The 144,179-nt window shown below is 43.5% G+C and overlaps 1 long non-coding RNA gene across 3 annotated transcripts; it reads right to left on the minus strand.

Annotated features, from left to right (window-relative positions):
• Positions 1-12,235: 12,235 nt before the first annotated feature.
• On the minus strand, positions 12,236-73,648 carry LOC115078188. 3 transcript variants are annotated; one of them, XR_003853085.1, is made up of 4 exons: positions 73,515-73,648; positions 51,547-51,623; positions 50,619-50,716; positions 12,236-12,575 (listed from the first exon to the last, which is right to left on the minus strand). It is a non-coding gene; the product is annotated as an uncharacterized LOC115078188 (long non-coding RNA). The 3 variants fall into 3 exon arrangements; XR_003853097.1 differs by having other exon boundaries at positions 73,497-73,626; XR_003853103.1 differs by lacking the exon at positions 73,515-73,648 and adding an exon at positions 65,511-65,795.
• Positions 73,649-144,179: the final 70,531 nt, after the last annotated feature.

Here is a 144,179-nt window from a genome sequence, read left to right on the forward strand (position 1 = left end):
AGAGGCAGATGGAGGTGATAAAGCAACTGCAGGCTGAACCAGGCAATTAGCTTGAGGTCATGGAAATGACAGATGAATACATCAATGGTAAATAGTCAATCAAAGATAGAGTCTGGACAGACACGAGAAACTGCAAAAACTGTTGGTCTTTCAAAGCAGGTGCTGAACTAAGTATTTAGTAAATTAATAGGGTCAAGAAATAGGGTCCAGCTGATCAATAGCAAGTAAACATTGCAGAATTGGAAAGTTCCAGTATTTCGCATGGACAGTGCCATCTGTGATGTCATGGCAAGACTGTCTTAGATTGTGCTAGAAGCACTATGAACAGCTAAGAGACAGTAGCTGCAATAATAGCTTCCCAGCACCTGTGGCAGTAACAACAGCAGCAGACATGCAGGTTCTGCAGCATCAGGCTGTATCAAAAGCATAACTGGACACAGACAGAGAGAGAAAGAGAGACCCAGGACATTTACTGGGAAGAGATGGCTGGCTGCTGGTGATTTCCAGTACTGCTAATGGGCGAGATATTTCCATGAGGGATAGCATTTGTATATGCTGTTTCCCTATTCCAAAAACAGAGCTGACCATTTACTAAAAGAGCAATAATATAATAGAGGATAGGCAGGATTACCAAAGATGAACCTTACAGTTGGTCAGACCTGGAGAAGTTATTTCAAAAAGCCTGGCCAACTTATTTACAATTTTTCTGGGTGGACCAGTGTCAAAAGCTTTACTGAAGATAGAAACATAGAATGTGACTGCAAATAAGGACCATCCAGTCCATCCAGTCTGTCAAGCCACATCTCCCCTTCAGCTTTATGGTCCTTCCTCTTCCTCAGAGATTCTCTATCCTTGTCTCATGGTTTCTTGAGTTCTGATACAGTACTATCCTTTCCTCTAGCATCTCCATCATGGAGCTATTCCATACATCCATCACCCTTTCAAAGAGAAAATATGTTCTTATATTACTCCTGTTTCTCCCCCTCCCCCCTTTCACCCTAATCCTATGATCCCCCTTACTACTGCCTCCTCTCCATTGAAAGAGGCCTGTCGCATGTGCATTTATTTCTTATAGTTACTTAAGAACATATGAACATGCCATACTGAGGTCCATCAAGCCCAGCATCCTGTTTCCAACAGTGGCCAATCCAGGCTATAAGAACCTGGCAAATACCCAAAAACTAAGTCTATCCCATGCTACTGATGCTAGTAATAGCAGTGGCTATTTTCTAAGTCAACTTGGTTAATAGCAGGTAATAGACTTCTCCTCCAAGAACTTATCCAAACCTTTTTTAAAACCAGCTACACTAACTGCACTAACCACATCCTCTGGCAACAAATTCCAGAGTTTAATTGTACATTGAGTGAAAAAGAACTTTCTCTGATTAGTTTTAAATTTGCTACATGCTAACTTCATGGAGTGCCCCCTAGTCCTTCTATTATCCAAAAGAGCAAATAACCGATTCACATTCACCCATTCTAAACCTCTCAAGATTTTAAACTCCTCTATCACATCCCCCCTCAGTCATCTCTTCTCCAAGCTGAACAGTCCTAATCTCTTTAGTTTTTCCTCATAGGGGAGCTGTTACATCCCCTTTATCATTTTGACCACCCTTCTCTGTATCTTCTCCTCCTTCCCTTCTTTCCTTCAGGATATATGTTTTGATCTTTAAGTCTTTCCCCATGTGCTTTATAAGGAAAACCATTGACCATTTTGGTAAGTGCCCTTTGGACTGACTCTATTCGGTTTCTATCCTTTTGATGGTGCAGACTCTAGAATTATTACACAGTACTCCAAATGAGGTCTCACCAGAGACATACAGAGGCATGCTTCATTTTTTGTGCTGGCTAGTGTTTCCCTACACATTCAAGCATCCTTCTTCATTTTGCCATCATCTTGTCTACTTGTTTGCCACCTTAAAATCAAATACAATGACCCCCAGATCCTGGTCTTGTTTCATGCACAAAAGAACTTCACCCCCTTTATTGTATAGCTCCTTCAAGATGTTACAAATCAAATGAATGACTTCTTTTAGTATCCCATGGTAACTCCCACAAGATTTCATGGCCTTATCCACTATTATTTGTGTAAATATTTCAAGTACCTTCTCCTCTGTAGAAGGTTTTCAAATCATTTCACATTTATTAATGCAATTTCCTACCATAGGTCATAAGAACATAAGAAAATGCCATACTGGGTCAGACCAAGGGTCCATCAAGCCCAGCATCCTGTTACTGCTTTCTTGGTATGTAATTTCTGAGCAAAAGAACATAAGAAATTGCCGTTCTGGGTCATCCCAGCATCCTATTTCCAACAGTGGCCAATCCAGAAAAAAAATACCTGGCAAGTACCCAAACTTTAAATAGATCCCATGCTACTAATGCCAGTAATAACTATTGTCTATTCCCTAAGTTAACTTGACTAATAGTAGTTTATGCACTTCTCCTCCAGGAACTTGTCCAAATATAAGCTAACTGACTTAACCACATCCTCTGGCCCTGAATTCCAGAGCTTAATTGTGAATGAGTGAAAAAGAATTTTCTCTGATTTGTTTTAAATGCCCTAATTACTAACTTCATGGAGTGTCCCTTAGTCCTTCTGTTATCTGAAAGAGTAAACAACTGATTCACATCACCCATTCTAATCCTCTCATGATTTTGTAGGCCTCCATCATATCCCCCCTCAGCCATCTTGTCTCCAAGCTGAACAACACTAACCTCTTTTGCCATTCCTTTCAGGGGATCAATTCCATCCCCTTTACCATTTTGTTCTCCCTTCTTTGTATCTTCTTTAGTACATGCATATCTTTTTTCAGATGCGGTGACCAGAATAGAACGCAGTATTCAAGATGCAATCTCACCATGGAGTGATACAGAGACATTATGACATTCCCCGTTTTATTCACCATTCCCTTCCTAATAATCCTTAACATTCTATTTCCTTTTTTGAATGCCACAGCACACTGAGCTGAAGATTCGAATGTATTGTCTAGATCTTTTTCCTGGGTGGTAACTCCTGGCATGAAACCTAACAATGTATAAATAAATACAGCATGGACTAAATTTCCCTATATGCATCACCTTGCACTTATCCATATTAAATTTCATCAGCATTTGGATGCCCAATCTTGTAGTCTCGCAAGGTCCTTCTGCAATTTATCACTATCCACTTATTTAATATTTAATATTTCTGCTATCTGCTGTTTCTCCTCTTTAGAAATACTTCTTCCTTTTTGATTTTTAATTTCTTCTATATGTATACATATATATCTAAAGAAAATGTTATTTGCTTTTATAGGCCTAGATTCTTCATTCTGCTATATTTATAACAGAATGATAAACCGCACAAAAAAAAGGGGTGGGGCGAAATTGTGCATCCACCGCATCATGGTGGGGTGTTTTTGCCTGTCGTAGTTGCATCCAGGTCTCACAGTTTCACGCCCATAGTGCCACGGGAAAAGGTGTAGTTATTTCCCAAGGTGCTGCCAGCGATAAAGTAAAAAACATTGTCACCCGCCACAATGCCGGGACATATCTCCACCCAAACCCTGCCCATACTCCTCCCCTTCCCCTAATTTGCATAGTACCATTGTGATACCAGCACATTGTGGTTTGATGAATGACCCGGATAGACTCTGTTTCAGTCTTATTTGTCTAACCGCTTTCTCTGAATACTGTGGTTTTCATGATATTTCTGTCTATCCTCCTGTGCCTATGTTCTTTGAGACTTTTTGAATGGAAATCTCTCAGGTCTTTATCCTCTATAGTCTCTAATGTTCAAAATTCTGAGATGTGTATGAAAAAAATTGTGTTCATGACTAAATCTTTCTGGGCACAAAAACAAATATTATCCAGGTAATCCAAATATATTATCTACCTCATATGAACTAAGGTTGCAGATGGAATAACTCCAGATATTTAGACGGTTTAGGAATTTTATTGTGTAGAGGCTGATATAACAATATAACTGAGGTTCTAGCTAATAAAGAACAGTTGATAATAGTTGCAATGGTTATGTAGAAGGTATTTTTAAAACCTTTCAATATCTCCATTTATAGGAATGAAAGAGAAACAAAAATAGACACAATATACTGGTTGGCCTTTTTTTAAGTTTTAAAGTTCTAATTTAATTGTGATTAAAAATGGTAGATTGGCACCATTTCTCCAATCACGAGAATAAAAATTAAGCTTAGGTTAAATTATTGATTATATTCTGTATTTGGGATGCAACAATTCTCAGCCTATAATGGGAATTCAAAATCAGCCAAATGCAACAAAAAGTTTTCTTGCCACTTGTGGTTGAGACAGTGGTCATGGTGCTGGAGGTCATTTCAAGAGAAGACCAGTGACATAGGAATCTATTTAGGCTAGTCATCAGCTGCTCTCACCATCTTCCACTTTCGTGGCTCTAGAGTTTTTCACCCATCACATCCAATACCTTTAGCTTTCCTTCCTCGGTTGCAGGATCACCTTGTTAGTTTGAGAAATTGCTCATCTTTTCCATCACAACATAGTGGTGAATGTTTGGGGATGCATGACAAAAGCTAGTTCTAAGTATTGAAAGGAATACGAACTCAAATGGGTTTTGATGGCCTTTTTCTAGCTCCTTTTCAACTACAGTTCTTGCAGGATTTTGACAGGTAGGTTTGAGGGTGAGTGTGGATCTGTCCATGCTTCCGCTTCTATAGCTGGGATAATATTTCCTATGGAGGCTTCTGTTCTGACTATGCACTTGGACTAAAATATTTTAGGTAGAATGTCTATTATTTAGAGTTTAGAATGCTCTGAAGAGGACAAGTACTAGATGTTCATAACTACTGTAGTCTGTGGCAAGACTTATAGGTAAATGAATGCTTTTAGATGCAGTTAACATGTCTTATATCTTGGTGTGCTCTCCTTAATTGTACCCATATTATAGTAATTTAGTGAGTGCTATAGATGATAACTGGTTTAGAAGTTTGTATTATGCCATAAATTCCCTTTTGTCCCCAAAGTTTTGATACTTTTGTTATCCTGTGGGAGAAAAAAGCAGATACAGAACTTATTTTTGCTTTATAGCCTTATGAACTACTCTTACACTTTGCTTGACAAATCCGTTTGTCATTCAAACTTTTTACTCTAAAATTTGTAAACTTAGCCACACTGGATTTGTTATTGTTGGGTTTTTTGTTGTTGTTTTTGTTTTTGGGATGAACTGAACTCTTTGGATAGTTAAGAGAGAAAGAGGGGTCACTGAAGAATTGATTTCTCTGTTTATCTATCTAAGGACTATGAATATGGCAGCAACATTCCCCCCGACCCCCCCCCCCCCCCTACACACACACACACACACACACACTGCTTTGCTAATGAACCTCAACTCAGAGAGGTCTGGAGGGACTTCTCTTTAATGGGAAGTTATAAGTGCTTCTATCTCCATATATATTCAGTATTATGGGCCATAGAAACAACAATTATTCAATCAAGTAGTTTCTGTATATCAGGTTTTCTTTGTCAGTTGGAGCTTCAGTTCTACATGAGCCTAACTCAGATTAAATGCAGACTGTCTCCATAAATGTCCCAGTCCTTTCAGAATGCCTACCTCTTTTACTCTCCCCCTATGGCCTGCAGTAATATGAAAGACAGAGTTTTACCTTAAACCCTGACTCACACCACTTACATGTTCTTACCCAAGTTCCTGATGTTGTGTGAAAAGAAAAACTATTCATTAGAGCCTACTTACAAAGTGTCAGCACTTGAAGCATTCATGTTGATCACATGCATTCTGATCCTATTTTGATGAAAGCATTATATATGCTTGCATGATTATGTTTATTTATTTCACATATTAATGCTCTTTGACATTTGTAGGTATTAATTCATAATGGTATTCTGCAGCTATATAATTTAATTAATATGTTACAGGTATTAAAATATATGATACACAAATAATTTGAGATATAAGTTCATGTTAGAGAAGATGTATTCCCAGATCCCACTGTGTTTAAAGCTCCAAGTCCAAGGTTATTTTAATTTTCTTTGGTCTTGGAAATATCAATGTATCATGCTGTTCAATTCTAAATTCCCCACTTGAATAGAAGTTATACCATATAAAATGTTTGCTGCATTCTAACTTTAATCAAGGATGAAAAACAGTGAAACAAGCAGTCCCTGTAGCCATTCAATGTAACTGTGTATTGTATGTTCAAGAATTGCAGTAGAGTGACATCCAATAAGCCTCCCGGGGATGTAGCAATATGAAACTAGGATATGTTTGTGGCTAACAGGATGCAAAAAGCAGATTTTCACTTCCTAATGTAAACAGGTTTAGCCAAGGCATAGTACAGAATTCCCTATGGAAACTCCCTAAATATTTTAACAAGAGAACTAGAGAACAAGAACAGAAAATCCACCACTGACTGCCAGTGTCTAACCACAGATAAAAAATTGATTACAATTCTGTTGGTTTCAGAGGTTTCTAGATAATGATTTCTATTCCTAAGCTTCTGCATGACATTGAAATTGTAAACTGGTGTAATACCACCTGCATCTTAGAGGTGGTACATAACAAGATCAATAGGCCATCTCCCTTCATTTTTAGACCATCATGGACTTACATGCATAGCTGCTGAAATGTATTTATTCAATTATATTCCCATCACTAAATATGAAAACCTAGAAATGATACTGTTTCCAAACAGGCTGTCACTACATGTCATTTTCAATATATAATTATTACTCTGATACTATAAAAAAAAAGACAGTAGAGTGGTGAATTAAGTATTGTTCAAAACAGTTGTTTAAGTATGAAACAAATATTTAGCATAGAGTAACAAATGGATAGGGTTTACCAGCTATACAGAGAAATCTCATTTATGGAAGATAAATCAATGATGATGTTATTAAATATAATGGTCAGAAATGTCACCCCATGTTCATTGCATCCCTAAAGAGAGAGAAGAGTTCAGAAGACAGGGCATGAGTGGGATTGGAGGTTAAGAACATAAGAAAATGCCATACTGAGTCAGACCAAGGGTCCATCAAGTCCAGCATCCTGTTTCCAACAGTGGCCAATAGAGATGTGAATCGTGTCCTCGATCGTCTTAACGATCGATTTCGGCTGGGAGGGGGAGGGAATCGTATTGTTGCCGTTTGGGTGTGTAAACTATCGTGAAAAATTGTTAAAATCGTGAGCCGGCACACTAAACCCCCCTAAAACCCACCCCGACCCTTTAAATTAAATCCCCCACCCTCCCGAACCCCCCCCCAAATGCTTTAAATTACCTGGGGATCCGGCGGTGGTCCAGAACGGCGGCGGTCCGGAACGGCCCCCTCAATAGAATTGTGTTGTCTTCAGTGCAGGAGGTCGTTCAGCGGCGGTCCGGAACCCCCGCTGAACGACCTCCTGCAGTCGATCTACTGCCGGCGCCATTTTCCGTACGAAAACGATTTGCGGCGAGAAATCGCTCCCAGAACCCCGCTGGACTCCCAGGAAACTTTTGGCCAGCTTGGGGGGGCCTCCTGACCCCCACAAGACTTGCCAAAAGTCCAGCGGGGGTCCGGAACGACCTCCTCCGTCGAATCGTTTTTGTCTATGGCCGCCGCCATTTTGCGGTGGCCATTTTGAAAAATGGCGCCGGCTGAAGACAACACGATTCTATTGAGGGGGCCGTTCCGGACCGCCGCCGTTCTGGACCACCGCCGGATCCCCAGGTAATTTAAAGCATTGGGGGGGGGGTTTGGGAGGGTGGGGGATTTAATTTAAAGGGTCGGGGGTGGGTTTTAGGGGGTTTTAGTGTGCCGGTTTTCCTGCCCTCCCCCTTCCCCCGATTTACGATTTTTTAACGATAAATCGGGGGAATTGGTATTGTATCGTGGCCCTAACGATTTTTTGACGATTTAAAATATATCGGACGATATTTTAAATCGTCAAAAAACGATTCACATCCCTAGTGGCCAATCCAGGCCATAAGAACCTGGCAAGTACCAAAAAACTAAGTCAACTCCATGTTACCATTGCTAATGGCAGTGGCTATTCTCTAAGGGGCGGATTTTAAAAGGCCTGCGCGTGTAAATCCTTCCGGATTTACGCGCGCAGGGCCCTCGTGCGCCGGCGCGCCTATTTTACATAGGCCGCCGGCGCGCGTAAAGCTCCGGGATGTACGTAAGTCCCGGGACTTTCGAAAAGGGGCGGGAGGGGGCGTGTCCGGGGGCATTCCCGAAACGACGCGGTGTTTCGGGGGCATGCCGCGGCATTTTGGGAGCGGGCCCGGGGGCGTGGCGCCGGCCCGGGGGCATGGTTGAGGCCTCCGGACCAGCCCCCTGGACCGGAGGACGGAGCGGGGCTGCCGGCGGACGCGCACAAAGTTACGCCTGCTTTCAGCAGGCGTAACTTTGCCGACAAATGTAGGGGGGGGTTTAGATAGGGCCGGGGGGTGGGTTAGGTAGGGGAAGGGAGGGCGAAGGAAAGTTCCCTCCGAGGCCGCTCCGAAATCGGAGCGGCCTCGGAGGGAACAGGCAGCGCGCGCTGGGCTCGGCGCGCGCAGGTTGCACAAATGTGCACCCCCTTGCGCGCGCCGACCCCGGATTTTATAAGATACGCGCGGCTACTCGCGTATCTTATAAAATCCAGCATACGTTTGTTCGCGCAGCGTGAACAAAAGTACGCGATCGCGCAAGTATTTAAAATCTACCCCTAAGTGAACTTATTAGCAGGTAATAGACTTCTCCTCCAAGAACCTATCCAATCCTTTTTTAAACACAGCTATACTAACTGCACTAACCACATCCTCTGGCAACAAATTCCAGAGTTTAATTGTGCGTTGAGTAAAAAATAACTTTCTCCGATTAGTTTTAAATGTGCCCCCATGCTAACTTCATGGAATGCCCCCTAGTCTTTCTACTATCCGAAAGAGTAAATAACCGATTCACATCCACCCGTTCTAGACCTCTCATGATTTTAAACATCTCTATCATATTCCCCCTCAGCCGTATAAGAACATAAGAAAATGCCATACTGGTTCACAGAGGGGTAGAAAAGAAGAAGGCATCCAGGTACTTTACTGCCTCCAAAATTTAGACCCAATAGGTATAGGCTTGCTAGGTCTCTGTGTAAATCCATGTCTTCCCAGAAATCAACTGGGCCAATGCCAGCAAGGTGATAAAGGAAAAATAAAGGGCAGATAAAGGAAGCATAGCCTAGTGAAAACACTATCACTGGGTAGTTGAATTGGAACCAACAGGCTCTAACTCTCTAGAGAGGTTACTGTGTAAACCATGACTGCTTGAAAGTAGATGGGTATGATAGCAGATGAACTATTCAGCACATGCCCTCTTTCTTATATAATTCCTCTAGGTACCTGTTGTGAGTTACTGTCAGAGACAGGATACTTTACTAGATTAAATTTTGTTCTAACCAAGTTTGGAATTACTTATAGAATAGCCTTTCATCATTTTTTTGAGAAATTTATCCTTTGCGCAATGTTTTAAAACCACAAAAAAAAAAAATTATATACATGTGTTATATATGTATCTGCATAGAAAAAACTTTTTTTGATTCAGTTTTTGTTTCATTTTCCATTTCCCTTTTCATTGTAAGGACAAATATTATCCTTGACCAAAAAACATCATCCTGCTGAGTTTTTCACCCTTTAGTTTCTACAGTGTCCAGCCTTTTGTTACAGTATAGCTGCCCAACTATAGAAATAAGAAATAATAGTTGAGTTGAAAACTGAGCATATTGCCCATTGAGAGGCTTGCCTAGCTCTCCATGTAGATTCTAAAGTAAATACCTTTGCTTTTGCTAAAGAAAACATCCTGGACTGGCTCATCCATCACCAGGCCTTCTAATCCCAGCCAATTCAGAACCTATTTGCATAGATCACTGACTTCACCAAGGGAGACGGCTAGCCTCTACAGCCTGCCAGAACTAGCTACCATTGCTTTGTGCCTGCTGAGATTCTGATATCATCAGTAAGTCACCATTCCTGGGAAACTCAGCCTGAGTCTCCTGCAACTGGACACATCAACATTCTCCTATACTCAGAGCTCAAGATTTACAACTCTCCTTCCCTTGCTTCAAATCCCAAAGGCTTTTCACTCAAGACTTGAAGTGCCACTGTTCCCTGGTGCACAAACTGGTCTATTGGGCCAGAAAACAGAGCTAAATCAGGGTCAATAGAAAATATTCTGGTCTTACCCTTCCTCGTCACCATTAACCAGGTTAATAAAACTGCAAGAACTGAATCAAATCCAGTAGTTTTCTAGGAGCTCACTTTAGCAGCACATCTGCCATCTTGGTATGCCCCTGAATGGATGATTTTAACAGATGTTTATACTGGTGATAATACAGTTTTCACAAACTAATTATATGTAAAACCAAGGGGCAGATTGGCCTATTGGGGGATTGGGCATGCCCTGAGGGCCGGTCAGATTGGGCACATGTCATTTCCTCTCAGACTCCTCTGTTCTCCTTGTCACTCAACTGAACTAGCAGTTAGCTCCTTTTCTTTGTGTGCACAAATGCTGGGCTTCAATTTCGGAGGGAACAAAGGCAGGCTGGTAGTTGTTGTAGGTAAGCCAGCACCTTGATGACCCCTGCCTGCTGCATATATTTGAAAAAAAAAAACCCGAAAACTGCTCTGTTGCTGGTTCCATGGCAATGCTTTGTTTTCCAGTCAGAGCACTGCATGCCTTTGGCCTGCCTCTCTCTGATGCTCCAATCAGAGCTGCAGTGTCTTGACCCCATCCCGTCTTCCTGTCTTTCCCACCTTTTTTTTTTTTTTTTTAACTAACTGGATGAGCTATCAGCCCCAGGGCTCTTCCTAGGGAGAAAAAGAAAAGCAGTCTATTGCCGGTCCCACAATAACAGAGCTGTTTCCATCCAGTTGAAACTGCCTGCCTGTAGCCTCAGAGATGGAATAAGGGAAAATGAGGTTGTGCAAGCACTGTTAGGCATCACTGTGACTGAAAACAGCACGGCCCTGGGACAAGAAACTGAGTTTTTTTTTGGCCTCAGCGAGGCCAGTAAAGCTTAAAAAGAAAAAAAAGCTGTGAAGGAGAGAGGGACTGGCTGGGACCATCACATTGCAGCTCTCCCACTATCACCAGGACAACAAAGTGCTGCAGAACCCAGCAGCTGAATGCACCAGTTGTAGCCTGTGGGTAAATTAAGGTTACTGCCAAAAAAAAAAAAAATGGGTGGGGATTGGGGGATTAAAGCAGGAATTTGAGGATTGGGTGAAGGTAAGTGTGAAATTGGGGAAGGGGAGAGCAGCCCTGGTGTTGGAGATTTTTTGACTGAAGTCTGACAGTGGAGGCATAAGTGATCTAGGTCACATAATGTCCCTCTCTAGGGTCAGCTTTGTGTGCTTTTGGAAGTCATTGAATAATATGGGCTTGTTTAAAAAAAAAATCCCCCAGGCTGATATTTTCGTACACTCTGCCCCTGGCAAAACCTGCTGGAATATGCTAATTAATGCACATATTAATGTAAAAATGTAACTACACCTCTTGAGGTGCAGTTCAGTTTTTGGCATTAATGCATCAGTGTTAACATTTGCACTATTTGATACATGTTACGATTCGGCCTGTGGCAGGAGCCACAGACTGCCTCTTCACCTTTCTCCTGGTTCTTTCCTCTGTGAGGCCGCCAACATGTTTCCCTCATGGCAGGAGCCGCGCTTCTATTTCTCCTGCAACCCGGCGTGGTCCTGAGGTCGCCGTCAGCTCACCCGCCTGGCCGAAGCCAGGCTGCCACCTACCAAGTGGCCGGAGGCCGCCGACACCTTCCTTTCGTGGCAGGAGCCACTACAGCATTGCTATGCAGCCAGGAGGCCGCGTTTCCATTTCCCCTGCAGCCAAGAGGCCACCGACAGTGCTCTCATGCGACCCGAAGGTTGCCAACCTTACCTGCAGTCCCTCTGCGGGAGAGGGCCTGCATCCCCGGTCTCGCATGGCCCGCTCCGCAGTGGCAGGGAAGCCACCTGGCTCCGCCTCTCACATCGGGGTCTGCACAGCCCAACCTGCTCAAGCGTGGATAGGTTCTTGGAGGAGAAGTCCATTACCTGCTATTAATTGAGTCGACTTAGAAAATAGCCACTGCTATTACTAGCAACGGTAACATGGAATAGACTTAGTTTTGGGGCACTTGCCAGGTTCTTATGGCCTGGATTGGTCACTGTTGGAAACAGGATGCTGGGCTTGATGGATCCTTGGTCTGACCCAGTATGGCATGTTCTTATGTTTTTACCTTGCCAAGCCTTGAGTCTTCGTCTGCCCTGCAATGTCCTGATGTCTTTGTCTGCCTTGTCATGCCTGATGTCTTCGTCTATGTATGTCTGAGTCTTGTCCTGTGCCAGTTGTCCTCTGTCCGACCTGCTGCTTCTCGCCGCTCCCTAGCGGCAGCCCGAAAGGGCTTGGAATGGTCGGAGGACCATTCAGAGACCACCATTGCATAGGGGGTCTCAAGGAACCATGCAGGTTCGGTCGAGGGTCAAGGACATCTCACCGCAAGGGCACACATCTCTTGTCCCGCAATGGGGCACGTCCCCGGTGTTCCCTTCCATCTGCAGTGCAACAATACACATCTGATTTACCTGTGGTAATACATAATGAGTGCAAATGTTAACACTGATGCATTAATGCCAAAAATTCAACTGCACTTCAAGAGGTGTAGTTACATTTTTACATTAATATGTGCATTAATTAACATAGTATAGCAGGTTTTGCTTATAATTACCGTATTTTCCGGCATATAAGACGACTGGGCGTATAAGACGACCCCCCCCCCCCCCCTTTTTTATACATATTTTTAAGAAAAAAAATAATTTTACATTCAAACAGGAGCAACCCTATCTATGAAAAGGCAACACTACAAATACCGTATATCAGGCCCTAAAAACCAATACACCTCTTATTAGGAAAACAGAACTAGCAAGCAGCTATAGATCCCCACACAGAAATAATTGTAAAACTCTACTAATAAGCAGAATAAATGTTTCAAAACAGCTATGAACAGAATAACATCCAACAATTAAAAACTCATAAAAACTATTAAACATTCTCCAAACACCAATAAAATATTTCAAAAAAGCAGACACATCACATAATATTAAATAATTAAAATGGCAGTCAATCAAGAAAAATAAACTTAAAAAGCCACCTTTACTTATGCCCTCCAGCAGCTCCGTAGCACACATCAGAAGCAGCAGTAGTGGCTAAGCTCTATACTCATGGTCCTCTTCCTTAGGGCCCATGTCTCTCTCACACACACACACCATACCAGTCATGCCCCCATGACCAGTTTCTGTCTCTCACACACCAATCATCTCCCAAACAGTCTTTGACACACACACCAGACACCTTCCTGAACAGTTTGTCTCATGTCATACACACACACAGGCTTCCCACTCCCGTGTTCTGCTTACCATACATATACGGGCTTCTCACTCTCATAATCACTTTCTCTGTCTCACACACACCAGTCTCTCTCTCATTTCCATGCTCGCTCTCCACGTGCATAGGCTTCTCATTCCCTGAATCACATTCTTTCTCTCACATTCACACACACCAGTCTCTTTCTCTCACACACACCGTCACCTTATCAACCAGTCTCTCTCTCATGCATGCGCGCGCACACACAGGCCTCCCACCCCATGCTCTCTCTCACATAATCAGGCTTCTTACTCCCATGCTTTCTCACATACCCAGATTTCTCACTTCCATGCTTTTTCTCTCTCTCACACTCACATACACATCAGTCATCTCTCTGAGCAGTCACTTTCATTGTCTCTCACATATACACACACATGAGCTCTCTGACCAGTTTCTCTCACTCACACACATGCTCTCAATCAAATGCATTCTCTCACTTACACACAGGCTGGCTGGCTGCTTCTCTCTCTCTCACTCACTTCCTCTCCCCTCCCCCGCCCCCCAAGAACAAATAGTAGCTGCGGCAGCCGTCTCCTCCAGCCCCCGCAGGCCAAGAAAGAATAATCCCATTGGCGCGGGAGGCTCACGCTGCTGTCTCATTTCCCTATTATCAGCTGCTTCGATTGCTCGGGGGCCGATGCTGCTGTCGCCGCTGCGATTTTTTCATGCGGCACGGCTTTCTCCTTCCCGCGCACCGCACTGTGTATCCTTTCCTGTTCCGGGTCGGGGGGCGGGAAGAAGAAAAGGCCAGCCGCGGACGCCACAGCTTTTTTTATTTTTTTTTTATTTTTGCACCGCTGCCGTTCCCACTGGGCTTGAACGTGCTGATAGCCCGGCGGCAACGGCAGCAGGAAAGGAAGAGCAGCGGGAGAAACCGGGAGCACGCGACAGGGGGCGGGAGGAAGAAAAGGGCAGCCGCGGACGCCACAGCTTTTTTTTTTTGTTTTTTTGCACCGCTGCCGTTCCCGCTGGGCTTGAACTTGCCGATAGCCCGGCGGCAACGGCAGCAGGAAAGGAAGAGCAGCGGGAGAAACCGGGAGCACGCGACAGGGGGCAGGAAGAAGAAAAGGCCATCCGCGGATGCCACAGCTGCCCTATAAGACGATACCCGGCGTATAAGACGACCCCCGACTTTTAAGAAGATTTTCAGGGGTTAAAAAGTCGTCTTATACGCCGGAAAATACGGTAGTTTGTAAAAACTGTATTATCACCAGTATTAACATGTGATAAAATCATGCATTCAGGGGCATATCAAGATGCTTGTCTCCCTAGGGTTTAGAGTAGATTCACAGGTCTTTGATCCCTTGTAGAGAGCCCCTTCTCCCCAAAGGGGTATCAAGCTTAAAATGTATCTCTCTCTGCAAAATAGGAGAAGGACCTTCAGGCAGGGATTGCACTGGGAGGTGTCACTTCTAAAAGAAACTCCTTTGGGTGAAGCTGGGAGGGCTCATCAGAGTGTGGAAAAAATACCCCTTACTTCTCTCTAACTGAATAAAATGGCTGGGCTAAATAATACTGATTCATCCAATACGGGGGGCGGGGAGGGGCGGTCCGGGGGCAGAGCGGGGCTGGAGGCACCCGGTACAGAACCATTTTCTGCTTTGCCAGGGGATCACGCTCTAACAGAGTGCTGGCACGTGAAACTTCCTCCTGCTCCTTTGGAGGAGCAAAAGGTAATTTAAATAAATAGGGGTACCTAGGGTAGGGATAGGGGCGGGTAAAAAAGGACAGGGGATGGGGAAGGGAGGTTAGGATAGGGGGAGGAAACTGGGAAAGCACGATGATGCATCGCCGCATGATTTTTACATATGTCTGCCTCCCCTTGTGCGCCGCCTGCGATATTATAACAGTGGTGCACAGGCGTGCGCATGTTATAAAATCGCACGTCCATGTGCGCGTGCCGGGTAGCGCAAGCACATGGACGCGTGCGTGTTGTTTTTTTTTTTTAAATCTATCTCTTACAGTCTCATTTCCATGCACTCTTCGGCAATTTCCATCAATATTATCTTTCAACATGTTCATGTCCACATTACAGCAGTGCATGGCTACTACTACAGCCAATCTCTTGAACAGATTCATTAAACCAGTTGTTCTTCAAATGAGGACTCACACATCTCACAGTTTCTTCTTCACACACATACATCCTGAACAACACAGAAACAAAAAACTTTTGTCACTCATATACATATTAGAGATGTGAATCGTGTCCTCGATCGTCTTAACGATCGATTTCGGCTGGGAGGGGGAGGGAATCGTATTGCCGTTTGGGTGTGTAAACTATCGTGAAAAATCGTTAAAATTGTGAGCCGGCACACTAAACCCCCCTAAAACCCACCCCGACCCTTTAAATTAAATCCCCCACCCTCCCGAACCCCCCCCCCCCAAATGCTTTAAATTACCTGGGGATCCGGCGGTGGTCCAGAACGGCGGCGGTCCGGAACGGCCCCCTCAATAGAATCGTGTTGTCTTCAGCCGGCGCCATTTTTCAAAATGGCCGCCGCAAAATGGCGGCGGCCATAGACAAAAACGATTCGACGGAGGAGGTCGTTCCGGACCCCCGCTGGACTTTTGGCAAGTCTTGTGGGGGTCAGGAGGCCCCCCAAGCTGGCCAAAAGTTTCCTGGGAATCCAGCGGGGTTCCGGGAGCGATTTCTTGCCGCGAATCGTTTTCGAACGGAAAATGGCGCCGGCAGGAGATCGAGTGCAGGAGGTCGTTCAGCGGCGGTCCGGAACCCCCGCTGAACGACCTCCTGCAGTCGATCTCCTGCCGGCGCCATTTTCCGTATGAAAACGATTCGCAGCAAGAAATCGCTCCCGGAACCCCGCTGGACTCCCAGGGATTCCCAGGGATTCTATTGAGGGGGCCGTTCCAGACCGCCGCCGTTCTGGACCACCGCCGGATCCCCAGGTAATTTAAAGCATTGGGGGGGGGGTTCGGGAGGGTGGGGGATTTAATTTAAAGGGTCGGGGGTGGGTTTTAGGGGGTTTTAGTGTGCCGGTTTTCCTGCCCTCCCCCTTCCCCCGATTTACGATTTTTTAACGATAAATCGGGGGAATTGGTATTGTATCGTGGCCCTAACGATTTTTTGACGATTTAAAATATATCGGACGATATTTTAAATCGTCAAAAAACGATTCACATCCCTAATACATATATATGCTACATAAAACTCTGTGATTCCCACACATGTACATGTGCGGGAATCACAGAGTTTTCATTCACACATAGACTCACATGCACACACCTTCATTCACACATAGACTCACATGCACACACTTCCTTTACACAAAAACACAGACATACATGCTTTTCACTTTTTCAGTTCTCCTCCACTATCACCAGCTCCTCTACTATTGTTCTTTATTTTATCTTCCTGTCTCCAATTATGCCAAACTCATAAACCCTTTTCTTCCCATCCCCCATTTCTAACTGTTCCCACTTTTTTCTCTTTAGATCTGCATCTTCCGTCCTGTCCTTTCACCCCTCTTTCATTATCACTGCTTTCTTCCTTACCCTATCCCTCCATTCCATTTCCCCACCTTTTCTCATCTTTCTCAGATCCTCACTTATATCATCTTCCTGTAGGGTGGCAACATTTTCTCACAGTTGTCTGGTGTGTCATTCCAGACTTACAGCAGCATTGAAGTCTGTGGTAGTGGTGCTGGTAGCAATAGTAGTTTTCGGAGTTGAAGCACTTAATGGATCGCTGCTAGAGCTCTGATACTTTCCTAGCAGCAGTATTACTTACATCGTGAGATATTTTATTCTGGAAGTTATATATTCAGTGATAAAAATATTTGTTAAGTTATATTTCTGATGCTTCTCAGAAAAACTGCATATTTGGGGACAAGATGTCACATTTAATTCTGTTTTTTTTTTTTGGTCAATAAGGCTATTAAGTCAAAATAGAACTTAGAACAAAAGAACATAAGAAATTGCCATGCTGGGTCAGACCAAGGGTTCATCAAGCCCAGCATCCTGTTTACAACAGAGGCCAAACCAGGCCTCAAGAACCTGGCAATTACCCAAACACTAAGAAGATTCCATGCTACTGATGCAATTAATAGCAGTGGCTATTAGGGATGTGAATCGGGCTTCGGACGATTGAAAATATCATCGATATTTTCAAAATTGTCAGAAATTGGGGGCTCCCCCGAAATGATAGAAAACCCCCACGATATTGATCATGGGGTTTCTCATATCGTTTTGGGGGAGGGCGGGAAAAACGGCACACAAAAATAACCCCTAAACCCAACCCAACCCTTTAAAACTAATCCCTTTGCTTCCCTCACCCTCCCGACCCCCCAAAAAATATTTTACAGGTACCTGGTGGTCCAGTGGGGGTCCCGGGAGCGATCTCCCGCTCCCAGGCCGTCGGCTGCCACTAATCAAAATGGCGCCGATGGCCCTTTGCCCTTACCATGTGACAGGGTATCCGTGCCATTGGCCGGCCCCTGTCACATGGTAGGAGCACTGGATGGCATTTTTAAAGATGGTGCCAGCCATCCAGTGCTCCCTCCATGTGACAGGGGCAGGCCAATGGCCCGGATACCCTGTCACATGGTAAGGGCAAAGGCCATCGGCGCCATTTTTATTAGTGGCAGCCGATGGCCCGAGAGCAGGAGATCGCTCCCGGGACCCCCACTGGATCACCAGGTACCTGTAAAATGTTTTTGGGGGGGTCGGGAGGGTGGGGGAAGCAAAGGGATTAGTTTTAAAGGGTTCGGGTAGGTTTTTTGTTTATTGGCTCGGGCACAGCCGATGAACAAAACCTTGATCGGGCCCGATGAAAAAAAACCCACATCTCTAGTGGCTATTCCCTAAGTAAACTTGATTAATAGCCGTTAATGGACTTCTCCTCCAAGAACTAATCCAAACCTTTTTTGAACCCAGCTCACTACCTGCACTAACCACATCCTCTGGCAACAAATTCTAGAGCTTTATTGTGTGTTGGGTAAAAAAGAATTTTCTCCGATTAGTCTTAAATGTGCTACTTGCTAACTTCATGGAATGCCCCCTAGTCCTTCTATTATTCGAAAGTTTAAATAACCGATTCACATCTAGTCGTTCAAGACCTCTCATGATCTTGAAGACTTCTATCATATCCCCCCTCAGCCATCTCTTCTCCAAATTGAACAGCCCTAACCTCTTCATCATTTCCTCATAGAGGAGCTGTTCCATCCCCTTTATCATTTTGGTTGCCCTTCTCTGTACCTTCTCCATCGCAACTATATCTTTTCTGAGATGCGGCGACCATAATTGTACACAGTATTCAAGGTGCACTCTCACCATGGAGCGATATAGAGTCATTATGACATTTTCCATTTTATTAACCATTCCCTTCCTAATAATTCCTAACATTCTGTTTGCTGTTTTGACTGCTGCAGCACACTGAGCTGATGAATTTAAAGTATTATCCACTATGATGCCTACATCTTTTTCCTGGGTGGTAGCTCCTAATAGGGATGTGCAGAGCAAAATTTTATGTTCATATTTCTTATGTCCGAAAGTGGGTCCCACTTGCGGCCAATATGGACATAAAAAAAATCTAATGAGTTGGGTATATGTACATATGTCGCCCATTAAAGTCAGTGGGGGAAGGATTTCCAGCCTATTTTTGGCTGCAGAATTGTGGTTTTCTTATCAATTGGCCCAGGAGAGAGTTCCCTTTCCTTTGTGCAGGGAAGTACTCCCTGGAAAGGGTCCACCCCTAGAGTTGTGTGTACCCGGTGTTTACATTGGCGTTCAGTGAATATCGTTGGCGTCTAGTGAATTCCGTTGGCGTCTAGTGACCTCTGTCCTCGAATGATGTACCTGTTCATCCAGGCCTTGTGTTCCCACACGTATTCTTATTTGTGAGAGATCCTAGGCTCCAATTCGTTTGTCATCAGCTGAAGTGCGTAAGTACAGTCTGAATTCACTAGACGCCAACGGAATTCACTAGACGCCAACGATATTCACTGGACGCCAATGTAAACACCGGGTACACACAACTCTAGGGGTGGACCCGTTCCAGGGAGTCCTTCCCTGAACAAGCATGAGGGTGGAGGTGGGCTTTACTGCACACCCACCTGACGGACCATGCCCATACCGCTGCCAATATTCTAGCATGCATCAGAAAGATGCTGGCGAGCTACCAGTGTTTTAACCTAGTTCCTGTGCCTGTTCATGCAGGCCTTGTGTCCCTAGCTGGGATTGACCTCTGTCCTCGAATGAAGTGCCTGTTCATCCAGGCCTTGTGTTCCTACTGCTGTTTTAACTCCATTGCTGTGCCTGCCTGTTCATCCAGACCTTGTATTCCCACACGTATTCTTATTTCTGAGAGATCCTCCAATTCCTTTGTCATCTGCTGAAGTGCATAAGTACTTACGCACTTCAGCAGATGACAAAGGAATTGGAGGATCTCTCAGAAATAAGAATACGTGTGGGAATACAAGGTCTGGATGAACAGGCAGGCACAGCAATGGAGTTAAAACAGCAGTAGGAACACAAGGCCTGGATGAACAGGCACTTCATTCGAGGACAGAGGTCAATCCCAGCTAGGGACACAAGGCCTGCATGAACAGGCACAGGAACTAGGTTAAAACACTGGTAGCTCGCCAGCATCTTTCTGATGCATGCTAGAATATTGGCAGCGGTATGGGCATGGTCCGTCAGGTGGGTGTGCAGTAAAGCCCACCTCCACCCTCATGCTTGTTCAGGGAAGGACTCCCTGGAACGGGTCCACCCCTAGAGTTGTGTGTACCCGGTGTTTACATTGGCGTCCAGTGAATATCGTTGGCGTCTAGTGAATTCCGTTGGCGTCTAGTGAATTCAGACTGTACTTACGCACTTCAGCTGATGACAAACGAATTGGAGCCTAGGATCTCTCACAAATAAGAATACGTGTGGGAACACAAGGCCTGGATGAACAGGTACATCATTCGAAGACAGAGGTCAATTCCAGCTAGGGACACAAGGCCTGCATGAACAGGCACAGCAACCAGGTTAAAACACTTGTGGGAACACAAGGCCTGGATGAACAGGCACAGCCACTGAGTTAAAACACCTGTGGGAACACAAGGCCTGGATGAACAGGCACCGCCACTGAGTTAAAACACCTGTGGGAACACAAGGCCCGGAAGAATGGGTACAGCAACTGAGTTAAAACACCTGTGGGAACACAAGGCCGGGATGAAGAGGCACAGCAGTCGAGCACAGAGGTCGATCCCAGCTAGGGACACAAGGCCTGGATGAAGAGGCACATCATTCGAGGACAGAGTTCAATCACAGCTAGGGACACAAGCCGCGGAGGAAAAGACACTAACCAGGATCCTCCAAGCCCTCATTTTCTCCAAATTAGACTACTGCAACTCTACATTTCTTGGACTCCCTTCCTCATACACAAAACCACTCCAAATGGTTCAAAACGCAGCAGCCCGTCTACTAACAAACACTAGGAAAAGAGACCACATTTCCCCAGTCCTAAAAGACCTCCACTGGTTACCAATTCAGTTCAGAGTCATTTACAAATCCATCACCTTGATATACAAAATCTTTCACCAACACACCATAATCGACCTACAAATTCCTCTCCGTTTATACAAATGCACAAGACCGACCAGGGAAGCCTACAGAGGATGCCTCCTTGTTCCACCCTCCAAAACCACTTATCACAGCACCTTTAGAGATTGAGCCCTTTCCACAGCAGGTCCACCGTTATGGAACTCCATCCCCCCAGATCTCAGAAATGAACCTTGCCTCCTAACCTTTCGGAAAAGACTCAAGACATGGCTTTTCAGGCAAGCCTTCCCGAACTGCACCTAACACACACCATCAATAAATTCTCAGCTCAGAAGCTGTATATATTGGACGCCATATTTGTAATGTACTCTTGTATATTTTTATATTCTACACATGTATATAATTAACCTCCTCTATCCCTCTTTATTTCTTACACTCCCAGTTCATAGCCCCAGTTAATTGTAACTGCATCTCTTCACCACGTGTATTTATGTTATAGGTTGTTTTCTTTGCACCCCTGTTTTCTGTAAAGCGACATCATGTGAACGATTTCATGAATGCCGGTATAAAAAAACCTTAAATAAATAAAATAAATAAGTAAGTACCGCAAGGGAAAGTTGAAAACAACTTTGAAGAGGGAGTTCAAGAGGGCGTGAAATTGTGAAGAGGTAAATGGGTGGGGTCCGTGCAGTCCGCCCGCAGGATTCAACCCGGCGGGTTCGGTCGGACCGGGGTTTCGGCGGATCCCCCACCCCCACCCCTTTCGCGGGGGGTGGGGGAGGGGCGGGGAACGCCTCCCGGACGGCCCTGGCCCCCGCAGGGCGCATTTCCTCTGCGGCGGTGCGCCGCGACCGGCTACGGTTCGGCTGGGAAGGCCCGGGGGGGCAGGTGGCCCGCTGCTCCAGCGGCGCGTGTTATAGCCCCCCCTCCCGGCGTTTCCTCCTTCCCCTTTGGCAACTGTTAACTTGTCTTAACCTCATTCACTACATCTATGCAGACGATGTTCAGATTCTTATTCCCATAACAGAATCTATTAACAAACTTGGCTATTCTTACAAGCCTTCCCTGATCCTTCAAACTTTCACTAGATAAGTAAAGCTACTCAGCTTTCAATATGGAACTTCGCCCCTCCAATATTCTCCTCATTTAGCTACCCTACTTATGCACTTCAGAAAATGACAAAGGAATTGGAAGATCTCTCAGAAATAATAATACGTGTGGGAACACAAGGTCTGGATGAACAGGCAGGCACAGCAATGGACTTAAAACACCAGTAGGAACACTAGGCCTGGATGAAGAGGCACATCATTCTAGGACAGAGGTCAATCCCACCTATGGACACAAGCCGCGGAGGAAAAGAAACTAACCAGGATTCCCTCCGTAACGGCGAGTGAAGAGGGAAGAGCCCAGCGCCGAATCCCCGCTCGTCCGGCGGGCGCGGGAAATGTGGCGTACGGAAGATCGCCTCTCTGGCGCCGCTCGGGGCCCCAAGTCCTTCTCATCAAGCCTCAGCCCGCGGACGGTGTTAGGCCGGTAGCGGCCCCCGGCGCTCCGGGACCGGGTTTTCTCGTAGTCTGTTTGTTTGGGAATGCAGGCCAAAGTGGGTGGTAAACTCCATCTAAGGTTAAATACCATTTCCGGCGCGTGTTATTGCCCCCCCCCCCCCCCCCCCCCCGGCAGCAGCTTCGCCGTTTCCCCCGCCGTTTCCTCCTTCCCCTTTGCCAACTGTTAAGTAGTCAACCTCATTCACTACATCTATGCAGACGATGTTCAGATTCTTATTCCCATAACAGAATCTATTAACAAACTTGGCTATTCTTACAAGCCTTCCCTGATCCTTCAAACTTTCACTAGATAAGTAAAGCTACTCAGCTTTCAATATGGAACTTCGCCCCTCCAATATTCTCCTCATTTAGCTACCCTACTTATGCACTTCAGAAAATGACAAAGGAATTGGAAGATCTCTCAGAAATAATAATACGTGTGGGAACACAAGGTCTGGATGAACAGGCAGGCACAGCAATGGACTTAAAACACCAGTAGGAACACTAGGCCTGGATGAAGAGGCACATCATTCTAGGACAGAGGTCAATCCCACCTATGGACACAAGCCGCGGAGGAAAAGAAACTAACCAGGATTCCCTCCGTAACGGCGAGTGAAGAGGGAAGAGCCCAGCGCTGAATCCCCGCTCGTCCGGCGGGCGCGGGAAATGTGGCGTACGGAAGATTGCCTCTCTGGCGCCGCTCGGGGCCCCAAGTCCTTCTCATCAAGCCTCAGCCCGCGGACGGTGTTAGGCCGGTAGCGGCCCCCGGCGCTCCGGGACCGGGTTTTCTCGTAGTCTGTTTGTTTGGGAATGCAGGCCAAAGTGGGTGGTAAACTCCATCTAAGGTTAAATACCATTTCCGGCGCGTGTTATTGCCCCCCCCCCCCCCCCCCCCCCCCGGCAGCAGCTTCGCCGTTTCCCCCGCCGTTTCCTCCTTCCCCTTTGCCAACTGTTAAGTAGTCAACCTCATTCACTACATCTATGCAGACGATGTTCAGATTCTTATTCCCATAACAGAATCTATTAACAAAGCCATCGCACTTTGGAACAACAGCTTACAAGCCATCACTAATCTCCTCAACAGTCAAAGCATGAGATCTTATTAAGAAACTGACATTATCCTCAACAAATTCTTACTCCTAGCAAAACCTATACCAAGTAAGTACACAGGGGTCTGTATTTTCATACCCCATTGCTTGCTGTTTGAATACCGCTCTTGCCGTACCGACCCGCAGGGTCCACCTAGGGACACAAGCTGTGGAGGAAAAGAAACTAACCAGGATTCCCTCAGTAACGGCGAGTGAAGAGGGAAGAGCCCAGCGCCGAATCCCCGCCTGTCCGGCGGGCGCGGGAAATGTGGCATACGGAAGACCGGCTCCCCAGCGCCGCTCGGGGGCCCAAGTCCTTCTGATGGAGGATCAGCCGGCGGACGGTGTTAGGCCGGTAGTGGCCCCCCAATAAAACCACCAAAGACTGCTTCTATAAACTGCAAGTTTAAAAAAGGATAAGACCACTCTTCCACGCCAAACACTTCAGAACCATCCTCCAAGCCCTCATTTTCTACTCCTGCAACTCTACATTACTTGGACTCCCTTCCTCATACACGAAACCACTCCAAATGGTTGAAAACGCAGCAGCCCATCTACTAACAAACACTAGGAAAGGAGGCCACATTTCCCCAGTCCTAAAAGACCTCCACTGGTTACCAATTCAGTTCAGAGTCATTTACAAATCCATCACCTTGATATAAAAAATCATTCACCAACACACCATTATCGACCTACAAATTCCTCTCCGTTTATTCAAATGCACAAGACCGACCAGGGAAGCCTACAGCGGATGCAATGCCGGTATAAATAAATAAAATAAATAAATAAAATCAATAAGTACGTAAGGGAAAGTTGAAAATAACTTTCAAGAGCGAGTTCAAAAGGGCGGGAAACCGTTAAGAGTTAAACGGGTGGGGTTCGTGCAGTCCGCCTGGAGGATTCAACCCGGCGGCGGGTTCGGTGGGACCGGGGGGGGTTTCGGCGCATCCCCCACCCCTTTCGCGGGGGGGCGGGGAACGCCTCCCGGACGGCCCCGGCCCCGTCCAGGAATAAAAAAATAAAGTAAATCAATAAAATCAATAAGTACGTAAGGGAAAGTTGAAAACAACTTTCAAGAGCGAGTTCAAAAGGGCGGGAAACCGTTAAGAGTTAAACGGGTGAGGTGCGTGCAGTCCGCCTGGAGGATTGAACCCGGCGGGGTCGGTGGGACCGGGGGTGGTTTAGGCGCATCCCCCACCCCTTTCGCGGGGGGGCGGGGAACGCCTCCCGGACGGCCCCGGCCCCGTCCAGGAATAAAAAAATAAAGTAAATATATAAAATCAATAAGTACGTAAGGGAAAGTTGAAAACAACTTTCAAGAGCGAGTTCAAAAGGGCGGGAAACCGTTAAGAGTTAAACGGGTGAGGTGCGTGCAGTCCGCCTGGAGGATTGAACCCGGCGGGTTCGGTGGGACCGGGGGTGGTTTAGGCGCATCCCCCACCCCTTTCGCGGGGGGGCGGGGAACGCCTCCCGGACGGCCCCGGCCCCGTCCAGGAATAAAAAAATAAAGTAAATATATAAAATCAATAAGTACGTAAGGGAAAGTTGAAAACAACTTTCAAGAGCGAGTTCAAAAGGGCGGGAAACCGTTAAGAGTTAAACGGGTGAGGTGCGTGCAGTCCGCCTGGAGGATTGAACCCGGCGGGTTCGGTGGGACTGGGGGTGGTTTAGGCGCATCCCCCACCCCTTTCGCGGGGGGGCGGGGAACGCCTCCCGGACGGCCCCGGCCCCGTCCAGGAATAAAAAAAATAAAGTAAATATATAAAATCAATAAGTACGTAAGGGAAAGTTGAAAACAACTTTCAAGAGCGAGTTCAAAAGGGCGGGAAACCGTTAAGAGTTAAACGGGTGAGGTGCGTGCAGTCCGCCTGGAGGATTGAATCCGGCGGGTTCGGTGGGACTGGGGGTGGTTTAGGCGCATCCCCCACCCCTTTCGCGGGGGGGCGGGGAACGCCTCCCGGACGGCCCCGGCCCCGTCCAGGAATAAAAAAAATAAAGTAAAGCAATAAAATCAATAAGTACGTAAGGGAAAGTTGAAAACAACTTTCAAGACCGAGTTCAAAAGGGCGGGAAACCGTTAAGAGTTAAACGGGTGGGGTGCGTGCAGTCCGCCTGGAGGATTGAACCCGGCGGCGGGTTCGGTGGGACCGGGGGTGGTTTCGGCGCATCCCCCACCCCTTTCGCGGGGGGGCGGGGAACGCCTCCCGGACGGCCCCGGCCCCGTCCAGGAATAAAAAAAATAAAGTAAATATATAAAATCAATAAGTACGTAAGGGAAAGTTGAAAACAACTTTCAAGAGCGAGTTCAAAAGGGCGGGAAACCGTTAAGAGTTAAACGGGTGAGGTGCGTGCAGTCCGCCTGGAGGATTCAACCCGGCGGCGGGTTCGGTGGGACCGGGGGGGGGTTTCGGCGCATCCCCCACCCCTTTCGCGGGGGGGCGGGGAACGCCTCCCGGACGGCCGCAGGGCGCATTTCCTCCGCGGCGGAGCGCCGCAACCGGCTCCGTGTCGGCTGGGAAGGCCCAGGGGGGGCAGGTGGCCCGCCGCTCCGGCGGCGCGTGTTATAGCCCCCCCTGGCAGCAGCTTTGCCGTTTCCCCCGCCGTTTCCTCCTTCCCCTTTGCCAACTGTTAAGTAGTCTTAACCTCATTCACTACATCTATGCAGACGATGTTCAGATTCTTATTCCCATAACAGAATCTATTAAGAAAGCCATCGCACTTTGGAACAACAGCTTACAAGCCGAAGCCACCACTAATCTCCTCAACAGTCTAAACCTGGTCCTCAATGCCTCTAAAACTAAACTCCTCTTCATTTCCTACAAGCAAGAAAACCTCCCATCTCAGATCCATCACAAACACCTTCTCACCCACAATCATGTGAGAGACCTGGGAGTAATTATAGACAACCGTCTTCACCTAAAGAATATGATCCAAACCACAACTGTAAGATATAATATTATATCTTAATGGGCCTCGACAAAGGAAACTCTTTCCTATTGATCTTGTTAGACCTTTTCGCAGCGTTCGACACGGTCAACCACGCCATCCTCCTAAACCAGCTTTCGTCCATAGGAATCAGCGGCACCGTCCGATCCTGGTTCAAAACGTTTCTCAATAACAGAGGTTACAAAGTTAAACTCCAAAACAAGGAATCCTCAAGATTTGACTCTGTCATAGGAGTCCCTCAAGGTTCTTGATTATCTCCGACCCTATTTAATATCTATCTTCTTCCTCTCTGCCAACTTCTTACCGACCTCAATCTAAAGTACTTCCTTTACGCAGATGATATTGAAATCATCATCCATATCAAAGACACATACTCTAAAACTCTTGACTACTGGGAAACATGCCACCAGAAAATCAAACAAGTAGTAAACAACCTACACCTCATCTTAAACTCATCCAAGACAGAAATCCTACTCATCTCTCCTGAAAACAATATCTCCAACACTACTCTTCCCACCAACCTACCTACCACACAAGTTACAGACTTAGGAGTGATAATAGACAACCGGCTAAACTTCAAGGCACATATCAACAAAACAACCAAAGACTGCTTCTATAAACTCCAGGTTCGGAAGAGGATAAGACCTCTTTTCCATGCTCAAGACTTCAGAACGATCATCCAAGCAGTCATTTTTGCGAAATTAGACTACTGCAGTTCCCTATTGCTAGGTCTGCCCTCATCCTATTCCAAACCACTACAGATGGTTCAAAATTCAGCAGCCCGATTACTAACAGGCGCAAGAAAGAGAGACCACATATCTCCCATTCTGAAAGAGTTACATTGGCTACCCGTCCACTTCCGTATCATCTATAAAGCCATATGTGTCATCTTCAAAACTATTCATCAACGCATCTTATGCACTTTAGCTGATGACAAAGGAATCGGAAAATCTCTCAGAAATAAGAATACGCGTGGGAACACAAGGTCTGGATGAACAGGCACATCATTTGAGGACAGATGTCAATCCCAGCTAGGGACACAAGCAGCGTAGGAAAAGAAACTAACCAGGATTCCCTCAGTAACGGCGAGTGAAGAGGGAAGAGCCCAGCGCCGAATCTCCGCCACTCCGGGTTCGGGGATCTGAACCCGACTCCCTTTCGATCGGCCGAGGATGACGGAGGCCATCGCCCGTCCCTTCCGAACGGCGCTCGCCTATCTGTTAGGACCGGCTGACCCATGTTGAACTGCTGTTCACATGGAACCCTTCTCCACTTCGGCCTTGAAGAAGAATGCTCAGTCTGTTTAAAAGAACAAAATTAACGGACCCACTCAAGGACTATGCTCAGTCTGTTTAAAAGAACACAATTAACGGACCCACTCTGAAGGTCAATGCTCAGTCTGTTTAAAATAGCAATATCAACAGACCCACTCTGAAGGACAATGCTCAGTCTGTTTAAAATAACCAAATGGAACTGCCCAGCTAGGAACACAATGCCTGGAGGTACAGGCAGGAACAGCAACGGAGTTAAAACACTTGTGGGAACACTAGGGCTGCACAGTAGATGCCGGTCAGACACAGCGATTCATGTCAAGAACATGTGCTGCAGTGCTTACTGCTTACATTATCTTGAGCATAGGAGGCAATTGGAACTGCTGCAAGGCTCCTTTCAATAGCTTTTATTCATCTTGCCATTCACAAGGAAAATCGGGAAAGCCAAGCAATGGCAGGTTTACTTTCAAAAACACTAGCATTTCCATCAAGACCGGTGAAAGCCTTGAGCGGTGAGGGCTCATGATATCCCCTGTCATTGAAAAAACACGTTCACTGGGCACACTTGTTGGTGGACATGACAGATATCCTTCAGCCACTTTGGCTAGGTGTGGCCAGACAGTGGACTTGTGTGCCCAATATGCCAGCGGATCTGTCTGCGTATTCTCTATCGGCTCTGAGAGATACCGTTTCACTGACAGCTCTGCTGCTGTCTCCTCCTGTGCTTGGGAGGGCTGAGAGTCACTCAATCCAGTTACTTTCTCTCTCGCCTGTTGCACTACTGATGTATCTTTATGGCCAACATGCCTTGGGCGTTCTGACGTTGAGGTGGAGGCACTAGTAATAGTATCTGTCACTGACACAGTCCTTCTCCTGCCAGGGCTAGCAGCAGCACAACTCTGTGACGTGCCTGCTGTTTCCACCTGTGCTTCAAGCCTAATCTGTCTCCGCCTATGGTGCTCCTGTTCACGGACCTGTGCTAACAACAGCTCCTTCACAAATGACAGACAATTGGTCTGTAGGGCGATTTTACCTTTCACACGGGGATCACAGACAGAGGCGAGCATGTATGTGCTGTCCTCTGTTAAAGGCCTTAATCTGTCTTTCACCTGCTGCTGCAAAACGTCCACACACTGCAGCACCTCAGCAGTCATTCCCTCTTGCCGTTTAATGCCTTCCAAATGGTCATCCAGGAATTTCACTATAGGGATGATGTCAGCCAAGGTGGAACTTCTGGAACTCAGCTCCTCCGTGACGTCCTTGAAGGGCTGCAGGATTTTTAACAGCTGACTCATGACTAACCAATCGTGATGCCCTAGGGGATTCTGTACACCTATGTCTATTGTACCAGAAAGTTCATGAAGGGGTGTCTGCAGCTCCAATAACCTCTCCAGCATCATAAAGGTGGAATTCCACCGGGTGGGAACGTCTTGAATGAGACGCTTCTCGGGCATATCCAAAGCAGTCTGATTTTCTCGGAGAACCTGCCCCGCCCTGACACTTCTGTGGAAGTGTGCTGCTATGTTCCTGCACTTGTGTATTAACCGACGCAGGTATTCAGTCTCCTTGTCCTTGGACTCCAAGCCCAAACCTGACTTCACTACCAGATGCAGAGTGTGTGCAAAACATCGGATGTTCTTAAACCGCCCATCGCTTATTGCCTTAACCATGTTTGCACCGTTGTCTGTGACAAAAAAGCCTGCCCGCGTTTTACTGTCTCGCTGGTGTACTTTCCAGCTCGCCAGCATCTTTCTGATGCATGCTAGAATATTGGCAGCGGTATGGGAATGGTCCGTCAGGTGGGTGTTCAGTAAAGCCCACCTCCACCCTGATGCTTGTTCAGTAATAGAGCTGCTGGCTGCCCCTGCCTCTGCCATGTCCCACCAGTGTGCTGTCAGAGAGAGGTAAGAGTGTGCAGCATTCATGGCGGTCCAGATATCGCAGGTGAAATGCACTCTTCCGTCTGCCTTACCTAGCAGTGCTTGCACGCGACTGACACAGTGCTTGTACAGGCTGGGGATGACCTTTCTACTAAATGTGGTTCTGGAGGGGACTTTGTAATTTGGAAGTACGACCTTCAAGAAACGTTTGAAACCCACATTCTCAACTAACTGCAGGGGCTGGTCATCAAGGGCAATCATTTCCCCAATGCTCCTGGTTACTACTTTTGCGGCTGCCTGCCTCCTACCCCGGGATAGCGTTACCGCACTCCACCCCATTTCCTCCATGGTGCATTGTCGCTTCTCCCACATGTCAGTGGGTTTCTGGCCTGCCGCCTGACTGCTAGAAGGGTATGAGGGCGTGGGCTGACTCTGCTGCTTTCCTACCACTGCACCCTGGTTGGAAGGGGAAGGGGTCCCCTGACGGAAAATGCTACCATCCCCAGATGGCAGTAATCTTGTTGGGTGTTGCCTCTTAACATGATACTCCATGCCAAAATTTGACAGATGTCCCAGTTGCTTGCCTCTGCTAATATCCCTGGCACAGTAATTACACCGAGCATAACGCGGGTCTTCTGTCACTTTAAAATGTGCCCAGATCGCAGATTTCTTTTGTGATCCTCCTCTCTTTCTCGCCCTGGGGGTGGATGGTGGCACTGGAGTTGAGGTACTACTGGGTGTGGGTGGTGCACCCACTGCACCCGGCGAAGCAATGCCAGCGGGGGCAACAGTCACCCTCTGTCTCCCTTCTGACAGCTCTTCCTCCTCCTCGATATCAGTGGAATGTCTCCCCTGCCGCAGATTTCTGGAGGTGGAGGCTAAAACAGGACTAACTGACAAGTCTACCGAAGATTGCTCAGGTATTACATCTTCCGTTTCTGATGAGAATCCCATCCAAGAAGATTCTTCTTCTGAATCAGAAGCTAACAGTGCCAGCGCTACCTTGTCACCGCAAAGTTTTGCAGGACACTTCTGTCCCCTGGCTGCTCTTGGGTGTGTAACTTTTGTCTGGCTAGACTCTGCCTCCTCTTCACTCTCCTCCAAAACTACAGTGCCAGAAACAGGTGCTGGCGATTGCAAAGTTTCATGGTCTGATTTCTTTTTTTTTGCCATGGAACTGCCATCCCCTACAAAGACGTTTGATTGCGACAGTTGCCTTTTTACCTGTACTGGTGGTGTTGCGCTGGTGTCTTTTGCGGTGCCTCCGCTGCCATTCCCACTAAGTCGCTTGCATCTCCCTTTCCCTGACATTATGGATTTAATGTCAATGAGTACTAGTGGTAACACTGCCCACTGTCCCACAATAATAATGTTCGGTCAGTTTAAAATAACTAAATTAACAGACCCACTCAAGAAGAATGCTCAGTCTGTTTAAAATAACAAAATGAACGGACCAAGTCAAGGAGAATGCGGTTAAGTCTGTTTAAAAATAGCAGATTGAACAGACTCGCTGAAGGCCAATCTTCACTCTGTGTATGCCCACTGCCTGCCTGGCAATGCACGGAATGTGTCTGTCTGTGTGTGTGTGCAGTGAGTGCACAGAGAACAAGCTTCCTTTTCAGTAGATATGAGGCAGGGTACTCCCAGCCCTGGAACTGCTGCCCAGCCAGCACTGAACCACTCAAGGAGAATGCTTTTAAGTCTGTTTAAAAATAGCAAATGTAACAGACTCGCTGAAGGGCAATGTTCACTCTGTTTACAATGCCCACTGCCTCACTGTCTGCCTGGCAATGCACGGAATATGTCTGTCTGTGTGTGTGTGTGCAGTGAGTGCACAGAGAACAAGCTTCCTTTTCAGTAGATATGAGGCAGGGTACTCCCAGCCCTGGAACTGCTGCCCACCCAGCACTGAACCACTCAAGGAGAATGCTTTTAAGTCTGTTTAAAAATAGCAGATTGAACAGACTCGCTGAAGGCCAATCTTCACTCTGTTTACAATGCCCACTGCCTCACTGCCTGCCTGGAAATGCACGGAATGTGTCTGTCTGTGTGTGTGCAGTGAGTGCACAGAGAACAAGCTTCCTTTTCAGTAGATATGAGGCAGGGTACTCCCAGCCCTGGAACTGCTGCCCACCCAGCACTGAACCACTCAAGGACAATGCGGTTAAGTCTGTTTAAAAATAGCAAATGTAACAGACTCGCTGAAGGGCAATGTTCACTCTGTTTACAATGCCCACTGCCTCACTGCCTGCCTGGCAATGCACGGAATGTGTCTGTCTGTGTGCACTGCAGTGCACATAGAACTAAAGTATATATGAGGCAGGGTATTCCCAGCCCTGGAACTGCTGCCCAGTGCCCACCCAGCACTGAACCACTCAAGGACAATGCGGTTAAGTCTGTTTAAAAATAGCAAATGTAACAGACTCGCTGAAGGGCAATGTTCACTCTGTTTACAATGCCCACTGCCTCACTGTCTGCCTGGCAATGCACGGAATGTGTCTGTCTGTGTGCACTGCAGTGCACATAGAACTAAAGTAGATATGAGGCAGAGTACTCCCAGCCCTGGAACTGCTGCCCAGCCAGCACTGAACCACTCAAGGAGAATGCTTTTAAGTCTGTTTAAAAATAGCAGATTGAACAGACTCGCTGAAGGCCAATCTTCACTCTGTTTACAATGCCCACTGCCTCACTGCCTGCCTGGCAATGCACGGAATGTGTCTGTCTGTGTGTGTGCAGTGAGTGCACAGAGAACAAGCTTCCTTTTCAGTAGATATGAGGCAGAGTACTCCCAGCCCTGGAACTGCTGCCCACCCAGCACTGAACCACTCAAGGACAATGCGGTTAAGTCTGTTTAAAAATAACAAATTGAACAGACTCGCTTAAGGCCAATCTTCACTCTGTTTACAATGCCCACTGCCTCACTGCCTGCCTGGCAATGCACGGAATGTGTCTGTCTGTGTGCACTGCAGTGCACATAGAACTAAAGTATATATGAGGCAGGGTATTCCCAGCCCTGGAACTGCTGCCCAGTGCCCACCCAGCACTGAACCACTCAAGGACAATGCGGTTAAGTCTGTTTAAAAATAGCAAATGTAACAGACTCGCTGAAGGGCAATGTTCACTCTGTTTACAATGCCCACTGCCTCACTGTCTGCCTGGCAATGCACGGAATGTGTCTGTCTGTGTGCACTGCAGTGCACATAGAACTAAAGTAGATATGAGGCAGAGTACTCCCAGCCCTGGAACTGCTGCCCAGCCAGCACTGAACCACTCAAGGAGAATGCTTTTAAGTCTGTTTAAAAATAGCAGATTGAACAGACTCGCTGAAGGCCAATCTTCACTCTGTTTACAATGCCCACTGCCTCACTGCCTGCCTGGCAATGCACGGAATGTGTCTGTCTGTGTGTGTGCAGTGAGTGCACAGAGAACAAGCTTCCTTTTCAGTAGATATGAGGCAGGGTACTCCCAGCCCTGGAACTGCTGCCCACCCAGCACTGAACCACTCAAGGACAATGCGGTTAAGTCTGTTTAAAAATAACAAATTGAACAGACTCGCTTAAGGCCAATCTTCACTCTGTTTATGCCCACTGCCTGCCTGGCAATGCACGGAATGTGTCTGTCTGTGTGTGTGTGTGCAGTGAGTGCACAGAGAACAAGCTTCCTTTTCAGTAGATATGAGGCAGGGTACTCCCAGCCCTGGAACTGCTGCCCACCCAGCACTGAACCACTCAAGGAGAATGCTTTTAAGTCTGTTTAAAAATAGCAGATTGAACAGACTCGCTGAAGGCCAATCTTCACTCTGTTTACAATGCCCACTGCCTCACTGCCTGCCTGGCAATGCACGGAATGTGTCTGTCTGTGTGTGTGCAGTGAGTGCACAGAGAACAAGCTTCCTTTTCAGTAGATATGAGGCAGGGTACTCCCAGCCCTGGAACTGCTGCCCACCCAGCACTGAACCACTCAAGGACAATGCGGTTAAGTCTGTTTAAAAATAGCAAATGTAACAGACTCGCTGAAGGGCAATGTTCACTCTGTTTACAATGCCCACTGCCTCACTGCCTGCCTGGCAATGCACGGAATGTGTCTGTCTGTGTGCACTGCAGTGCACATAGAACTAAAGTATATATGAGGCAGGGTATTCCCAGCCCTGGAACTGCTGCCCAGTGCCCACCCAGCACTGAACCACTCAAGGACAATGCGGTTAAGTCTGTTTAAAAATAGCAAATGTAACAGACTCGCTGAAGGGCAATGTTCACTCTGTTTACAATGCCCACTGCCTCACTGTCTGCCTGGCAATGCACGGAATGTGTCTGTCTGTGTGCACTGCAGTGCACATAGAACTAAAGTATATATGAGGCAGGGTACTCCCAGCCCTGGAACTGCTGCCCAGTGCCCACCCAGCACTGAACCACTCAAGGAGAATGCTTTTAAGTCTGTTTAAAAATAGCAAATGTAACAGACTCGCTGAAGGGCAATGTTCACTCTGTTTACAATGCCCACTGCCTCACTGTCTGCCTGGCAATGCACAGAATGTGTCTGTCTGTGTGCACTGCAGTGCACATAGAACTAAAGTATATATGAGGCAGGGTATTCCCAGCCTTGGAACTGCTGCCCAGTGCCCACCCAGCACTGAACCACTCAAGGAGAATGCTTTTAAGTCTGTGTAAAAATAGCAAATGTAACAGACTCGCTGAAGGGCAATGTTCACTCTGTTTACAATGCCCACTGCCTCACTGTCTGCCTGGCAATGCACGGAATGTGTCTGTCTGTGTGCACTGCAGTGCACATAGAACTAAAGTAGATATGAGGCAGAGTACTCCCAGCCCTGGAACTGCTGCCCAGCCAGCACTGAACCACTCAAGGAGAATGCTTTTAAGTCTGTTTAAAAATAGCAAATATGAGGCAGAGTACTGCCAGCCCTGCCTGGCACTGCCCAGGATAAAATGTACAGACTCACTCAATAAGAATGTTCTTTTTTTTTTTTCCCTAACAAAGAATCTGTTCTGTGTTGTCTATCAAATCTGGTTCTGTTCTGTGTTGTCTATCAAATCGGGTTCTGCTATCTTCTCTGCCTCAGCCTGCCTAAGCCCACCCTGCACGATCCCGATCCCACCTCCCCACTGAATCGCTGACAATGTCCGTCAGTCCTCGTGCTGCTGCTGCTTTTATAGTGCTGCTGGCTCGTCAGGAAATCCTCAGAGAAGCACGGAATGACAGCGCGATTCGCTGCATTCAGTGCTTCTCTGAAAAGGTGAACGCAGATTTGCTGCGTTCCGGTATCCATGCCGACCTGTCCCACCCTTTCCTGTGAGTCACTGAGACTCACAGGACAGGGTCAGACAGGTTGGCATGGTTACCGCAGGGGCGCCACCATTTTCAGGTAATCCGGGGCTCCGAGCTCGAGTCGCAGGTAATGGCGGCGAGAAAGCGCGCGCATGGCGATTCGCCGTATCCGACATATCTATGTTCATTTATGTCGGAAATCTGCTCGTATACGCCCCATCTTTTTTTTAAGTAAAAAAAAAAAATTGAGTTGCGTTTTCCATATGCGGTCAATCCGAATGCACATCCCTAGCTCCTAATATGGAACTTGATTCACAATAAAAGCATTTTTAATATGTATTGTTATAGGTACAACTGTTACATATACAAGCAAAAGCCTTAGATATTGCATACAGTTTTATTTTCTTGATTTAGGGATTACTGCATAACTTACTCAGCACTTGGTCATAGAACTACAACAGTTAACTTTAAGAGATAACAAATCATTTTCCATACAACATATTGTAGCACAGCGTTATCACATTTATAACTTCCTAAAATGAAATGATGAAGTTATCACAGTGATATATTATGAATAGTACCTTTGGGATACTTTTCAGAACTCTATTTTGTCAACATGATGTATTCATGATGAATGTAAAATTAAATTTTATCACGTATATTTCATAGATATATCATCCATAGATGGTTTCACAGACTCATGCAGTCAGAATAGCATCTCATCATTCTGCCACTCTCACAACACCTTACAGAGCTGTGCAGAATTGTAACCACAGTATCAAAGGGTAACAAAAGAGCTTTTTATTGGTAGGGTGATAGAAAAAAAACCCAGTAGGTATAGTATTTTTGAGCTTATAAAATGTCACTTTACTTCATATTTTATCATTTTGAAATTTCAAGGGTGAGAGAACATGGTACAAAATTTCATCTTTTTGAGACTTTCCTCACTCCAAATGACATCAAATCTTTACCAAGATGTACTGTGCTGTTCGTACATCTAACTCTACATGTTAGACTGACCCCTAAACCCTAAACCACCATTAACCTCTCCCTCTCTCCCCCAGAAATGGCCAAAATGCAATTCCAAAAATTCATTGCATTATGGCCATTTCACACATATTGCACAGTTTAATGCCACAGACAAAGGTGTAGTTATTTCCGGCGTTAAAACTGTGTGATAGCATGCGTTCTGCTACCGCATGACCCCTAATTTTATTAATTCCTGCCCAATACTCCTCCTCGATCCCACCCACCTCAAAAATGTGCTTTCACAATGTGCACTACAGTGTTTTTCACATGTGTTAAAACATGTGAAAACGCCATAATGCACTTTCATGCATGACCCCCTTAAACAGAAGCATACCTTGCATCAGAAAAGGACATCATATTAGCAATATATTTAGAACACAAAAAAAGTCAATAAGAAAAAATTATAGATAAATGTCACATGGGCCCACAAGAGAGAGTGATCCAATAAAGTTCTGAGCTTAACAAAAAACTATAACAGAGAAAAAAATCTAACATAAGAGAGAAGGGCAGTACACTACTAACTAATAAAAGCCAGGCCTAATATCTTTCTTTTTAGGTTCCCTGAAGAAACATTTTAGGATCCAAAAAAAGAAAAAAAAAAACCAGAATTACAGTGTTACAAAAAAGATATATTCAGCTACAAAATATATTTACTAGGAAATCTGATCACAAATGAAGCACCAAAAGACCGAGCTTCTTGGTGCATAACAATACTTTTTTTTTTTTTTTTTTTTTAATAAGATTGAGTAGCCCTTGAAAGGTCTGGAAATAACCAAACCTTCTGGCCTTAGAATAAAGCAGCTCTATGCCAAAAGAAAGCTTCATAACAGAATCTTTCTTGGGAAAAGGCAAAAATAACAAGAAGTGTTCCTCTTCATAATTCCTTTCCATTAGAAGACATGTAAGCTTTTAGCTGGGCTCTGTGCGGGAATTCTGTCTCTTTGCTGATATTCTTTTTTTTTTTTTTTTTTTTTTTTTACATGTGGCATCTACATGGGCTGAGACAGTTGCCTTGCTTTCAATTTGTCTGTCTGCAGTGAAGCAATGGCTAACACACAACAGACTAACCTTAAATTTAAAGAAGATTGAAATCATGGTTTTGCAGAGGGCTGACAAATTGAAAGTACCATTGTCTTTTATGTTTGAGAATCAAACTGTCCTGTAGGGATGTGCAGAGCAAAATTTTATGTTCATATTTTTTATGTCCGAAAGGGGGTCCCACTTGCGGCCAATATGGACATAAAAAAAATCCAATGAGTTGGGTATATGTACATATGTGCAAAAAAAAAATTTAAACCCCCTCACCCTCCTTAATCCCCCCCCCCAGACTTACCACAACTCCCTGGTGATCGAGCGAGGAGTGAGGACGTCATTTCTGCAATCCTTGGCGAGAAGCATGTGACGTCGGCGGCACGTCGAGTGACGCCGGCGTCACGTGATTCCCGGCTCGTTCGCGCCGGACGGCTCGTTCGGCCCAAAAGAACTTTTGGCCAGCTTGGGGGGGTCAGGAGGCCCCCCCAAGCTGGCCAAAAGTTCTTTTTGGGCCGAACGAGCCGTCCGGCGCGAACTTGCCGGGAATCACGTGACGTCGCGTCTGAGTGACGCGGCGCCACGTGATTCCCGGCTCGTTTGCGCCGGACGGCTCGTTCGGCCCAAAAAGAACTTTTGGCCAGCTTGGGGGGGCCTCCTGACCCCCCCAAGCTGGCCAAAAGTTCTTTTTGGGCCGAACGAGCCGTCCGGCGCGAACGAGCCGGGAATCACGTGACGCCGGCGTCACTCGACGTGCCGCCGACGTCACATGCTTCTCGCCAAGGATTGCAGAAATGGCGTCCTCACTCCTCGCTCGATCACCAGGGAGTTGTGGTAAGTCTGGGGGGGGGATTAAGGAGGGTGAGGGGGTTTAAATTTTTATTTTGGCTCAACAATCGCGATTTCCCACATATCGAACATATCTATGTTCGATATGTGGGAAATCCGATCGTTTATGTCGAATCAATTTTTTAAGTAAAAAAAAAATATGAGTTGCGTTTTACTAATGCGGTCAATCCGAATGCACACCCCTACTGTCCTGATAGTATCATGTACCAAGAGCCTCAAGGTGATTTTAGCTATGAATCTATAGATGTCTGCTCAACTTAAGGTGATGGTAAGATCTGGCTATTAGAAATGACACCTGTTGAAGCTGTTAAAATCGTTGCTCAAGGATTTTGAATTCAAGTAGATTGTAAAGTCCTAAATATAACCATTTCTGGAGTACAGAAATGCTCTGTTAATTAGGCTTCCAAAAAATGCTTTGCATACCATTCAGAAATTACAGAACTTAGCCACCCATTTGAAATCTGGGCTGAACAGGAGGGCTCATTTCTCTCCTATTGTGAAAGAGCTATATTGACTCCCTATTGAACAAAGAATACAATTTAAAATTGATCTACTGATATACAAGATATCAAGAGCTGATTTTCTCCAGTGTTCATGAATCAGAAAGTAGTGGGGAAAACCAGCATTGTAACTTTGCTTCACAGTCATTCTATCACTATAGTTTTCTGACTGAACTTGTAATCATGGTCATTGATAAGGAAGGCAAAGAGAGAATTTGAAAAGAAGATTCCCATAGAAGCAAAAATTCATTTTAAAAAAACCTTTTCAGGCACATTTGAAATAGAAAGCCTGCAAGGGAGTCAATTGGATCATTAGATGATCAAGTGATAAAAGTGACACTTAAAGATGACAACCCCATAGCAGAAACACTAAGTTCATTCTTTGTTTCAGTTTTCACTGAAGAAGACAAATAAGAGATACCCATAAGAATATAAGAACATAAGAAGATGCCATACTGGGTCAGACCAAGAGTCTATCAAGCCCAGCATGCTGTTTCCAACAGTGGCCAATACAGGTTGCAAGTACCCAGATATTAAATACATCCCATCTGGCCTATAACATTGTCCAGGTTCACTTAGCAGTGGCTATTCCCTAAGGGGCGGATTTTAAAACGAGCGCGAATAGCCTACTTTTGTTTGCGCTCCAGGCGCAAACAAAAGTACGCTGGATTTTAGTAGATACGCGCAGAGCCGCGCGTATCCGCTAAAATCCTGGATCGGCGCGCGCAAGGCTATCGATTTCGTATAGCCGGCGCGCGCCGAGCCGCGCAGCCTACCCCCGTTCCCTCCAAGGCCGCTCCGAAATCGGAGCGGCCTCGGAGGGAACTTTCCTTTGCCCTCCCCTCACCTTCCCCTCCCTTCCCCTACCTAACCCACCCGCCCGGCCCTGTCTAAACCCCCCCCCTTACCTTTGTCGGGGGATTTACGCCTCCCAAAGGGAGGCGTAAATCCCCGCGCGTCAGCGGGCCTCCTGCGTGCCGGGATGCGACCTGGGGGTGGGTCTGGAGGGCGCGGCCACGCCCCCGGGCCGCCCCGGGCCATAGCTACGCCCCCGGAACGCTCCCGACACGCCCCGAAAATGCCGCGCGGTTCGGGCCCGCCCCCCGACACGCCCCCTCCGAAAACCCCGGGACTTACGCGAGTCCCGGGGCTCTGCGCGCGCCGGTAGGCCTATGTAAAATAGGCTTCCCGGCGCGCAGGGCCCTGCTCGCGTAAATCCGCCCGGTTTTGGGCGGATTTACGCGAGCAGGGCTCTGAAAATCCGCCCCTAAGTCAACTTGATTAATACCAATTTATGGACTACTCAAAGAATGTATCCAAACCTTTTAAAGCCCAGCTACAGTAACTGCCTTAACCACATCCTCAGGCAACAAATTCCAGAGATTAATTGTACACTGAGTGAAAAATAATTTTATCTGATTTGTTTTAAATGTGCTACTTTCTAACTTTATGAAGTGCCTCCTAGTACTTCTATTATCTGAAAGAGTAAATAACAAATTCACATTTATCCATTCTAGTCCTCTCATAATTTTAAAGACCTCTATCATATCCGCCCTCAGTCATCTCTTCTGTAAGCTGAACAGATCTAACCTCTTTAACCTTTCCTCAGAGGGAAGCCATTCCATCCCCTTTATCATTTTAGTCACCCTTATAAGTACCTTCTCCAGAGCAACTATCGTTTTTGAGATGTGGTGACCAGAATTGCATCAGTATTCAAGATCCGCTCTCATCATGGAGCGATACAGAGGTATTATGATGTTCTCCATTTTATTCACATTCCCTTCCTGATTATTTTTCCCTATATTTTCCCTATATTCATCACCTTGCACGTGCCCACATTATATTTCATCTATCATTTTGATGCCCAATTTTCCAGTCTTGCAAGATCCTTCTGCGATTTATCACAGTCTGCATGTGATTTAACTATTCTCAATAATTTTGTGTCATCTACAAATTTGATCAGCTCGCTCTTCATATCCCTTTCCAGATTATTTATAAATATATTGAAAAGCACCAATCCAAGTATAGATCCCTGAAGGAAATCACTGTTTACCCTTTTCTACTGAGTAAACTGTTCCTGTCATCACCTCCTATTCCATGAAAGTTTAGTTTTCTTAGAAGCTCTCATGAGGGACTTTGTCAAATGCTTTCTTAAAAACCAAATACATTACATCTACCTGTTCACTTTTATCTACGTTTATTAACCATTAAAAAAATGAAGCAGATTTGTGAGGCAACACTTCCCTTGGGTAAATCCATGATGGCTGTGTACCATTAAACCATGTATTCTGTGATTTTGTTCTTTAAAATTGTTTCCACTATTTTTCCTGGCATTGAAGTCAGGTTCACCAATCTATAGTTTCCTGGCTCACCCCTCGAGCCTTTTTAAATATTGGGGTTATATTGGCCATCCTCCAATAGATCTGAAATTTTATTTTTTTGTTCTTTCAGAACCCTGGTCCATCTAATCTAGGTGATTTGCTGCTCTTCAGTTTCTCAATCTGGCCTACTACATCTTCCAGGTTCACTGTGACTTGGTCCAGTTCATTCGAATCCTCACCCTTGAAAACCTTCTCCAAAACTGGCATCTCCCCAACATCCTCATTAGTAAACATGGAAGCAAAGAATTAATGTAGTCTTTCCATGATGGCCTTATATTCCCTAAGAACTCCTTTAACCCCTTGATCATCTAACAGTCCAGCCAACTCCCTTGCAGGTTTGCTGCTTCAGATGTATTTTCAAAATTTTTAACAATAGTAGAGAAATAGTTCAAACAAATGGTAATGGAACCCACAAGAGAGGGAGCTATACTCGATTTAGCGCCCACCTCAGCACCAGTGATCATCAAACGGTATGGTTTAATATCACAAAAAGGATACAGAAAAGAAGCACATGAACCTGAGTTTTGCAGTTCAAAAATACAGACTTTGATGAAATGGGGAAGTACCTGGAGGAGGAAATAGAAGGCTGGGAGAACGAGAGAGATGTGGAACAACAGTGGACCAAACTAAAAGGAGCAATTACCAAAGCAACTAATCTATATGTTAGAAAAGTAAAGAAAAGCAAAAGAAAAATGAAACCTATCTGGTTCTCCAAAGAGGTGGCTGACAAAATAAAGGCTAAAAGAACAGCGTTCAAGAAATACAAAGGATCCCAAAGGAAGGAGCACAAACAAGAATATCTGGTAGAACTGAAGGAGACAAAGAAAGTAATCAAGATGGCAAAAAGTCAAGCGGAAGAAAGGATTGCCAAAGAGATTAATTTTTCAGATACATCAGTGAAAAGAGAAAAGTTCAAAGTGGTATAGTGAAATTGAAAGGTGAAAAGGATCAATGTGTGGAAAGAGACGAAGAAATGGCAGAAATATTAAACATATACTTCAGTTCTGTGTTCACTAAAGAAGGCCCTGGAGAAAGACCATTGCTAGTTAACAAACTAGAGGGGAATGGAGTAGATGTAACTCCATTTACAGTAGAGAATATATGGGAAGAGCTGAGGAAACTGAAAGTGGACAAAATCATGGGGCCTGATGAGGTTCATCCCAGGATACTGAGGGAACTTAGAGATGTGCTGGTGGGTCCACTGTGTGACCTGTTCAATAGAGCCCTAGAAATGGGAGTGGTGCTGAGTGACTGGAGAAGAGCGGTGGTGATCCCGCTTCACAAGAGTGGACACAGAGAAGAGGCTGGTAATTACAGACCGGTTAGCCTCACTTCGGTGGTGGGAAAAGTAATGGAGTCGCTGTTGAAAGAGAGAATAGTGAACTATCTACAGTCCGGAGAATTGCTGGATCAGAGGCAGCATGGATTCACCAGGGGAAAATCCTGTCAGACAATTCTGATAGAATTTTTTGACTGGGTAACCAAGGAATTGGATCAAGGAAGAGCACTCAATGTCATCTACTTGGATTTCAGCAAAGCTTTTGATACAGTCCTGCACAGGAGACTGGTGAATAAAATGAGAAGCTTAGGAGTGACTGCCAAGGTGGTGGCCTGGATTGCAAACTGGTTGACGGACAGAAGACAATGTGTGATGGTAAATGGAACTCTCTCTGAAGAGAGAGTGGTTTTAGGCGGTGTACCGCAAGTTTCGGTGTTGGGACCGGTCCTGTTCAATATCTTTGTGAGCGACATTGCGGACGGGATAGAAGGTAAGGTTTGTCTTTTTGCGGATGACACTAAGATCTGCAACAGAGTGGACACGCCGGAAGGAGTGGAGAGAATGAGACAGGATTTAAGGATGCTGGAAGAGTGGTCGAAGATATGGCAGCTGAGATTCAATGCCAAGAAGTGCAGAGTCATGCATATGGGGAGTGGAAATCCGAATGAACTGTATTCGATGGGGGGAGAAAGGCCTATGTGCACGGAGTAGGAGAGAGACCTTGGGGTGATAGTGTCTAATGATCTGAAGTTGGCGAAACAATGTGACAAGGCGATAGCTAAAGCCAGAAGAATGCTGGGCTGCATAGAGAGAGGAATATCGAGTAAGAAAAGAGAATTGATTATCCCCTTGTACAGGTCCTTGGTGAGGCCTCACCTGGAGTACTGTGTTCAGTTCTGGGGACCTTATCTCCAAAGAGACAGAGACAAGATGGAGGCAGTCCAGAGAAGGGTGACCAAAAAGGTGGAGGGTCTTCATCGAATGTCTTATGAGGAGAGATTGAAGAATCTAAATATGTACACCCTGGAGGAGCAGAGGTGATATGATACAGACTTTCAGATACTTGAAAGGTTTTAATGATCCAAAGACAACGACAAACCTTTTCCGTCGGAAAAAAATCAGCAGAACCAGGGTCACGATTTGAAGCTCCAGGGAGGAAGACTCAGAACCAATGTCAGGAAGTATTTCTTCACGGAGAGGGTGGTGGATGCCTGGAATGCCCTTCCGGAGGAAGTGGTGAAGACCAGAACTGTGAAGGACTTCAAAGGGGCGTGGGATAAACACTGTGGATCCATAAAGTCTAGAGGACATGAATGAAGAGTGGGTGGCTCATGGGAATGATGGCTACTACCTGGAGATATTACCCTTATTCAATAAACATACACACGGTAAATATGCTCCAACATTGCTCTAAGCTTCAACGGCAAGAGGAAATGTGGAAAAAAGGATTCACATTCACAAAAAAGTGGGGAATAGCTTGCTTATTATGGCAGCTACTACCCCAAACCAAATAAGCCTGATACTTCACTTTCAATGCATATCCAGCATAGCTCTCTGCTTCAACGGCAGGGGAGAAAGACTGATACTTCAAGCATATCCAGCATAGCTCTCTATTTCAATGGCAGGGGAGAAAGTCTGATACCTCACTTTCAATGCATATCCAGCATAGCTCTCTGCTTCAATGGCAGGGGAGAAAGACTGATACTTCATGCATATCCAGCATAGCTCTCTATTTCAATGGCAGGGGAGAAAGTCTGATACCTCACTTTCAATGCATATCCAGCATAACTCTGCTTCAACAGCAGGCGGAATGAAGAAAGGTGGATCTATATACAGACAACAACCAACAAGGACTGAATTATTTAGTCTGGGTGGGCAGGTGGGCATGGGTGTGGCTTGCTTATTGTGGCGGTTGCTACCCCTAACTAATTGGGCTAGATATTTCACTTAGATGCAGTTTCAACACTGCTCTCTCATTAATGGTGGGGGTGGAAGGGAAATAGAACCAAAAGGTTACTAAGAGCCAGGAGTAACATAAGTATGAGAAAAAAAAGTGAGAATCTTCCTGGGCAGACTGGATGGACCGTTTGATCTTCTTCTGCCGTCATTTCTATGTTTCTATATTATGAGTTTTTGTCTCTACAACCAATTTCATTTCAAATTCTCTTTTAGCCAGTTTTATCAATGTTTTACATTTAACTTGAAAATGCTTATGCTTTTTCCTATTTTCTTCATATGGTTTCTTCTTCCAATTTTTAAAGGAAGTTTTTTGTCTAAAACAGACTCTTTCACCTCGTCTTTTAACCATGCCGGTAATCGTGTGTGTTCTGGATCAGGTAAACATCCATATTTTGCTATCCAGGCAGCTAAACTTTCTCTCCAATCAGTCCTCAAGACAAAGATTCTGTAAGTTTGAAATTATTTATTGTACAGGTAAATTCTACTTACAATTGTTGCATTTCAAATGCGAGCCCCTAGGCAAGAATCTCTGGTAACTGGAGACGAGGTAGAAGAAGGGAGAAGGGAGTCTCTTGTGATGCAGGAGTTGATTTATAGTAGAGGTAGGAAGCATGAGGAATATGAGGCTGATTTAGTCCTTAGAAGAAGGCAATAAGAGAGAAGGTAAAACCCGATCCATTTCAGGGGTGTTACAGAGCACTGCTTGTTCAGAAGCAAGCATGGAGCAAACAGAATCTCGTCGAGAGCTGCTAAAGGAAACACCTCCACATGCTGGAAGCAGGGGACAGGGTCCAATGGCAGTGAGCCTGAGAACCATGTAACACAGGGGCAGCATGAAGGGCAGTCCTTTGAACCTATAAGGCACCTAGGAAGACTCAAGTTAGATTGAGGGGGATTCAAGCTCTTCCGAGGGTGAGAGAAAGTGGAGGGGGAAGGGAGCTTCTCTTAAAGGCAAAGGCTCACAGATTTTTATCATAGGTTACAAATGGTGCTTCAGTATTAAGAATCCTCAGAAGGGAGGACTGCACTAAACACAGTTAAACTACAATATATACAGATACAAACATGTACCCACTGCTGTGGACAGAACATGTGGCCTTCCTTCCATTCTTTTTTAATGCATATAATACATCTGGATTATGCTTCTATGTCCACGCCTGTTATACGCTCTTAAACTTTGCAGCTGTACCTTATAGTTTTTTCTATTTTCCTCATTTTATCAAAGTTTTCCTTTTGAAAGTTTAGTGTTAGAGCTGTAGATTTACATTTTGTCTCCCTTCCAGTCATTAGTTCAAATTTGATACTATTGCCAGAAATGATGTTCAAAGGTGATGATTCAGCAAAATTCAAAAAAATCTCATGCCCCTAGAAGATTTAATAGGGCAAATTTACAAACTAAAGAATAGCAAGTCAACTGGACCAGATGTATACATCCCAGAATGCTAAAAGAAGTGAAAAATGGAATTGCAGACATGCTATTAGTAATTTGTAAACTATTGTTAAAATTCTCTATGGTACCTGAAGACTGGAAAGTTACCAATATAAGGCCACTTTTTTCAAAAGGGGTAATCATGGAAACTATAGACCAGTGAGTGACATCTGTACCAGGCAAAATGGTAGAATGTATTAGGGATGTGAATCGTTTTTTGACGATTTAAAATATCGTCCGATATATTTTAAATCGTCAAAAATCGTTAGGGCCACGATACAATACCAATTCCCCCGATTTATCGTCAAAAAATAGTAAATCGGGGGAAGGGGGAGGGCAGGAAAACCGGCACACTAAAAACCCCTAAAACCCACCCCCGACCCTTTAAATTAAATCCCCCCCCCCCCCCCCCCAAATGCCTTAAATTACCCTGGGGTCCAGCGGCGGTCCATAGCTAAATCGGGGGAAGGGGGAGGGCAGGAAAACCGGCACACTAAATCCCCCTAAAACCCACCCCGACCCTTTAAATTAAATCCCCCCCCAAATGCCTTAAAGTACCCTGGGGTCCAGCGGCGGTCCGAAACGGGCTCCTGCTGTTGAAGCGTGTTGTCTTCAGCCGGCGCCATTTTGCAAAATGGCCACCGCAAAATGGCGGCGGCCATAGACCAACACGATTCGACCGCAGGAGGTCGCTTCCGGACCCCCGCTGGACTTTTGGCAAGTCTTGTGGGGGTCAGGAGGCCCCCCCAAGCTGGCCAAAAGTCTCTGGGGGTCCAGCGGGCGTCCGGGAGTGATCTCCTGCCGCAAATCATTTCCGTATGGATAATGGCGCTGGCCATACGCGTATGGCCGGCGCCATTTTCCGTACGGAAAATGGCGCCGGCAGGAGATCGACTGCAGGAGGTCGTTCAGCGAGGGTTCCGGACCTCCGCTGAACGACCTCCTGCAGTCGATCTCCTGCCGGCGCCATTATCCGTACGGAAAACGATTTGCGGCAGGAGATCGCTCCCGGACGCCCGCTGGACCCCCAGAGACTTTTGGCCAGCTTGGGGGGGGCCTCCTGACCCCCACAAGACTTGCCAAAAGTCCAGCGGGGGTCCGGAAGCGATCTCCTGCGGTCGAATCGTGTTGGTCTATGGCCGCCGCCATTTTGCGGCGGCCAGTTTGCAAAATGGCGCCGGCTGAAGACAACACGCTTCAACAGCAGGAGCCCGTTTCGGACCGCCGCTGGACCCCAGGGTACTTTAAGGCATTTGGGGGGGGTTCGGGAGGGGGGGATTTAATTTAAAGGGTCGGGGGTGGGTTTTAGGGGGATTTAGTGTGCCGGTTTTCCTGCCCTCCCCCTTCCCCCGATTTAGCTATGGACCGCCGCTGGATCCCAGGGTAATTTAAGGCATTTGGGGGTGGGGGATTTAATTTAAAGGGTCGGGGGTGGGTTTTAGGGGGTTTTAGTGTGCCGGTTCATGATTTTAACGATTTTCACGATATTCTAAACACCCAAATGGCAACGATACGATTCCCTCCCCCTCCCAGCCGAAATCGATCGTTAAGACGATCGAGGACACGATTCACATCTCTAGAATGTATCATAAATAATAAAATTGCTGAACAAATAGATAAGCATTGTTTAATGGGACAAAGCTAACATGGATTTAGCCAAGGGAAGTCTTGCCTCACCAATCTCCTACATTTCTTTGAGGCTGTAAATAAACATGTGGATAAAGGTGAGCAGTTGAAATATTGCTGAATTTTAAAACATGCATTCAAGTAAAATACGGCAGATATATGCGTGGCCGGGCCGTGCACACACTGAACGCATTTTATAAATGGCCCGGCCACGAGCGTATCTGCTGGTACATGCAGAAGTGCCGGCAGATCTAAAAGGGGCAGGCCAGGGGTTGGGGTTTGTGCGGGGAGGGGTGGGGAGAGGTCCAGCAAAGACAGCGGCCATTAGGCCCTGTCCTAGGGAAGCATGAGCTGGCAGTCGGCCAGCATGTGGAACTTACTTCATCTATTCAGAAAAAAGGTAGGGAAAGGGGTTTTAGATGTCAAGAAGGACAGGAGAAAAGGAAAAAAGGTAGGCAGAGTAGGATGGGTTATAAGGAAGTTCCCTCCTAGTCTGCTTCTTAATTGGAGTGGACTGGGAGGGAACTGGAAATCATCCGATCGCGTCGCTGCCCATAGTTTATAAAATTCCCCCGTGCATGCGCGCAGGTCCCAACATGCCCGCACATGCACATTTGTTATAAAATAGCCACTTCCATGAATGTGCACCGGGAACAATGCGCACATGGACGCTTGCATGGTTCTTTTAAAATTGACCCCACTGTGTTTTTGAATTTCCAGAAAGCATTTGACAAAGTCCCTCATGAGAAACTTCTTAGGAAATTAAAAAGTCATGAGATAGAAGGCAGTGTCCTGTTGCGCTGTGATGGAAGAGAGCACCAGGGAGCGCTCTCCAGCGCGGGACAAAATGTGTGCCCTTGCAGTGAAACGTCCTAACCCTGAGCCTCAACCGAACCTGCGAGCTTCCTTGAGAACACCAATGCAATGGTGGTCTCTGAATGGTCCTCCAACCGTTCCAAGCCCTTTCGGACTGCCGCTAGGAAGCAGCAGGAAGCAGCAGGCCAGACAGAGGACAAGGCAGACAAGGACGAGACATAGGACGAGGATTCAGACGATGATTCAAGGGAGATGAAGACATCAGGATGTTGCAGGACAAAGAAGACTTGGAAGTACAAAGACTCTAAATAAAGTGCCGAAGGGTGCCCTCCACAGCCAACCAAGGTCAGACGCAGACCACACCTTGGACTGACAAAACAGAGTTCATTCGAGGACACAGGCAAACTGGGCTTGTAAAATAGCCGAAGACTCAAATGTTGAGGGCACCAAAGGCTCACCCGTTGAGGACGCAGAAGGCTCATACGTCAAGGATGCCGAAGGCTCACCCATTGAGGATGCTGAAGCTCACCCCTTAAGGATGCCGAAGCTCACCCCTTGAGGATGATGAAGCTCACCCATTGAGGATGACGAAGCTAACATGTTGAGGACGATGAAGCTCACACATTGAGGATGCTAATCCGAGACAGGGACATGGGAACCCTTGGCTCCGAAGATGGAGGAATCCCACCAGCACCTTACACACCCCAGCCGGGGTGGTCACAGACCACTGGGCCACTACACACCCTACCAGCCCAGACAGACTGGTCGCGGACTTCGAGGGACAGGAAGACGGAACCTCAGGACAGGAACGTACATCAGGATAACATCTGGAACAACTTGAAGAAAGGAACATCAGGATAACATCTGGAACAATGACGAAGCAAGAGACCAAGGAATGAAGAACATCAGGATAGTCAGAAACAAGGAATGAGATCCCAGGACAAGGATGCCAGACAGGAGCTGGAAGCAGAGATCCTCGGGAGACCAGCTCCAGGAAGGACGATGCTCCTTGCGAATGCGAGGAAGGAATGAACTGAGGAGCCTTTTGTAGGCTGATGCAGGAAACACCCTGGGAGGAGTCAGGAAAGAACCACACCTGCACTGGCCCTTTTAAAAGGGCAGAGAGGCACGACTTTGCCCCTTAGGAGGAAGCAGGAGAGTGGAGAACCATGGACAGCACCCTCAGGGCCAGCCCCAGGATGGACGGCGACTTCCCTGACACGAAGGATGCACCAAAGGTGGCTTCCTGCCACAGGAAAGGCTGGGGCTGAAGGCCTTTACTTGAAGGTAAGGTTGGTGGCCTCCGGGCCACATGGAGATGCTAGTCAGTGGCCTCCTGCTGCATACAGACTCACCCCGATGGCACCCTGCTGCCGGGGAAGGCAGTGGCGATGTCGGCGGCCAGCGGGCCGCTCGAGGAGCAGAAGCGCAGCTCCCAGCCGCGAGGAGAACTGTGACGGCGGCGCCGGGCCATGAGGGTAGGAGGTGGAGAAGCTTCAAGACAGGCAGGTTCGCAACATGACCTATTGTAGGGTGAAGACTGGTTAAAAGATAGAAAACAGAGAGTAGGACTAAATGGTAAATTTTCTCAGTGGAGAAATGTAGTGGACTGCCCCGGTATCTGTTCTGGAACAACTGTAAATGGGAACATGTGAAGTGATCAAATTTACCGATGACACAAAATTACTCAAAGTAATTACTTAGTAGGTTTGGACAAGTTCCAGAAGGAGCTGCAGAAATCCACTGCTTATCTTTAGGATAAGCAGCATGGAATGTTTCTACCCCTTGGGATCCTGTCAGATATTCATGTCCTGGATTGGCCACTGTTGGAAACAGGATACTGGGCTTGATGGACCTTTGGTCTAAACCAGTATGGCAAGTCTTATGTTCTTATGTTTTTATGTCTCCATTAATTCTCTGTCATGGGTTAATTGAATTGTTACACATTTATAATGCTACATGTTCTTTGTGATCTCAGCAAAGAGGTCTTACTGATGTGCCTTCCATTCATTCCATCAGCTTGTCAGAGATGTGAGAGAGGACCTTTTCAATTGCTGGCCCTTTTTTCTGTAACTCTTTACCAATGGATTTGTGAATCATAGAATGTACGAAGACTTTCAATAAGCTTTTAATTACTGACTTATGTACTTTGCAGCATTTTTTAGCAACTTTCAGAGCCAGCAGAGTATTTCTTGTTGATATCATGGTTGTTTTATGTTTGTTTTAATTTATGAATGTTTATTTTTGGAAGCCACTTAAAGCTGTATGTATCACGACATATAATTCTCTTAATAAATAAATGCATAAAATATATCAATAATATTCAAATTAGCAACATAAGTGTCACTTTGAACACAACCAAGTTCTTGATCTCCTCTAACAGAAAAAAACAGCCTAATAGAAGGAAATGCTTCTCAAGGTGCATGTAAAATCTTCAACAGATATTCTTTAAAAATATCAATTGAAGAATTTAAAGCATATATTTAAAGTGTTTGGAGCAATTTTCCAAGTTTTAAATCTGTCTCATAACCATGGGCAACATCTCAGTCTGAATAGTCGAAATATTTTCCACATATTTTTCCGAATTCCCAACTTTTTCCAACTGTGTATTAAAAGACACCTTGTTAGATTGTAAGTTATGCTTGTATACAGTCAAAAAACAAATAGCCTTTTCAAATATTTTCATCATGCTTCATAAGAATTCCAAAGCATTAACACTGGGCTTTTCAAGAAGAGGTCTATTCAAAAGACCCATGAGCATGTGCAAAGAAAATCCCCCAAAGGGGAACTCACTCCGACAATGCTTTTGCCTTCAGTCCAAGTCACCGAGGTCTCTAATCGCTGCTCCTCCAAAATGCTCTCCCCGCTTGAACTTCCATCATTGCAACTTCCTAGAGTAGAGAAGAAAAGCACCTCTTCAGATACTGCTCCTCTTGGCGACAGTACTAACCCTCCAACATCCCCAGGAACAGGAGAAGCACACATCGCTGCCACACATGGACACAACAATGTCCCTAGCTTTGGCCAAGGAGTCTGCCACAGGTGTTCCTAAGACTACCAGCTCACTCCAGGGAAGACTGAAGAACAAGCTCAGACTCTCCCTTTCCTCTTAACCATTGAACAGATGACAAGGCAAAAAGAGAAAAAGGTAAAGCAAACAGCAGCGGAGTGCTCCCAATGCATCCTTTCCTCAATCCACTATCTTGGATCTCTGAGCTTTATTAAAAGGTGGCGTGTCTTTTTCATGTATAGATGGAACTGGCACACATTATTCTCAACTAAACAGAATATAAACGAGCACCACATGATTTTTTTTGGGAGAGGGAGGTGGACTAGTAGTTTCCTCCTACTCGTTTTAGGCTTCCAGCTCAGATGGAACTGATATGTCAGGAGTCTTCATTTGCAACTATTCAGGTATTCCTTTCTCCTATTTTATATCTCATTGAAGGTTACCTTGCCCAGTCATCAAAGTCATAGTTCTCAGTCGATAGGATGACTATGACTCTCTTCGCCCTCCCCCCCCCCCCCCCCCCCCCCACCAGGAGATGTAAACATTACCTCTGCAGAATCCCCAGTCCCAGTCATTCCAGAAAACAGAAGATGTGACTGGGAATCAAATCCAGTTCTTTTGAATGACGGTGGCAGTACTGCCACTGAGCCACCAGGCTGACCCTACCAAATGAATTTTTAATGAAAACATTTTTCGCTGATATTTCCTTACCTTTCCATGTGCTCTTTTAATTACTTAGCTATCAAATAAGTGGTATCATCTACTATGCTGTCAAAGCACATTAGTTACTAGAAAACAAGACAGAAAACACAACAGTTCAGCATTAAATGATCATAAACAATTTTCTGCCTCAGTCACTTAACAAAAATGCAAGGAGTAGGTCACCATAATCTATGTTTGCAGCTATTCATGTAGTACATTTGAATGGGTAAGCTAACAGAGGCACCTGTTACATTACAGAGCTCAACACTTTCATCATGAACATACCTTTTAAATATGCTCACTGTGTTCCAGAAACAAAATCTGACAATGAAACTGAAAAGCAAAGCCTTGACATCACAGCATTTTGGCAGCACTCTTCCTGTGTCAAGGGATTCAAAATGTGCAGACAAATTCAGAGTGTAGCCTCATAGCTTTGAAAAGAAAGAGGTGCTGTAATATATTCAGCATTCATGGGTGGGGGAGCCACATTGGTGGTACTTTTAGATTTAAAATGCTTTTGATCTCGTTGATCATTACATTTGGATTGAAAGTTGTTGTAGTTTGGGCCAGGATGAGGAAGTTAGGAACTGGATTTATTCTTACTTACCTAATGGAAAACAAATTGCATGAAATGGGATTTCATCATTTATTTTTTTTTGTGGGAACTCCCAGGATTCATCATTCTCTTCTTTTAATGTTTGAGTCCAGTGGGAGAGATCATACCTTTGTTCAGCTTTATGTGATATATATATGTAAACAACATCTAGCTACTGACCCCTTTCCCCCCAGGTAGATATCATATTAGAAATGTATAGCTTCTAAACAATTGCCTTTTAGCAGCCACGACTTGACTGTTAGTAAACAGATTAATTCTGAATGATGCAAAGACCAAAGTTCTGCCTATAAGCATTCCAGAGACAGTCTGCTCGTAGATATCCTTACGGGTCGAATGGCTGAAGATTCAACCTGCTGGGAAAGCGAGGGAATTTAGAATAAAATTATCTCTTTTGAACTGGTGATTTACATATCTACTGAGGTCTGAAGAGTATATTTGACCTTATGCTCTTAGACAATTAAACTTTATGCTATATTCAGGGTATATAAATCTGTTAATGTACATCTCAGTAATATTACAGATAGATTACTATAATGTTGAGTATATAGGTCTCCCAGCTAAATGTACCCATAAGCTGCAAATGCTGTAGAACATCACAGTCATAGTAGTAACCAACAGCTCTTGCTATGTAAGTGCAAATATATTGCTGCAGCAATTATATTGGCTCCTATTAAAGGCAAGGACCATGTAGAAGTTATTGACATTAACATTTTGGGTCTTACATGGCCTAGGTCTGTTTTATCTATCTTTAATCCCCTTTCATAGGGCATGCCCTGTATAAGGCAAGCAATCACCTACAGATGCTGCAATGTAAATACAAACTAGCTACAAGTCTTGACCAAGTGTTATTCCAAAATTAAAATTACTTTTACTGAAGAAAAAAATAGTTGAAACATAGATAGCAGTGCAAAAAACAGAAGAGAGATTTCTTTAAAGTTTCATGTGACAAAATCTCAAATAGCAATTCCTCAAGATTCTGGGAGAGTCTATCAGGGATTTAGATTCCCCAGATTAAAGTAGGCCTCCTTTCTTCTCTTATTTCTTACTAGAACATCTATCTTGTGCAGCAGAGTTATGGAAAAGTCTACATTTTATGACTGGGAAAGTAACTTTCCTGGATTATTAGCTATAGATGGGTCACTCTTGGAACCCACTTCAATCAGCTAAGAGAACAACATATTTCCAAGGAAAAGAAAGTCAACCATCCTTCTTCAGGAGGCTAAGTAACCGCAACCCTTGCTGCCTTTCCTATGTTCCACTGGATGACATATTCATCTAGTGACCTATAGTGACCTTTATAGATTTTGGACAATTGATCCATCCTGTAGGGTATGAACCATGGCAATTACTCACAAATCTTTCTAAGTCCCTGGACATTTCCATCGCTGGACTTTTCTACATTTTAGTCTATAGTGAAGGCTTAAATAACCTTACATAGCAAAAAAGCTAGAATAGAATACACCTGGTAGTATACTACTTTTTTAGTTAGGGCACCATTTTCAAAATTCCTCCTCTGAAGGAAATGAGGCTAATGAACTTTAGTGCCTTTTCAGTCATGGCTGCTATAGTCTGAAAGAGCATGTCATTTGACTCATTATACATTTTAATAAAGGCATATTATCTTACCTTCAGAAAAAAAGGTTAAGTCATGGATTTTTCTAGTTTGCTGAGTATTATGAGGGCTTTATTGGGACATGGAAGACATATGCAGAGAACTCTACTAAGTCTCTTCTAAAGGAGCATACTAATTAACAAAGTAGGTAGAGAATAGAGTTAGGTATAGTTGCATTAAAGCTCCCCCATGTGGGAGAATTTAATGGAGTCCTGACCTATAGAAATCCAAGGCACCATTTTGTAATTGAGAATTTTGAGTTGCTCCTTTCCGGAGGCAGCATGTTTTCATGCTTCCTCCTGGTTCTTGTTTTGTATTGGGTTTGAGGACCTAGGGGTATTTTGGAAAGAAACTTGGGGAGTGGACTAGAAAAAAAGGTGCCTTCCTCCCATGTTAGAAATTATAGTTTTAATCCTTTTGTTTGAAGGAAGAATATCTATCTGTCCTTCTTTCCTCATTTTGGGTTACTTTTTAGAGACTGGTTTATTTTTAACTTCTGTCTGAGTTCCCAAGGACCCAGGGATTCAGTGTTGCCATCTAAAAGGAGAGTAGGAACCTCCTACTCTTAAATACCCATTGATCTTTGAAGGTCATTGAAGGAATTAATCCAAATTCATTCTTAGAAGGAGGAGATGTTGGACTTTGGAGAAGACCAGTGGCATCCATCTGGTGTTAACCTCTATACTATTACCTTAATAGTGAAGAGGAGTTTGAACTGGGCAGTAAGGAGTACATTCTATTCATTTGGACAAAGGTATGCCTGATCACTAGACCCACCAAAATTGTCTGTACTAGAATAACCAACTTTCATGTTTTCATGCACCTATGTTTTAGGTTCTATAATTGAAAGAAAAAACAATATTCTTATAAAAAAAATGATTCTCTGTAATAAGTACAACAAAATTTAACCATTTAGTTACATTATTTCTAACTTTTGATGGTACAGTATGTGACAATAGTGGTTTCTTTATTGTTAGTATCATACGATTTTCAATATGACAATCAAAAAGGTGATCTGTAGATATAGCAAATGTTCTAAGCCATGATTTATCACAGGCTGACCTTGGCTGTCAGCATAATATAGAAAATAGTATAATGTAAGCTCACATGCATAAAAATGTGCATAAAACAGTGTATGAGGTACTTGTTAAGTGGCTCAAAAACACAATGACACTAAACAAATGATCTGTATATATAGGAGAGGCTCTAAGTAATGAGATACCAGAGGCTGATACTGGTTGACAGCCTAATACAGTAAATATTACAGTACAAGCTAACGTACATGAAACCATGTGTGCAGTACTTGATAAGTGGCTGAAAATGACTCAAAAACAAAATGTTAATCAAAAAAGTGATCTGTATATGTAGCAAAGTCTTTAAGCCATGAGATACCACAAGTAGACACTGAAAGACAGCATAATACAGGAAATATGTACAGTACAAATACACATGCACAAAAACATGCACTTGGTGGTTCTAGGGTGTCTCATTATTTTTAGAAAAACCAAAGGGGCACGGGATGTCAAATTATCAGAAATTGAAGGTTGGCATAAATTATTAAAAGTCAGAAAAATTCAACTTGCTGCAATAATTTTTACCAATTGTACATTTATAGTTTTTGAATGCACGAAAATGTGCACTCGGGTCATGTGTTAAGGGACTTTACAGTGGATCATCCGAATTGGATTAGAGAAACCTGAATCCTAACATTTGGGTGAGAATTTCTAAATTCCCTTTATAATTGGCTAAGAATCAGGAATAGATGAAAAGATACATGAAGAGTTATAAAGTTACAGATTTATTACATATCTTAACATGTAAATGGATTGGATTGCATGAGGATTTATAAATAGTCATTTTCATTAGTCCATCAAGAGTTGTCAGTAATGTTAAGTTAGAAATCATAATCAGCTTCTACCATGATTATTACTGTTGTAAACCTGTCTTTACATTTATCAGGGCCTTGGGAAAAGTCTCTCCCTTCCAACAAGGATGCTTCAAAATCAGAGAGACAGAGAAAGGGTCTTACAAACTGTATAGAAAGTTTGAATATCTTGAATCTGTGGATTCCTCAATGAGAACCTCAGCCCAGGGGGTTAAATATAGAAGGATGGATTTCAGTGCAGTTTTATGGACTATTAACAGGTTCTAGTGTTCTAACATTCTGGAGACATAAAGTTATCTGTGCAAGAGATTATTGAATTTATGATTCTCTATATGTTCTGGGTTATTATTATTATGACTGTGTTTTTTATGCTTTGATTAATTGCTGTAAAATTTGTATTGTAATGATAGGTCTGAAGCTCTTGCAGTTATAGTCCACTTGATAATACTTTCAAGAATTGTTTATTACTTCACAAACAACCTGTAACACAGGAAGGACCTGATTTATTTACTGCAGGCATTTAATGACTGAACTTAGATTTTAAGAGTCACAGTTTAGGGAAAGCTTAACTCCAGTACATTTCCTAGTCCAAATCAATTCACATAACTTTCCAAAAAACACTCAGAGCACAGGAGGTAGGCATGAAACCTCAGTATTAATGAAACAGGACTCAATATTAAGAATATAGAAAACATAAGGCCTCATTCACTAAGCTGCATTAGGCTATTTACTGTGTAAAAAACCTTTTTTTGTGTGTGCAATAAATGGCCTAAAGCAGGAACAAAACAAGGTATTTCAAGTATCTTATGTTATCTGAGCCCTGGCACCACATAAAAAGCTATGCTAATGGTCTCATTACTATCCTAAACTATGCTAATCAAATAATGTGGCTTCCCCAAAAATAACTCAGGTGTTGTAGCTAATTTCCTGCTGGTGCATAAAGACATTAATGCATATCCCGATACACCTGTGGCCTAATTAAAGCAGCCCTGAGGGCAACCACCCTCTCACAAGTTGTAAAAACCTCTCTGGGGTGTCTCTCTCCCCATCCCTGCCACCCTTGTACCCATTGTTATGTACATTTTTAAAAAATTACTTTGTCACAGTACCAGAAGCCCTGCTCACCACCCCAAACCCTACTCCATCACTGACAAAACTCAGCCCCCAGAAGCCGGGGCCCTGCCCTTCACCCTAGATCACACCCTGGACACCAATTTTATTAAAATAAATTGCTCTGATGGTCCAGGGGACTGCTCCACCCACCCCCCAGACCCCTTCTTATCCATCAAACTCTCCCTGATGTTCTAAAGGGACCCCAACTCTCACCCCTGGACAACCCTTACCTAAAAGATTGCATTGTTTTATTTATTTATTTAAAAACTTTTCTATACCGTCATTAAGTACCATCATAACGGTTTACAGGAAGGCACCAATATTAATATTGTAAAACAGATAAAATCTATCACTAAACAAGTGCCACGAATATACGGTAACAAAGTTCGTTTATAATTACTCATAATTGTAAGTGTTATGTTCTATCATGTACATTCTTTATTGTCTCATATTTTAAATTGTGATCAAACGTATTTAAAATAAAAGTAGAATATCTACCCACGTAGGTAGGGGAAGTGTGCAAGAGTTTTCTGCAGATCATTTCTTGTTTTTCTCTTTATCCCTGTATTAAGGGTGTGCATTCGTTTTGAACTTATAGGTAAAACGCAACTTTTTTTTTTTTTTAACTTAAAAAAGTGATGAGGCGAAAACGATCGGATTTCCAACTTATTCAACATAGCTATGTTGAATACATTGGAAATCGCGATTGTTGATCCTAAATAAAAATTTAAACCCCTCACCCTCCTTAATCCCCCCCCCAAGACTTATCAAAACTCCCTGGTGGTCTAGCGGGGAGTCAGGACGCCATTTCTGTACTCCTTTGCGAGGAGCAAGTGACGCGGACGCGGACCGCATCCAGCATTCTTCCTACCCTCACTTCAAAAATCAAACTCTGCTCTTCAACAAACAGTTATCTGGTCACAACTGGCCACCATGCTTCGTGGTCTCCCTATGCCAACTCTCCATCATAGGAGGACCATTTTTACTGGTAAACCTATCATGACTACCCAACCACACTCCTACAAAGCCCTCATTCCCATCATGGTCTCCCCCATTACTCAATTGCTAGGCCTAACTCTATTCTCTCTACTTCTATTTAACGCCCAATCCCTCACCAAGAAAACCCTTATACTCAACGACCTTCTTCTTGATGCAAACCCAGACCTCTGCGCCATAACTGAAACTTGGCTCAAACCTACAGACACTGCAGTAATTAATCAATTACCAACGCATACCTACAATTTCTTCTCTATTCCCCGACAAAAAAGAAGAGGAGGGGGTATACTTCTTGCTGCCAAAAAAACATCTGAATCTCACTCAATACCCAGTCAATTCACCTACCAAACTTGAAACAGGCCTCTTCAAATCAGACGATCTTCAAATTCTTCTTGTCTATGCCCCACCAGGCCTTCTCGACTCAGATGCATCACCCTTTCTAGAACTAACAGCCTCTTACCTAAATTTGGATTCCCCAGCAATAATACTTGGAGACTTCAACTTACATGTCGACGACCCCTCTCTTTCTACCAACGGCGAAACACTCCTTACCGCCATGTCAGCCTTAGGCTTCAAGCAGATTATCAATAAACCTACTCACAGAGCAGGTCATACCTTAGACCTCATCTTCATTAACTCAGGCATCTCTAACTCTACACAACCGGTCTGTGAACCAGCTGGTCAGACCACGCCCTAATCTCGACCACCATCTCGCTGACACAAAGAAACAGCAATGAAGCCCCTCAACAACAATTCACTTACAGGAAATCATGCACCTCCGATGACCTCCATAATCCCCTAGTATTAGAACTCCCCCTCATAGACATCTCCACTCCGAATTCAGCCCTTCATTCATGGCATAATATAACAAAAGTGGCAGCAAACAAACTCTGTCCTCTGACAACTAAAAACCTCAAACACAACCATCCTAAAAGACAACCTTGGTTTAATGAAGAACTTCAAAATCTAAAACTCTCCCTCAGACGGAATGAAAGCAAATGGCGCAAAGCACCTACAGTGTCCTCCCTCTCTGCCTACAAACTTGCCCTCCACCGCTACAAAAGCACCATGTTAAAAACAAAAAGAGACTTCTACGCTCATAAGATCCATCACATGATTTTTGACGCTAAAGCCCTGTTTGCCTACGTCTCCAACTTAACTCAAATCCAAGCAACGGATATACCGCTTAACAAAGCCCAAGAAAAAGCAGAGGAGCTGGCCCTCTTCTTCAGCAACAAAATCATTAACCTTCTAATAAAGCTGATGCCCAATACATCTTCTCCTCACAATACTTAACTACACCCCAACATAAACATCTCTCTCAACTCATTCAAACCCATCACAACTTCAGAGATCCTAAGAGTACTGAAAAAAATGAAACCCTCGTCTCATCCTTTTGACCATATCCCATCCAAACTACTTCTTCTTATTCCAGACACCATCTCCAAAGCCATGGCAGACATCATCAACTACTCCTTATCCAAAGGAATCTATCCAGACGACCTTAAAATGGCTTCCATTAAACCGCTCCTGAAAAAACCAAACCTCGATCCAGAAGACCCCACCAACTTTCACCCAATCTCCAACCTCCCTTTCATTGCCAAGGTCATGGAAAAACTAGTTAACACTAGATTATCAGACTACCTTGAGAATCACAAAATTCTTTTCCCCTCTCAATATGGATTCAGGAAATCATTAAGCACAGAATCACTTCTTATTTCCTTGACAGATTACCTCATCATGGGCCTTGACAAAGGCCAGGCCTATTTACTGATTCTCTTGGACCTCTCAGCCGCCTTTGACACGGTCAACCATGCAATACTCCTTAACCAACTATCAAACATTGGCATAGCTGTCACTGCATTGGCCTGGTTCAATACATTCTTGAAAAACAGAGGCTACAAGGTCAAAATACACAACAAAGAATCTAAGTGCCACCCTTCACCTCTAGGAGTCCCACAAGGCTCATCCCTCTCACCTACTCTCTTTAACATCTCCCTCTCTGCCAATTACTAACTAACCTGAACCTAAAATACTATCTTTACGCTGAAGATGTCCAGATTGTGATCCCCATCAAAGAATCCATCAAAAAAACCCTAGATCTATGGGAAACTTGCCTTTGAGAAATTAACTCCCTCCTCTCCAGCCTGAATTTAATCCTAAATTCCTCAAAAACGGAACTCCTTCTCATATCCACGGAGAACAGCTACATCCCCACAAACCTTTCAGCAAATCTACTAGAGATGTGAATCGTGTGATCGATCGTCTTAACGATCGATTTCGGCTGGGAGGGGGAGGGAATCGGATCGTCGCCGTTTGGGTTTTTTAAATATCGTGAAAATCGTGAAAATCGTGAAAATCGAAAACCGGCACACTAAAACATCCCTAAAACCCACCCTGACCCTTTAAAATAAATCCCCCACCCTCCCGAACCCCCCCCAAAATGCCTTAAATTACCTGGGGTCCAGTGGGGGGGAGGGCGGGAAAACCGGCACACTAAAACAACCCTAAAACCCACCCCGACCCTTTAAAATAAATCCCCCACCCTCCGTAGACAACACGATTCGACTGCAGGAGGTCATTCCGGACCCCCGCTGGACTTTTGGCAAGTCTTGTGGGGGTCAGGAGGCCCCCCCCAAGCTGGCCAAAAGTCCCTAGGGGTCCAGCGGGGGTCCGGGAGCGATCTCCTGCCGCAAATCGTTTTTCCGTACGGAAAAACCAAAGGTAGCGCCGGCGCCATTTCTACAAGCACCGGAGGTCCGAGAGTAAAAGATCACACCGGGACCCTTCCTCTGGACCCCAGGTAATTTAAGGCATTTTGGGGGGGTTCGGGAGGGTGGGGGATTTATTTTAAAGGGTCGGGGTGGGTTTTAGGGTTGTTTTAGTGTGCCGGTTTTCCCGCCCTCCCCCTTCCCCTCCCCCTTCCCCCGATTTACGATTTTTTGACGATAAATCAGGGGAATTGTTATTGTATCGCGGCTCTAATGATTTTTGACGATTTAAAATATATCGGACGATATTTTAAATCGTCAAAAAACGATTCACATCCCTAAAATCTACAAACAGCCCAAGTGAGAGATCTGGAAGTGATCATTGATAATCGGCTAAACCTAAAAGCGTTTATAAACCAAACCACCAAGGACTGCTTTTATAAACTGCAAGTCCTAAAAAGAATAAAACCACTGTTCCACAACCATGACTACATGACAATCTTACGAGCAATAATCTTCTCCAAGTTAGACTATTGCAACGCTTTATTATTAGGTCTCCCATCATCGCATACCAAACCTCTTCAGATGGTGCAAAACACGGCAGCCAGAATACTTACAAACACAAGGAGAAGAGATCATATCTCCCCAATCCTCAAAGACCTACACTGGCTGCCGATTCATTATAGAATATTATACAAGTCCATCACCACAATTTACAAAGCTATCCAACAAATCTCTCCACTCAACCTTCAAATCCCTTTCAAAAACACACACATCCTCCAGACCTATAAGAGAGTACTATAAGGAATCTCTTCAGGTACCTCATTCCAAAACCTCCCTTCATATAACCTTCAGAGACAGGGCTTTCTCCACAGCAGGACCTCCTCTCTGGAACTCCATCCCACCGGAGCTACGGCAGGAACCTTGCCTCCCAACTTTCAAGAATAGACTCAAAACGTGGCTATTCAAAAAAGCCTTCCCAGACTCGGATTAAACCATAACTCACCTCCAACCATCTTCCAATAACTACCCATATGCAGAAAACCAATACTTCCTATCACTACCATCATGTAATAAATCCTACAATTAGTTCAAATGGACAATACCTAGCAATTACCATAATCTCCTGTTAATGTACCTCGTCAAATCTTTGTAAATGTACCTCGTCAAAGTTGGATTAATAGATTATGTTAATTTTCATATCACTTCTCTGCTCCAAGTTGTACTTATCCCTGTTTTATTGTAACTGTAACTGTTTTTTGGTTCAGCACCTGTTATTTACTTCATTCTCTATACCTTTCATCACTCCCCTGTTTATTGTAAACCGGCATGATGTGACACTCTCACGAATGCCGGTATAGAAAAAACTAAAATAAATAAATAAATAAATACATTTACCGAGGGTCAGCCAAATAGTATGATCAGGCTAAATCAAACATGCTTAGCTCTCTTTATCTCTTGATTTCTGCTGGCTTCCTCAAGTTATACAAGAAAGCTTGGAACATTGGGGTTGTCAGTACCAAGGGAAGTAGAAGACCTACTACATTCCAGAAGAAGAAGTGAAAGCAGGAGAGGAAGAGCAGAGAGTAAGAGCAGAGAGTTCCCAAAAAGGAAAAAATAGTCCAAAAACTAAGGATTCTCTGTGCTTATCCCATGCTCTCTTCAATACTCAGGATAAGCACAAAGAACCTTCAGTTACTAAAAGGTGAAGAGATAGCAGAAGAATTAACAGCTTGAACTGTCTGGCAGGCTGCACATTTCTTCTCCTCTCCCTCTGTTCAAAGCAGCTTTTTGTGTGTGGGAGGTGGGAAGGTTAGCACCATTCACTGGCTAGTCATAAAAGCAAAGAACCTCCTATGCACAGAAGGTGCCTGACTAGGCAGTGTCTCTGTCCCCCTCCACCCAGTCCTTCTTTCACTCGCTATCCGATGTGAGAAGAAAATTATCACAGGGCACAAACAAGACAGGTGAGACATGGAAAAAAGGAAGAACAGGACAGAGAGAAAGAGATGACGGAGTAAACATACGTGAGTAGTTCAAAAATAAATCTGTCTTTCTTTACATAAGGTAAACGTATTTCCAAGAAATAGTTTTCCAGAGGACAGATATTGTTGCTGTGTCATTGACATTGTTAACGTAGCCAAAAGACCACTGTAGGCATTCAGAAACTTGAGGCTGAGCCTCAAAAGCTTTTTTCAAATGCCCAGTTGTTTTGGTTTGAGTGCAGATCTCATGTCTGGGAGCTATAAAACAGAGTTCGAAACCTCAGTCATATCAGTTTTCTGCTTTCCTGGACCTGTCCATTCTCCTTTGATGCCGCACCTGGAGTGTAGTAGGGCTTCAACTACTTCCCTTTGCATTGACAAGCAACCCCTGTGCTCCGGGTTTATTTGTATAAGTCCCCTTTGGAAGCCAGTTGGAGTAACTAAGAGGAAAAGAAATCTGAAAATGCTCAGTTTGGTATATAAACTATTTAGTGTACCCTCAGTAATTATGGTAGTATGCTCTCACTATTTAGACATTGCATTTTTGTGTTCCATGTTAATTATAAATGTTAAATTGTAATCTGCATTGCACATTTGGTTGGATGTTGTGGAATATAAGGCGGTTAAATAAATAAATACTGTATATTTTTTTACCATGACCATGGTAAATCTTTATGCATAGCTCATTAAGTGACTATTTTGCATGCCATTAATTTTTTTTTTTTGCAAGCCCATGCTGAACTTGGTGTCATACAAGTTTTATGACATACACCTTGTTATAAATAGGAATTATTATAGCAAATCTTAGCTTCTGTAACAAATACCATGCACAATTTGGATTATTTAGAAAGGGTAACACTATAAAGAGAGATCAATGTATGTGGACAAATATATATACTGCATATACAGTAAATGTAATTACTTTCTATATGTATTGAGTCATGGATTAGAGATGTCATTTATTAAATTTCTATGTGGCATCCTTGTTTTTCTCTAATAAACTAACTCCATGGTGACCTCAATGACTTAGTACATCACTTTTATGGAGATCCTCTGGGTGCTTTAATTTAATCATGCAGCCTGTATACTAAAGCATGATACAGGTAACATAAATGTTAATGCATGCTAAAATGCATTTAAAGCATGGATTGTGAAATGTATAGATAGTAATCCTGCTAACACAACACTTGTACCAGCTTTGTTAAAAATAATGCGGAAAACTTTCAAACAACTCCACATGGCCTCATATATGTACATATTTGGGTATGCACAAATTTATTACAGTATTTTATAATCTGCATATATAAATCTGTGCAGATTATAAAGTATAAAGGTCAAAACATACATGCATACATTTGCTATTTGCATAAATGTTTGCATGTCAGTGAACTCATATGCTTGTACATATTCATAAATAGTCAACGTACACATGTATATTTTTCCTTGGGTGTGTGATCTTCCGGTTCTTCTGAGGCAGGTGTATTCAAAGATGGCACCTCTGTCAGGACAGCCAAATTTTACCATCAGGGATGTGTCACAACTGTTATCCCTGGTGGTGAGGAATGAGGAGTTGCTGTTCCTGGTATGGGGTAGGTGGGGCAGAGTTTCAGAAGAACCACAAAACAATGAGGCGGCCTGGAGAGGCCTGCAATTGGTGCCACTGACTCCTTCCTCCCCCTCCCCTGCCCAAACTCCTCCCCTCCCCACCCTAACTCCTCCCCTCCTGCTAATTAGCATTATATCGTGTGTGTTAGGGCCCTAACGCACGCGATAAAGCTTTAGTGAATGACCCTATGTGGGAAATAGGGGTAGGCAGAAAAGGTGGGGAAGGGGTGGTGGATATGGCTGGAGGTGGAAGTGGGGGATAAGTAAGAGGATGTGGTAGGAATAGGTAAAGGGATGAGGTGGGGTGGTGGATAGGATGGGGTGGAGTGGGGTTGAGAGAGGGAGGATAGGTAAGGGGATGTGGTGATGGAGGTGGGGATAGGTAAAGGGGTGGAGGTGGGGATAAATAAGCAGATGGGAATTTGCGGTGGATGGAGGTAGAGTGGATGATAGGTAAGGGGATAAAGGTGGTGAGGTGGATGGGTGGATGGGGGTGGGACCTGTTAGGTGCAACTGATGATGTTTTGCATTTGTAAAATGGCACAGTGGACTGATCATGCAACAGGCAAAAGGCTGTTTTATGAACAAAAGGAAGGAACCTAGCTATTGTGATGTTAGGTTGCAACAATTACTAAACTTTCCTCTTGTGACACGAGTTGTGGGCTTTTTTTCCCAATCCCCTATTTTGGAATTGGTCTTGCTCCCCTATAAATATTATTTGTGTACCTTTCCTTAGGACTTGTTGGCTTTTACACACGCAAATGACCACATTTTAAAACCTGCATGCTTGAAGGAAATAACCAGTTTGACCTATTAGTCCACTGGTTTTCCCAGGTCTATGTCTTCAAGACCCCCTCTGTTTCTTCAGTGTTATGTTTGGTAGCTCGCATGATTGACCCATGAGTTGCCTCACTCACCCCAACACGGACAGCTCTGTCTGTGGCCAAGATGCCACTGTGATCAACGAACACCTATGCAAAGCTTAGAATGCTGCCATGCTGCCATCCTGGCTTCCCAAATGTGTGTGTGTCTGAATCTCATCCTCTTGAATGGCCCAGGGTTGGGAAGCAGCCCCAGCACCTGTCAATGACATCACAAATCCTCCTTCTTATAGGGTTTCTTCAGTGGATCATCAGATGCTTCAGTAACAGGTCTCCTGACATACCTAATTCCATCAACGTGTGTTACCTTTGTTCCTGCATTCCTGCCTTCCTGCCTTCCTCAGTGTACCAGTTGTCTTGTCCATATCTTTACCTTACCTTGACGTTGCCCATCTTGCTCTGTCATACTCTCACCCTTGTTCTTATCTTTGTCATTGCTCTTGTCTCTCTTCATCTTTCCTTGGCTTTTCTATCTGGACTCAAAACTCTGCTTGAACCTTGACCACTCCTTGAATGCAACCTAGACCTGATCTTTGCATTGGACCCACCAACCTTGTAAATAAATGTACCTTCACAACCTAAAATGTTTTCAGATCACAGAGACCATAGTGGGAAGGCATTCCCCAGTACTATCCAGGCAGCAGAAATATGTTTTGAATAGGCCAAAGGCTCTCTCGCCTGCCTTTGTCTATCAGTAGGCCCTGTTATAGCCAGCTTCTGCAGAAGTCTGTGGGTCAGCTAGCTGTGTCATGAACCAGATTTTGAGTAAATATTCTCTATCACCTGTAGAGGAAAAATCAGAGAAGAGCAGAGTTAGATATCCCTTTGTATTCGGCAGTGTTCCAGTTCCCTAATCAAGGTTGGAGCAGTCATTCTGGGACAATGCTATAAGTCCACTGAGATTTGTGAGGGAAAAAAAGGAAGAGCTAAAATGCTGTGTGGTGGTTGTGAATAGTGCATTTTTAATTAAAAGCTAGCCCCCAGTTATGTGTCCTTCCTGGAAGTGGTCATGAATTCCTGACTGCGAGAGGATTAAGGCATTAAGACTGGATTCCGGAATCCTGGTCACATCTATGATGATTCCCTTTGCATCGCAGACCATCTGCACATTGAGGAAAAGGAATTCTTATGGTTGCGCTAGTTGGCTTCATTTGTTTCTCTAGTGCCCTTACAGGAATATGAGTACAATCAATAACCCCTAAGACAGAAGGAAAACATGCAATGTGGTAGAAATTAATCATTATTTGTTGTTGTTGCTATCTACTCTGAAGGAAAAACCTATAGTGTGTTTTCCTGAGAAATGCAGCCAGGAATTGCTCAATACATATGGAGGAGGCAGACAAGTTTATTCCAGCCATAACCTCTAAAGGTGTTTGGAAGGTGCCGGTGGCCAAAAGTGCCAGGATGGTAGTGACCTTGATGTGTACTGGCAAGGCATGGCCCCTGCGGGTGGAAGGGGACAGGTCCTCTTCTAACTGTTGGTATAGGTATAATCAGGGCTGGTGAAAGGGTAGTGAGTGCCCTAGGTGACTTCTGCCTTGCGCCCCCCCCCCCCCCGCCATTAACACCACCCCAGCCGGTCTCAGGCCCAACTCCTCCTACCTCATTCACACCACCCACTGTATGCTACTCAGGGCCGTGAGCAGCATGTGGTGCTTGCAGCCTGATGAATCTCTACTCTTCTTTGCCATGACTTTGCCAGGGACTTTTCACGTGCATTAGCTAGATCGGGGAGGAGTAGCCACCGGAAGGGGAGGAGTTGGGGCGGCACTGGGCGGAACTGGGGTGGCACTTGGCGGAACTGGGGTGGGACTGGGGCGGACGCCGAGAAGACAGCGTGGACGGTGAAAAGGTAAGGAGCCTCTTCGCTTCCAATTTCACGCCCAGTAGCACCACATTTTACAATGGCGCTATTGGGTGCGAAAGCCAGCAGCGATTTCACCGCGGAGGTACGATCACTGCCGGCTATCGCAGGCCCACCCGCCTGCACTGCGCAATTCATGACACCGTGGTGTCTTAGAAAATCTAGGCCTTAGCTGGCTAGGTCTGATCGGGACAAAGAGCTGTCCTAAAGTTAGGCGGCAGCTATAGTTAGCTGGCTAACTTTAAGGTAACTGGCTATATACCTTAATACGGTTATACTATTGAATAAATTTATCCTGCTAACTTTGCTATTTGGACTATGTCTGAATATGGACCTCTGAGTTATCCATAAGCCTATTAGAGTCATTTTAAAATTAGATTCTCCACCACTTCCCAACTATTACCCTGTCTGTCCGCGTCCTACTCACTCCCAAACCCCAGTATGAACCAGTCTCTCCCAGTCACACTCATGCCCATCCCCAGCTTGCTTCCATGTCCACTCACCCAGAGAAGCCAACCTACTAAACACCAAGTTGAAAAACATGAAAGTATGAACATGGCACGCAAAATAGTTGTAGTAAGTAAATCTACTCTCGAAATGTTGATGATGTTGATGTGTAGGTTACTTATAAAATTGCAAGTTATGTGTGTATGTGCAAACCAAACCTTGGCACATCCCGAACACGCTCACTTTTTGAATGTATACTGTTGCTCATGAAGGCGGATATATGCATGTATGTGATCAGTTTAAAAAATATGGGTTGTTCATGTATGCTTCTCATATGAGCGAATATATTAATGATCATTTGCTTTTCCATAAATCTATAAAATCCTGGATTTTTCGAACATCCTTTGATTTCATAATAATCACAGTTAAGAAATTTTGTTGATGCTGGAACTACCAGGATTCTCTACTATTGGGGTTTACCTCCAGCATTTAATTATACTCTCTCTATTGTTTCACAAATCTCAAATTTTAATATTAATTGTACTTTAGGAGACTTTACTGTTTAGTCAATCTTTTTTTTAAATTGGTTTGTTTTATTGATGATTTATTTTTGATATGTTATTAAAATTTGCACTGTTGCTGTGAGCTCTTTAAAATGCTTCTTTTAAATGCAAAATAATCTTTAAAGGAATCACTATTGAATTGAAGATTTAATATAAAAATACAAATTAGAAAAATTGAAAAAAGAAAAATAAGAAAAAATGATTGCCGCAGATGATTAGAGGTCCGGGCGGCTCTCGTTTGAAGTTACAGAGAACACGCCGTCAGGCTTGATGATGCGGTCATATATTTAATGAATAAATTTTGGAAATCAGCATTTCAATACAAGATTTCTGATATAACATTTCCTTTTTGGTGATAGTTTGGTGTTTGTGGAAATTGTTCCAGTTCTTTTTGTGACATAAAAATTAACATGCATGCTCATATGTGAAGCATCCACATGCAGTCCATATTTTCTAAATGATTAATCTATGCAACCAGCATTTTCTTTAGTTATCCTTGATACTGACTATAACCAACTTGATGCAATATATTTGTATCTTCTTGCTTTTGTTTCTGGGAAATTAGAACTGACCAAGCTAATTGTCTTATTCAAACTTTTCACTGAAAGTTGTGCTTGCATTTACCAATTCTTTTCTCAGGCCACTTATATTTTGTGTAATTGTCAAGATTCTCTTTTTCTATCATGTTTTCCAGAAAATATTTCCTTGATCCTTTCAGTAATACTGTCCATTTCCATGTCCTCCTACTTCCTTTATTTTTAACCCTATATTTATTGAATTTTAATTTTTTAAACTAGGCATGAACTTTGTATAGACACATGATTAGAAATACAATAGCGAAGAAATCAAAATTAAACAAGTAAACCACATCAATATCTCTAATCCACAATAAGAGAGGGAGGCGGACAGAGGAAATACAATTAAAAAAAAAACCCAACAATTACATGAACAAAGATATTATATCTTGCATATTTTAATAAATGATCATGTAGCTAGATACAGTATTTAGGGGTCTAGAAGTTACATTTAATTTAAATAAACAAAGGATTTAATAAGGATGTGCACTTGTTTAAAAAAATGCACAAAATGTGACAATTAAGGCTGATACATTTCATTTGGGGGACCCTGAAATGAACTGGGGCCCACCAGAATGAAACAAATCGTATTTGTTGCATTTGTTTTAAATGAATGTATAGGCCCTAGGCCTAGACTTGATGCCAGGACCTTGCCAAGGGCACAAGGCGAAACCCAAAGCAGGGACAGTAGCCTATGCTTGAACACAACAATGGCACTTCAGCCTAGGCATGGGCCAATGCTGAGGCCCCAACCAAACTCCTTTTTAAACAAACATTCCTGATCCATCAGGTATCCGCAGAAGCGGCCAGGCTGGGACCTGACTCCTGGGCCTCGGCCAAGGCCAGAGCCTGGATCCAACACCAATGCCATGGCCCAGCCCAGAGGACACCTCAAGCTGGACCCAGGCCCAACCAGCCTAGACCAGGTCCGATGCTTAAAGTCAAGCCCCGGCCTGGAGACCAGGCCTTGGAGCTGTTCCAGCACATCATCTTCTTCTTCTTTTCTTCTTCAACTGAAGCCATCCAGGGTGGTTGCACCACATTCACAGCTAGAGATGGCACCATTTTTATGTATGACAATGTACAGCAATGCTGTACATCAAAATGGCACCGTTTACTGGAGTGAATGTGCAGAGTTAATTAACTCTAGTGCAACCCCAGCATACAGCATCAGTTGAAGAAGAAAAGAAGATGTTGGATACCAGAGCCTGGGTCTGGGCTCTAGCCTGGGTCTGCACTCTGGCATGAGCCTGGGTCTGGGCTCAGCCTGAGCCCTGTCCTAGGCTGAAGCCCAGGTCATCAGGACCAAGCTTCCAGGCCCTGGCCCCGGTGTCATATCCAGGTCAACCCTCTGGCATCAGGACCTGGCTTCAAGGATAAGCTTTGGCATCAGGACCCAGGATCCATTGAGCCTGGGTCAGGATAAAGGCACTGTTAATAGGACGGGCCTCAGGGACAGTCAGTCCAAGTCGAGGTCCCGGTGTTGAGACTTGGCCTTCGAGCCAGGATGCGATGTTAGGCCTGGACCCATGCTCTGCTTTATGCCGAGGCGTCGACCTTGTGTTGGCCAAGGTTGAGGTTACGGTGAACTACCATGGACCCGGCCTACACAAGGCCGAGGCTTTGGCCTGGTCTTAGGCTTGCCAGTGGATCCCCACCAGACTGGGTAAGTGGAGGCTGGGGGAGATCCTAGCCCCATTTTTCCAGGTGAGTGGGGGGCCCTAGGAGGCCCTATTTTGTGGTCTTGATGGCTTTTTGTGCAGGGTTAAAAGTTTGATTCATTTTTTTTCACACAAATGAAACAATTCAAACATTCCACATAAAAATCTCCCAAAAATGAACTGAAAAACAAAAACAATTTTTTTCCCTACAAACCCCTAAATAGCAATGATAATACATTTATATGCATATTGAAGCAGGAAAGTGGCCCCATTGCATGAATTTCCTAGCGCAATGCCAGGAAACCCTTTCTTCTTTCCTTTATTGCTTTAGCTAAGTCATGAAAAATTCTGATATTTTGATCCATTAATTGCTTTTTATATTTTTAAAATAATCTTTCATAACATTGATTTAATCATTATAAGAGAAAAAAGATACAAGCAAAGTTGATCTCTCCGCTACCTCATATTCAGATGATTCTAAAAATGCAGTTAAGGCCAGAATAGAAGAAGTCCCCTGATTTGTTCACCCAGGTAAAAATTAGACTTTATCAGTAGAAGGAGATGCATCTAGAGAAATATTTAAAGCATCCAGGAAATATCTATGAAGCGTAACCCATAGTAATTCTCCGATAATACAAGGAAGATTAAGTAAGTGGAGGTTGAGGTGTCTTAGTCTATTTACAATGAATTCTACTCTTCTGGAGATACTTTCATGCTCCTGAGTAAGGAAAGCTTGAATAGTTGTTAAAGATTTAACCTCATTCTGCAGACCAGTTATTTTCTCTGTCAATTTCTGAATATGTATGTCATGATCAATGGTCAATAGTTCCAGTCTATTAGCAATAGAATCAACTTTAGTGGAGCATTGAGAAAATGCTGACCGAAACTAGGACATCAGATCCCATAAAGAATCTAAAGTTACCAGCTCTGGCTTAAGCTAAACCAAGCTAGAGCCCACAGCAGTAGATCCCAAAGATAGTAAGGAACCTCCAACCCTCATGGAAAATGGCACCATTGATTGAAAGTTTTCAGCGCAAAACATCCTCTCTTGATGCTCCTCCACTGCTGGCATCTAACACAGTGTCATCCATTTGAGATGCTGGTGCTTCAGGAGCTGAGCTACACACAGCCGGAGCCATTGAGATGGCTGAGTGAAACCTCTACCGCAGCCATTTTCAGCACTCCTCCAACAGAACTGGCATTGTGGACAGGACCCCCCCCCCCCCCCCCCGAATCAGCAGGGGCCACAAAAATGTCCATAAGATGCTGACCCAGTAAAGTTAAGGACTCTGAAGAATATGACATAACATTTCCCTTTCATTTGGTAGGCATGGTGTTTGTCTTCAGGAATTCCTACAGAGCAGAGATAATAAGAAATACAGGAGAGAGTCTAGGAGCGTGGCATGTTCATGCAACCATCTTGCCTTCCCTCCCGACATCCCTCCTACTTTCTTTTTTGAAAGACATTCATGTCATTCACATCCAATCTTCTACTTTTCTCACCTTTTTCCTATTTTAGATCCTCTTGCAAATGGCCTTTTATTATCAACACTTTACAGATCCAGTACTTCTTTCTGTCATTAAAAACCTTCTCATGAATTAACATGCTGATGTTTTATCTTTATTTTTTTAATTCTGCTTAACCTAAGCACTTTTTCACTTAGTTCTGATCTTTATATCTCCAGCCCTTCTTTTATTTATCTCCCAACCTTCTTCTCATTCAAAGGAAATTGGAAAAGTGGTTTGTCTTCTTCTCTCACTCAATAGTTAATGTACCCAAAGTCTATTACATGCTATCCTTTCTACAGGCTATTCAAGTACATTAGGCACATTTATTTTTCCTTTGGGTTTGGATATCATCTATGTGACCAATGCCCATTTTTTTCTTCCCAGTCTTCAACTCCGATGTCACAATTCATATTTCCAACCACAATTAAAGACAGCTGAGGTAAACGTATACAGGTGACAGTGACATAAATAGATGTATAGAAAATGCATCTTGTCAGCAAGCCAGGACAAGTGCTAGTTCTGCAAAGACCTCTCAATTTTCCTTCCATAATCCATTAACAATAAAGATTTTTAGAAGTTTTAATGATGCAGATAACATTTTAAAATGGCCAGTCGATCTGTATATGCAATTCAAGACCTAATACAACCTCCCCACAGTTTAATCTGGTTCCCAAAAGGACAACAAAGGTGAAAATCAACAGCTATAAAGCCAAACCCCAACAAACAGCTGTTGATTCGGGAATAACCCCACCTCAGGGGGAATTTATCTTTTGAAGGAGTTGCTTGCTTAGCATTGGATCAGCTGATCTCACCACTATAAGGAAAGTATATGCTTACTTCAGCTGTCTTTTAAGAGAGGTTGTTTGCCATGTGACAGCTTTTGTTTGATACATTTCATATTTCTATACTGCTAATTTGCATGGTCTCTTACTTTTTTAAATTAAATCTGTCAAACACTATGTTTCTTTTCTTTGATTCATCTCTTATCCCTCACCATTGTGCTAATTTGATCATTACCTTTCTTTTCCTGTGCTCTGTGAATAAATCTACAAGGAATTTTGTGGATAATTGGGGAGGATTCAATTATATTTTATCATTAAACTCTTCAATTTGAGCTGTTAAAAATTCTAAAATTATTTTAGGTGAATTACTGGTTCTTATCTTAATCAATGTCATTCTGTTTCTTCTTTCTTTGAATTCCTATCTTATTTAGCATGTTACAACTCATCTTTTGTTGTGTCACTTCTTTGCTTAGTTATTTTCACTATGCAACTTGAAAAATGCACTTTGAAACACTCAAGGCAACTTTCATTATATAACATTGGACAAATTATTTTTTGCCAACAGCTACTGAAAATGTACAAGAATTTATGATTAAAGAATACTTATTCTGCCCGGTTAAAGCTGTAATAAGATTTCCTTGATGGATTGAATATATGTTAATTTATTTGTAGCATATATTGTTTTATTTTTGGCTGGTGAACTGGCAGCAAAGGGAAGGGAAGAATTCTGAAAGCCATTATGCTAAAAATAAAATAGAGAATGATGCAGATCTTCTCTGTGATCATTTGGTGTAACAATACAGAATTATACACCTTGTAAAATCAAGCTTGTGTGCAAAAAGAATTTCATTCAAATATATTACACTGGAAAAGAATAATGTTGCTAGAAAGATCACAGCCTAGACAGAATATCCCACACTACTGGAGACTATTATTATGAAACTCAGCTTATATTAAGGATGAATAAAAATAGTTTTTAATAATAGAGAGACCTTCATATATGGATCCGGTACTCAGTGTGTAGCTGTTTAAGTTATCATTCTCATTATAATCAATGGTCTCTGTTCAACATAAATACATTATTCTTTTTTGGGGGAATTTTCTGTATGTGGTAAAAACTTCAGTATTTTAAGAATTCAAAATGTGATCCTTACCCCATATATTTCACTGACCTAGGAAATAGCTGTCTCAGCAGTCTGACTCCGGCTTCCGCCCAATATCCAGAATTAAATTTATTGTCCACCAAGTGAGGTTGTATCCTCGGTGAATATTATTATGACCCACACATCTATAGGAAGAAGAAGAACACAAAACTCAATCATTGCCTTCTAGCACTTTATGTGGTTTAATCCCACAGTGACTTCATAGGGACATAACTTGCATTAAGAGTGGCTCTTCCTGTATCATTTGCTATCTTTTGTGACTGCAAACTTTCTCCAAACATTGCTGCTTTTTAATGCAGTTTTAGTCTGTTCTCTGTTCACTGTCGTTGTATATACTCAAAGCTGATGTCAAAAATTGCTTACACAAGTTTGATTAAATTCTATGATTTAACATATAGCGATACTTGTGCCATGTAACATAAGATACCTGTTGTATTAGGAAACAGATCTTCCAATCCTTCCTAGACTCAGTTTCTGGAATTGTGCAGGCAGGCAGAGAGAACTGCCATCAAAAAGAAAATGTTCACAGGGAAGGAAAATCTAGTCTACTCAGAAGCTTCATAAACAATACAGAAAAAGGCAGAGACGGTGCTACCCCAGAAATTTTGAAGCCATTCTTTTCAATCCAGTAAAAGGATCCAGGCACACATACTGTGAATGACAGCACTTGTGTATTCATTACTGCCCCTTCTTGATCCTAATTGTGCTGAAATATAAAACAGAACAAGCACAAATTGCATTTATGTATTAATCCAGTCTCAACTGCCTGGTCTCATGATGAGCTCTGCCACTTTAGTCAGTGATGAGAAAAGAAAAAAAAATGCACTAAGTTTCTGACAGTAGCCACCCTTGGTGAAATATTTTCATAAGAAAGTATTCCGACCATAAGTATCGGACTTAAAATGGAACAAAAATTGAAATTATCTGAACCCACTGAAGGGAAATATTGGATGTAATCACCACAGTCTTTTTTCTCACAGTTTGACTCTGACAGTTTGATGGGTTTATTGTAGTTGGCAATGGATTGCTTTGGCTAAATCAAATGGCAAGGAACTCAAGTGCCCACGATTGTTCTCCGCTTAATCAGATGTTTCTGAAATGATATCTTTGTGTGGAGAAGATGAAACAAAAATGGGTGGTGTTGACCACCATGTTTTAAATAAAGAAATTAAAAAACAAAACATTCAATACAATTGTAAGAGAAATCTCCAAAATAGGAAAGATGAGGTAGGTCTATGCAGTAACTATAACTTAAATGATTCCTTTAACAGAAAGTCAAATTAACTAGGGTCTGATTTAAAATGCTTTCTACCACAGGCTTAAATGAGTTGAAGCTTTCTATAAACTGGGTGTCTATAGAAGACAATTTTCCAAACCAACAGGTCAATAGTAATTAACCTGGCAAATAAACTTGGCTGCAAATTGCCCCCACCCATCTGAGAGTGTGCATGGGCTACCACAATGTATGTACTTTTTTTTTTTAAAGAGGCATTTTTGCAGTAAATTCAGGAAGGAAAGCAGAGCTTTCATGTTCAATTTTTAAACGTGCACATGCTAGTTTACCTGCAATCAGTCACATGTACAAAGAGCAGATGCACAGTATGTGCAGCCTTTACACTAGAGCACATTCAAAGAGGAACTACCTGGGTAGCTGGGCAGATGGATAGACCACTTGTCCTTTTCTGCCATCGCTACTATGTTACTATGTGGACAGACATTTTTCGGGAAATTTTACCTGCATACTTTTGAAAATGCAAATCTTTGTGCACAAGTGCAAGTCCAGCCCCACCCCTGGGAACACTTCCAATCAGTCCAGGTAAACTTACACATCCAGGATATCTGCACATAGGTTTACCTGCATATCAGGTGGGCAATTTTAGAACAGGTTATCTCCATGGGTAAAACATTGGCATGTCCATGGATATGCCAATGAAAATTACCTTCCTAAATTTTCTAAATCTCAAATAATCTTCTGTTGAATGTATTTTAATTGGCAACAAATTCTTGATTGTAGGAGCAATACATGAAAAAGTTGCATTTTCTAAATGATATTGTGGCCTCCCCTTGGTCCAGACTATGAACTACCCCTCTGTTTAGGGTGGGGATTAACGCATGAGAAATTATATTTACTAATATGGTTTATCTTCAGGTTCATAGCCTGAGTAGGGGATGAGACAGGGTCCGGTCACCCCGATACCATAATTCTGTGCCCTTCCCAAACAACCTCTCTCTTGTGGCACCACAGACTAGATAAAATCATCACACCAGAATAAAACAGTAATTAACCTTTTTACTAGTATTATATAAGTAGACAGTAATTTAACCAGAACATTAAATAGGAAAAGTACAGTAGTGAAGTGTAATATAAACTTGCATTCTTCTTATTTTAAATCAAACAATGAAAAGTTAACACTGGGTATGGCCTGTTAGTCAAGGCAACCAACAAACTCATATGGATAGTAAAACAAAATTAAGGAATGCTAATAGTGAGAGGCTGGGGGAGAAAGCAATGAAGTAAACAACTTTCAAAAATTGTCTTTACTCCTGAGTACTCAAAAAGGGCAGAGGGGAAACAGATCCATCCCAAGGTCACTAAAGGGGGCACCTGTCCCAAACACAAAATTGTGTGGAAAAAAATCAAGAAAATGAAGAAGACTATCTTGATGGTGGAGCTGGCTAGCAGTGTGTGAAAGGTCTCTTTCTTCTGGGGAGCTTCCCCAAATGGTTTACTTGGTAGGGATGTGAATCGGGCTTCGGACGATTGAAAATATCGTACAATATTTTCAAAATCGTCAGAAATCGGGGGCTCCCCAAAACGATAGGAAAACCCCACGAAATTGTTTGTGGGGGTTCTCTTATCGTTTTTGGGAGGGCGGGAAAAACGGCACACAAAAATAACCCCTAAACCCACCCGACCCTTTAAAACTAATCCCTTAGCTTCCCCCACCCTCCCGACCCCCCAAAAAACTTTTTACAGGTACCTGGTGGTCCAGTGGGGGTCCCGGGAGCAATCTCCCGCTCCCGGGCCGTCGGCTGCCACTAATCAAAATGGCGCCGATGGCCCTTTGCCCTTACCATGTGACAGGGTATCCGTGCCATTGGCTGGCCCCTGTCACATGGAGGGAGCACTGGATGGCCGGCGCCATCTTTAAAAATGGCGCGGGCCATCCAGTGCTCCTACCATGTGACAGGGGCCGGCCAATGGCACGGATACCCTGTCACATGGTAAGGGCAAAGGCCATCGGCGCCATTTTGATTAGTGGCAGCCGACGGCCCGAGAGCGGGAGATCGTTCCCGGGACCCCCACTGGACCACCAGGTACCTGTAAAAAGTTTTTTGGAGGGTCGGGAGGGTGGGGGAAGCTAAGGGATTAGTTTTAAAAGGTCGGGGTGGGTTTTTTGTTTATTGGCTTGGGCGCAGCCGATAAAACTGCGATCGGGCCGGATGAAAAAAAAAACCACGATGTGAATCGGAACCGGAATCAGAACCGATTCCGGTTCCGATTCACATCTCTATTACTTGGTACTAAACAGAAATCTGGCCTGATTTCACTCTCTTATAGAAAGACCATGGACCGTCAGCATTTCATTCACTGCCCCATCTCGTGTGACTCTGGTAAGAGTTTTATGCTTGACTTCAGCTGAAAGGCTGAATTAGTTAAGATGAAATACTGAACTTGTGACAAAAGGCAAGGAAATAAACCTTCACCATCCTCTGCTAAGATATCCTTGGACAAAGTTTAGTTTACTTAACTCAGTTTACTTAACTCAGTGTCTTAGAAAGGTGATTCATTCATGTGCTCCTGGGCCTGGGTATCTCCAGAAAGGAAGTCTCTCAGTCTCTCAGCTACTGGATCCTCTATCCCTCATAGGGATATACATGTAGCTCAGCAAGGAAACAAGAACAGCTGTCTGCCCTCTATTTCCTCAGAGAACATAAGAACATAAGAAATTGCCATGCTAAGTCATACCAAGGGTCCATCAAGCCCAGCATCCTTGTTTCCAACAGAGGCCAAACCAGGCACAAGAACCTTGCAAGTACCCAAAAACTAAGATGATCCCATGTTACTGATGCCAGTAATAGCAGAGGCCATTCCCTAAGGCAACTTGAATAAAAGCAGTTAATGGACTTCTCCTCCAAGAACTTATCCAAACCTTTTTTAAACCCAGCTACACTAACTGCACTAACCACGTTCTCAGGCAACAAATTCCAGAGCTTAATTTTGCATTGAGTGAAAAAGAATTTTCTCTGATTAGTTTTAAATGTGCTACTTGCTATCTTCATGGAGTGCCTCCTAAACCTTCTATTACCCAAAAGTGTAAATAACTGATTCACATCTACTCGCTCAAGATCTCTCATGATTTTGAAGACCTCTATCATATCCCCCCTCAGCCATCTCTTCTCCAACTTGAACAGCCCTAACCTCTTTAGCTTTTCTTCATAGGGGAGCTGTTCCATCCCCTTTATCATTTTGGTTGCCCTTCTCTGTACTTTCTCCAGTGCAACTATATCTTTTTTGAGATGTGTTAACCAGAACTGAACACAATACTCAAGATGTGGTCTCATCATAGAGCGATTTATAGGCATTATGACATTTTCCGTTTTATTCACCATTCCCTTCCTAATGATTTCTAACATTATGTTTGCTTTTCTGACTGCGGCAGCACACTCAGCTGATGATTTCAATGTTTTATCCCTATGATGCCTAGATATTTTTGTGGGTGGTAACTCCTAATATGGAACCTAACATCATGTATCTACATGGGTTATTTTTCCCTACATGCAACAACTTGCACTTTTCTACAATTAAATTTCATCTGCCATTTCGATGCCCAGTCTTCCAGTCTCACAAAGTCCTCCTGCAATGTATCACAATCTGCCTGTGATTTAACCATTCTGAATAATTTTGTATCATCTGCAAATTTGATAACCTCAACTCATCATATTCATTAGAACATAAGAACATACCATACTGGGTCAGACCAAGGGTCCATCAAGCCCAGCATCCTGTTTCCAACAGTGGCCAATCCAGGCCATAAGAACCTGGCAACTGTCCAAAAACTAAGTCTATTCCATGATACTGTTGCTGGTAATACCAGTGGAAATTTTCTAAGTCAACTTAATTAATAGCAGGTAATGGACTTCTCCAAGAACTTATCCAATTCTTTTTTAAACACAGCTACACTAACTGCACTAACCACATCCTCTGGCAACAAATTCCAGAGTTTAATTGTGCGTTGAGTAAAAAGAACTTTCTCTGATTATTTAAATGTGCCACATGTTAACTTCATGGAGTACCCCCTAGTCTTTCTAGTATCTGAAAGAGTAAATAACAGATTCACATTTACCTGTTCTAGACCTCTCATGATTTTAAACACCTCTATCATATCCCCCCTCAGCCATCTCTTCTCCAAGCTGAAAAGTCCTAACCTCTTTAGTCTTTCCTCATAGGGGAGCTGTTCCATTCCCCTTATCATTTTGCTCGCCCTTCTCTGTACCTTCTCTATCGCAATTATATCTTTTTTGAGATGTGGCGACCAGAATTGTACACAGTATTCAAGGTTCGGTCCCACCATGGAGCGATACAGAGGCATTATGACATTTTCTGTTTTATTCACCATTCCCTTTCTAATAATTCCCAACATTCTGTTTGTTTTTTGACTGCCGCAGCACACTGAACAGATGATTTCAATGCGTTATCCACTATGACGCCTGATCTCTTTCTTGGGTGGTAGCACCTAATATGGAACAGCATTCCTTTCCAGATCATTTATAAATATAATAAAAAGCACCGGTCCAAATACAGATCCCTGAGGCTTTCCACTGTTTACCCTTTTCCACTGAGAAAATTGGCCATTTAATCCTATTCTCTGTTTCCTGTCTTTTAACAAGTTTGTAATCAACGAAAGGACAACGCCTCCTATACCATGACTTCTGTCTCTTTCTCTTGATAATTAGTTCTTCAGGAGAAGATGTGATTGAAGAGCTGTCAGATGCACTCCTCTCTTCCTGGCTTCTGGCTCCAACTCCTGACTGTCCCCACCCCTCACACACAGACACAGCCAGCCAAATTGTACCTTTTCTTCCTTAAATGATCTCCCAGCATTCCTTTGGCTTTCTCCTCTGCTGGCTGTATAGGGCTGTTCTCTGTGCAGGCTAAACAGTGCAGCCCTTTTCCCAACTTAGCATTTGTCATTTAAACATTTGTCATTCAAAGAAGAGCACACAGGGGTTTTGACGTATTTTTATATTCCTTCACCTTGGGTGAGGCAGCTTGCAGTTTCTGCAGGGTTGAAAAACCCTTATAGGCTGGTCCAAAACACATCTCTCAGATCCAGCACAGCTCGGTTCACATTGTAAGGCTGCAATACATGATAAGCTTGTGGGGGCAGAAACTTGGTTTATTATAGTAGCTTACTTCTTTGTGAATGCCAAAACAGGAGTTTTAATCAAATGTAAGACATAAGCCTTCTAGAAGGAGCATAATGTGATAGCCTATTTGATAAATAGGATGGGCAGGGTTTATGCAAAACTTTGAATGTTAACACAGCTGTTTTAAAGATTCTTCTGGCTCTATCCAGCTCTTTAAGAGCTGGTTTGATGTGATTCTGATGATGTAAACCTGGAAAAATGTGAGTGATGATATTTTGTACGTAGTGGAATTTCTAAGTGCTCTTTAAGGGCAAACTGGCATGCAGAGAATCACAAAAACATGACTCCTGTCCCCTGTATGAGAGATACCGATAGTCAAAAAATGATGACATGAATACCAAACTAATTATAATGCCATATATGAGTGATTTTATGCAATCTGCAGTACTGTAATAGGTTGACTGATGGTGTTTGTAATGTCTGAGGAGACGGATAACTGTGATTGTGACCAGAGAGGCAAATGTGTACACTAAATTTGATGTTGGAAATCAGAGATTACTAGAAAATTATATTTGTGAAATATTAATGAACATTTATCCTTTCATCCATATTATCCATTACTAAATAAATCATTTTCTAAAAATAGACATCAGTGTTCAGTAATATTTATACTCCTAGTAATGTTCTCTTATGGATTAAGAAGTAAGTAATGATGAGCCTTGAGAATGTACAGCACTGTGTTACTGAAAAAATCAGAGATGTTTCTTAGCACCCCTCCAAACAGCTGGGATACCGGTATCTCTCACATTCTAATAGCATGCCTTCAGAGGCTAAAATAGATTTTTATGGCATGTAGTGACCTTTCATTCAGGGTAGAAACTTGGGGATGAGTTACTGATCCTAAGTCATCTATATCCCCCCCCCCCCACACACACACAAGTTCTTTCACACTGCTACTCCCCATTCTGGGTCCTCACCTCCTCCTCCTCCTCCTCCTCTTCTCTCTACTGATGAACCTTCTCTGGATCTTCACCCTTCAACCTCTTAATGACCTTTTCCCAGATCTTCTGCCTCCCCTGCCCCTACATAGTCTTTTCCCAGGACTTCACTCCTTCTGTCCTCATATGACTGGTCTCAGGCCTGGCAGAGATCTCTAGGTTGTAACAGTAATAAGAAAAATCAGTGCAGAAGAGTCAGTGACATGGCTCACACTAATGGGCCCTGCAGTAGTATCACCCTTTGCATGAGCTCCATAGTCATACCTGGGAACTTCTGAGTTCTGCTCACATTGAGAATAGTGGGAGTGGGTGTTCAAACTTTTTTTTTCTGCCACCCCTCTCTCCTCCCCTCAAACTACTTTCATCTTAATTTATGTTCTCTAACAGATAACAAATTAGTTTCCAACCTTTGGTGTCTCTGGCTTGATTTTCTGGTCAGCCTTTTTCTTTTTTCTCATTCTCTGTCCTTACCTCTGTTCCTTTGTTTTCTGTTTCTCTCTGGTGTCCTTCATTTATCTTTTCTCTTTCAGATCTCTCTCTCTCTCTCTCTTTCTTTATCTCTTCCTTCTTTTTCTCTCCTCTTCTCCTGCTTTTTTCCTAGTCATCCTACCTGCTCTTTCACCGTCCTTTCTCCCATTTCTCCTACACTTCCTCTTCCATTCCTCATCCCCTTTCTCCTGCATTATCACCCTGGATTCCTTCCCCAACCCAAGATCCTCCTTCTCCATCTCCAGCTATCCCTGCTTCTTATTCCTCTTTCTCTTCCTTCTTCCCATTCCCCTCCTTTTCTAACCTGTCCCTTTGCTCTCATCTTCCTCTAATAGAACCCTTTCTTCTCCTATTTATTGCCTTCTCTTTCCCCCATATTGATCTCCTCTCTCAATCCCAACTCTTGGTTTCTCCTTTCTCTTCCACCCATACTCTTGCCCTTCCCTCTCTCTCCCCCACCCACTACATATACACTTGTTCTCCCTTTTCCTTCCCTCCCTCAACTCTTGATCGCTTCTGTGGCTGTCTCTTCTCATTTTCCCAACCCCCTACCATTTTTGTCCTTCCTTTTGTTAGCCCCTCTCTTTTGCTCTCTTTTATCATCCTTCTCATTCTGATTCCCTCCACATTATTGATCCCCTAGTTCTACACACACACACACACACAAACATACACACACACTTTCTTGCTCTCTTCTTTCACTGTTCCTTCCCAGAACTTATTCTTGCACTCTCCTCTCACTGACACCTCATCTCCATCTCCAGCCCCACCAGACAGGTTCTCAAGTTTTTCTTCTCTCTGACACTCCAACTCACACTCACACTCACAGTTCCTCTCCTCTCTCCCCCCCCCCCCCCCCCCCCCCCCCCCCCGCTTTGGATCTCTCACTCTATCACACTACATATACTGTTTCTCTTGCCATATCTCCATCTGTTTACACTGATCCATGCAGTCTAGAAGTGTTTCCCCTCCTCTCACTGCTCATTGGTTCATTGTGGTAGAACCAATCAACAGCAAAAGGCAGAAAATTGGCAACAAAGCTTCTTCCTGCCTTGGACGGCCTATTGCTCACCATCTCCTCCACATAGATTGAGGAAACAGACTGCAGCTGATCAAAGTTGGAGATTTCTAGGACCCCAGAGATTCTTGTTGCTCTTCCAGACACAGAGGCAGGTCTCTAAACCCTGAGTCTCCGTGTCAAATCTGGAGAGTTCCCAGGTATGTCCATGGTAAAAACAAGCCCTGAAGGGCCTGTGAATGGGCACCATTCTAGAATTTATTTCTGCCATGGTCCCCAAAAAATGTCCACTGGGTTGTGTGTTTTGGGTTTTTTTTCAGTTTGGAATCAGCTACAGCAGGCCTGTTGGGTCCCTTGTGATTTGGGAACATCAGACACTTGCCCTGGTTTCCTCCTCCCTATCACTGGCTCTACTTTAATTCACTCGTTGCTGAAAATATTTACATTTGTTAGGGTTCTATTTTTTTTACATTTAAATTACAGCAATCATTAATGTCATAATAATTCCAGTAATTATGGGCTTGATTCATAAAAAAATATGTTTGGCATCTGGAGGGTTAATGGAGCCAAACACCCAAAGAACAAGTGTTATAAAATCTGATATATGGCAAATATTTATATTTTGCTTTTTAGGTCTTCAAATCAGATTATATTCAGGTATTTCCCTATCCCCAGAGGGCTTACTATCTAATTTTGTGACTTGTGCAAGGTCACGGAGTGATACTGAGATTTAAACAGTGATTTTGGTGGTTTGTAGCCCACTGCTCTAACCACTAGGCTACTCCTTCACTCTAATTATTTTTAGGACCTGAAAAAAGTATTTGGAGTACATAGGAGCCAGCCTAATCTCCCCACTAAATGCCCTTTACTCCACCCACTGAACGGCCATTCAAACACGTGCATGCCTTTTATTGCTTTTCATTTTCTCTCAGTCAGTAAAATATTTACTCTTGTTAAAGGTTGACAAAAGTCCAGCACGCATGCAGCCGCACCCAATCAGCTTCCATTACAGGGGCATTTTAAAAATATTTGTCAGTCTCCATTCCCATTTGTCAAAAACAGAATCAGTAGTATTCCATTTCAATATTGTTTTATTGTATTCAAAATAAAATCCCTGATTTTTGTATTGTTTCAGTATTTTTTACATGTCCTGCTTTTTCTTAGAGTCATCTGTCCAACAGAATAGCATCAGTTCAGTAGAGCAATTTTCCTCCATCTTATGTCATTAACAGTGCATTTAATCAGCTAGAGAAAGCACCCTGCTCAATGCATGCACCACAGACCTGGGAGAGAGCCAAAAACACTTACAGTCATAGATATAGCAAAAATCATTATAGAGCGTAAAATCTAATCACCTGTATCTATGTACAGTCTTACTATTCTGGACTACAAATATTGCCTTGGCTTCCATATGTGCAGTACACATTTGAAGAGAGCTCTCAAGATACAGCCCCTCACCCCAGAGCTGTAGTCAGGTGGTTTGGTATCTATAGCCAAGTGAAAAAGTGCAACAGCTTGTGAACCGCATATGACACCATGAGCTGGAATGCTCTGTTATAAAATATAGCACTATTATCCTCCTAATCTATAAGTAGTCATAGGGACCAAAAAATGTGATAAAAAAAAATTTAAAAAGTGCCTGAATTAATTTAATTTATATTTTATTATCAGATCATATTCACACACATATTTACACACACAAACATATATTCACTATAACATACCATATTGCAGTATTAAAACTGTTTTCAAATTCCCAAAATAAAGACCCTATTTCACTGAAAAAATGACTTCTTCAGGGGACACAATAATGCATCAATGTAAAATCAATTGCAATTGCACATATCCAACATATTTTAAAACAGTGCTGCTATAAAGACAATTTCAGTGCATCCAAAATATTTTATAACATAGTTACAATGTATGATAATGGTGTTAAACTTGTATTAATATCCAAGAGGGGTTGATCAGTAACATATATAATCCCGAATAACCTGTATGCCCAGATTTTACGTTTACCCCACCATCATGCAATCATATATAAGCAGCAAAGTTTCAAAAATGTTAGCACAATTCTACTTCCAATATGCTGCTGCTGCTATAGCTTCAATATGGAAGCAGCGACCAAAATACCAAGCACACTATATTACTAATATGGTGGTAGCCATCAAAACGCCGGGCTTGGCCCCTATGCAAGAAAATAAAAAATACAAATGAATCATACTGGCCCCTCCCCTCCCTTTCCAACCTGTTCCTTTATCAAAATTCACCCAAGGCCTCAGGACCCCCACAGACTTACAGACCCTCTCCCAAAACCTCCCCAGACACCCCCCCCCCCCGGCGCAATCATTCCTGTCATACTATGGTGGCCTAGTGTGTCAACTCTAATAAAATGGTGCTGGTTGGTTTTAAACTTATGCCCTTATTATATGGTGCTATGAGCCATAATTCACAAATAGCTGGGAATTTTCCCCCATTGATATCCCCTCCCAACTAACAGCCCAGCAATTGCAGTAACAATCCACACAGGGCATGCATCAAGGCTTCCTCTGGAACTCTGCAATTGCAGACCCTAAGTCCAGGCACTAGGTGTCACGATCTAGGCTGCTAGGCAGCATCCCTGCCAGCAGAACTCCTCATAGAACCACCCTCACTTCTGTGCTAGCCACCTCCTTGATGCTCCCATGACACAATAGGACCAACCCTATTTAGACCTGCCTATCCCAGAACTTGGTGCCTCTTGGCTCTTTGCATTGGCCCATCTTGCCTTGTTTTGCTTCTGCATGGGCCTTTGGCCTTCTTGGCCTTCCTGCCATGTCATGCAGCCTCCTTGGCTTTCTTAACCTGCCTTGTGACCTTTGGGTCTACAAGTCTCACTCTGCCTTCCTTTCTGGCCTCCTTAAACCTCATAGTCAGGTTCTTCCTTGTCTGGTCTTCTATGTACCTTGCTTTGCTTTAGTTCCTTGATAGCCTGTGCCTTTAGATTCCTTGACCTGTTCTTGTGGCCTTGTCCAGTCCTAGTCTTGTTCCGCCCTGTCTGTCCTTTTCTTTTCCTTTCCTCCCCGGTCCTCCCTGTAGCCCCTAAACCCTGTGGGCCTTTGGTTCCAGCCATTGTCCCCCACATCTACTTTACCTCCAGTTCCAGTCTCTGACTTTGGTCCAGGCCTTGCCTCCTGTTCCAGCCCTTGTCTCCTGTGCCAGTCCCCTATTCCTATCTAGTTCTCTTGGCTGTCTCACTTTGCCTTCCATGTCAGCTGTATCTGCATTTAATATTAATTTATTCACTTCACTCATTCACCGATTGGTCCCTTCACTAATAGCTGTCATAGCCAGGAAGAAATACAGCATGAAGCAGGACTGATCCAAAGCAGGACTGATGAATATTGCTAGGGATAGTGCACAGTGAAACTGGATTTGAAAGTTTTAGTAATATTATAAGTGAACTTTTAATGATAACAATTTTGCAGCTGTGATAATGGAATAATGCAAGGCATGACTGGATCCAGAAGCCAACATAGGGGGTCATTTTCCAAAGGTATCGCACGTGAAAAAGGACTTTTCATGTGCGATATCTAAATCGGGGTGGAGTCCGCACCCTTGGGGTGGACTCCACAACGACTTCGCTGATGGCGAAAAGGTAGGACACCTTATTGCTGCCAGCAGTGCGCCAAATAGCACCACCTTTCACGGTGGCACTATTGGGTGCGAAAGTGGCAGCAATTGCACCGCGGAGGTGCGATCGCTGCAGGCTTTCACAGGCCTGCCCCCTGCTTCGCCCCTCCCCCCCCCCCCCCCCCCCGTCCCATGCTACTGCCAGATTTTGTAAGGGCTGTGACCTTAGAAAATCCAGGCCATAGTGTTCATGATGTCAGATATAAGGAGAGAGAAGCTGACCATCATTAATTAAGATATAAAAAAAAGAATTTGTCCCAGTCTTGAGCCCTAGGGATTCTAGTTTGCCTTTACTAGAATGGACTCCATTTTCTAAATCTCTCAACATCCTTCCACTCAACCATTCATCATTCTATTTATAACTTATGGCCTATTCACATGCCATTCATCTTGTTTACCAATCTTCTATATAGAAATTCCAAAAGCCTTAATGAAACTCAAAATCTGTTGCACCTCTCTAATCCACCACTGTTGTCTTTTCTTTAGTATTATGTTGACAGTTTTGCCAATTGCTAAATTAGATTAATGGGTCTGAGGTTGTTCCCATTCTTGTATAGTGGGACTATATTTGCTCTCTTCCCATCCCTTTGAGTCTCTACTATCTTCAAGGACAAATTGAACATAGCTGCAACTGGTCAGCATATTCTTAATTGCTTTTAGTATCCTTTGGTGTGTAGACCATCAAGTCCCTTGGCCTTACCTATTCCTATCTGTGTAAATACTATTTTCTTCTGTGTAAGTTGATTTGTAATCATTTCACATTTATAAATATAATTTGAATATATAACGTTCCCCTTCTTCTATAAATGCCAAACAAAATAACTTATTTGTCTGCCTTTTGCTAGTCTTCCACCTCTCATATCTCACACTTTTTCCCTTTATCTTACCTTTTCCCCCTTTGGTTTTTCAGCTCATACTTATATAACTAAATAACAGGTAGAATTTAAAAGTGTTGCTCGCGCAAAACTGGTCCCATACACGCTTATGTGGGGGCACGACTTACGCACATAACTCTGAATTTTAGAAAAGCTGACACACGTGTGAGTGTCCATGTAACTTGTCTGCTAGTCCTGATGAGGAGAAAATCTGGAGATCTCAAGTTTTAGGGATTTTCAAGACTGCTGAAGAGAGAGAGAGAAAGAGAGAGGGAGAGAGAAAAAATATGACACTATATATATCTACCACTGTAAGAGGGGCACTTTCAGCTCAGAAAGTGCCCCTCTTAAATCATAAGGACTTTATTCAAACCTTTTTTAAACCCACTTACACTAACTTCCATAACTACATCCTCTGGCAATGAATTCCAGAGCTTAATTATGCATTAAGTGAAAAAGAATTTTTTCCGATTTGCTTTAAATGAACTACTTGTATCTTCATGAAGTACCTCCTAGTCCTTCTATTATCTGAGAGAGTAAATAGCCAATTTATATTCACCTGCTCAAGTCCTTCATTCTCTCCCCCATGGCCAGGGTTCAAGGGTGTGTAGCGTACCAATTTAACACCACATCCTCCCAAACCTACCCTGAGTTATGATGTACTCTAAATAGAAACCGACTGGCACCTGAAAAAATTATTGTGGGACCAAAAAACACAACTTTGAAAATTGCTGTTCAGCCCCTGAAGCAGCTATAGCGAAACATATTGTGTTGGGCTTGACAAGATCACGATCTTCTAAAACAAAGGGGAAGTAATTTTATTTTTTCACTTTTTTCATGTTGTGGTGTAAAATTATCTAAAAAAATAAGGACTGATGATTAAATGAGACCCCCATTAGTCTGTTGATGGAACATAATTCATGTTCTAAAAGGCAAAAAGAAGGGGCAGTATATGGTCCCAGATTTATAAGTATATAAATTAACAATTTTTCCAATACATATTGAATTATATTTTCCCTTGTGTGAGCATACATGCACTAAAGCTCTATTGGTAATATGCTTGAAATATTTAGTAGAGCCACCTCTTAAGATCATATGTGTGGAGAGAAAATTTAAATGATACACTCGTATGTATGCGCATGATATAAAATGACTGGTTATCTCTGCTTGTGTGCTGATACATGTGTTTATGGGCGCTTGTTTATGGAAGCCAGCATGGTTTTATCCTCTTCTGTTATTGATTGAACGATCTTCTCTTACATTTGGGTTTTTGTTCTTCTAACTGCTATCCCTGCCATTCTTTGTTTTTCCTGAAAATTCTGCCCATCTTCCTTTAGTTGTGAGTTTTGTATTATTTTAATGCTTACCTCTTTTGTTACTGCCTTTAAAAACATTTTTCCTCTTATTTTTGTTAACCTGCTTATACTAAGATTTGTTGCATGATTGGGTTATGTGGCATTAGCAGTAAAAATCAAAACATGGAATTTATTCCTGAAGTATCATGGTTTATAACACTAGAGAGAGAGATAGTAATAATACTACTACCAATAAGTAGTATTAAGTATCATTAAGTATAGTAAAGTATAGTAGTATTATTAAGTATTATTAAGTATTTATTAAGTATAGTAAATAAATGCTAATTGGTGATTTTAATATGCACATGGGGTTTACCCGAAAGGGTTGTCTGGAAGAATTCTGCTCCACTTTGTTTGTGCTTGACATGATTCAGCTGATCAATTAACCTACACATTGTACAGGACACATTTTAGATCTATTGTGGATCTATTCTTTATGGGTCTCTTATGACTCCCCCATCATTGTGAACAGTCCTCCTTTATGTACAACAGTACCCTGGTCTGATCACGCCTTGATCGAGACCAAACTATCACTCCCCCAAAGCTCCTTGTACACGCCCTGCCAGCCCATCTCCCTCAAATTTCGCAAATCCTGTGATGTAGAGACCATCACATTAGCATGCTCAGACTTAGACAAACAAATTGATCTATCATCCCCAGATATTGCATTCTCCTCCTGGGGTAACCTCACACTCAGCATTGCCAATGAACATTGCCCCCTGATAACCAAAACTATCAACCCCTACCAAAAAAATAGGAAACCCTGGTACACTCCCTTCCTCAGAAATCTCAAAATTCAACTCAGAGCCACAGAAAGGTCATGGCGCAAACTCCAATCCCCCGCAACCAAAACTCTCTACTATCAACGCATGCATGAATATAGAAACTCTATCCTACTTTCCAAACGGGTATACTACACCAAAAAAATAAATGGTCTGCAATACAACCCCAAGGCTCTTTTCACCATGGTTGCTGACCTGACTTCTCCCATACACACGCAACAATCATCTATCGCCTCCACTAATCGTTGCAACGAATTAGCGCAATTTTTTAGAAACAAAGTATCTTCCATCACAGCACAGTTTTCGCACAACAACCACAACATCTTTCTTCCCAATATAAACTCCCCAGTCTCCCTTTCATCATTTGAGTCCTCATCCTCTCTGGAAGTAGAGAACATACTTAAGAAAATGAAACCTTCCACACACCCCTCTGAAACTATCCCCTCTAAACTCCTACTTTCTATACACAATGTGATCGCCAAACCCCTGTCAAGCATTCTTAACTGTTCCCTAGAGCATGGCATTGTCCCTAATTCTCTGAAACAAGCCATAGTGAAACCGCTACTCAAAAAGTCCAACCGTGACCCCACCATCCTTTCTAATTACAGACCGGTGTCCAACCTACCCCTCCTAGCTAAAGTTCTTGAGAAGCTAGTGAACTCACGCCTATCCGATCACCTTGAATAGAATAACATCCTCCCTCCTACACAATATGGTTTCAGGAAGCATTTAAGTACTGAAACATTGCTCCTCTCTCTACACGATACCCTTATCAAAGGAATTGACTCAGGATCCTCCTACCTTATCGCATTACTTGACATATCGGCTGCGTTTGACACAGTTAATCACGATGTCCTACTCAACATACTCAGAAATATTGGGATCACTGGCAAGGCCATTGATTGGATTCAATCATATCTCCAAAATCGTACTTTCACTGTCACTATGGACAATAATGAATCTGATCCCATCAATCTCCCCCAAGGTGTTCCCCAAGGTTCCTCACTCTCATCTACGCTGTTTAATATATACATGCTTCCTCTTACCACGCTCCTCACTAATCTACACATCAAGCATTTTATTTATGCTGACGATGTGCAAATCATTTTCCCTTTCTCTGACAGCATCCAAACTGCTCTACACAGCTGGGAATCCTGTCTTTCCTCTATTAACCAACTCCTAAAGGACATGCACCTAGCTCTTAATTCCAACAAAACTGAGCTTTTAATCATATCCAATAGGCAACCGCTTCCAGACATCCCTCCTGCCTACTCTGCTACTAACTTCCCTATGCACACTCGCAACCTAGGAGTTATTATTGATAATCACCTCTCATTCAAACCATTCATCAAATCCATATTAAAGGAGTGCTACTTTAAACTTCAAACTATAAAGAAACTCAGACCCCTCCTACATTTCAATGATTTCCGTACAGTCCTCCAAGCTATTATTCTATCAAAGATTGACTATTGTAATGTGCTCTTACTTGGCATTCCTGCAATACACACTAGACCACTCCAACTCCTACAAAATGCCGCCGCTCGTATATTGTCAAACACAAAGAAAAGAGATCACATCACCCCCACACTTATTGAACTACACTGGCTCCCCATACAGTCTCGAATTCTTTATAAATCTCTCTCGATCATACACAAGAGTCTATTAAATTCCAACCTTAACTGGCTTAACCCCCCCCCCCTTACCCCGTACCTCCAAGAGACCTACCCGCCCAGCACTCCAAGGAACACTCTATGCCCAATCTATCAAATCTGTTAAACTCTCCTCCACTATTAACAGAGCCTTTTCTCTTGCCGGCCCCACCATATGGAACTCACTGCCCCATGATATTCGCATAGAGACCAATACGCCCACTTTCAAAAAGAAACTTAAAACCTGGCTCTTCCAGCAAGCTTACTCCATCTCACCCCCTATTACATAAATCCCCCTTACGAATGTTATTCGGATTTCCTGGTATGACCGCCTTTATGCCTGTTGATTTTGTACTGTGCACTGATTTGTAAATAGTTATTGTTATAGTTCAATCCCATAGCATCGACCCATTGATGTTTGTTATATGTAAGGGCTCCTCCCAAAAATTATTTATATAATGCCTAGTTCACTATGTTATATGTTATATGTAAGGGCTATGCCCAATGGTTTTTGTTCTCTGTAAACCGATGCGATGTGCAAACGGTCATCGGTATAAAAGAAATGTTAAATAAATAAATAAATAAATAAATAAATAAATAAATAATACTAATGCTATCTCTGTTCTCTGATCTGATCATAGCTTGATTTCCTTCTCATTGAAGTTCCTTTGGGAATCCTATTTCTCTAATGATATTTTTGATAAGCCCTGTCATGGTAAGATTGATACGGCTGAAATTTCTTCTAGAAGGTTAATGAAACAACCTTCCGACATTCCTACTAATGTGAAGGTTATGGTGCATTCCTCCATGCCTCCTCTTAAATCTAAAAGTCCACCAGAGTTTTCCCTAATGTTCCCTGGTTTTCATAGAGGCTTCTTTCAAAAAGCAGGACTTGCATGGGTCTGAACACTCCTGGAGTAAATATAATACAACTTTTTCTAAAGAGAAATATCTGCAGATATCTGTAAAGAAAGTGTTTTTGGATGCACTGGAGGCTGGGGTCATGTATGAAGCAATTAAATATTATATGGTAGGAATGGCCTACATTTCTCTGTGGCAGGAAAGAGGATGAGAAGTGAGAATTTCAAATCATACGTTATCAAGCATTTAAACTACAGAGTGGGTGGTGGCAGGAGGTGGCTAGTGAAATTGCAGTGCACCCCCAAGACATACAGGAAGTGGGAAGAGTGAATAACAAAATCAATCAGTTCAAAAAAAGCAGAAAAGTTGACTAGAAAAACCATGACCACAAATGCTCATAGTCTGGGCAATAAAATCCCAGACCTGAAGGCCCTAATGGTGGAGGTGGACTTGGACATTGTTGCTGTTATGGAGACATGGTTTACTGATTCTCATGACTGGGATATGGCCATCCTGGACTATAACTTGTTTAGGAAGGATAGAAAGGACAGAAAAGGTGGAAGAGTAGCTTTTTATGACACAAACAAAATCCACAAATTATGAAAAAAATCTAATATATTAAATGTGAGTTATTGAATAAGGTACACCCTTATACATGAGCTGTTATACACTTACACTGGAACAGCGTTTTAACTCTTATGCACTTGTTGCAATTGTGCCTGCTCACTTAAGTTAATCATGGGGTAACCCTTTTCTCATTTCACGTAGAAATGTGACACTGTTTTTTAAGCAAAGAAAAAATTATTTTAAAATTTTTGTGAAGAGTTTTTTAGAAACAATTTTGTTTAGAATTTTAACATCGTTGAAAACTTGCAACATCAACTTCAACTTAATAAAGAGACATCAATGGAACAGAAAACTTATCTTTTTCCAAGAAAAAAACGGATTAGAGCAAAGAGCTCATCAGCTCTGCTCAGCCGAACGCCCGACACCGCTGGTGTTTCGAAGACTACTTCAGGGGCTTTAAACACTGAAAGATGGAACAAAGAACATATTTAGCACAAAAACGCCGACATTCAAATTAAACTGCTTTAATGGCGTGAGCTTACATGTCCAGAGTTAGTGAACAAATTGACCATTGTGAGGCATTACATGGCAGAGGACCTGCCATCTTAAAACCGACGTATTTAAATCCTATATATGGACTAAAAAACGACCAACAAAAAAGAGAAAAAGGTTTTTTGAAACAAACCATTGAAGGGCTGATGACTAGCCCTTTAAATTAATGAGGACCATTCAATGGTGTCATTCTTGCCCCGGGGAAATTCAGTGGATAGTTTAAAAATCCATCTTTGCTCTCTATAATTTAGGAGGGTATTGACATCTCCTCCTCTGATGTTAACCGGAACCGTGTCCAGAATGGTCCAATGTAAATCCGAAAAACTATGATTTTCTGATAGGCAATGTTTTACAATCGGTGCTTCAATGTTGCCTGTGTTAAGTCTGCTTCTGTGTTTTCTTATTCATATTTTGATTGGTATGGATGTCTGACCAATGTAAAGTAAGGGACAGTCACATTGAATTAAGTAAACAATATGGTGAGAATTACATTCGGTTACAAATTTCCTTTTGTACTCGATGTTAGTGATCGGGTCTTTCCAGATTTCTCCATTCATGGCATTTTGACACATGTCACAGTGGCCGCAAACTGTATGAAGGCCAGTTACAGGTAATTGTGAGAAGGTCAGTAATGCTACTCTCACAAGGTGGTTTTTAATATTCGATCCTCTCTGGAATGAAATTAGAGGTGGTTCCATGAATGTCGGATGAAGTTGAAGGATGTGCCAATGTTTATGTATGCTCTTAACAATGTCTGATGCACGATTTGTAAATTGCAAATCTTAGACATCCTGGGAAACAGTTTTCCTGCTTTGGTACATTAACAATGATTCTCTCGGAGAGTATAACACCCTTTTATAGGCTGATCTAATAACTCAAAATGGATAACCTCTTTCAAAAAACCGCTTAGCTAAATCATAGGCTTGATACTTGAAATCATTTAACGAAGAACACAGACGGCATAGGCAAAAGAACCGGCCCACCGGGAGGCTATTTTTAAAGGCCCTAGGGTGGAAACTTTGATATCTCAAGAGATTGTTCTTATCAATGTCCTTTAAATATAAAGTAGGCTGAATGTGTGTACCATTTTTTATTATCATAATATCCAAAAAAGGAAGTTGTTGGTCATCAACTTTAGATGTAAATTTTAAGTCATTGTCTATCATATTTAACCATGCGAGGAATTGCTGTAGATGTAATTTGTCCGAATTCCGAATGTAATTCCGAATTAGTCTCTATGGATGTAATCTCACTTTATATGAATGTATCTCACGTAATAGCTATCGACGTGGTGCAAGAAACCCTGTCTACATTGGTTCATTGTATACCAATTTCATTTTTATTAAAAATAATTCAGTTAGTTTTAAAACAATTATTTTTCCTTTTCTGGGAAGTTTTACCATCAAACACACGGCATTGTGATAGGGTCTTCAGTTGCTCCCGCGGTTGCTAATCTGGTTATGAACCAGCTAGAGAGACAGATAATTTACAAATTCCCTTTTTTCCAAGACATATGCTTGTGGATATGTTATATTGATGACCTTCTTTTTTTCTGAAATTCGGACAAATTACATCTACAGCAATTCCTCGCATGGTTAAATATGATAGACAATGACATAAAATTTACATCTAAAGTTGATGACCAACAACTTCCTTTTTTGGATATTATGATAATCAAAAACAGTACACAAATTCAGACTATTTTATATTGAAAGGACATTGATATCTCAAGAGGTTGTTCTTATCAATATCCTTTCGATATAAAGTAGTCTGAATTTGTGTACTGTTTCCACCCTAGGGCCACCCTAGGGCCTTTAAAAATGGCCTCCCGGTGGGCCAGTTATTTCGCATTTGCCATCTATGTTTCTTGTTAAATGATTTCAAGTATCAAGCCTATGATTTAGCTAAGCGGTTTTTTGAAAGAGGTTATCCGTTTTGAGTTATTAGATCAGCATATAAAAGGACGTTATACTCTCCGAGAGAAACATTGTTAATGTACCAAAGCAGGAAAACTGTTTCCCAGGATGTCTATGTATTGCAATTTACAAATCATGCATCAGACATTGTTAAGAGCATACATAAACATTGGCACGTCCTTCAACTTTTCCACGTAAGGTGAAACGCCTACACTAACTTTGTTCACTATAGGGAGCATAGCTAGTACCCTTGTTACTAACCCACATAAAAGTGACAAACTCCTCCACTCGTCGTTAGCACACCAGCACTCAAGCAAGTCGCGGAATCCGAGAAACGAATACAAGCACTGCTTAAGTCTTAGTGACCTCCAGAATAGGAGCTCTATCAGCACTTGATCAAACAACCACCCACGCCTACGGAGGACAGAGCACTCATCCAATCAATCCAACAAGCTTACAGACACCCTTTCAGCAATCATCCAAACCGCCCTTCATTCAGACAGACACCTCCTTTCATCCGTCCTCAGACATCTCTCTTATTCATACAGACTTATTTCTCTTATTCATACAGACTCTCACCAGTTTGAATCCAGTCCCAACCAAAATATTTCTCAGACTAAACCTCTTCCGGAACTTCATTCATCATGTTCACTTACAACATCCCAATCAGTTACAACCAGAGGAGAATCTCCTTAACTAACTCCACCAACATCTTACAAAAAAGAATTATTCCAATCATGATGTCACCTCTGAACCAACTTCTAGGCCTCACGCTACTCTCAGTAACCCTCCTCAATGCACAATCTTTAACTAAAAAGACACACATCCTCAATGATTACCTCCTGGACTCCAACCCAGACATCTGTGCCATCACAGAAACCTGGTTAAAAAACTCGGACATTGCCTTAACCAACCAACTACCTATCCAGTTATATGACATTTTCACCTTCCATAGACACAAAAAAAGAGGAGGCGGACTTCTTCTAGCCTCCAAGAAAGAACTCAGACTGACCGCTCACACCATCAAGACTGAATCCAAATTGGAACTAGGATTAGTCAAGTCAAAACTTCTACAAATTTTGTTAGTCTATGCTCCTCCAGGAGTTTTAGAAACCGACCCTTCACCCCTCATAGAATCCATAGCAAAACATATTAACTTAGACCTACCAACAATGATTATGGGTGATTTCAACCTCCATACAGACGCTATACCTCGATCTGCGAACTGCGAAGCCTTCCTCACCACCCTTACTGCAATGGGATTCTCTCAGACTATCAACAGCCCCACACACAAAGCTGGTCACATCCTGGATTTAATATTCATTAACTCTAAATTCACGTGCACTGTAGATCCCACATGTACCCCAATCCCTTGGTCAGATCATTTCTTGATAGAATCTTCCTTCTCCACATACAAACAGACACACACCTCTCCGCACCTTTCCACCATTCAATTCAGGAAATCATGTCCATCTGATATACTCAGCGAGCAGCTCTCCAAGGAACTCTCCAACCTGGACCTATCTAATCCCGTCTCAGCCCTATCTTCCTGGCAAAAAATTACTGAAGCAGTCGCAAACAAATGGTGCCCAATAACCTCCAAAACAATCAATCCAAAAAAAAAGGGAAATCAACCCTGGTTCAGCACCGAACTAAAACAGATGAAACAGGACTTACGCCATAAACAAAATAGATGGCGAAAAACCCCCAACTCAACTACCCTTTCAGCATACAAGGGTTTCTTACATCGCTATAGGACCTGCATACTACAAAAAAAAAAAAAGGAATACTACGCCAACAAAATACACCACTACCAGTACGACGCCCAGGCCCTATTTGTTTACGTAACACAAATAACTAAATCAACCCTGCCACCTATTCCAGACGAATAAGCTCTATCCAAGGCTAATGAACTCGCCTCATTTTTTCAACTGAAGATTCTAAATACTCTCGCCCTCCTTCCTCCTAATACAACACCTCTCAAATCAGATGAGAATTTCAATTCCTTTTTTAAACCCAAGTTTTACAGCTTCGAATTAATCTCCACCAAAGAGATTGAATCCCTTCTAAAAAGACAGAATCCATCTAGTCATCCGGCTGATAATATCCCATCGAGACTCCTGCTTCTTATCCCAAACATGATCTCAGGACCTCTAACAAATATTATTAACAGCCTTCTAACTCAAGGAAGTTACCCAGACAGCCTAAAAACCGCTTCTCTTAAGCCCCTCCTCAAGAAACACAATCTAGACCCTAATGTACTAGCCAACTTTAGACCCATCTCCAATCTACCATTCGTTGCCAAACTTACAGAGAAACTGGTAAACACCCAGCTTTCAGAATATCTAGAGGACCATAAGATCCTATACCCTTCGCAATACGGCTTCCGGAAATCACGCAACACGGAGACCCTCCTCATTTCGCTTACAGACCATATTATAATGGGGTTAGACAAAGGACATTCCTTCTTATTAGTTCTGTTAGACATTTCAGCGGCATTTGACACCGTCAACCACACCATCCTTCTGGATCGCCTAGAGCAGAGCTTTCCAAACTTTTCATGTTGGTGACACACTTTTTAGACAAACATAATTTCGTGACACAGTAATTCAGTCTACCAGCAAACCAGAAGTTAAAGGTTAAACGAACAAAATGTATTTCAACAATTTATGTATGTTTCCTTAAATATATACATAAATAAAATGTTTCACAACACAACCTATCTCATAATAAATATTTGCAGGCTTCCACTTCCTCCATGCTGATCTCGTACATTGTGAGATCGGCATAAAGTGCTACTCTTGCACATTCCCAAAGATTACATGTGCCAATCACTAAAAAGTAATTTTTTTTTTTACCTTTGCTGTCTGATCTTAGTTTTCTAATCGGTTGGTCACAGGCTTTTTTTTCCACCTTTCCTTTCTTGTTTTTTTGCCAATTCCTTTTACAGGGTCTTTTTTTCTATTTCTTTTCTCTCCATCTGTCTTCCCTCAAACACACAATCAGGTTCTCATTCTCACACGCTATCTCACACATTCTCACACACACAGGCTCTCACTCACATGCAATCTCACACATCCACAGCTCTCACTCTCACATGCCTCTCTCTCATACATACATACATACTGTCTCTCTCGTGCACATGCTGTCTCACTCTCACACACACAGGCTCTCTCACTCCTACATGCTCTCTTGCTCAAGCACAGGCTCTCACTGGCACATGCTGGCACATTCTGCACGGGTTGCCGAAGGATGGGCTCTTCAGAGGCCCTGATCTTCCCTGGCCGTGACATGGGATCTGCAGCGGCCCTGCTATCGGGTTTCCTCCTCTTCTCGGGCTGCCACGACGTGGGATCCGCAGCGGCCCTGCTATCGGGTTTCCTCCTCTTCTCGGGCCATCGCGACGTGGGATCCGCAACGGCCCATTAATGCTGCTCTTCTTCTGTACGCAGCAGATGCTCCTCCTCCTTCCTGCCCACGCGGCTCCGGCAACATTTTTCTTCCAGGGCTGCACAGGCAGGAAGGAGGAGGAGTGAACGTGACCCTTTTCTTCGGGCCGTGGTGATGTAAGCTCCACCACTGCCTGCCGATTTTCCTGCTATAGTTCCCTGCTTCTGCCGGCCCTGTGGACCGGGCGACACACCTCCACACTACAGGCGACACACTAATGTGTCCCGACACACACTTTGGAAATCTCTGCTTTAGAGGCTTATTAAAGTAATGAGTCCCTACAAAACACTTTCTACTAAGGTCCAAACACTACAGACATTCAATTGGTTAGCTTAAAACAAGTGGCAGTTCAAATCCTCTTTCTCTTTTAGGGCACACATGTCAGAGACTCCCAGGTTAGGTGTGCCCTGTTAGTGCTTTGTCAGCCCTCAGCTAATGATTCCCATATTGGTATCCTGTCTGCTTCGGCTCTGAAAGCCAGGATGTCAGCCACAGTTTGTCTTTACCATCACAGGGGATTATGGGCTCAAAGAAATCTGTGGGAGTAGCCTTTTGGGACAATCCTATTCAGTGTGCCATTTCTGACAATCGTCAAACAGGACATCGTCAAACAGGACATACTACTGAACAATCAAAACATGAGGCTGATGTATTTCAGCAATGATATGTTTGGCAGCTGTGGTGTACAGCTTCAGTGTTAGAAGAGTGCTAGAACTGAGTAGAGATTGCTTGCTTGTGAGTGACATGTACACATTTTGTACGCACCCCAGTTGCATTTTTCCATTCATGAAGGTCTGAAACATATATAGCGTACATATAGTGTTACAGTAAAAGACGATATAGACTAACGATTGGAAATAGTTTTTTATGCCTCACATCAAGCTAGAGCATCACTTCTAGTGTCTTATAGCATGATGTGGGTTGGCAGTGAGATAATTAAGTCATGGAGGTGTGAGTAATGCTGCCTTTCTCTTTTTGGCACAGGAGATCCAGGCTATGGTTGCAGGACCTGGCTTCTCACACCCATCACTTTTCCAAACATGCCAGCAGAGATGAGGAATATAATTTTGTGTACTAAATTTACCATGCTATTACTGCTGATTTTAGTGCTAGAAGGGTGAAAAAACTGAAGGTGGTCTTTAAAAAAGGTACTGGAGAGGCAAGTTTTGACTTCATTCCTAAAAAGTATTTTGGCCCTATGCATATGAAAAAACCTGATACCTATACGGGCTGTTTGAAAATTATACTCAGGAAAGAATATTTTCAAACAATTGCATACAGCGGCACATACATGTGTATGTGGCCATGCAGAGATTTATTATAGTATTTTATCAGATGCACATATTAGGGATGTGAATCGTTTTAGGACGATTAAAATTATCGTCCGATAATTTTAATATCGTCTTAAACCGTTATGGAACACAATACAATACAGATTCTAACGATTTATCGTTATAAATCGTTAGAATCGTGAGCCGGCACACTAAAACCCCCTAAAACCCACCCCCGACCCTTTAAATTAAATCCCCCACCCTCCCGAACCCCCCCCAAATAACTTAAATAACCTGCGGGTCCAGCGGGGGTCCGGAACGGCAGCGGTCCGGAACGGGCTCCTGCTCTGAATCTTGTCGTCTTCAGCCGGCGCCATTTTCCAAAATGGCGCCGAAAAATGGCGGCGGCCATAGACGAAAAAGATTGGACGGCAGGAGGTCCTTCCGGACCCCCGCTGGACTTTTGGCAAGTCTCGTGGGGGTCAGGAGGCCCCCCACAAGCTGGCCAAAAGTTCCTGGAGGTCCAGCGGGGGTCAGGGAGCGATTTCCCGCCGCGAATCGTTTTCGTACGGAAAATGGCGCCGGCAGGAGATCGACTGCAGGAGGTCGTTCAGCGAGGGTTCCGGCGCCTCGCTGAACGACCTCCTGCAGTCGATCTCCTGCCGGCGCCATTTTCCGTACGAAAACGATTCGCGGCGGGAAATCGCTCCCTGACCCCCGCTGGACCTCCAGGAACTTTTGGCCAGCTTGTGGGGGGCCTCCTGACCCCCACGAGACTTGCCAAAAGTCCAGCGGGGGTCCGGAAGGACCTCCTGCCGTCCAATCTTTTTCGTCTATGGCCGCCGCCATTTTTCGGCGCCATTTTGGAAAATGGCGCCGGCTGAAGACGACAAGATTCAGAGCAGGAGCCCGTTCCGGACCGCTGCCGTTCCGGACCGCCGCTGGACCCGCAGGTTATTTAAGTTATTTGGGGGGGGTTCGGGAGGGTGGGGATTTAATTTAAAGGGTCGGGGGTGGGTTTTAGGGGGTTTTAATGTGCCGGTTTTTCGATTTTTCGATTTTTAACGATTTTTAACGATTTTTCACGATATTTTACCCCCCCAAACGGCAACAATATTATTCCCTCCCCCTCCCAGCCGAAATTGATCGTTAAGACGATCGAGGACACGATTCACATCCCTAGCACATATAGAGGTGAATTTTAAAAGCTCATTGTGTGAATTAATTAGAGGATGTGCAAATAATTTGGGCTTGTGCATGCTGTGTATTTTAAAAGCTGCCCAGTTAAGCATGTATCTCCCACACCGTAAACATCTAGAAGGTTTTTAGAAAGGGATGGGGCATAGACATGGTCTGAGCTAGGCATGGAGATTTTGAGATATGTGTTATAAAATGGCCTTGCCCCTCATCTCGGGCCAACATATGCACGCAAATGTGCGTACGCTCACTGGTTTAAAAATCACCCTCATGGTATATGCACATTTTATAAAATATTCGTATATCTCGCCCACAACATATATATTTATGTAGGATTACATGTGAATTTATTTATTTTTATTTATTTAGAACTTTTATATACCGACATTCAAATGAATATCACATCGGTTTACATACAACTGGGGTAAAAAAACAGAAATAATACAGATGTGGTAACAAGACCTGATAAAGGCCATAATTTCAGTCCCTCATCCATGATGAAAGAGCAACCAGGGCCCTGATCCATCTCTGGGCCCCCTCCACTCTCCCCAAAGCACCTACTATGTGAATGCCTAGCTCAGACCATGCCTATGCCCCATCCATTTCTAAAAACCTTCTAGATGTTTACGGTGTGGGAGATACATGCTTAACTGGGCAGCTTTTAAAATGTGAATGCATTGCAATGCATTGACACCACATATATCGATGCACTGAGCATGCATACTTCATCCACCTACATTAAAAATATAAGGGGGTAATTTTAAAAAGATTTGCACATATAAATATACCTACTATTGTAGCAATTTTCAAAAGCCATTTACCCGCGTAAAGTGCAGTTGTACAAGTAAATCCTGTGAATAATTCAATGGCATAGATCGTAGCAATTTTCAAAAGCCCACTTACATGGGTAAAGTGCATTTACATGTGTAAAGTCCATTTTTAAAGCATGTAAATGCTTTTGAAAATCAGACCCTTTGTATATTTATGCATGCAAATAAAATAAGACTTAAATAAGTTAGCTTTTACACTCATAAATCGATCTATTTTAAATTATATGTACTCAAGTGAAATTATCAGTTTTACCAATTAGTCCACCAGTCCTTCCACAGCTCATCGAGGCCCTCCTGATTCTTCAGCCTGACTCCTCCCAGTTCACCCAAACCTCCCACCTGGCCATTAGTACAGAATAAACATGTTTATTATTACTTATGCCAAATAATTAGCAGGTGTAAACTTATGCAAGTGAGTATGTAAATGTACGTGCATAAGTGTCTTTTAAAATAGCAACTTTTGCACATATCTGTTGGCCCCATCCTAGAACGCCCTTCTCCCATACCTTTTTTACATGCATATTTGTGTACATGTTTGAAGTTTATAAAATTAGGAATACATATGTAGAGCCTACTTTCATGAGAATATGCTCATTTTTATGTGTGTAACATTTGAAAATTCACCTAAGAATGGGCAACAATAATTGAAGAGCGTAACATGAATTTCCTTTTATGTTTAGTTCAACATGTATTTTAAACTGCATTAGCCTTTACTAAAACAGCACAGTTGTCCACTCAGGTGATTCATGTTCAGACAACTCCAGTTTTACCGTTTTGTATTAAAATTGGGCCTTCTTTGAAGTATAGAGCCTAAAAACAGTTTGTAGTTTGCAGTTAAGTTCAATGACTCCATTTGAAAGTACTTTTCTGGTTCCATAGGTTTTTTGGACGTCCTCTCGGTAACACTAGTTTCCTTTGAGCAACTATAAACAATGGTATAAATGATCAGCATGGGTAATAGCCAAAACGCAATCATTTATCCTATCTTTGCACATTCATAGTTTTATTGTTAAAGCACAGCTTTGTAATCATTGTTCAACCTAGTAGTTTGTTTGGATAATATGGTACTAATTATAAACAGAATTGGACTCTGCCAGCTACTGAAACATTAACTGCTCGGTCAGTGCTTATCTGCTATCATACTATTTCAGGGAATGACAAGATTCCCACTGGCATCTGCCCTTGGTCAGGACACAGATCATGTTTTACAGTCTCTGCACTACATAAATAGAATATTTGTGCGAGAGACTTTGATGAAAAATAATAGGTGCATAGATAGATATGAAAATGTCAGTTTCTTTCAATCTGATTTGTAAGTCATAAAAATGTTAAGTTTGGAATCAAAGGTATGGTAAATAAGAAACAAACCCACCCAGTGTGAAAATCATTATAATATTTTGCTGTAAAAGAACATGCTTTCTCCTTTGATTATGAGGCTTGCTCTTTTCTTTCACCTTTCTTTAGCTTGTTGTATCACATATGCAGTATATTAGATAAAATAAACATACTTAATTAGATACAAATATGCAAACCATATCATTAAAAAATGTGAAATCTCATTAAAGAGTATGAAAATAATTTATAAGAATATGGCAATTATGTGGTTAGGAAATGTATATTACAGAAATATTAATGAAAACATTGGTTTCAAAAGTTTTTTCTTGAGACCCGACAGGTCTGATTTTTAACAAGATAAATGATGGAAGATAAAAACCAATTGGCTCATCCAATCTGCCTATATATTTGAGACATTTTCTTTCTGCTTATCTATCACATTGGATTGATGAGCACACAAACTAACACCAGTTCCAACCTTCCCCCCTCCCCCCACACTCATACCATGGCACCCACTTGACCCCTTTAATGCTGTGTCTACCTCTCTCCTAGGATTGTAAACTTGCATTGACAGAGCAGCTTGCATAACCCAGTGACCCTAATGATGCTATTTTGGAGCTTATGCTCCTGATAGGATCTGCCATGGCAGTATGGTCAAGAAGTTCTACATCAAGAATGATCCATTAATGTTATGTTTAGTAAGGTTTGGGTGGACACTGTGGCAGCTGACCACACCCACGGGGGGAAGTCCCGTGAGGGGCCGCAGGTCAGGCTCAGCTCTGGACACACAAACACAGATTATATCTTTATTTAGACAGTTTGTGAAGCCACCAGAGGTGGTGGTAGTGAGTAGAAGATGGAGTAGAAGATGGAGCCCGGCTGGGCTAGTATCCCTCAGGCGCTGGAACAGCGACTCCTCCGGTAGCAGTGCTGTAGGGAAAAGAACTGAGAGAATGAGTACAATAAGATATTCACAGAGTCCCTAGTATGGAGAAGCCTCGAGATAGGAAGAGCTGGCCCTCGAGGAGTGAGTAACAGATCCCTGGGAGCAGAGACTATTTGGCAATTACTCACACAGCAGTACCAAGTAGGAGATGGCACTGGTGCTGGAATGGAGGCAGGCCCTCGAGGAGTGAGTACCTGGTTCCAGGGAAACAGCTCTGAGGAGTAGATGGTAGTAGTACTCATAGATGGTGTCTGTAGCGAATTCTTCCAAGTAGAAGAGGAGATGGACACAGGCAGCGAGTTAGGGAACATGGGCCCTTGAGGAGCGAATACCAGTTCCTAATAGCGACCTGAAAGAAGCAGAGAGGCTCCCGAGTAGCGGGTACCCCGTTAGCAGAAAAGAGTCCAATAGTAGTTGGAGGCAGAGTAGCTGGGTACGGAGAACGAATCCCATCCATAAGGAATCCCTTGCTAACTCAGAGGCTAGCAAAAAACAGCAGGCTTAAATATCTGGGCAGCGTGACGTCATTACAGGGGGATGCCCCTGAGGTTTGCGCCATAGAGGAAATAAGAATGAGGGCCGCGCGATGCATGTGCCCTAAGATACCTGAGGAGCATGGCGGGAGGCAGCACACAAGCTGGTCCGGGGACACCGAAGAGGACGGTGGGCAGATGCCGCGGCAGCCAGACATCCACAAGAAGCAGGAGGAGTCACAGAAAAAGAAAGGTAGGCGGAGTGAAGCCGTCGGGCAGCGACAGTTGCAACAATTAATTTATCTACTGTGAATCAGGTGGTGAAAGGCTGCAGATCCAAAAGCTATAAAGGCAGCAAAAGGCTGCAGGGGGCAGTGGCCTCAATTGTTTTGATTTGCCATGCCACTGAACCTCACCATCACTGCCAAGATCATGGGGATTTGACTACAATCAATGTCTGAATATTAAACATGTCATACACAGTCTTCCTTCAGGACCAAAAGCTATGTGACAGTAGATTGGCAATGGGGGCAGGCTGTAATACCTTAAGGCCCCCAGGCAATAATCTGCACACAGGCATTGGATGCATGATGGTCATTTGGCACATGCACAGAAACAAGGGTGTTCTTCAGAGCTGTACCTATGATTGTGCAAATCACTTACCCCAAATAGAGAGGAGATCTGCAAAGATGTTCCAAGAATAAGCTGTTTAATTTGTCCTAGCAGCAAAACTTCACCCAATAGGATCACCATTTCTTCAGCTGAAGCAAGGAAAAGCTAAAGCTCAAAACCTAGATTATAAGAACTCTCTCATAATCCAAAGAGCAATTGCCTGGAAAGTTAATCTATCAGTGTGACCTGGAAACTTTATAGCCTTTGGAAGAATCCAATTTGCCAGGGAGAGACAACTGCAGGAAGCTGGTGGATGGTACCCTTTCTTCTGAAAAGGGAAAATGGTCATACTACTTGCATACATCAGCTTTGCCATTAGGAAAAATAATGCTGACATGCTTATGAATTCCCTTTGGGCGAAAGATTGATGACCCTCTGTCTGTACCTCAGTTGAAACCAGTGTGCCGGGTGTCATCAGCACATATGGCTTGCCTTTGGATTCTAATGATGGGTCAAGGGAAAATTCTATTTCTTTTTCTATCTTGAGATTATTCTCCTGGGTGATTAAAACACTCAAGTGTTTAAAATAAAATTTGCAGTGGAACTATTAACAAGAATGATTTGGAAGAGGCCAATGTTAACACCATCCTGCTCCTGATCAAGTGTATTCAACACAGCCTGATCCTGACAAATATAGTCTTCTACCATAAAGACTGGCTTAAGAATATAGGGACTCATCTGAAGACAGGGCACTAGTACTTAGGGATGTGCAGAGCAAAAGTTTATGTTCATAAGTCCATAAGTCGAAAGGGGGTCCCATTTGCGGTCAATAAGGACATATGGAGAATTCCATAAGTTGAGTCTATGTCCATACGTGCAAATAAAAATTTAAACCCCTCACCCTCCTTAATCCCCCCCCAAGACTTACCAAAACTCCCTGGTGGTACAGCAGGGAGTCAGGACGCCATTTCTGAACTCCTTTGCGAGGAGCACGTGACGTCGGCGTCACGTCGGAGTGACGCGGCGTCACGTGATTCCCCGCGCGATCGCTCCGGGATCCTCGTTGCACCCAAAAGGTACTTTTGGCCAGCTTGGGGGGGTCAGGAGGCCCCCCCAAGCTGGCCAAATGTTCCTTTTGGCCAGCTTGGGGGGGTTGCTTGGGGGGGTCAGGAGGCCCCCCCCAAGCAACCCCCTCGTTGCACCCAAAAGGAACTTTTGGCCAGCTTGGGGGGGGGTCAGGAGGCCCCCCCAAGCTGGCCAAAAGTTCCTTTTGGGTGCAACGAGGGTCCCGGAGCGATCGCGCGGGGAATCACGTGACGCCGCGTCACTCCGACGTGACGCCGACGTCACGTGCTCCTCGCAAAGGAGTTCAGAAATGGCGTCCTGACTCCCTGCTGTACCACCAGGGAGTTTTGGTAAGTCTTGGGGGGGGATTAAGAAGGGTGAGGGGTTTAAATTTTTATTTAGGATCAACAATCGCGATTTCCAACTTATTCAACATAGCTATGTTGAATAAGTTGGAAATCCGATCGTTTTCGCCTCATCACTTTTTTAAGTTAAAAAAAAAAAAAAGTTGCGTTGTACATTTAAGTTCAAAACAAATGCACACCCCTACTAGTACTACATCATCATCTGAGGCAGAGATCTGAGCGGCATATTTGTCATGATTGACATGATCTATCTGCTGGATAGATCACTGATTTTTAAGCTCAGTGATGAATATCCTCCTCATGATTACACATAATAAGAACCAGAAGACTGCATGAAGATGACTGAATATCACAGCCCTCAAAGATCCAAGACAATTGGATAAAGTTTCCAGGATCAGTAGCACAGCATACTAGAATAAATCCCTACCATTAATGACATCTCCATCCTGGAAGCAATTTGTCTGCTGTCCAAAATATGTGCCTCCAGCCTATCATATTCACATTTTGATGGAAGCATCGGTTCAATACTAGCAATGCTCAGATCTGTAATCTTCTTGAGCAGAAGTGAGTAGCTTTTATTGCTTTGCAAATCCATCTACAAACTTGGCAAAAGATAGCAGTATAACATGCACTTAAGGTTGAAGTTAAAAAATGTATTTGTGACATGAAGAACACCTGGGGAGGATGGAAATGGTATATGAGACAATGGGATACAATGATCAATACAATATGCATTCCTTCCAGGCTACCAGGACAATCTATGGACTTTGCTCCATTGGAAAAAATACCTTCCAATCACTGGCTAGCTCCAAGATATGGTTAGATGATGCCACCTGCCATCATTGGAAGGAGAATTTTGAACTCCTTCACAACTAAGCGGTCCATATTCAAAAGCATTTAGCCTGCTGAAAATATTTTGAATATTTTGGGCACATATCTGGCTAAATTCTAGCGAGCTAATAAGTTAGGAGGCTAGAATTTTGGCAGATAAGTTACGGGTGTTCCAAGGAAATAACTGCGAGGAGTTCAATTAGTCAGTTAAGTTAACCAAATTCAGAGTTAGCTAGTTAACAGCCCGCTAAGTCTGGTCAAACGAAAAAGCTGTTCTAAAGTTAGCCAGTTAAACTTATCTGGCTAACTTTAAGATAGCTGAGTATATGCACCACTGGATATACAATGCTAGTTAGCCAGATAAGTTTCTAGGCACCTTTTTTTTTTCAGGGGTTTATGTTAGTTCACAAAGGGGCAGATTTTATAAATCTGCGCACACGCGTATTTTTGTTCACTCACCAGGCGCGAACAAGAGTATGCGGGATTTCAATAGATACGCGCGTAGCCATTAAAATTCGGGGTCGGCGCGCGCAAGGCTGCCCAAAATCGGCAGCCTGCGCGCGCCGAGCCGCGCAGCCTGCCTCCGTTCCCTCCCCCCACCTTCCCCTCCCTTCCCCTACCTAACCCACCCCCCCGGCCCTATCTAAACCTCCCCCCTACCTCTATCATGAAAGTTACGCCTGCTCAAAGCAGGCGTAACTTTGCGCGCCGGGCCGGCTGCCGCGCTCCATGTTCCGGTCCGGGGGCTGGTTCAGGGGCCGCTGTCACGCCCCCGAAATGCCACGTCACTCCCGACACGCCCCCAACATGCCCCTCCATGCAAGCCCCAGGACTTACGTGCATCCCGGGGCTTGCGCGCACCGCCGAGCCTATGCAAAATAAGCTCAGCGCGCGCAGGGGGGGTTTGGGGTAGGTTTTCGGGGGGTACGTGTGTATCTTACACGCATACCCCTTTGAAAATCTACCCCAAAATGTTTAGCAATGGGAGGGAGAGTGGAGAGAGGGGTTTTTTTGTTTGTTTTTTTCTGAGATGACTCCAGAATTTGAAAATAACTTTTTAAAATGTTGGATTGTAATATAAACTGTTGTAGTTTTGCTCTGCACCATTCTCATGATTATTGCTATTTTATTGTAGTTATGGTGATCTCCTTTCTTTCTGGAAAGAAGATTCTAGAAAGAATACATTGATATTTGTTTTATGACATAATTGATTGGATGTGATGTTTATATGTTCTTTGCATTTTACCTATTCTTTTTTATTTAATTGCAATAAACATAAAATAAATTAATACAGATGATAACAATTTTAATGTTGGTAAGTGCTTGAAATAATAGTTAAAATATTCTAAATGTTTTACTCATGTTGCATAAGGGCTGTTGCAGACTAAGGCATTACTTATCAATAAGAGTACTGTTGTGTTGGTGGACCCTTGAGCCGAGGCAAGATTGACACTACTTGCAGGGACAAGCCCTGCAGGTCCTCGCCGTCAGTGGGCAGAGCTGGCAGGTGCAGAGGCCTAACTGGAGCTTCACCAATACCAGCCCACATTCCCTGCAGGTTGAGCCCTTGGGTGCTGGGGCCGGCTAGACTTAGGTGCAGGCTTCTGGATGTCATGGTCTCCAAGGAGGAAGCCGGAGATAAGAGTGGGCAGTCGAGGTCAGGGAAGACAGCAGGCAGTGGAAATGAGGACAAACCATGGTCGAGGTGGGCAGCAGATCAAATGAGGTCAAAAGAGGTCCAAAGTCAGCCAGGGACAGTCCAGGAGGAAGACACAGTCGAAGAGCAAGCCAGGGACAAAACCAAGGAAACAAGCCAGGGGAGAGGGGAGTGGAGATGAGGGACCTGGAGACAGGGACCAGGAACCAGGCAATGGGAATCAGGAATCATGAACCACGCATCAGGAATCAGAAATACCCACAAGGCAGGAGGCTGGGATGAGGAGCAATTAACTACTTAGAGAGTAAACCCGTTGCAGAGGCATCAGTGTATGGTCCAGGTTGCCTTAAATGTAGAGGCACAGGTGATGTCCCACCATAGGCCCTTTAAATCCTGCTGAGGCATGTGCGTGCATGCCTAGAGAGAGCTACTCGGCATGGCTGGCCCCATGTGGCGACCTGCCATGACTTTGCTGCCAGTGCAATTGTAGCATCGGGGAAAGCCTCACAGTTTCCAGCAGGAGCTAAGTGTGGTCAACCATGGAATGGACCTGCGGCCAGCTAAACTCAATAGTACAACCTTCTCTAAGACACCCCCCTCCAGGAGTTCTGGGTTTCCTGGGATGCGAGGTGTAGAATACATTCAGGCCAGGCCGTAACTCCGGGCCATAACTCCTCCAAGAGATCAAATATTCCTATTTTTTTGTTTTGTCGACATACATCTAGTATTTCTTTGAGATGATAATCTTGGTCCTCCTTAGTAGATAGATCCGGTGTTTCTGGCACTCTCCAGAAGGGCCAAGAAAGAATTACAAGCTGGAGGAGGGAGATATGGAACACACTGTAAATCAGTGAAATGGGTAGCTGCAATTGGTATGTCACAGGTCCTATCTGGCGGGTAATGGCAAAAGGCCAGATATAACAAAGAACAAGCCTCATGGAAGGCACCCGGAGTCTAATGTGATGAGTGCTTAGCCAGACTTTGTGTCCTGGTTTAAATAAGGGAGCTGGATGCTGGTGAATGTTCATTGTTTTCTTAGCCTTTTGAGTGGCTTTCTAGATCATCTCTTCTATTCACACCCAGAGATTTTGGAGTTCCTGTGCTGTCAATTGGGCAACTGGAGAGGAAACAGAGAGCGGAACGAGCAGAAGAGGGGGCAGGCTGTCTGCCATATAGAATTAGAAATGGAGAAGATCCCATGGCTGAATTAATATGAGAATTGTGAAAGAATTCCTCACATGGAAGAAGAGAGGCCTATTTATCATGACGTTCATTAATGAATGCTCTCAAAAAGGTCTTTAGGTTAGGGTTAGTGCATTCTGTCTGACCACTGGCTTGCAGGTGGTAGGCAGTAGTGTAATCTAATGTAATGTTAATTTTCTGGCAGAGGGATCGCTAATATTTGGCTGGGAACTGGACACATCGATCAGAAACGTTATGTTGAGACAAATCGTGTTGGCAGAAAACATGAATGGTGAATAACCACATCAACTCAAGTACAGAAGGAAGATCTGGGAGAGCAACAAAGTGGGCCATCTTGGAGAAATGATTGATAATGATCCAGATAGTACAGCAGTTGTTCAAGAGGGGGAGATCCACCATGAAATCGGTGGACAGGTGAGTCCAGGATTGCTTGGGGGCTGGCAATGGCTGTAACAGTCCCCAAGGTCATCACAATGGCAGTTTTTGTTGAGCACAGGTGGGACAAGAGACCACATAGATCTTGACAACACTTTGCATCTGGGGCCACCAATAATACTGCTTGAGGTGTGCGAGCATTCGGGCCCATCCAGGATGCCCAACAACATGAGAATCATGGGACCATTCCAAAACTTTCTGACAGTAATGGCACAGAACAACCATTTTTCCTAGTGGGATGGGCATGGTTACAGCTAAGAGGATCAGGTCAATTCAATGATATGCCCTGGGGAATCAGGTACATCTCACGCCTTGAAGGCCAGGAAAGAGCGTCTGCTCAGGTATTTTTGGCCGCTGGTCAGTATCTCAGCTCAAAGTTGAACCAGGCAAAAAACAAGGACTATTGAGCTCGGCAGGCATTCAAATGCTTGTACTGATGAAAGTGCCCCAGGTTCTTATGATTGGTGTATATTATACCTCGATGTTAGGCACCCTCCAGCCACTGCTGTCATTCTTTGAGTGCCAATTTTATGCCAAGTAACTCCTGGTCCCCAAGGCTGTAATTCCATTTGGCAGAGGAAAATGTTTGGGAGAAGAAGGAGAAAGGCCAGAGAACGCCCATATCTAAGTGTTGACTCAACACGGCCCCTATGGTCATGGACAAGGCACCGACTTCTAAAATGAAGGGACTTGCAGGATCAGGGTGGCAAAGGCACGACCCCTGGAGAAAGGCCTGTTTTAACTCATGGAAAGCAGCAATTGCTTCAGGAGGCCAGAGCTTGGTATCAGCTCCTTTCCTGGTAAGTGCCGTTAGAGGGCCCGCAATCCGAGAGTAATTAGGGATGAAGTGCCAGTAGAAGGTAGTGAATCCTAGGAACCTCTGCAAGGCATGAAGTCCAGAAGGTTGCGACCAGTCCTGGATGCACTTTATTTTTTCTGGGTCCATGCAAAAGTTACTGCTGGAAATGTTATACCCCAGGAAGATTAAGCTCTCCTTTCCAAAGATGCATTTTTCAAGGTTGGCATATAGCTTATGGGCCCATAGCCACTGGAGGACTTGGCAGACATCACGATGATGGGATTGGAGATCTTTAGAAAAAATGAGAATATCATCAAGATACATCACCACACACATGTATCGGAGGTCCCTAAATATCTCATTCATCATGTCTTGGAATACTGCGGGGGCGTTGCATAAACCAAAGGGCATAGCCAGGTATTCACAATGGCCATCTCACATATTGAATGTGGTCTTCCCCTAGTTGCCCTGCTTCATGGGGCAACACACCAGAAGGGGCCCCTTCCCGACACAATAGACCCAAAGTATGGCAGCTGAGTTTCTCTTCCAGTGAGAGATGACTCTGTCCCAGCTGCATAGGCTCCTCGGACCAGGGCAGAGACACGAGTGCCATTGGCAATGAAGCCAGGGGATGTGTAAAGGATGGGGCCAGTGCCACCTGCCTATGAGGGGGTGATAGCTATCAGGCCTTTGCTGGAGGTGACAGTTGATCATGCTGGCCAGTTCAATGAGATCATCAAGTGGCTCAGGCAATTCTCATGCAGCCAGTTAATCTTTCATCTGTGAAGAGAGTTCTTTAAAAAAAATGCTGGGAAGGTAGTACTCATGCCAGTTTAGTTTGAAAGCCAAGATATGAAACTTGATGGTATAATCCATCAGGGATCAAGAAACTTACCGGAGATGCAGCAGGTCGGAGCCAATGGTAGCCAACCAACTGGGCTCAACAAAAAACCTACTTGAATATCTTGATGAACTGTGAGAGATCTTTAGGTAATGAATCCCCATACTTCTAAAGGGGGGAGGCCTAAGCTAGCACCTTCCCATTCAGCAGAGAGAGGATACAGGTGGTCTTGATGGTATTGCTGGAAAATTGTGCTGGCTGGAGCAAGAAATTCATGAAGCACTGATTTAGAAATCTGTGACAGTGCTTGGGCTCATCAGCATTCTGGGGGTGAGGGGTACTAGAATATGCACCACAAGCAGGGCTGCTGGAACTGCAGAGACAGTTGGAGCTGCTGGACTGGGCATGGCTGTGGTAGCATCAAGATGGGTGCTAAGTTGCCCAATAGAGCCTGCTAAAGCTTCCAAAAATTGCTGCTGCTGCTGAAGCTTCTGTGCCAGGCCTGGTATGGCCTGGAGGCCTGAGAGATACGCTGGGTCCATGGCCTCAGCAAACTGTTGCATCGATGGACCCTTGAGCCGAGGTGAGGTTGACACTACCTGCAGGGAGAAGCCCTCTAGGTCCTCGCCATTGGGGGTGGAGCTGGCTGGTGCAGAGGCTTAACCAAAATTTCACCAGTACCAGCCCACATTCCTCGCAGGTTAAGCCCTGGGTGCCAGGGTTGGCTGGTTTTAGGAGCAGGCCTCTGGATGTTGTGGTGTCTGAGGAGGGAGCAGGCGAGAAGAGTGGTCAGTACAGGCCAAGGTCAGGGCAGGCAGCAGGTGGCAGAAATGAGGACAAATCATGGTCAAGTTCAGCAGCAGATCAAACGAGGTCAAAGGAGGTCCAAAGTCAGCCAGGAACAGCTCAGGAGGATGATGCAGGCAAGGGGAGCAAGCTGGATTCAAAGCCAAAGAGACAAGCCAGTGAAGAAGGCAGCAGAGATGAGGGAACTGGAGACAGGAACCAGGAACCAGGTGAAGAGAATCAGGAATCAGAAACCAGGTATCATTAATCAGAAATAGGCAGGAGGCTGGGACGAGAAGCAACTAGCTACTCAGAGAGTCGACCTGTTGCTCAGGCATCAGTGCATGGTCCAGGCTGCCTTAAATGGAGAGGCGTGGATGATGTGGAGGCACCATGGTGGATTTCCCAACATGGGCCCTTTAAAACCTGCCAAGGCACGTGCGCCTAGGGAGAGCTCCTCATCGGAGCGGCATCCCTCGCGCAGCATGGCTGGCCTGTGCAGCGGCCTGCTGCGTCTTTGCTCCCAGGGCCGTTGCAGTGCTACTTTCCCTGACACCGCAATGGCCCTGGGAGCAAAGATGCAGCAGGCCGCTGCACAGGCCAGTCATGCTGCGTGAGGGATGCCGCTCCGATGAGATGCTCTCCCTATGCCCATGGTGTCAAGGAATGGAGCACAGTTTCCCAGCAGGAGGTGAATGTGGCTGACCATGAAACGGACCTACGGCCAGCTGAATGCAACAAGTACAACTAGTAGGTTGAGACTGTATGCTTACTGCCCACCTTTGTTAACCTTGGGCCCACCCAAAAACTCAGTTCTGGCTATGCCACTGGCCAATAGAAACTTGGATGAATGGATCGGTTGCAGCAGATGCTTTTTTCACTGTATACGGTAACAGGACTCTGAAGGATGCATTGCATACTATATAATATGGAAGAGAGAGTGGATATCACATCCCTCTGAAAAAGTCATTATAGGTGAAACAAGTAGGCCTGTAATCAGTGACAGATATTAAAATTACTATGTAGTGAAGCCATTGGGATGTGAGACAATTCCTTTGTGTAACATTCTGTGCAGTAATTGAGAGTTGATTGCCAATTGTTTTTAAAGAGTGTGGATAGGGAGTATGGGCCGGATTTTATAAAGTTGCACGAGCGCGTACTTTTGTTCGCACACCAGGCGCGAACAAAAGTACGCTGGATTTTATAAGATACGCGCGTAGCCGCGCGTATCTTATAAAATCCGGGGTCGGCGCGCCCAAGGGGGTGCACATTTGTGCAACTTGCGTGCGTCGAGCCCTGCACACGCTGCCTGTTCCCTCCAAGGCCGCTCCGATTTCGGAGCGGCCTTGGAGGAAACTTTCTTTCCACCCCCTGCACCTTCCCCTCCCTTCCCCTACCTAACCCATCCCCCTGGCCCTATCTAAACCCCCCTACCTTTTTTGGCAGATTTAGGCCTGCTGAAAGCAGGCCTAAATCTGCGCGCGCCAGCAGGCTGCTGGCGCGCCATCACCCGACCCAGGGGCTGGTCCGGAGACCTCGACCATGCCCCCGGGCCGGCGCCACGCCCCCAGTCCCGCCCCAAACTGCCCCCTGACTCCGGACACGCCCCCCGGACACGCCCCCTTCCCTCCCCGTTTACGAAGCCCCGGGACTTACGCGCGTCCCGGGGCTTGTGCGCACCGCCGAGCCTATGCAAAATAGGCTCGGTGCGCGCGGGGGGGGGTTGGGGTAGGTTTTCGGGGGGTACGCGTGTAAGATACGCGCGTACCCCTTTGAAAATCTACCCCTATATGAATATGTGTGGTGATATAAGAGTGGTATGTATGTTTAAAATATTGTATTTTAATTGTTATATGATCTTTAAAATGATATTTTGTATGTAATTTTTTTATGAAATGTGGTAAAAAATAAAAATGTAACAAATTTGAGAAACACTGTATATTCCATTGTTGGATTTATATTATTATTTGTATTGGTTAGGATCTTTGATATACCCTTATATTATAATTGTACTTCAAAGTAGCTTACATGCAGGGTCCCTATCCCCAAAAAGCTTGCAGTCTAAGTTTGCACCTGAGGCAATTGAGGGTGAGGTAGCTTGCCCAAGATCACAAGTGGCTTCAACTAGGGATGTGTGTTCATTTAAAATGAAAGTGCAAAACGCAACAAATAATTTGTTTCATTCAGGGGACCTGAACCGAATAGGGGGCTCCCCGGAATGAAATGAACCTTATTCATTCATTTTGTTTTAAACTAATGCAACGGGCCGAAGTCTAGACTCAAAGTCCCTGCCTTGTCTAGGGCATAAGCCAAGGCCCAAAGCAGGGGCTCACAAACCAATCATGAATATGTCTCAACAAATATACCTGATTACATTTTTGAGGTGTGGGAAAGCTAGCCCACCACTTGAATATGGTTTAAACATTTACATAAATGAAAGCCTGGTTTTTTTTACCTTGTCATAAAAATCTGGCAAAACATTTTAAAAAATCTGCTCTGAAGCAGGTCTAAAGTTATCCGACTAACTTACAGGGTTATTCGTCAAAATACGATAACTACCGCATTGCAACTTTAACATTTAAATGAGGGAAAGGGGAGGGGTTCGGGTGGGGTTTGGGTGGAGTTAAAAAAATGTTGATGCCAGTATTGCTGTGGGCAACAATGTTTTTTACACATTATTGCTGGCAGTGGCGCTGGAATTAACTAAAGCTTTCTAATCGGCGGCATGTGGCAATCATCTGTAGCGTGGCCGTAACTGCAGCGGGCAAAAATGTGGCTACTGGCTCACTATCACCCCCTTACCCCTTTTTCTCATAACCCATCATTTCATTATATTTACAGTGGAATGATGAATCCCATGGTTAGCTGGCTATAGTTTAAAATTGACTAAGGATTGGTATTTATATCTCTATGGGAGGCACACCTAGTCACTCGAGGTGAGGTTTCGGTATTAGTGTAGGTGTTAGGGGCCACTTTGACATTCAAAGTGAGACGTACGAACAGAACAGTGCTCTCTTGTGAAGATTTGATGACCTTCAGAGTGAGGAAACTCACCTAAAGATGAGATTTGTGCAATGTTCTCTCAACTTAGCTTGATGGACTCTCTACATGAGTAACATCAAGCTAGGTTGAGAGAACATTGCACGGCCATGGAGGAATGCGGCTCGGCACGCGCAAGTTGCATAATTGTGCACCCCCTTGCACGCGTCGACCCTGGATTTTATAACATGCGTGCGGCTACGCACGCATGTTATAAAATCGGGCATACATTTTAAAATCTGGCCCATAGGTATTAGCACAAACTGTCTATTACCATAAGACACACCCCTTTTCCTATTGCATGTGATATTTAGCGCATTTTGATAAATCCAGGCCTAAGTTAGCCAGATATCTTAACTTTTCCCTGAAATGCCCCCAGAATACCTCTTTTTTTATCTGGCTAGATTTTAGCAAAATAATGACTTATCTGGATAAAATCCTCTGGATAAGAAACTGAATATATCAAATTTTGCCATTTAGATGGATAACTTTAAATTATTCATCTAAATAGCTTTCAAATATTGACCTCTGTATTTCTGTATTTATAATGTAAAATGTTATTTTATACTTAAATGTAAATCACACTGGGCAGCAAAAGTTGATACTGCAATACAAAAGTGGAAATTAATAAAAATAAAGGTTATTTCTCTCAAATACCTCCTTTTATAAGATTAGCTATTTCTTTTTTTTTTTTCTGATTTGCATCTCCTAGAAGTCTAAAATTATTTTTGGTGAATCAAGCCTTGTAATATGTGTAGTTTGGCTTCTTCCATTCAAAATCAGTATCACAGGTATCAAAATGCATTAGGAGAGGTTTCTAATAAAGTTAAAATGGTCTTGAAGACTCCCTCTAAAAACTGGATCATTTTAGAACTCTAAAAATGTCAGTAGAAGCATTATATATGGAAGCATTATTATATATAGAGAAGTCACGGGAATGAAGCAGGAATGAGAAACTGAGTGAAACCAGTAATGAGATTACTTGTTCTGAGCAAATGCAAAAGGTTTCATGAAAATCACAGTTCAGCTGAGCTTAATTTTCTTTTTTAATTTGTGTGCAGCATCCCTAATAAATTTAAGTCAAATCAATACAGCATCCTCAAAAACATTCTGCTGTGGCCTCGGGTAAAACATTTGTGGAGGGGAGATGCCTCCTGCAACCCACGCCCTCCTGCTATTAAAGTCACCATGCTTGACTTATACAAATCTCTCAGGGAAAAGATTAATTAGATTACAATTATGCTGCAGAAAAATGTGCTTTACATACAGTACTTATGTGCTGGAAAGCATTATGCTGTTCTTTAATGTGTTTAAAAATTCAAAAATGTTTAAAAGCCATTTAAAAAGTCAAACCAAAGGCATGCTAATGGAGTAGGGTGTCATCCTTCAAACTGATGTATGTTCAGTTTCACCAGACCTCTCTGTATGACACTACACAGGCGTAGCAGGGATTTTTATGAGCAATCATTGAAAATTTTCAAACAGAACATTAGGACCTGTTGAGAGATTTAACCGGTAATCTCTAAAGCTTAGCTATGGCTTTACCTTTTACACACACACACACACATACATACACTAAGACATAGATAAGCTTTCAAAGCCTAAACTATTTCTGCTCTGTTCACATACACGTTTTACTTTTTAAAGAGCTTGCTTGATTCTTCTATCATTTCGTTAGTATCTGGTATATTCTGATAAGCATCTTCTATGAACATTATTGTAAAAACAAAGCACAGACAAGACTTGGACACAGGAAATTTCAACTGTAAGTAGGTTATGCAATACAAAATAATTTACAGTTCAAAAAAAATATTGGGGTCCATATTCAAAAGTATTTAGCTGGCTAACTCAGAAGTTAAATGGCTAAATAAATATATGAGCATGTTTGTGGCTAAATTCTAGGTTGCTAATAAGTTGGGTGGCTAGAATTTAGCTTGATAAGTTAAGGGCATTTGGGGGGGGGGGGGTGTAACTGGGAAGAGTTGAGTTACTGGTTAATTTAACTGCCTAACTTCAATATTCAGAGATAGTCAGATGACAGCCAGCTAAATCTGGTGGGCCAAAAAGCTGTCCTAAAATTAGCCGGTTAACTTTAAGATAAACCACTATATTCAGTAGTGCGGCTGCACTATTGAATATGCCTCCAAAGTTAGCTGGATAAGTTTTTCTGGATTGTGTTTGCATATGGGCCTCATTGTGATTGTATAGTGCTGGCTTAATTGTACAATGAGATTGAATTGAGATAATAAACTGGTGTTTTGAGATTTGTCTTCTTAAGCAAAATATTTCTATGAATGACCTCTATTAACAAAAAATATATGGGAAAAGTCAAGGAAAGTAGTTCAAAGCAGCAGTACTATCAACTTCTTCTTGACTTTAGTTCTCCATTCCTATGTCACCTTTTCTTTTCTATCCTAACCAGGGCCAACTTTAACATGTAGTAACCCCTAGGCAATTGGGGAGGAGGAGAAATCCCCATCACCGCTATCTATGTCCTCTTCTCTCCTGGTGTTTCTTCTTACCTTGGGCTCATTGGTGCTTACTCTATTCCAGTATGTCTTTAAGACCTGAAAAGGATTGTCATGGAAAAGTTATCACTGCCTGATGCTCAGATCCAAGCTAACACCTGTGTTCTACTGCCAAGACTTCACAGTAACAAGAGACACTAGCAGTGGCTCTTAAACATGTAAGAGCTCTTTTCTGAGCACAAAAGCAATCACACATGTCTGTTCTTCAAGCTATGGCATGAGCCCTGGAGTGTGGTAATTCATAGGCTGCTTCCTTTGAGTACTTTGTCCTATCCCCAGGCTGAATGAGATGGAGAAGATGTGCATTGAGCACTGAATAGGATTTAACTGAGAATGGAGAAGCTCTAGCGGTAACATGCAGCAGCCATGATAACTAATTGAGCCAGATGTCTGTACCACACCCACTGTTCCCTACACTTGTATATAATGGGAGCAGGCCCATTGGGATGGATTCATGTGTGTTTTGTCACCCCCTCTTTGTTTTATAATTTGGAAGAGAGACTGGTAGTGATACTTTTAGTGCTTCCTAAGCTCTTCTGATCATACAAGTCCTCTCTATATCCACACTGTCAGCTCTGGAGAGAAACACTGTCCTGTGCCAACATTGGCCCCACACAATACACCTCTTTGTATGTCACAAATGAGCTGTTCTGAATTTCTTTGGTCTTATCATTGTCTGCTGCTGTTTTCATTATCTAATATTATAAGGCTTTATCTTGTAAATAAAGAAGAAAGAGGTTATTGACCAAAAGTTGATCTTGAACAGTTTAAACATGCCTGGGAGCATACTGCTGTCAGTATAACAAACTCAGATGAGTGAGTTAATAACTGGTATGAGACTGTTGCTAAGGTCTATGATTTATTTATTTATTTATTTCAGGTTTTCAGGTTTTTCAGGTTTTTCTTCTTCAGGTTGCCCTGAGAAGATAACTTGTAGGAGAGCTCCCAAAGCTCAGGCTCCTTACTTTTCTAATTAATTAATTGAAAACAGACAGGGGTTGCACAAAGCTGAACACATATGGCAGAAAAGAAATAGGCTAGAGGATAAAGAGGACTATCTGAGGTTGTTGAGATCTTATAAGATCCTTGTGCAGTATGTAAAAAGAAAATATTATTTAAGTGAAATTAAAAAATCCCCAAACTGACCAAAGAAACTCTTTTTTGATAATAAGGCATTTCATAGGGAAAAAAAGGGTGTAAGAAACAAGGCAGTTGTTGACAATGATGTTTTGGCTAACTGTTTTGAAGATAAATGGGTGAATTTACAGAGTTGCATACATAAAATTAGCATACTAATGCAATCAATATTTTATAAAAGTTGAAAGTACATGTGTACTTTATGTTCAGAAAGGAAGTAAAAACTTGGATATTTAAGAAGGCATATCATGATCCAATATAACTCAGTATCCAGCCTTTCACTGAGCTCTTTTATTGTATATGATTTATTTTATTCTACTTATTACTAACATCATTGTTTTATTTTAGATTTATTTAGATTTAGATTTATATTCCACTTTTTACACTTTTTTCAGTGCTTCTTTTATTATTTATATACCTAAATAGCTGTTATTTTATTTGAACTTACAGCAATTATGTGACCCATTGTGATGGTCCCCCCGAATGATAGTATACAAAATCAATAAATAAATAAGTAAATGTTTTGAGCACAAATATTCATGCATTAAAAAGGGGTGGAGAGGGGAGTTCTGAGGTGGGGCCAACAGTTACATGTGTAATTTGTTATTTTAAAAAACTCACATATATTTTTGGCATCTTACTTGTGTAAATTTACACTTGCTAATTATCAGGCATAGTGGATATTAGACTTGTTGGGAGGTCTGGGAGAACTGAGTTTAGACTGAAAAACCAGGAAGGGCTCGATGATATGGAGATGGATTGGGCAAACTGGCAGAATAAATGATAAACTGGTTAATTTTGATTAAGTGTGCACGTTTTAAAATACGCTGATTTACAGGTGTAAATAGGGTTCTACATGAGTAAATCCTACTTTATTTTCACACATAAAATACACATACGTATATTTTTTAAATAGGTAGGAAAAGTGCATGCATTCAATGTTTTGAAATATTCTTTTAATGCATTGCATGTATTCATGCATAAGCATACATATACATGTATGTTTCAGGGTAAAGATATGTATATTTTATAATACACGCATACATGATATGTGCAGGTTATAAAGAACATTTGTAGATCCACACACAGCCATGTTCACACACATATATGCCGCTGAGCATAGTGGGCCGGATTTTAAGAGGTTCGCGCGGGCGTAGATTTGTGCGCGCAACCTGACGCACACAAATCTACGCCCGATTTTATAACATGCAAGCACAGCGAGCGCATGTTCTAAAATCCGGGGTCGGCGCATGCAAGGGGGTGCACACTTGTGCACCTTGCTGAGCCCTAGGGGAGCCCTGATGGCTTTCCCTGTTCCCTCTGCGGCTGCTCCGAAATCAGAGCGGCCTCGGAGGGAACTTTTCTTCCACCCCCTCACCTTCCCCTCACTTCCCCTACCTAACCTGGCCCCCAACCCTATCAAAACCCCCCCTGACCTTTGGTAAATAAGTTGCACCTGCTTCCAGGAAGGCGTAGGTTGCGTGTGCCAGCCGAGTGCCAGCGTGCAATCCCCCGGCCGGCCGCTGTGCCAGTAGCCTCGGTCCCGCCCCCGCCCCACCCCCAGACCGTCCCACCCCACCCACTCCTCGCCCCTTTTTTCAAGCCCTGGGACATACGCGCGTCCCGGGGCTTGCACACATCACCGGGACTATGCAAAATAGGCTCAGTGCGTGCAGGAGCGTGTTTTTGCAGTTACACGCGTAATATACGCACATAACCCTTTTAAAATCCGCCCCTGTGGTTTGAAAGTTACCCTTAGGGACAGTGACTTTCAAACCAGTGTGTAGGTCACATTTACACATATGCATCATCCGCACCCAGGAACGCAGCCATTTGATTACTTCCACATGTATAGGAGTGCATGTTATAAAATAGTTTGGCCGCATGCATATGTGCACCTAATTTTAAGTAAATGAACACATGGACGTGTAAATCCCATCTCTACTGCGTAAGTCAGGGAATTTTAAGAGCGGCATGCACCCACACCATTCCTAGTTTACCAGTTCATCCAACAGTTCACCCAGTTAACAGCTAGGTCCTCCAAACCATCTGGTTTGATAGCCTACATTCCTCTCAGTTACACCAAACTCTTTAAAGCCCTCAGAAATGGTTCAATCCTTTTATTTTATAACTTACAATCATTCATAGGAGAAGTAAAGTTACATGGCAGGGACCTCAATGCTCACAAGCATGCATAAGTATTTTCACGCACATCGCTTGGCCATGCCTCAAAACACCCATGCCCCACCCCCCGCCCCTTTTTAAAACTTTTCAAATGTGCGCACAGTGGCATTTACACCTGTACCTGGATGCTTTTTAAAATATGGTCAGTACGCAGAAGCCCGACTTATTCATGCATCCCAATTGATGCATGCGCTGGGCTTTTAAAATTCACCTTAAAGTGAATAGACTGCAAGCCAGTGGATGGAGTGGAGGGTTGGATTCAGTTTCCAAAAATATGTGAGATTGATTTAATGACATTGTTTCTTGAGTAAATATGAAAAGCTATGCCCATGATCCATGTGCTTTTTGGATATTACAAGGATTATAATCCACAATTGCTGTGGCATTACTGAATATCATTAATCCCTTTCCAGAAAAGGGTCAAATGCCTGATCTACTAAAAAGGGCAATAGTTCGCTGTATGATGAAGAATTTGTCATTGTCTCCAGGATGAACTCACAAATTATAGAACGATTTCCAATTTGCCTTCCTCGAGCAAAATAATGGAAAAATGGTTCTTTGATAGTTAAAGTATTATCTGGATAAGAATTAGATCCCAATCTCTATATATTTAGGTAAATCATGTATCTGAGACCTGATTGTTTTCTCTCTTTGATTCAATGCAGCAGAAATTGGATGATAGAGATTCGATTTTCATAGCACAGCTTTCTATATCTACTGCATTTCATACTATCTCACATGAGATTTTGATATCACAATTGCAAGAAAAGACTCAGTGCTTAGCTGGTTCATATATTTTCTTAGTAATTGTATACAACAGGTTACAACCGATAATAGGAGGTTGGGTTGGAAATTACTGACCAATGGGGTTCTGCAAGGTTCCGCCCTGTTGGTAGTTCTTTTTAACTTGTATTTACAACCATTAAAAGAGGTTCTAACTTCTATGGGCTTTGACTCATTTTATCTACACAGATAATATACAATTTAGAAATAGATGTCAAACGAGTTACACATGTAAATGTAACATATTATTGTAGCAATTTTTAAAAACCATGTACATGCATAAAGTACATTTACACATGAATATCCTATAGACAATCTAATGGCATATTGGGTAAAGTGCATTTACACATATAAAACCCCATTTTAAGCTTGTAAATGCTTTTCAAAATCAGGTCCTGTTGTGCTGCGGATGGAAAGGAGCACCAGGGGGTGCTCCTCAGTGTGGGACAAAAGATGTGTGCCCCTGCGGTGAGACGGCCCAAGTCTGGGAACTGAGAACGGAGGACTCTACTGAACCTGCATGCCCAGGTGAGGCAATCAACGCAATGATGGTCTCTTGGACAGTCCTCCGATCATTCCAAGCCCTTTCAGACTGCTGCTGGGTAACAGTAAGGGTGGCAAGCTGGACAGAGGACAAGGGCGGAGGGAGACATCTGAAACAGGACAAGACTCAGTCGTTGAGGTAGACAAAGACTCAAGATTGAAGAAAGACACATGAATATCCTATAGACAATCTAATGGCATATTGGGTAAAGTGCATTTACACATATAAAACCCCATTTTAAGCTTGTAAATGCTTTTCAAAATCAGGTCCTGTTGCACTGCAGATGGAAAGGAGCACCAGGGGGAGCTCCTCAGTGTGGGACAAAAGATGTGTGGCCCTGCGGTGAGACGGCCCAAGTCTGGGAACTGGGAACGGAGGACTCTACCGAACCTGCATGCCCACGCAATGATGGTCTCTTGAACAGTCCTCCGATCATTCCAAGCCCTTTCAGACTGCTGCTGGGTAACAGTAAGGGTGGCAGGCTGGACAGAGGACAAGGGCGGAGGGAGACATCTGAAACAGGACAAGACTCAGTCGTTGAGGTAGACGAAGACTCAAGATTGAAGAAAGACGAAGACTCAGGCCTGGAGGTAGATCAAGACTCAGGCTTGAAGGAAAACTTGGAAGAAGTGCTGCAATGCCATGCGCCCTACACACCCCAGCTGGGATGGTCGTGGACCACGTTGGAGGTGAAGCAGCAAAGCTGACATTGACTCAATTACATTAGAGTTCAAGATGTAAGGGTGAAGATCTGAGACAAAACTCAGATGGGTTGAGGATAAAGATGCGAGACGAAACTCAGATGGATTGAGGATGAAGATCCGAGTCAAAACTCAGATGGATTGAGGATGAAGCAGGTACAAGTACTCCGAAGACCCAGGCAGGATATGAGAAGAAGGATGAAGCTCGGAGATGGAACTCGGAGCCAGGATGAAGCTCGGAGGCGAAACTCAAACCTAGGAGCAGCAAGACGAAACCCGGTATAAGAACACTGAGATGAAACCCAGTGCAGGGAGAATAAGAACCGGGGTCCTCAGCTGCTTGGACTGCCACAGAGAAGGAGATCCACAGATGGATGATGAGGATGATGAGGATCTTCGGTCCGTGAGATGGAAGAATCCCACCAGTGCCCTACACACCCCACACCCCTGCTGGGGAGGCCGCGGACCACTGGGCCACTACGCACCTTACCAGCCCAGCCAGGCCAGTAACGGACCACAAGGGATGGGAAGACAGAACCTCAGGAACCTCTGGACTGGAACAGAACATCATGAGAACATCTGGAACTAGAGCGAAGATGAGAGACCAAGGAACGAAGAACATCTAGATGAAGATTCGGGATCCCACATGGAATAGAGTGCCTTATGTGGAGTCCTAAGGAGGACATATTCCTTGCAAAGGCAAGGAAGGAATGAAGACTGAAGCTTTTTATGCTGGAGAAGAGGCGGATCCAATGACAACATCAGAAGTGGACACTCCCTTGATGTCCCTTTAAGAAGGGAAGGAAGATGCGTCCTCGCCCCCTAGGAGGAAGCAGGAAGTTCATGACCATGGACAGTGGCGTCCCTGCCGCTGATGCAGAGATGGAGGCAGGAACTAGGCATCAAGCAGGCCACAAAATGGTAGGCAGCTTCCCTGCCGCAGAAGGTGGACATCAGGGCGGCTTCACTATGCAGGAAGGACAGGGGATGCAGGCTCTCTCCCCACGGAGGGCCTGAGGTAGGTCGGTGGCCTCCGGGCCTCATGGGGACATCAGACGGCAGCTTCCTAGCTGCATAGAAATAGAAGCGTGGCTCCTGCCGTGATAGGAGTGGGTTGGCGGCCTCCAAGCCACTTGGGAGGTGGCAGCATGGCTACAGCCACACAGGTGAGCTGTCAATGGCCTCCAGGCCACTTAGGATTATACAGCATGGCTCCCAGCCATGTGTGCAGTGTGACAGCAGCCTCCAGGCCGCATAGAGAGTTAAGCGTGGCTCAGCCGCGACAGGAGAGCAGCGTGGTGCCAGCCACATGGGATGCCGGCGGTCTCTGGACCATGAGAGGGAATGCTGTTGGCCGCCAGGCCACTGAAGAAGCAAAGAAATGAAGGTGGAGAGGCTGCCCATAGGGCAGAATCGTAACAGTGCCCCTCCCTTCAAAGGGGTCCCCTCCCATCCTCGGGAGATTGGAAATCCAGGAACATCGATGAAGCAGGTGCCTCCTGCAGGTCATGAAGAGAAGAAAAATCCAAGAAAAAAGAATCCCCCCAAAAAACTTTTCTTGAAACCAGAAGGAAAGTCCAAGACGAGAACTGGGACAAGGATATCCCACCGTGCACATAGCCTTTGCAATCTGTTGCACTGTGGATAGAAAGGAACACCAGAGGGTGCTCCTCAGTGCGGGACAAAAGATGAGTGCCCCTGCGGCAAGACGGTCCAAGTCTGGGAACTGGGAACGGAGAACCTCTACCAAACCTGCAGGCCCAGGTGAGACCATCAACGCAATGATGGATTCTTGAACAGTCCTCCGACCGTTGCAAGCCCTTTCAGACTGCCGCTGGGTAATGGCAAGAGCAGCAGGCTGGACAGAAGACAAGGGTGGATTGAGACATCTGACACAGGACAAGACTCAGACATTGAGGTAGACAAAGACTCAAGCTTGAAGAAAGACAAAGACTCAGGTTTGGATGTAGACGAAGACTCAGGTTTGAAGGAAAACTTGGAAGAAGTGCTCTGATGCCACACACCCTACACACCCCATCCAGGATGGTCGCGGACCACGTTGGAGGCAAAGCAGCAAAGCTGACATTGACTCAATTACATTAGAGTTCAAGATGTGAGGGTGAAGATCTGAGATGAAACTTAGATGGGTTGAGGATGAAGATCCGAGGCAAAACTCAGATGGATTGAGGATGAAGATCCGAAGCAAAACTCAAATGGATTGAGGATGAAGCAGGTACAAGTACTCCGAAGACCCAGGCAGGATATGAGAAGAAGGATGAAGCTCAGAGATGGAACTCAGAGCTAGGATGAAGCTCGGAGGTGAAACTCGGAGCCAGGAGCACTGAGACGAAACCCGATGTAGGAACACTGATACGAAACCCAGTGAAGGGAGAATAAGAACTGGGGTCCTCACCTGCTTGGACTGCCACAGAGAAGGAGATCCACAGATGGACGATGAGGATGATGAGGATCTTCGGTCCGTGAGATGGAAGAATCCCACCAGCGCCCTACACACTCCAGCTGGGGTGGTCGCGGACCACGAGCGACGGGAAGACGGAACCTCAGGAACCTCTGGACTGGAATGGAACATCAGGATACAGAAGACATCTGGACTGGAACAGAACATCAGGAGAACATCTGGAACAAGGATGAAGATGAGAGACCAAGGAACGAAGAACATCTAGACGAAGATTCGGGATCCCACATGGAACAGAGTGCCTTAGAGAAGCTGGAAGACGTGGAGTCCTAAGGAGGACTTACTCCTTGCAAAAGCAAGGAAGGAATGAAGACTGAAGCTTTTTATACTGGAGAAGAGGCGGATCCAATGACGACATCAGAAGTGGACACTCTCTCGATGTCCCTTTAAGAAGGGAAGGAAGACGCGGTTTCACCCCCTAGGAGGAAGCAGGAAGTTCAGGACCATGGAGAGCGGTGCCCCTGCCGCTGATGCAGAGCTGGAGGCAGGAACTAGGCCTCAAGAAGGCCCCAAAATGTAGGCGGCTTCCCTGCCGCAGAAGGTGGACATCAGGGCGGCTGCACTACGCAGGAAGGTCTGAGGATGCAGGCCCACTCCCCACAGAGGGCCCGAGGTAGGTCAGTGGCTTGCAGGCCCCATGGGGATGTCAGGCGGCGGCTTCCTAGCTCCATAGAAATAACATTTTGTAAGAAATTAAAATCCTGGCTCTTTAGATGATGCTATGGGGCTATTGATTGGGGGGTGGGGTAGGGTTTTATGATATGTTTTTTATTTTTCATGATGAGGTATGTATTAGTTATACATGTTTCATTATTTGAATAGATTGTAACATGCTCAGAGACAGCTAGGTAAGGTATGTAGTCAAATACAAGTCAATAAATAAATAGTACTCACCATTATTCATAGGATTTTGTACTGTGAGGAGTTTCATTGCCTGTCCCCTTTATTAGTGTCTTATACTTCAGCTCACACCTTCAGGAACCTGTATTTCTATCCTTCCAGAAAAACCAATTACAGGAAAACAGAAACAGGGCCTTCTCAATAGCTAGCCCAAGATTATGGACTAGCTTACCCACTGTGCTCAGAGATAACAGTGATTGCTTGAGTTTTAGGAAACATTTAAAAGTACATTTTAGACAAGCTTTTAATGAACTTTGCCAAGATTAAATTTATAGTCTGAAATTTTTACCATTCTGTCTTATTTGTTGTTGATTTTATGTGTATGATTTAACACAAAGGGGTAGATTTTCAAATCAGCGCATGGGTGTATATGTGCGCAGGCTACCTGGCGCACACACATGTACACCCGATTTTATAACTTGCGCGCACAAGTGGGCGCACACTGGGGCTGAAGTAAGTTGTGCGTGCCAGCCAACTGCCAGCGTGTGATTCCAGGCACAGCAGCAAATGGCCGCTGTGCTGGGAGCCTCTGAGCCCGCCCCACCCTGCACCACCCCGCCCCTGGACCACCCCATTAGTAAAGCCCCAGGGCAGTCCGGTGGCGCACGTAAAGGCCCGGCATGCGTAAGGCACTCTATGCACGTAGATCCACTGGATTTACGCATGTAGAGCTTTTAAAATCTGGCCCAAAGTGTTTGATTTCATGTAATTTTATTATTTCATAAACCACACTGATTAACTGTATTAGAATTGCAAGGTTTATGAGCTGTAAATAAATAAATAAATAAAACATTAGCTTTAACTTTGAGATGAAAATTCATTGTCAGGCCTGTAAGTCTAACTTTAAAGGGCCCATGATGGGAATTCAGCCGTGGAGACCTACAATGACATCACTAGCCCTTCTGTACATAAGGCTTCTGTCTTGCAGTGCGTGTTGCCTTGTAGGGGTGTGCATTTGTATTGAACATAAATGTAAAATGCTACTTTTTTTTTTTTTTAACTTAAAAAAGTGATAAGACATAAACGATCAGATTTCCAACTTATTCAACATAGCTATGTTGAATAAGTTGGAAATCGCGATTGTTGATCCAAAATAAAAATTTAAACCCCTCACCTTCCTTAATCCCCCCCCAAAGACTTACCACAACTCCCTGGTGATCCAGCGAGGAGTGAGGACGCCATTTCTGAAAGCCTTTCCGAGGAGCACGTGACGTCGGCGCCACGTCGGAGTAACGCGGCGTCACGTGATTCCCCACGGGTTCGCGCCGGAACGCTCGTTCGGCCCAAAAGGAACTTTTGGCCAGCTTGGGGGGGGTCAGGAGGCCCCCCCCAAGCTGGCCAAAAGTTCCTTTTGGGCCGAACGAGGGTGCCGGAGGGAACTCGCGGGGAATCACGTGACGCCGCGTCACGCCGACGTCACGTGATTCCCCGCGGGGTCGCTTCCAGGATCCTCGTTCGGCCCAAAAGGAACTTTTGGCCAGCTTGGGGGGGGCCTCCTGACACACCCAAGCTGGCCAAAAGTTCCTTTTGGGCCGAACGAGGATCCCGGAAGCGACCCCGCAGGGAATCACGTGACGTCGGCGCCACGTCGCAGTGACGCGGCGTCACGTGATTCCCCGCGAGTTCCCTCCGGCACCCTCGTTCGGCCCAAAAGAAACTTTTGGCCAGCTTGGGGGTGTGAGGAGGCCCCCCCAAGCTGGCCAAAAGTTCCTTTTGGGCCGAACGAGTGTTCCGGCGCGAACCCGCGGGGAATCACGTGATGCCGCGTCACTCCGACGTGACGCCGACGTCACGTGCTCCTTACAAAGTTGGTCAGAAATGGCGTCCTGACCCTGCTGGACCACCAGGGAGTTGTGGTAAGTCTTGGGGGGGGGGATTAAGGAGGGTGAGGGGTTTAAATTTTTATTTGCACATATGGACATATACTCAACTCATTGAATTCTGTTTATGTCCATATTGACCGCAAATGGGACCCCCTTTGGACATATGGACATATGAACTTAAACTTTTGCTCTGCACATCCCTATTGCCTTGCCTCATCTTCCAGCCTTGCCTCATCTAGTCTTGTCTTCCAGCTTTGCCTTTCAAGACTTACCTTGACTAGCCTTTCTTGTCTTCTCTTGCCCTGTCCTTCGTATCTCATCATTTGTCTCCTGTGTGTCTATATCCACCCTTGTCTGACTCTCCGCATCCTGACCTCTTGCTTGGACCTGACCATGATTGCCTGCCACCTGGACCTGACCCCCTAGCCTGGACCTGACCATTCTTGTTAGCTGCCTGGCTTGGTCTGTTCCTGACATCATTAGTCTGCTGCCTGCCCTGACCCCAGTGTGCCTTTGGACTGTAGCTATCTTCTCTGCCCTAGGGACATGCCTAAGTCCTGCTAGCAGCCAGAACCCAAGGGCTGAACCTGCGGGGGAAGCGACTGGTAAAGGTGAAGCTCCAGATTGTCCCACAAGAGAGCACATTCACCAGCTGCCAGCATAGGACTTATGGGTACGCCCTCGGTCTGCATCAATTATGCTGTAGCACAAAGGGCTCACATACTTGCTCTCCTTCACAAGCATATTTTAAAATATGAGTGCATACTTGATATCACCCGTTTGCCAATTCCTCTGCCAGTTAACCCAGCCCCTCTTCAGTTCACTGAGACCCTCCTAATATTTCATCATGAACTCCCCTTTGTTCACTTAGACCTCCCACCCAAAAATAGCAGGCAACACACGAGTCTGATATCAATTGCACTAGTTAATTATCATGTCTAAAATTGTGCAAATAAGTTGCATAATATATTCACATAAATCTTTTTTTAAATAGCAGCTTCTATGTGACCTCTTGGCCCCACCCCAGAATGCCCCAGATCACCCTTTTCTTGGAAGGTAAATGCACATGTGAAATTGAAAATACACACGTACTTTCAATATTTATAAAATAGCAGGTATGAGAATACAGAATACTTACGTGCATATATGCTCATTTTCCATGCGTAACCCCTTTTTAAATTTTGTCTTAAAACAATAGCATTCTCTACATGCATTTCCTAGCATGCTCACCAACCTAATCACCATGACCCTTAACAAATATATTCTAAAATTTGTGTGTACCCATTTCTATATAAGGTTGCATCATATGCAAATCAGGATTTAATGTGTGTGCACAAAATAGTACATGGAGGACAGCATAAAAAGCTAATTTTCATGTGCTTGCTAAGACCCAAACTTCATACCCTGCCTTAGCAAAAGTGTTAATTTTTTAGCATGTATGTGTATTATCAAAATCCCCCATGCTAATGGCTCTAAACTGGAAGGACTTGTTTTCAGGCCCAGCGCCACGGGGTGTGCAAACCATGCATTTGCACAGGGCAGCACACCCAGTGGGGCAGCATCGCAAGCAGGGAGGGGCCCGTGCTACTGCTGCTGGTGGACCTGATCCCACAGTGGCGGAAGAAGAGGAAGCCCGTGGTGCTGCCAGTGGTTCCGATCCCACCAATGGCAGAAGCAGGAGGCCACAGCAGAGGAAGCCCATCTGGAAGCTCCTCCTCCAGTGCTGGTCCCATGGTATTGAACACTTTAGGTGCTAGAACTTCCTATATTCTCACAAGATGAGAATACAGGAAGTGCTAGCACTTGGAGTGTTGAAATACTGTGGTGATAGCATAGTAAGAGGAGCTACATCATGGCTTTTCTCTGCAAAGAAAAGACAGGCTGGCAGCAGTAGCAGAGAAGAATGACCCATGTGTGTGAGTGAATGGGAGGCTGCCTGTGATGAGTGTGTGTGTGAGTGAATGGGAGGCTGCCTGTGATGAGTGTGTGTGTGTGTGTGTGTGTGTGTGTGTATGGAAGGCTGTCTGGAATGTATGTGTGTGTGCATGTATATGAGAAGCTGCCTGGGATGTATGTGTGTAAATGTGTGTGTGTGTGTGTGTATATGATTGGGAGGTTGCCTGGGATGGGTGTATGTGTGTGAATGTGAGCCTGCCTGGGATGTGTGTGTGTGTGTGTGTGTGTGTGTGTGCACATGTGTGCATGGGAGCCTTCCTGGGATGAGCAGGGTGTGTGTATGTGTGTGTGTGTAAGAATGGGAGCCTGCCTGGGATTTAGGTGGATGTGAATGGGAGCCTGCCTGGGGTGTGTGCGTATAAATGGGAGCTTGTCTGGGAGGGGATGCGAGAAAAAGAGAAAATGGGGGGTGCCCGTGGATTACAACCTGCCAGCAGCTGAAATGAAGTTGAGGGCCTGAGGCTGTTGGTAGATCCCAACCAAGGAAATGCTGGAGACACTTGAAGATTTGTCTGAGAGGGAGCATATATATATGTGTATGAACTTGTTTGTGTGTATATAAGAAAGAGAGGAGAACGTGTGTTCATCCTACTCCCACAAATCTCAGGGTGATTGGAAATGAAATCTGTCTGATATACTGCCCCCCCCCCCCCCCCCCACAAATACTCTGGATCAGAACTGCTCACCTCTTATTGAATTCTTCCTGACCGAAATATCTATCAACAAACCTATAATTATCTTAGGTGACTTCAACATACATATAGATACCATCCCCCACTCCCCCACATGTTCCTCAATCATTGATGCACTCTCATCACTAGGCCTTAATGAAATCATCAATGGCCCAATGCACAAAGCAGGACACACACTTGACCTCATCTTCTTAAATATTGACATTTGGACGAACCACCAAATAAAAATCACGAAGATACCATGGTCAGACCACTCTGTAATCCACGCAAATTTATTTTCAAACCATAATTTCAGTACAATAAAAAAGCCACCTAAATCCTTCTCATACCGACCACCTTTTCACATCAAAACACTTCCAAGAAAAGTTACAAACAGAACTAACAAACATCATCTTCTTAAATACTGACATTTGGACGAACCACCAAATAAAAATCACGAAGATACCCTGGTCGGACCACTCTGTAATCCACGCAAATTTATTTTCAAACCATAATTTCAGTACAATAAAAAAGCCACCTAAATCCTTCTCATACCGACCACCTTTTCACACCGAAACACTTCCAAGAAAAGTTACAAACAGAACTAACAAACATAGATCTTTCAAATGCAGAGAATGCAACTTCATCCTGGCTCACAATCACTAAAACAGTAGCAGATAAGATAAACCCCATAATAAAGAAAACAATAAAAAAAACCCAAAACATCAGAACCAATGGTATAATGACAACATCAGAGCAGCCAAACGTGAACTCAGAAAAAAAGAGAAAACTTGGAGGAAAAACAATACATCAACCTCACTACTTAATGCATACAGAGCACAACTAGCAGAATACAAAAAACTCATCCACAAAACAATAAAAGACTTCTACTCAAATAAAATAAACAAATACCAACATAACCCAAAGATGCTGTTCAACATAGTAAAAAGCCTAGCCAAATCATTCAATGATGACCAATTATCATCAGCATCCAAGATCACAAGTAATGACTTCGCAGAATTCTTTAACGAAAAAATCAAAAGCCGCATAAATAACAACCTCAACAACAAATCACAAGTCCAAAAAATACGAAACTTTCAAACATTAAGTTGGCCCAACTTTGAGACAGCATCTTCACTGGAAATCCAAATGATGATCAAAAAAATAAACCCAGCTAAACACCCTATTGACTCCATTCCCATAACAACGATAAAAAATATCGAACCATCAATAACTAAAACAATTACTGAAATAGTAAACCTATCCCTCACTGAAGGAAACTACCTAGAATGCTTAAAATCTGCAATTATCAAACCCTTACTGAAGAAGAACAACCTGGATCCAGAAAAGCCACTGAACTACCGACCCATATCAAACCTACCCTTTATTGCCAAAATCATTGAGAAATTAATCCACTCACGTCTCAGTGACCACCTTAAAGAAAACAACATCCTACTACCCACACAATTTGGCTTCAGGAAACAACTGAACACAGAGACACTACTACTATCATTAAATGACACCATGCTCAAAGGTTTTGAAAAAGGACAAAGCTACCTTCTAGTACTACTCGACCTATCAGCAGTCTTTGACACGGTAAACCATTCTATCATGATTGAATGACTATCAGAAATTGGTGCAAAAGAAAAAACCCTACAATAGTTCACATCATATCTATCACAAAGAACCTACCAAGTATGGATCAACGACACCCTTTCAAAAAAAATAAAACTAGACACCGGAGTCCCCCAAGGCTCTGCTCTATCAGCGACACTCTTCAACATTTACCTACTTCCAATATGCCACTTCCTCACAAACCTTAATCTGACCCACTTCATATACACAGATGACATACAAATATTAATCCCAATAACTAACTCATTGGAAGAAACATACAAAAAAACAGCCACTTACCTAAACAAAATAAAACAACTACTAACCAACTTGAAACTCATAATAAACTTTGATAAGACTGAAATAATAATCTTGGATAGAAAAAACAAAACCCCTCAACTACCACCACTCAACCTAATGAACCAAAAAGTGGCTTTATCTCCAGTTAATCATGCACGTAGCCTTGGAGTCATAATTGACAAAGAACTCTCCTTCAAGAACCACATCACAACTAAAATCAAAGATGGATATCACAAACTTCTAACACTATGCCAATTAAAACCTTTCCTCTCCCCCAATGACTTCAGATCAATCCTTCAACTACTCATCTTCTCCAACCTAGATTATTGCAACTCCCTACTATTCAACGTACCCCTTAACACCAGCCGACCACTCCAAATCCTACAAAACACAACTGCAAGAATACTCACTGGATCGAAAAAACATGATCACATCACTCCTACACTTATAGTACTTCACTGGCTCCCAATAAAATTTAGGATTGAATATAAAATACTATCCATACTTCACAAAATAATATATGAAAAACAAACAAACTGGCTAAGCTCATCCATAAAACTCCATTCTCCAATCAGAAACCTCAGATCAGAAAACAAAGGTCTACTAAAGATTCCTCCTGCTCGCTCTAATCAACACACCTCAACTCAAAAGAGAGCAATCTCACTTGGAAGTTCTAAATTCAGGAACACCCTCCCAACCGAACTACAAACACAAGAAAATTTAAAAACTTTCAAAAAAGACCTAAAAACCTGGATGTTTACCAAAGCCTACAAACTCACCCAATGACTCTAAATCACCCCCCCCCCCCCAACACTATACTAAAATATTTTGAACCAATGTAAAAAGAACATAACAATTTAACCAAAACTTGTATAATCTATTCTACGATCTAAGTTCATAAAACACTGTAAAATTATAATTCTATGTTAACAAACATTTGAACGAACCTTTATGAAAATTCTGTTAAACATTGAAACTTTGTAAACCCTTGCGATGGCAAAATCGAACGATGGTATATAAAACTCGACAAATAAATAAGTAAATAAAATAAAAGGTTACTAGGTATAAAGAGCGTGAATTTTATAAATCCTTTTTAGTTTTATCTTTCAGGTGTTATTTGCTGTGTCTGTTGTTTTGAAATATTTTATTGGTGCTTGGGATATTTAAAAAATTTTGTATATGAGTTTTTAATTATTTGATCTTGTATTCATCAGCTTTTCAAAATAATAATATTAGTATGTTTTTAATATCCACCAGAGAAAGGGCTTTCTCCATTGCTGGCCCTTCCCTATGGAACACCCTGCCCACTGCTCTCCGCCTAGAACCTAGCCTTTGTAAATTTAAAAAAGCGCTCAAAACCTGGCTCTTAACATTGGCGTATCCAGATGTTGACCAAACTTAGCTTGAACACCAATCCCTTAGCCCACTCAACTCTCCCCTCCTCCTATCAGCTTCTCCTCTTTCTCTCCACGTTTCGCCCCTAGCAAAGACTTTAAATAAAGTATTATAAGTTCCTTTCCTCCCCTTTAGATTTCCTCCTCCCTTTGTCCCTCCCTCCCCCCCCCCCCCACCTCTCCCAATCCTTGCCATCAATGGTCTGGTACTTCCAGCCAATTTGTATATATATAGACTCTTGTTAATTTATATGCTTCGAATGTTCCTATCAATTTCTCTCTTTCCCTATCCTTCCCACTGCTGTCCTCTCTCTTCTTTCATTCGCTGCTCCCCCTCCCCCCTCCTGTTTATTGTATTTTGCTCTTTTGTTAATCAGTTACAATGTAAACCGGCATGATGTTCTGACGAATGTCAGTATATAAAATCAACAAATAAATAAATACAATTATTATGGTTATGTATTTACTTTATTTCTTGATTTTATTGTTTGATGTTTGAGGAATGGTGGTTTCTGTTTTTGCATTGTTGTACTGCATAGAGAGTCTGTCTTCTTGCGGTTTCCAGTTCAGTTTTTGTCTACACATTTTAATTGCTACTTTATGGTGCCTCTATTCTGTATATAGTGAGGGTATGTTTATGTTCTGCATGTGTGACTGAGGTGAGGCATTTTCCTAATAGGAAGTGTATTAGTGTATTCAGGCTTTCAGAGGGTCAAGCCCACACCCAACATACTTCACAATAGGCTTAATACCATATGAGTTCCAAATATCTTTTTTGCAGGGATTTCTGGTTGGCATCACAGCATATAAATATAATGTAAGTGATATTTATATCTGAGAATACTTTACTTTGATATTTTTCATGTAAAATATAAAGCCCAAATTTTAAAAGCCTGGCACGTGCAAAAAACGGGGGATGCACATGTGGCCGGGCTGTGCACGTGACAAGCACATTTTAAAAATGGCCTGGAGTGGGGGTGGGGGGGGCGCTGTTGCGCAATGAATGGAAGCAGTCACATGAATGCAGAGCTCCGATCTCCATAGCAAATAAACCCTTCAACTACAACCATTCTTACTTTAAAACTGACTCACTTTGCAGCGGGTGGCTTCTGCTAACGTTTCGCTTTCCGAATATGGCCACGAAACACAGGATGACGGACTTAAAACAGTTTTCCTATGGGAAACTTTATTCGGAGTCGGGCCTAGCAGACAACGAGCAGGCAGAACTAAATACGGCTACGCGCGTATCTTATAAAATCCAGCGTACTTTTGTTCGCGCCTGGTGCGCGAACAAAAGTACGAGATCACATATTTTTTTAAGATCTACCCCTTTGTAATTCAGTCCTTGTTGGTTGTTGCCTGAATATAAATCCTCTTTTCCTCTCCGCCCCTGCTGTTGAAGCAGAGAGCTATGCTGGATATGCATTGAAAGTGAAGTAACAGTCTTATTTGGTTTGCGGTAGTAACCGCCGCAACAAGCAAGCTACTCCCCCGCTTTTTTGTAAATGCAAATCCTTTTTTCCACATTTCCTCTTTCCGTTGAAGCATAGAGCAATGTTGGAGTCACATTAACAGTGAGTATGTTTATTGAATAAGGGTATTAATCTCCAGGTAGTAGCTGTCATTCCCACAAGCCACCCCCATGCCTCTTCTCTTCATTCACATCCTCTAGACTTTATGGATCCAGAGTATTTATCCCACGCCCATTTGAAATCCTTCACAATTTTGGTCTTCACCACTTCCTCTGGAAGGGTGTTCCAGGCATCCAACATCCTCTTCGTGAAGAAATACTTCCTGACATTGGTTCTGAGTCTTCCTCCCTGGAGCTTCAAATCTTGACCCCTGGTTCTGCTGATTTTTTTCCAACGGAAAAGATTTGTCATTGTCTTTGGATCATTAAAACCTTTCAAGTATCTGAAAGTCTGTATCATATCACTTCTGCTCCTCCTTTCCTCCAGGAAATACATATTTAGATTCTTCAATCTCTCCTCATAAGTCATTCGAGGAAGACCCTCCACTTTTTGGTCGCCCTTCTCTGGACCGCCTCCATCCTGTCTCTGTCTCTTTGGAGATACGGTCTCCAGAACTGAGCACAGTACTCCAGTTGAGGCCTCACCAAGGACCTGTACAAGGGGATAATCACGTCCCTTTTCTTACTCAATATTCCTCTCTCTATGCAGCCCAGCATTCTTCTGGCTTTAGCTATCACCTTGTCACACTGTTTTGCTGACTTCAGATTGTTAGACACTATCACCCCAAGGTCTCTCTCCTGCTCCGTGCACATCAGCCCTTCACCCCCCATCAAATACAGTTCTTTTGATTTCCACACCCCATTATGCATTACTATGCACTTCTTGGCATTGAATCTCACGTGCCATATCTTCAACCACTCTTCCAGCTTCCTTAAATCCCATCTCATTTTCTCCACTCCTTCCGGCGTGTCCACTCTGTTGTAGATCTTAGTGTCATCCGCAAAAAGACAAACTTTACTTTCTATCCCATCTGCAATGTCACTCACAAAGATATTGAACAGGACCGGTCCCAACACTGATCCTTGCGGCACTCTGCTTAACACCGCTCTCTCTTCAGAGTAAGTTCCATTTATCATCACACATTGTCTTCTGTCCGTCAACCAGTTTGAAATCCAGGCCACCACCTTGGCACTCACTCCTAAGCTTCTCATTTTATTCACCAGCTTCCTTTGTGGGACTGTATCAAAAGCTTTGCTAAATTCCAAGTAGATGACATTGAGCATTCTTCCTCGATCCAATTCCTTAGTCACCCAATCAAAAAAGTCAATCAGATTTGTCTGACAGGACCTTCCCTTGGTGAAACCATGCTGCCTCTGGTCCATCAGTTCTGCTGCTTGTAGATAGTTCACAATTCTTTCCTTCAGCAGCGACTCCAATACCTTTCCCACCACTGAGGTGAGGCTAACCAGCCTGTAGTTTCCAGACTCCTCTCTGATCCCGCTCTTGTGAAGCGAGACCACTGTCGCTCTTCTTCAATCACTCGGCACCACTCCCGTTTCCAGGGAGCTATTGAACAGGTCACACAGCAGAGCTGCCAGCACATCTCTGAGCTCCCTCAGTATCCTGGGATGAACCTCATCGGCCCCATGGCTTTGTCCACCTTCAGTTTTCCTAGCTCTTCCCATACATTCTTTTCCATAAATGGAGTTTCATCCATTCTGTTTCCCTCCAGTTTCTTGTTAATTAGCATCTTCTTTAGTGAACACCAAAATGAAGTATTCATTTAATATTTCTGCCATTTCTTCATCTGTCTCCACCCATTGATCCTTTTCACCTTTCAGTTTCAGTATACCACTTTGGGCTTTTCTCCTTTCACTGATGTATCTGAAAAATGTTTTGTCACCATGCTTTACCTCTTTGGCAATCCTTTCTTCTGCTTGAATTTTTGCTTTCTTGATTGCTTTCTTTGTCTCACTCAGTTCCACCAGATATTTTTCCTTGTGCTCCTCTCTTTGGGATTCTTTATATTTCTTGAACGCTGTTCTTGTAGCTTTTATTTTGTCAGCCAACTCCTTTGAGAACCAGATAGGTTTTATTTTTCTTTTGCTTTTCTTTACTTTTCTAACATATAGATTAGTTGCCTTGGTTATTGCTCCTTTTAGTTTGGTCCACTTTTGTTCCATATCTCTCTAGTTCTCCCAGCCTTCTAGTTCATCCCCCAGGTACTTCCCCATTTCATCAAAGTCTGTGTTTTTGAACTGCAAAACTCGGGTCTTCGTGCTACTTCTCCGTATCCTATTTGTGATATGAAACCATACCGTATGATGATCACTGGTGCTTAGGTGGGTTCCCACCTGGACATTAGAAACATATCTCCATTAATGAGAACTAAATCAAGTATAGCTCCCTCCCTCGTTGGTTCCATTACCATTTGTTTGACCAGAGCCCCTTGCAGGGTATCCACTATCTCTCTACTACTGTTAGATTCTGCAGATGGGATTCTCCAGTCTACATCCGGCAGATTAAAATCTCCAACAATCACCACTTCTCCCTTCTTTCCCATCTTTTGGATGTCTTCAACTAGATCTTTGTCAAGCTCTTCCATTTGATTTGGAGGCCTATAAACCACTCCAATAAAAATGGAAGCCCCATCATCTTTTTTTAGGTCAGCCCCCAAATCTCTTACCCTCAGGTTGGCCATTGCCTTGGCAATGGGGCCTGGCCTCCAGGCCTTGTCTAGGCATTGGGCCTGGGCCTGGGCCTAGTCTGAGATCTTAGCAACAGGCTCCAGCTCTGGGCCAGGTTCCAGCATCAGGCTTGAATCTGGGCCTGAACCTAGGCCAAGCCCTTGGCAATGGAACCCTGCCTCCTGACCAGGCCCAAGCACCGGGCCAGGGCCTGGACCTAGGTTGAGGCCTCGGTAATAGAACATGGTCCCGGTGTAGCTTTGAGTCTAATTTGAGGCCTCGGTGACTGGTCCCATATTACAGGCTTTGCCCGAGCATTGGACCTAGGCCTAGGCCAAGGTCACAGTGAAGAGACCAAACCTCCAGGCTGGGTATCAGCATTGGTTCTGGGCCAAGGGTGAGGTGAAAGGACCAGTCCCTAGTACTAGGCCTTGGCCTTGGGCCAGGTCCTGACACCAGTTCTAGGCATCAGCAGCAGGACCATAGCTTAGCCCAGGTCCCAGCACCAAGCCTAAACCTAGGCCTATGGCCAAGGAAGGCCTTGGGAAAGCCTCGGGTTAGCCTAGGGAAATCATTGTTCACCACAAGAGGTTTTTCCCATTTATAAAAAAATCAGAGCAAAAGAAAAAATAGTGAAATCTTGTTGATTATTCTTTTGTTCTGTTTTGAAAAGGTTATGAAATGAAATAGGAAATGTCATTGATATTTCCTATTTTGTTTCATATGAATGCATATCCCTAATTTTTATACTTATTGATTTTTCTGTAAATTTATTGTGAATCTACTTAATCCTTTCCTTAGTGACAGTATGGAGTGGAATTTTGTTGGATTTTAGGATATTGTTTATTATTTTGTAATTATGTATTAAACTTTGGTTATGTATCAATAATATTTATTTGATAGTTTTTAGATTTTTCAGGTATTGCATTTTATTGTATTTTATATACTGATTATTTTGTAATCTGTACTGATGAATAAAAAAAATAATACCATAGATTCCTAAGAGACTAATTCAATAAAGCACAGTGATCTTCACTAATATTAACATAGGCTACTTTTTCACATGCATTAATTGCTGTTGGCCTCCATTATTTCCAATGGTGTTAATTTACTAAACAATGTGCGGTATCCTTCATTAACAGATGAAAACTACTAGGATAGAAACCCTGGTGAATTGTCTTAAATCCACCCCCCCCCTCCAAATCTTTTACCCTCAGCTAATTTAGCATGACTATCCTATTAAACATCTCTTTATTTATCTCAAGACCCCACCCTACACCAAATACAACAAAAGTAACCACATTGTTGAGCACAAAAAAATAAGAATTCACCCAGATTTTATTAATAAAGCTTCCTAACAATAAACAAAATATATTTCATATAGCAGACAGATATATAATCACACATCTTTATAACAAATTTTCAGCAATTACAGTTTGATTTAAAACCATATCGCTGGCCACAATTCAAAACAAAATTCTCAGTGACTCCTAGTTTACAATCAAACATATCCCTGAAAACCATTATTTTTTCTTTTTCTGTTACTCTATTTTATTTATTTTATTTAACACTTTTTTTTATACCGGCATTCGTAGGACACATCATGTCGGTTTACAAGTAACTGAGAAAGGAAATTACAATGAACAAGGGAGGGGCTAATTGGGAAATATGCAAAATACAAAGGCAGTCACTCTACTTGTGACTGCCTTTTAAATGTGTGATCAGAGATCCATGTTGGCAGCGCGACGTGGGTTGTGTGTGTTGCTCTAGGTTTCCTTTTTGATTTACAGCTATAATGCCTTCTAATCATAAAGGAAAGATATGGGTGTTTCCCCCAATACCCTACTTCCTGGGCAGCAGTTGATGCCATTTTACATGCCCAGCGGGACTACTTCTGATGGGACCGAAGGCTCTGTTGCAGGTTTTGGCGAGGGAGTGCAAGACTTGCCTGCAGAGGTATCACTAAGTCACGAAGATAAGCAACTCCCTCCTGCAGAGGCTTGCTAGGATGACAATTCAGTGGTGACTCCTCTGGTGAGGGCTATTGTTGGAGCGGTACTGAAGCAACTACTTTCAACTTCTTTGCTTGGTTAACACAGCTTAGCAGCCAACTGTCTCCTTCCCTGGATTTGACTCAGGGAGATCCTGTGCCCTCGGTCGAGCCAACAGTGTTGAGAAGTGCTGGGCTGACCTCACAAGATCCCATTGGTGATTTCTCTCCTTTGGCCATCAAACTGGCAGTTGTGACTTTGGACACTATTTGGGACCTAATAGAGGGCTTAGGTAGATACCTAAAAGATGCTAATAAAAAAATTGACCTCTTAGCCGCCAAATTTGAAGTTTCCAAGAAAGACATTGACTCCCAAATTGGTTCTGTTCAAGAAAAGCTGGTTAAGACAGCACACTATTAAAGATCTGCCGACCTTCAAAGTGACTGTTGTTAAAGATATCAATAGTTTGTGTCAATGGAAAATCAAACCAGACATTTAAACCTGAAATTTCCAAATGTTCCCAAAGTTTTGGAAGAGACATCAATTACCACTCTTAAAAAATATTTCGAGGAGATATTGCTTTTTGACTCTGCAAAAATTCCTTCAATAAATAAAGCTGTTTTCCTTTTTGTTAATCATGGGGTGAACACTTAGGGGTAGATTTTCAAAAAACGCGAATAGGCGTACTTTTGCTGGCGCATCAGGCGCAAGCAAAAGTACGCTGGATTTTAGTAGATACGCGCGGAGCCACGCGTATCCACTAAAATCCTGGATCGGCGCGCGCAAGGCTATGAATTCTGTATAGCCGGCGCGCGCCGAGCCGCGCAGCCTACCCCCGTTCCCTCCAAGGCCGCTCCGAAATCGGAGCGGCCTTGGAGGGAATCCTCTAACGCCCTCCCCTCACCTTCCCCTCCCTTCCTCTACCTAACCCACCCGCCCGGCCCTGTCTACACCCCCCCTTACCTTTCTCCGGGGATTTACGCCTCCCGGAGGGAGAAGTAAATCCCCGCGCGCCAGCGGGCCGCTAGCGCGCCGGGCCGCAACCTGGGGGCGGGTACGGAGGGCGCGGCCACGCCCCCGGACTGCCCCGGGCCGTAGCCACGCCCCCGTACCCGCCCCCAAAACACTGCCGACACGCCCCCGAAATGCCGCGACGACCGGGCCCGCCCCCCTACACGCCCCCGACACGCCCCCCTCTGAGAACCCCGGGACTTACGCGAGTCCTGGGGCTCTGCGCGCGCCGGTAGGCCTATGTAAAATAGGCTCACCGGCGCGCAGGGCTCTGAAAATCCACCCCTTAGAATCTTCTTCCTGTTTCTCTTATCCCTGAAAATGTATCTGAATTTCTAGAAAGTTCAGGGGTTCAGCTAATCGAGCGTTCTACTTTGTTAGTTTCTTTTATTTTCGAACAAGATGTTAGTGAGGTTATGCAGAGATTTTTTAGGAATAAATCCTCCCTTTTCTTAGGTCAGACGATACATGTTTTTTCCTGATTTTGCTTGATCTACACAGGAAAGGAGGACAATTTTCATTACTTTAAGGTATAAAGCTACCTTATTAGGCTTATCATTTGTTTTACGTTATCCCTGCAAGTGCATTGTTAGAGATTGTAAGAATTGTATGTTTTTTTTTTCTTCCAGAATATCTTAAGTCCTTTTTGGAGTACAGAAGTGTTCCATTAACATCTGCTGATATTTAGTGGGAGGAATGTTTTGATCTAGTATAATAAGGCCTTGTGTTCAAGTTATGCTTATTTCTTTTCATTTGTTTTTTTCTTTAGTATACCTAAATTATGGCTCTTCTTCCTCATTTCTTTTTGAAATTGAGAATATGGAATTGTTTGCTTTCTTTAAAATATGTTCTCTTTTTTTTCTTTTTTGTCTAATGTATTAAATCATTATTTTCTTTTCTTTTTTATGTATGCATTGCTTGTGTTATATATGTTTGAGATTTAATAAATATATAGTTTAAAAAAATAAATAATGTGTGATCAGCTCTATTTTAAAATAGGAGAACAACATTAACAAATCCCACCTTTTATGGAAATTTCTCAGCCACAAGCTACAAACTGGGAATTGCCAGCAGCCGTCTGTCTCTTCCCAAATGTCCTGAAATTCTTTCATGCAGGTCTCTTTCCTTCTGTATTGTATGATGGAAAGACTACTAATCTGGATACTGTAGCATTTGAATATACATTAATGTTAGTCTTTCACTAGTGCTATGAATCCGTCTTACAGCTGGATGTATCGTCGCTTATTACTGTAATTGGGTTTAGCTGGTTGTATGTATAAGTGAATTGTTAATAAGAATAATTTTTTTCAAGAGTAAGTTCTGCCAAGAATTAATTCTGCTAGCAACTGTCTTTTAGTTGCTTATAGTTTTCCAAATCAATCAGTGTAAATCTTGCCGTGACATCATACCAGCATTGTTCATGCAAGATATTGAAAACTCCTCCCAATTCAGCAAAGGTTATGTGCCATCTAATAGCTGGTGTTTCCAATGTCCAGGATTTGAAACAGTGTCCACTTACAAAAGTCACACATTCAGCATTTTGTAAGACCAACAGTTATTTTTACAATTTTTGCAATTTCATCTTTGATGAGTTGATGACCAATGATTTATACTTTTGACAGTTTCACAGCCTTTGGCTAATTAACAGTACAGTTTCCCCTTTTCCTTATCTTACAGACCAGAAAAGTAACAGAAACTTGAGATAATAGACAATAAAGGTGAAAGGTCAGCTGGACAGAGGAAACCAGGATTTCTGCGATAACAGGTAGATTTTAAAAGTGTTGTTCATGCAAAAAAGACCCATACACGGGTTTTTGGAGGGGCTGTGTTACATTGGTCTGCCTAAGGTGCAACACCCCCCCTCCACCAAACCCCCCCCCCCCACACACCACTGAGTTGAATGTGCTCCCTTACAGTGGGATATATAGAGTCAGATTGGCCTTTTAAAAGAATATCTCTTTCTCTCTCTCTCTCTCTATCTCTCTTTTTCTCTTTCCCTCCCCAGCTAATCACTTGCCCAAGGTGAGTGCATGCACACATCTCTTAAAATTTACTTATGAGCAGAATTCAAAGTAAGAAATGGGAGTAAAAAAAACCAAGATTATTACACCTCTAAAAAATTAATAACTATGAATGTCTACATAAAAAGGAATATATAAAAATTATGCCAAAAATAAATTTATGCTGAATCAGCATCATAATTTGCAACTGAACTTTAACCATGACGTGACCACAGTAATACATGCTTTAATCACTAGCCA

Source organism: Rhinatrema bivittatum, chromosome 1 (assembly GCF_901001135.1).
Source record: "Rhinatrema bivittatum chromosome 1, aRhiBiv1.1, whole genome shotgun sequence".
Lineage (NCBI taxonomy): Eukaryota > Metazoa > Chordata > Amphibia > Gymnophiona > Rhinatrematidae > Rhinatrema > Rhinatrema bivittatum.